Source organism: Tauraco erythrolophus, chromosome 5 (genome assembly GCF_009769465.1).
Source record: "Tauraco erythrolophus isolate bTauEry1 chromosome 5, bTauEry1.pri, whole genome shotgun sequence".
Taxonomy (NCBI): Eukaryota; Metazoa; Chordata; class Aves; order Musophagiformes; family Musophagidae; genus Tauraco; species Tauraco erythrolophus.
The window spans coordinates 36,775,010-36,919,188 of record NC_141469.1 but is presented as its reverse complement, the minus strand read 5'-3'; the positions used below and the strand labels follow the sequence as shown (position 1 = coordinate 36,919,188).

Sequence of the window (144,179 nt, the reverse complement as noted above, 5' to 3'; positions counted from 1 at the left end):
AACAGAACAGTACAAAGACACAGACGCGCCATGCATTTATATAAAGGCATAATGATGAACTCTGTTTTGTTCTCTACTGCTTTACCAATAGTTCCTAACATTTGCAATTTTGTTGTTGTTGTTGTTCAGTGCTGAGCACTGGGCTGTCATTTTCACAGAATTATCGATTGTATCCCCAAAGTCTCTCTCCAAACTGGTAAAGGTTAGGTCAGAACCCCTCATTTTACAAATGAAATTAGGATGATGTCTTTCCTATATGCGTCACTTTACTTTGACATGCATTTAATTTCACCATCTATCCAGGCTGTGCAAATCCAGGCAAAGCTAGATTTTCTTTCAGATGTCTTTTCAGTTATGTTCCGTTCTTACCAATATTTGAATAGCTGCTAGGAGCACAACACACCAAAGCCTGCACACAGAAGCTGGTATCACCTTTGCTCTGTTTGGAGGTGTCCTACGGAAACATCAGCGTGAGCAAAGATGAGACATGAAGTCCCAGAAAAAAAATTTGGATGGGAAGATACAAGAATGAAGCTGAAAGAACTTTCTGTCTGTCAGCCATTAATAACTCACCTCTTTTGGGGAATCTAAACTGCAACCCGTTCAGTTATTTCATGAAGGAGAAGGTGAAATTCAGCATCTATGTGTGCACATAGAAGTCTCGTCTAAGATCTGGAAATCAAAAAGAGGAAAAAACATTTAAAGGCTTAGAGTACTTACTATGAAGTTTCCTCTGGGCATATCTAGCCTGTGCCACTTCTTTCCTTGTAAAACTTGATAGTGTTTTTTATTGAGATTAGAGGAAGTGTTTATTACACCATTATAAATTGGAATTTTTTGCAGCCACAATAAAAAAAGGCCAGAAGATCGTTAGGAAAACTCTACTGGCAAGACACAGAACAGAGATCTTGAACTTGTTTATTCCGAGTCTAATGAAGAGACATTATCATATACAGTTTTATAAGTTTATGTGAAGTTAGGGCACTTTGCTGATCATGGTAATGCAGATCTATCCTGCGATCCAAATTCTGTTTGAAAGCGTGATCTGGTTTCTGGTCCTAATTCTAGGTGTTGCCTGCAAGGACATTACCATTTACATATTTTCATTATTTTTTTGTTCATATCCATTAAATGTCTCACCACCTAGGAAGGGTATTTTGGAGGTTTATTTTCTACTGTTGTGTGTATACTTATTTTCTCTACATTTTGGCTACTAATAAAGTACTTATACACTATAAAATTCCACCATATAGCTTTGTGACAGAGTTTAAATGTTGACAGCTCATGCAAAGAGAATTACTTTTCAACAACTTTCGCAAAACAATTTTTTTTACCCAGTGTAGTTGTCTTAGCCAAATTCCACTGGGCTTTTCTAAACATCTTCCTCCTTCTGTCCTGTCCCCTACATGCTTCAGAGAGTCACTTAACATTTAATTTCTCCTGAGTTTTTGTAGTGCTGCTGCCCATTGTTACAATTACTGCATTTCACCTTTCTCTCCGGCTTTGCTGAACTCTCCTTTATGTTGACACAAGTAGGAACATCTGCAAAGTGCTTAAGGATCCATTTGCTTAGCCCAGTGTACATGTAGGATCATTACCACTACTAATAGTTAATAAGATTCTGCATCCTCCCAGAAATACCTGTATTTATTTTGTCAAGAGCCCATCCTCAGGAAATAAGATGGCACAATTCATCATGATCCAAGCATGCAATTGTGTTCTTAGGTCAGAAAAAAAAAAGTGGTGCAGTCTGGGAAGTCAGCCCAAGAGCTTCTTAAACACGAATGCTGTCAGGGCTCCAGGGGGGAGGCAAGGCAGGGTCTTGCCAGCTGGAGTCCATCCCTGTGCCTCAACAGGGTCCAGGGCAGCTGGGGAGCAGTCAAGGGCATCCCCAGCCCAAAGCATCCGGCACCTCCCTAGGGACAGGGTTGAGGCCAGGCTGGAATGTCAGCCTGTCGGCGGGGGTCAGCTGGGCTGAAACGGAATCCTGGGACACTCCAGGAGAGGCTGGCAGGGACAGCTCATCACATTAATGTCCTCAGGCCATCGCAGTGTGCACTTGGGTGAACTCCAGCTAAATTCATCCTTTGCTCTCTCCATCCTCCATGCCCCCTACCTCTTTTAAAACTCTTGGAAACTAGTACCAACAGGTTGTAGCATATTAATATACCTCCTGGGGTGTTGGTAGGCCAAGCTTTAACTGGTGCATGACTGAATGTTTCAGCCCTGGCTGCATGTTCTGATATTAACTGTGTTTGTCATGCTACGTAAGGGCCGCGATCAGCAGTTGGCCTGAGGCAAAGGGAAAGTAATCAGTCTTTTGGAGAACTTTTCCAGTGACTGCCAAGAATTTTCTGCATGAGGAAGCCTATTAACCAGCATCATGTGAGAGAGTGTTTACAGAAAGCCAGAAAATGCTGACCCAGGATAAGGAAAATGTCCCCTCTACGTAGTTTCACAGTTGAATAACTCTCTGATATTTCATTGAAGGGATTTATAGATAAGAGTTACAAAATAACTGTACAAAAGAGCTTTTAAAACATGATTACGCTAACAGCCCGATCCTGTATGGTAATTTTTGAGCAGAGATTACATTTCAAGGGACAAAGGAATGTTCCTGGAGTATAATATCTGTGCAAAGTAAGACCTTGAAGGTCAGATGGAGCATCTGACCCATGAGCTCCTTCCTCGCTGCCTCACCTTGTGACTGAGCCGGCGTAATGACAGGCCTGCAAAAGCCTTGTGCACGAGTTAACTTGATGTGCTCCTAAAGGAAACTCAATAAAACCTCAAGTCATGTAATGAAAATAAACTACACAATTACCAATGGCAGATATTCTATTATTTATAACCCATAAGGAAAAGGGCATTTTAAAATTCCTTTCCAGGAGCTTTGCCAGAGGAGCAAATATTCACATAAACTATATCTTTTAATGCTGTTATAATTTTGCTTTTTTAGGCTGTAAAAGTATGTTCAGAGCTGAAATCTAGAATTTAAACATTTAGGCTTTTTCTCGGACCAAAAATTCACTATTTATATTGATTCAAGTATTTTCTCGTACTGGCCTCTAAACTTTCCAATGACTGAGGCGTAGCAAGTTCTCAAGTGCTTGCCAGTTGCCTGCCCTAAGCCTGTCCCAGGGATTTACAAAACTCTTGGTGGAGCTGTGCCGATGATCTGTCATATCATGCTGATGCACTTCTGTCACCTGTGTGATCATTCTCTTGTCACTGAGCTAGAGTGGGGAGGGGCACAGGCTTCGTGCCACATCTGCTGCTATTTGTGCACAACTGCTGAGACTTTTTTTATTAGCTTCATTTAAACCTGAAATGAAAAAAAAGAGAACCGAACCAATGGTGACAGAAGAGATTAGTTCAACTTGTTGCCACATGACAAGCCTGAAGTTAATACTCAGCATTGCTGCTTTGAAATAGTGACATTTTCATTAAAAAAGCTAGTAATCGAATCACCCTGAACTAAACCGTCTGCCTTTGTAACCGAGATTCTATCTAAAATGGCATTTAACATAAACTGTAAACACAGAAAATGAATTTTCCTTTTATGTATTACCTTGTGCTTTCAGCAGATAAATTTCAAAAGGTTGTATGTCTTATCTCTCTTTCAAACTTCTCCACCTTGTGCCTGCCTGTGCCTATGGAGACTGACGCACATATCCTTAGGTACATGCTCTATGTACGCATACGGTGGTGATATTATACACAAAGTTTCAGAGTAATTTAATACACATCCTTTACAACTGCAGGTGAGCTCTGCCAAATAATTGTGTCTGCGTCATTTCCTAATGTACCCGGTTTTCATTCCAGCAACAGTCAGAAATAAAACATGTCTGATAAATGTTCCCTTTTCTCTCAAAAATGCCAAATCTGATATTTCCTCAAAAAATGACACTGGCCTGAATTTTTAGGGATCTTGTTTGAGTTTTTTTTCGTTGATTTAGGTAAACAAAGATACTAAAATCAATTATTTATAGTGAGGGGAATAAAATAAATAATAAAACTGCATAGAATTGTGTTTTCATGACCTTTCTCATGCACCTACTGATGGAAAACAGGATAAATCGCCCATGCCCCACACTGGCCACGCAGACGCTGCACAGTGTTTCAGTAGGTAAGCAGCCACATGCTGCCCCAGCTCCTCCCAGAGCTGTCAGCACAGAGATGATAGAACCGATGGATTGTGGGAACATGCCCTTAGTGGAAGATGCATCCTCTACCACCTCCTGAAGAGAGGTGTTCACTGAGCGACTGGCTATGTCCCTGGCTCTGCTGGGGCCTGCGCACACCAGGGATGCTCCGCTTAGAGAATCAGACGCAAAGCTAAGCTCAGAGTTATGGTGTTGGCCATGGATTGAGCGGATGAAGGACTGTACCCCAACAGGTGGTGTGAATTCCCTTGCAGGGATTTTCAAGGGTGGTAGCCTGCCCAGCACCCCTCCCCACCCCCCCCCGCCCAAAACATTAATGATTAACATTGCTGATGAAAGTCAGGAGGCCAAAGGAGCGATTCTAAATGACCTAGAGAGGTCAGAAATATTGGCAGGAAATATCAGTCCCCGGTACAATTTGGAAAAAAATTAACATGAACAGACATGCTTCAAAAGAAGCCTGAATGCTGAGCATCAGGGAGATGGCAAAAACTCAAAGAGCAGCTTCAGAAATGCAACCGCAAACAGCAAACTAAAAACCATGAAATGGCAGTAACAAATGCAAAAAAAAAATATTTAGGCTGTCAAAATTGTATGATGGTGCCTTTTGCACACTGACTTCTAGCAATTTTCATGTACACAGCCAAGGTTCAGAAATTTTGAACTCTGCCTGTATGTGCAACATATATATGAAGCAATTGGAGCTTAATGGTAAATAATTAAATTTTTGTGGTAAAATTTGAAACATATTTAGTTAAAATTCTTGTGAAGATTAATTCTTCTTACAATAATAATTTTAAATCATTATTTAAGTAGTTTTTAAAAATATGTACTTTTTAAAAAAATAAATAGAATTGTAGTTCCCACATCTTTACTATGAAAAAACTCTTCATGACAAAAGCTTTGCTTCTGTGAAAACAAAATAGTCTTTTCCAGGAAACACAGTTCAATAAAAATTTAAAAGTAGTTGAAAACACATCTGGTTCCTACAGAATATTTCAACAGAAACCTCTGTCAGCTATAGATAAACATTGCCTTCAGCCTCCTACACTACGTATTGCTGAGCTAGCTCATTTTTTTTCCGAAGAAACACCTGAACATAACATCAGACATTAATACCTATGCGTTGTGGTTTAGCTCATTCAGCGACTAAGCACCATGCAGCTGCTCACTCGCTCCTCCCCTGCAGTGGAATGGAGAGGAGAAAAATGTAACAAAAGGCCTGAGGGTTGAGAGAAGGACAGGGAGGGATCACTCGCTAATTATGGTCATGGGCAAAACAGACTCTGCCAGGGGACAAATCAATTTAAGTCGTTACCAATCACATCAGAAAGGATAATGAGAAACAAAGCCAGATCTTAAAAACACCTTCCCTCACCCCTCCCTTCTTCCCAGCTCTACCTCCTTCCCACCAGCAGCACAGGGGGACGGGGAATGGGGGTTGCGGTCAGTTTGTCACATGTTGTTTGTGATGCTCCTTCCTCTCCAGGGGCAGGACTCCTCGCACTTTTCCGCTGCTCCAGTGGAGGGTTCCTTACGACGGAGACAGCTCTCCACAAACTTCTCCAATGTGAGTACTTCTCGTGGGATGCAATCCTTACCCATCAGACTGCTGCAGCATGGGCTTTCTCATGGAGTCATGGCTTCTTCAAGCACAGCCAACTGCTCTGGTGTGAGGTCCTCCGCAGGCTGTGAGTGGATCTCTGCTCCACCACTAACCAGCATGGGCTGCAGGGCGGCCACCTGCCATCTCACCATGGGCTGCAGGGGAGTCCCAGCTCCGGCACACCTCCTCCTGCTCCACCTTCACTGACCTGGTGTCTGTATGGCCGTTTCTCTCACATCCCAGTCCTCCCTCCAGTGCAGCCATGCTGAGCCCAACCAGCCCAACAAATCTCAGCAGCCTCGGCAGGACAAGCTCTGCCCAGTGGGCCCCGGGAGAGGGGCGCTTCAGAGCTCTCCAAGCTGTGCTGCTGTGGCCATCTTCAGTTGAGTGGGAGCCTCCCACTTCCCCCTCTCTCCATTTCAGGTCCCCCATGGTGTGGATTTCTTTGTCCCCTTCTTAAATATGTCATTCACAGAGGTGCTGATTGGCTCAGTCCTGGCCAGAGACAGGTCCCACTTGGCCAGAGGCAGGTCCAACTTGGAGCCAGGGAAGCTTTTAGCAGCTTCTTACAGGGGCTGACCCTGACCCTGTAGCCCCTCCCCCACTACCAAAACCCCACCACATAAACCCAGCACACTGTTATCATCATCTGGACATGGGCACAAAAGATTTAAATTTTTTTAAAAAAAGAAAACAATACTGACATGAATGTCTATCTAAGAGTTGCATGACTGGTTATTCCTAAGAGTTACAAGTTTTCCATCTGAGCCTAGAAACTCTTCCAAACAAGTTCCACATGCACATTTGGATCTGTGAACAAGCCTTTGTGAAAGACAGCTGTAGTGACTGGCCCCTTTTGGAATCAGAGTGACACAAACCATCGCTGCCATCACTGAGGTCTATCAGCTTGGTAGTCACACTGGAACGTGTTTGCCTAGAAGCCTTGTCAAGGACTACTCTGGCCATGCCAAGCACAATCTGGTGTTTGCAAACTCTGCGTGGCATTACATGAACAGAAGCTCTTGGCAGAGATGTACTGGAATCTGTGACATGCTACCTCATTCCATCACCTGCTTTTTACCTCTTGGAGGACATGATTTTCCATCTGAAATGCCAACAAAAGCAATTGGACTGGTTGATACAGGCAGCTCTTCTGGGGCACAGCATGGCTGAGGATCAAGTTGCTCAGGACTTGACCTATCTGGATCTGAAAAATCTTCGATGGAGACTGTACAACCTTTCTGTCTCTGTCCCACTGCTTGCCTGTCCACATGGGGAAAAAAGGCCTAAAACACAGAGGTTTGTGGCCATGGCTTTCCCTCAGACGCATTTAGGCATACATGGTTAGAAGCTGAGCTCTCATTTCCATCCAGCGTCCTCAAAAGTCACATACTAAAGAGCTCTGGACTAAGCTCATGGCAGCGTGATCCCTTTTGGGGTTCTGTGGCCAACAGCAGAGCTGTTGCAGTGCTTCTAACTGACCCCTAAACACATCCATTTGGAAGGCAAAACGCCATGTCTTCTGTTGCTATCACTATTTCTCTTTGTTGCTACAGTGTTGGCAAATGAGGAGAGGGACGATGGTCATCACATCCTAAAAAATCTCTGGAATTTTGCTGCTGAAGCAGTTAAATGAGCAACGCCAAGATCCTTCTCAACTGAAGCAGCACAGCAAACACAAACAGAGGTGGAATTTAAGGACAGCAACTATGAGAGCTATAGAAATTTGCAGGCTAAAGGCTCAGTGCAGTGGGTATATTTTGTCTGCTTTAAAAAAACAGCTTAGCTCTGTAAGAAGAGAGGCTTCCCACAACTATTTGTCACAGACTTGGCAAGATACAACTGAAGGAGATGCACAAGAATCTGACTGACCTTTTGCAACTAAGACCACACAAGCACATGCAATGCTATTACCTTGTGTTATTGTGATGAGAGAAAATTTCATTGCAGCTCTGGACCCAGACGACAAGTGTTCCAATATGTTATTTTTTTCCAGGAATGATGTCTGAGGAAAACTCTGAGTCATCCAGAGAGGGAAGAGATGAATAACACCCGCCTTGATCTCTAGACGTAGATGAGAGCTTTCCAACCTGATGTTGGGAGAAAAAGTCTGTTTGCTTCCTATAAAAAGAGAGTGGTATTTTGTGAGAAAAAGTGAAATGGGGATATAGAAGCCATCTCCAACCTATCTAACTTCTCAGATGTTGCACAGTTGTATCTTCCAGCACCTTTCAGAGCAACTGGTTTCAGTCAGTGTCAGAATATTGGACTAGTAAATCCTCAGCTTGATTCAGCGTAGCATCTCTCTTGCATTAGAGACATGCTGCAGGACCGGCAGATTCATATGAATGTTGGTAATGGTTAGCAACATTTTTCTCTGTATGCACTCTGCCACAGGGGCTTGAAAGAGAGCCACAAAGCTGAACACTGACTGACTTGTTTGCAAATATGAGGGCAATTCTGCAGGCACCTTTGCTGTATACCCTCTCCTACATATTGAGTGCTGCTATCAGGCACACATTGTGCAGCATATACGGGTTTGAGCTGAGAGTTTGCTATGTCTTTGTGTTATTCAGCTTCCTTCTGATTCTTAGCAGCAAGAAAAATCTCCTCAGAAAAGGTGTATTGCTTTAGTTGCTAGAGCACAGAGTAAACTGGGTTTGCTTGAGGTCAGTTCCACAGTCTGTCTAGATTAGCAGTGAATACCTGACAGTCGTCAGAGAAACAGATTGATTTGTTGTATTTTTTAGATGGTTGAAGACAGAATTTTCAGCACAGAGAGGCCAATTTGCCTGTGGGAAGCACCTTTGCAGCATCCTAGATCAACTGGAGCTCTTTCATGCGTGCAAAAGATCTGAAAATATGCAGCAGGCATTTTCTGAAGGGCTTGGATTTCTAAACCCAGAAGTAATAAGTCTGAGGAAAACACAAGTCCAACAAACTATTGACCTAAAAGTCTGAGGATAAGAAAAATAAAGGATTTCCCAAATAAAATTTCTAGACTACTTCTGTAATTCATGCCCAGCTAAATGCAAAACCAGAAATGCCAAGTGGTCTTCTTTTGTTCTCTCCATTCTAGGATCATCACATAAAACAGACTGTGGAAGGGACTCTAGGGAGCTTCCTAGGGGGAGTAGGGATGCCCAGCTCTAAGGCTGAACCTGAACTTTGTGGCTGTAGTAGTCCCTTCTGCATCATCACGTCCAAAGGAAGACAGAGGGTTTAAGCAGAAAGAGAGGTAACCAGAAAACCTGCAAGTTAGAAGCTCTCACTTTCTTCATAAGCCTGCTTCCTGCAAGATCCCGGAGAATAGTCTTCAACACATACTCAAGGTCTGGTCTGAGGCTGTCCCTGTAATTCCTCCCGATTAGCACTTAGAAACCCTATCGAGGTATGATCTATCTCATTTGGGTAAGTGCTTAGTGGCTGTCCAGTATTCACGTCATCTTTTATTCCAATAAGCACTGCAATCTCAAGCTTTACTTGAGATTATTTAGGAGTGGGTGCACTCCTCATTCGACACACTAATTATATGAAAGTATCAGTCTACTCTGTATGGTCTCTGGCTTAAACTGATCCACTCCAAATTACATTTAAACATATTCAAATGCACAGCTTTTGGCTCCAGTATAAATGAATAATATTGAAATAATGTCTACCATAAAGGCAACTGCTCTTGTCAGCTTCTTTAACAAGGCCCTGGTTGATGCTGATTTCACCTCAAATGTCACACCAAGATGCATCTACAGGGCATTTAATGAAAAAAATACTCTGAGTTTTGAATGAAGTACAGGAGACTTACACCACCAGAGCCCAGGAACCAGCAATGCCCTGAACTTTCTAAGCACTGCATCATCTCACAGAATTGGTAATCTTGGTTAAGTCAGTAAGATGGGCAGGGGACATTTTAGACAAGCCAGCTAGATTGCCTCAGAGAGGGACAGTGCCTAAGCCTGTGTGGCATGGACAGCAATAAGCTGGAGAAGCAGCACAGGGAGGTGACAGCAGAGCAGAGAGGAAAAATGACCCCCCGATACCCTCCTACCTGTTCCTGGCTGGTAGACACCAAGTCATGATATTTCCAATACTAATAGTTATTACTCCAGCTATGGACAAACTAGTCTCAGTTAAAAATTGACAATAACTCTATTTGTTTTCTCTTTGTGAAATCCTTTATCCTTTTTCTTACTCTGAAAGACAATTAAATAGGCTCTACCCCTCGGCTGATATGGAGTGAAGCTGTTTCCAAATCATGGGAAGGCTTCAAAATTGTTCTACGGGCTTTAAAGAGTAAAGGTAGAAAACCAAGAGTCCGGAAAAGGTTTGTACACTGGGGAACACAGGGCAGAATTAGGGGAACACAGGGCAAAATTAAAGGGAATGAACAAATTTCCTGGAAGAGTCAATGCACTCTCCCTGAACCGTCAGATGTTTTGATTCACTTAAGCTGTGTGTTTGTGTTACTATTGTTTCCTAAGTTCACCTTGGTAAAAACTAACCGACTCTGTCTTGATGCAATGAGAAACAATTGAGCAAGATAAAGTGAAAGAGAATGAACAATGACCTTTCCTTCTGCAGAGCCCATTGCTGAGAGAGGCAGGAAGAGATCTATCTGGTAATGTTTATCTGACTAAGGCAATTTACTGGATGATAGCTTTCCCCAGAAGATCTAAGGACAAAAATGGCATAATATCAACTCACAAGGGACCCACTAATATGAGCCCTGAAATGAAGCCCTCTGTGCCGAACCAACTGTATATTTCACGTGTAAGCCATGCCATTGAGATGTTTAATGTTCCTCTGGAGAGCAATAGACCAGTGACAAGAAAAATAAACAAGAGCTAAAGATGAAGATGTCCTTGAACTGAAAGTGCTTCACTTTAGGAAACCCAATAAAGTGAGCGAGAAATTGTGAAGCATGATTGCATTAAAATAGGCAATATTTTTTGTCTTCAGTGGGTTGACTTGGGCATTTTATACCGTAGGTCTCCATGCAATTATGAGGACAGTGATTTCAGCTCACTGTGTATTACTGAAAGGTAGAACTTCATCTCCTGATGGCAAAAATTCATTTCAATGAGAGTGGAGGCTTAACCTATGGCCTCCTATATCTACCCAAACATCCTCACCATTGGGCCACAGTGTCCCTCTCTCTTTTCATCCTCACACATGCGTTCCCTGAAATTTCAGCATATTAAAAAAAGTGTTGCTGAATCTGACTTCTTCCATTAGAACATTTGATTTTTAAACAACAATTGATTTGACAGAAAAATCCCTGCAAGAACCACATTAAATGGACTAACAATCAGGTTAATCTAATAAATACCTTTATTCTCATGCAGTTCATGTCCACAATATCCCGAGCTAAACAATCCAAAAATACACTCAAAGGTTCATTGACCTTCTTTCCAAACCTCTGCCTAAATGCATCAAGCCACTAGATCTGGAGTAAATATAATTACGTGAGCAGAGGTGCATGGGTATGGCTGGTTTCGTAAGGCGTGTGCACAAATAAACACTTATAATGGTAAATAACCTTTTACCAGGGTGAAATGGGAAGCACAAAATGTCCAAAGGCATAAAATGATACCGTTTATATAATACTAAGATTTTAAGTGCAACTGACTCCTTTGAGGTTGCTTGCAGAGAGAAAATGCCATTTCTAAAAATTAAAAATTGTCTAGGAAAAGTTTTATTTTTTTCTCTACATTTTCAGTTTTTCATCAGTAGTTCGGCATTTCTGATCCTAAATTATTAGAAATTCCTATTCTGTGAGGTAAAATATATTTCCATTTGTCCTCTTTACTTAAAAGTTAAACAGAAGTCAAAGTGTCAGAGTAGCTTGAGTGGTAGAAAATTCAAATTTTTTTCTGCTCTAATTTTAAACTTGGAACTTGTGGCCCTTCTTAAAATTAAGGTATTGATCATTATTTCCAATCAGTCATGCTACAGTCCTTATTTTCATGCCAAGGTCTTTTTTTAAGCGTGTCGAAAAGTAATCTGCACTATTACTTTCAATTACAGTTTAATAATTTATGAAATTACTTAGTATCATACCTGCAATATGTCAGTCAGGCTTCATTACATTGCAATGAGGTCTGATTTAACACAGTCATTATTGCTGCTGTTAAGGGTTTGTGGGGGAAAGATTCCTGCAACTGTATTAATTTTAGCCATTTTAGACTAAAATAAGCAGCTACAGATAAATGACAGTATACAGTGGGGTACTTAAGCATACCTAAGACTATGATGTCTCCTAATTGCAAATACTTGCCTCTTGGAATAGCTCCATGTTTTGCACTTAGTTAGGGAAACGTTCTCCTAATTTCTTACAGCAAATTGTTTTATAAGCAAGGATGAGCTATGAAAACTCCTTGAGGAAGGCAAAGACTTATATAGCATTCCCTGGCAGCTAGCATGCCGTCAGCTTAACTGGCACAAAGGCTCCTTGGAAGTGTTGATAAGGATGTCACCTTCCCACAAGGCATGCTCAGGTCCATCTTTGGCCTTCAGCTGACCCCCATGTTGTGGTCATGCTGACTCATCCCTGATGTATGATATTATTGGTGGTACAAAATGAAGCAGTGTGCCAAACGATAAGGAAAAACTTTATTCCATTCAAAGAAACTTTGAATAAAACAGGATTTGGGAAGGAAGCACATGAGGTTTTTACCTTGGCATTAGTTCTGAAATTTACCTTTAGGTGGCCAGAACCAAGGATTTGCCAACTTTGAGATCAGAGCTTATTCCAAACCTTGAAATTAGCTCAACAAAACACAGATATTTCTCATCTAGGCTTCTCAGGGCAAGTCCTGTTTTGTATTGAAGCATGAAATCCCACAAACATGTAATTCAACCTAAGCATCACATAATGTTTAGAAAGTTCCACTTATTTTTCACTGCTAATATGAGAAGTGACTTTCTCTGGTCTCAGTCTTTCCCCGAAAGGCAACCTAATTTTCTTGGTCCTGTGTGCAATGCCAGGCCGGGGTAAGGACCCACTTTCTTGCCTGCGTGTATCCTAGACAGAGATAAAGTAGAGAAAACAAAGCAAAACAAAAATGTTCTTTGTTTACCTGGGATTTCAACAGGAACGGAATTAAACCAAAATTTGACCCTCCCAAACAATTGAAAACAGCCTTTACTCCAAGGTTAATTCTTCTGACTGCAAGTCCCCGAGGCAATATTGTCTTTGGTTTGTATTTGATACAGCTCCAAGTGCAGCACATTGAAGAAATAATCAGTATAATTCTTTGCTGTTGCTTTCAGCTCATTAGGAGTTTTTTTCAGACTCAAGCACCGGTGGCTGAAAATGATTTCAGGCATAAATTGGAGGGGCCATTCGGGTGCTGGGCTGTTTGGGAGCCACGACAGCCTGGCAAGATGGGAAAGGTTAACTCAGGCTGGGGAGGGAGACAACAGACTTGTGTGTAGAATTAGAGTTGGAGCAAATACAAGGGGAAAAATGAATCACAGTATTGATGTCTGGAAAGAACAATATTATGACTATATGGATTTAATGACTGCTGATATCTAGTTCAGTGACAGGTAGTCTCATCCGCGGGGACAAAAGTACACAGTGTGCTTCGAGGAGACCTGGAGGCAGTCCTTCAACTCAAATCCCGTGATAGGATAATATGCTATGGCTCCTTTTATGCTGGAGGTGGCATCCTTTCTAGATCCCTTCTGAGTATGTCAGTTGATGATAACAGCATAATTTGCCTTAGAAATTTTAATTCCCCACACACACCCTTTTCCTTACAAAGAAGAAAAGCGTGAACATTTCCTTTGAGCTGTCCTGAATAAATACTTTAAGAATATTAAAAATGAGAAGTGGATTAAAGCTTTCTGACTGAATTCCAAACCATGTAGGGCGCTTTGTTAATTTTAAAAGGAGGGATGTTATAACCTTTGGTGCTCACACTGTGTGACAGGCAGGCGTCGTCAGTGTTAAAAACAGGCACAGTATATCTGCAGCTACAGCCAGATGTATAATCTCCCCTGGAACAACGTCTGTTTCTCCTCTTTCACGTAGGAAATTTAGGGAGAAGCAGGTAAAGCAGTTTTATGACATCATGGTTGTTCTACAGGAACTCCTGGATGTCATTAGCTGTTGCACTTTGTTTCCCTGTATTTTATATTCAGCATGCATTAGCGGTTGCTTGTTTTGAAGTTCTCCAGGGTATTCTACAAGGAAGTTGCCTGGTAGCAGAACAATCTGTGTTCCTCAGATATGCAAGTGACTAATTTTCCATCAATCAGAGATGAGACTTAAATAAATAAAGGTACTTCATGGGGCTGCTGTGCCTAATGATAAGCAATTATATAAAGTCAAATTAAGGCAGTTCTTTGTGAAGGTCCTGTGAAATTGGTTAAGCAAAAAGAATAACTGCACCATTTCAGTGATTCATCCTATTGCTCATTTCAGTGGGAGCATTATCTCAGTTAACTGATGCAATTAATATGAAAATGAGGAAATCATTGTTTAAGGAGATGAGGAGAGAGAGGGGGTCTTAATGCGGCAGCAGTGAAGAAAGAGAGTCACAGAGATGGAAATTTGCATAGGTCAATGGTAATGTAATGCATTTAGCACATATTCAAAGCTTAACTTGCATAGTAATACAGATCCATTAAATTCTCATTATGATGACCTGTGTCCAACACAATTCAATTTTTCTGAATCTTAATGATAAAAAGTTAATTACGGTAAGGTGAAAACCTTTTGTACTTGGTCTTAAAATAAAGCATTGAAAGGGCATTGAGACTATCTTTTAGATATGGCAGGTAGTTTCACTTCTGCTTAATTCAATATTTTATTAAGCATGACAAGATCTGAAGTTTGGCTTCTGTGTGCACTGCAGATTTTTAATGTAGTCAGTGGCAATAAATAAGCCTTTGTCTGTACAACTACAATCTAGTGCTAGTCATTTTCCACTTACGGTCTTCAGTTACAGATCGCATTCCCAGTCTATCCTGTTTTTCTTATTTTTGGTAACCAGAAATCCTATCCAAATTTGGGAAAGAGAGGGAGAAAGACATCTTTTCCCTTTCAGCACTGTATACTTATTCTAGCTTTTGTTCACCAGACATGTCTTTGAGCCAATGACTATTAACATTGTACAGTGCATGGTCTCCAGCAGCTGTTTCTTGTCGTTACCTGATTTTGCTTCTCTCCACAGCTACAGGTGGAAGATAAGTGTCTGAGTGCTGCTCAGCCTCACAGCATTTCCTTCCGCTTATCCTGCATTCGCAGTTAATGGTCATTCTTTGACTTACTCATCCGAGACAGGGAGCAAACGTGTCAGTTTCCTAGTGCTCTGAATCATGCTTTGGATTAAGCAGAAGGTGCGGAGATGTGCTACAAGCAGGTCCAACAAGGCAGGCTGCCATGTGAAACGGGTTGTTGTTTTTAAAAGGTGAGCATGCCAGAGTGGCACCTTCCTTACTCCTTTACATTAAAGCCACCATACATCATTCAGGCCGTGTCAGGCTTTTTAAAATTGTGATTAATTTGCATTTAATAGACCTGTAAAGCACCTTTATTAACATCTGTGTAATGTAAGTCGGGCTTAGTGCAAACAAAAGCCAATTCCTGCACATCTTTTTCTCCTTGTCAGATTCTTTTATCCTGAAATCTGCATTATATTCACCACAGTACTTGACTGGTGTTTATGGAGGCGATCCAAGTGATGACTTTAGCCACCTAACACAGAGCCAGACCTCAGGATTCATTTGACAAAATGCAGACATCTGCAGAGCAGATGCCTGTACCTGAGCTAGTCGTGCAGGGCTCTCTGCTCGGCAGAGAAGATACCCAGCTTCAACACATCACACAGCAGATGGCCATATCTGGTCCTGGGCAACAGCCCGGCCCTGAAGATGCAAAGCTGCATTTAAAAAAAAAAAAAAAAAAAAAAAGACACTAATTCTCTAAACCCAAACCTGAGATCCAATCCCTGCATCACTTTTAAGGCTACAATTCACAGCAGTTTAAATTGCCACAGTCCCCTGAATGGTCCTAAATTCTGCTTTTTTACCTCCTCTAGTGCTTATCTGGGTCCCTGAGGAGCTATTTGACCTCCCAGGGAGCCAGTTCAATTCTCTCAGCCAGCGTAAAACTAATCTAGCCCCTGCCCACACAAACACACATACACAAAAAGGGATATTTTTTCCCCCATGGAGTGGGCACCGGTCAAAGCAGCACCCGTGCTGATGCAAGGCAGGGCGCAGGCTCATCTCCCAACCACTGCCCTACGTTCCTGGTCTGATCTCGTCTCCCAAGGTTCCATTTCTTAGCACAACACAAAAGCTGTGTTTTTAAAACTATTTCAATGCCTTTAAATGCAGATAAACCTCAGCGTCTAAAAGTAAGTGAGAGTTAAGTGGCTAAGTATTTTGTTGGGCTAGAATCCTAGTAGACAATAATTGATCTCGGCAAGAGTTAAATGCCCATTGTGGTTGAGCCTTAGACATCTAAGTGCCTTTACAGATTTAAGCATATGTGCTTCAAAGGCATAGATCTTTACAGGCATTTTTCAAACCAGTTTTATGTTTTAGAAAAGGTGAAAGACAGACACGACATATAAGCTGCAAGGTTATGCAGTCATTCTTCCGGCTGCTCCGATTGTTTCCATCAGCCTCCTTTCTGGCAACTTGCTAGCAGTTGCTTGCTGACCTCCATGAGGTGGCTCGATGTGTGGCTGGTCAGTGAACAAAATCTAGTTGAAAAGTAATTTGGAAAAAAGAAGTCACTCATTAATATCTTGCTTTTAATCTTTCCTGGTTTGTCATTTCACAACATGAGAAAAGTAAGAAGCACTGGATGAAACTGTGTGGTCAGTCTTGGACTATGTGGAGAAATGTAAGAAATGGTTATATAAAATTAATTGTGATTGAACCTAGTAGGAGAAATAACTTGTAGATCACACTAATCTTCCTTAAGGGCAGCATGTTCACTACACTACTTCACAATACCACTCTAATTAATAAGCTTCAGTTAAAGAAGAAGAATCAATAAATACTGCTATTCATAGAAAATGGATATTATGTGAGGAGGAAGATTGGATTTTAAAATAGGTTGGTTTCCCCCAAGCACAAATTAAGATTCTTTTAAGGAAAAGAGAAACACCAGGTAGTGACAAATTGAGCAATAATCCAATTAAAGTTTAATTGGTTTCATTGTTTATGAAGATCTGACAAAAGCATTTTATCTCAAGCATTGATATTTACCAAAAGGGGAGTTCTGTTTCTAAAAATAGAGAAAATCCATCTTTCAACACCAGCACCAATGTATATCGCTAAAAGACCCTCTAATGTGCTGTGTAAACAAAGCAACAACCAAAAGCAATGCTAGGAAATCGTGATGAATACAAATGAATAGCAAGAATTTCAAAGGGCATGTTGCGTGATATAAAATCTTTGAGATTAGATTGATTTCCTTTATTATCACTACCCAACATTACAAATCCAAGATACCCCAGAATGAGAACACACTATGGTAGAGATTGCCTTTCTTTGGTTGCACAAGTGCTTTGCAACAAACACAGCAATAATTTGGTGACAAAATAAGAGATCTGAAACATGTTCTGTGATTCCCCACAGTATCTGCAAAAAGTTGCCCAAAGGATATATTTTATAAACTATCAAAATCCTTTTCTTTGTATCATGCTTTTGTGAGCTGCTACTGCAGTTTGACAGCGTCGTGACACGTCACTGTCCAGTTTCACTTGCAACCTCCTTGGAGAGTAAGGCTCTGAAGCCAAATGCTTAGCTGGTATAGATGATCCATTGGTGTCTAAGAAGCCATACTAAGGACATGGAGAAAAGCCTTAGAGCTGACAAGTGAAAGCCCAACTGCTTCAATACCCGGTTTCTAACCACGGTCTGTGGTCAGGTTAGAGTATAGGAAATAAGAAATGTTTGAAGTGACATTTCCCCTTTATAGCTTCTAGGTTTTAGGGCCTTCCTGAGCTGGACATTGGCACTGGACTTCCAGTACAATTAGTTCTGTGCAAGAGTTGCCTGAATCTCCGTGAATTGGTCTAATCTCTCTGTGAGACACTGTTGGCCCTTGCAATACTGATAATGAGGAGTTCTTCAGCGTCTGTGTTTTAGGGTCAATGAAGAAGTCTCTCTTTCCACCTCTATTTTGGAGTTCTTTCCACTTTGTTTTGCATCAAAAAGTTGTCTAGATATCTTTTTCTCTAATCACCGCTGTGGTATACAGGTCAGCCAAGCATAACAAGCTATTCTAAAATGCCAAATCATTTGGGAAGCTTTTCACAATATGCTCACAGCTTGTTGGTTCTTCAGTGCTCACCAGCTTCCACTATAATCTGCAGTTGTTCTTACATAGACTGACATCCAGGTCCATCTGTATTTTCCACGCCTGTTAAATATCTTCGATCGTCAATGACCCTTAATGGATTTGTCTCCCCTAACTTCAGAGGTCTGAAATTACACCTTTTGTCTACACTCCTTGTCTGTGCTCTGCCTTTTGTCGGATAGATCCCCCTAAAGAGGCATTTAGATCACTTATCTCAGGCCTCTATTTTAGAATTAGATTAATTGCCGCCCATGAATGCCTTTCCCTCTCCATTGATGAGGTGACTGGCTTAGACTAGACACACAGGTTTTTGATAGCTAAAATTAGGAGATGATTCTTAGGTTGGGTTCCTTCCAAAATCCAACAAAAAAAAAAAAAAGAAAGAAAAACAGAAACAACCCTACACATTGTTACAAGTATTAGAAATGGCCTAAAACATTGGCATGGGCCCACATTCCCATATATCCGTAGCTCCTGATTCTGCACTACTGAAATCAATACAGCTCCATGCAGAATTTTCTAAAGCAAAAGATGCAATATCATTATTTATATTTCAGGGCTAATAGGACGTACAGATCCTAAGACTCTACGCAAACCCTCTGGAACTGATGCTCTGCCAGTCCCTTCAGTATCTGCTCTCTGCAACCCTAACCCCAGAGAGCATGCCCTGTCTCCAGACACAAAAAGCTTAATTCGGCCAATAGAACCACATTCAGATTTCAAACCTCCTCGGAGCTGAGAGGACAGGATCTCAAACTCAGGTGAGACCCATTTCTGCTTCTAATGCCATCAGTAGACTAGAGCTGAAAGACACTGTCTCCTGTTGCCTCTCAATGAGGCTGGGCAGCAACCCTTGCACAGCTCTGTAACCTCTCCAACCTGCTACTTGCTGATATCCCACCTGGGAAATCAGAGCCCTCACAATCAGCGTTTCTCAGGGCAGTGTCTTACATGTCATAAATAGGATAACTTGGTTTCTAAAAAAAAACCCAAAAAACAAACACAACTTGCCTCACTACTGAAGTACTAGAAAATCAAGGAAGACAAAAAGTGGCATCTTGCCAGGCTGTCAGTTCCCCTCTCTGTTTGTTCCCAAGCTTTTGCTTTTGGCAAGCACACATCCCTCTGCTGCAGTGATCCCTGCATAAAATTTAAGTAATCACCCTGATAGTTTGCTAGACTAAATTTTGCTGGATATGCAGAGAGGAATGTGAAAAGCTATTTTTGTGCAACAAATCTTGCTCTGTTCTAACTCAACAACAGACAGAAGGGCAGAGCAATGGGGAAAATCTTACTGCTGTGGGAGAGGCAAGGGGTCTTATTATTTCACTTACACCAGTATAATGCAGCTGCCTCCTTTGATAGCTTTAATGCAGCTCCTTCTAATTTACATTGGTGTAAGTGAAATCAAATAAAACCCATTATGTCCCTGAACCCCAGTAGGCGATCAATGTGATGCAGACTTTTACAACCCCAATTTCTTTCTGTAATAGCAAAGGAACAATATGGGTTTACAGAAGGGCCAGGCTAAAGATAAACCTCCCCTCCCTTCTTAGACTGCAATCAGAAGAATCTAAATGGCCGTTTGAGTGTGAAGACTAAGGTCAAGAAGGACAACAAAAGATCAAATGAAAGCCTGGAAGCTGAACCTGGAGATAATCTTGAAATTGAAAAATGCTCAGTGCACAGAAGATCATCTACCAACTATGCAAAGATACAGAAAATCAGAACATTAATTAAGATTATTTTATTACGTTATTAATAATGAAGTTGAATTGAGTTATAATGAGTTAGAATGTGAAATGATTTCTTTGTATTGTTAAATGTACTTGTTTCAATTTTACTGCTTCAGAATTGCAGTATAAAATGTATTTCAAGAAGAATAAGATACTTTTATATTAATTATAGGATGGGGGCATACTCAGAGTACTTTTATAATAATGCGCTCCCTAGACTTGTTTCAGCATCTCTTCTCTCTGTCTATTTTTCTCTAGTTCTCCTTTCCTAGCACTGTCATCTTCACTGTGAGTCGGCAAAACCCCCACTCTTTCTGGTGCCAAAACCTCCTCTGCAGTTCTGCAAGTTAAAACAGTCTGTCTGCAACTCCTTATTTCAGCACTTTTCTGATCTCCTCAGAAAAAGATTATTAAGATGGACTCTTGGCTGGGGAATTTGCAACAGGACTCAGGATATCTCCACGGGCTTCAGTGCAACTGACTGCCAGTTCACCCCAGATGAAAATTGCCATTCTCCATTCTCTTTTCCTCCGTATTCATACCTCCTTTGGTCATTTTTCACTTTGCTGCTCTATTTAATGCAAGAAGTGTTGTGGATACACTGTTTGTATGAAATACATGATGTGAAACAAATTATATGCTAAACAGTCAAGAGAGAGAGACAATGCCCTTCCTTCCGTACATACTCCTGAGTCAGTGAAAGTGGCTATGGTACAGAATACTCAGGAGTCAGCTCTCTAATGCGATAGCAGTACACTTGTGTTGACCGTCAGAGCTCCAGCTTTCTGGGGCTGGGAGTGACTTGTCTTACATTATTAATCGAAATTAGATGAAGGTATCTTAAAAGCAGTGACTTTCATAGACAGCTTGGAGCGTCCTTTTTGGCAGTGCAGCACCGGAGCATCGTAGATGAAGTGCTCTGCCCCAGCACAATGGCCTGGGAGAAAAGTAAAGGAAGAAGGTACCTCAGATAAGGAAAGGGTGGTCCCCTCAGTCCACAATTTCACCTGTGCAAATGGAGAGAGAAAAATCCAGCTCCCCAATGACGAGACCCAAGCAGTCTGAGGGAAGACATTTCCTGATTCACAGTCTTGAATTTCTTATGAAATGAAATACTATCTACTATCACACTCTCCTGCTTCAACCTTTGCATTTCATTGCAGATATTGAAATCGCCATTCTGTTTTGACACTCAAAGATGCTCTAATCAATATCACTGGAAATGTCATTTAACTTTTCACTTGGCCAAAAGGTGATGCTGACATTCTACTTTTCCTGAGTTTCCCAGGAGAACATTTAATCTCTCTGACCTTGCAAATATTTAAGGGACCATTCACAAGATAACATTGCATTGTTGACAGCCAGCAGGGACTTTCTCACAGACTGCATTTTGCCTACAGGGACCATAGAAAACATCTGGATTCAGATAGAAAATAATAATGAAAAAGAACACATTATTGTTGTTCATCAGTATCACTCAGTGATATATTATTATTTCTGCCCATTGGAAACAGTGCTGTTGGGTTTTTAAAGCAAAATGATTGTGACCTATGAATCTGACAATGAGAAACTGTGGTGGTAAAAGGATATAAATAAGAATTACATGTTGCTGAATGCAGGCCAGCCCCCGCCAGCGGTACTGGGTTCCTCTTCATATTTCTCATTCCTTTGGAGGGAATGTAAATGTACTCTATGGACGTGCTATCCGATTCAGGGGTCAACAGGGATGGCAGTCACTGGCAGCTATATCTGAAGAGGTGTGGCATGAGCCTCAGAGGAAAGCTGTTTGCTTTGCAAAGCAATAGGAAGAGATACAGAGGTTAAAGAGTAGAGATCAGTGGGACCTTAGTGAAGCTGCTTTGGTTGGTCAGGTGTGGGCACAGCAGAAAGCAAAATAAATTAAACTCCTCCAGCTGGAAAATAAATATGAAACAGCAAGTGAATTTGTGCACTTCATGACTGAGTGAGCAAAGCTTAATTCTCTAATTATTACTTCTATTCTACCCACTGAGATAAAGAGCAAGTTAGGAGAGATAATCAGGTTCTAAAATACTGTGCCCTCTTGAATTCAGCCCAAATGTAACAGTCAGCAATCGTTCCAAAACTGATGTAGTCTCTTGGAAGATCTATGATAATATAATATTTGCTATTTTGCAATTTTATTTGTGAGTAGCAAGTGAAGAAAACCTTCATTCTTATTTATTTTTTTAACCCACTTTTCATTGCTTATTCAAACGGTTGAATCGCAGAATCGTGCATCTATTGCACAAAAGTCTGGTTAATTATTTTACATCACATTATTCTAAATATTCATTTTCTTCTAATTTAATATAAATTCTGCTAATATCACTCAGATGTCATCTTGCATTCATAGTGTTTAGTTACGTCAAAGCATATCATGTTAGGATTGATCATAAAATTCCCTGGTTTCACAAAGGCACTTCTGTGCATGTAGCTACTCTACAACAAAAAAGAAGAGGGGGAGGTTCTTTTTAGTTTTTGCAATATAAAGAATAGAAGATATCAGTAGACAATTCAAAATGCTGCTTGAAGTCAGATTATGCGTTAATTATCCCATGACCCTTAAGAGTGCCTGATAACTAAATAACACTGTAATCATTTGTTTCAGCACTTCAAAATGAAATTTTATTCATTCAATACCTGCATGAGATAAAAGCAAAAAAATGGAAGATATTTGATTTGGGTCCATACAATTAAGAAGGGTATCAAGGAAGCTGATCAGTTCCTCCTTCTTATCTTGTCCCTTTCTTCATGTAAAAGAAAAGAGCAGCTAAGAAATAAAGGTCTGACTGAACAGCATCTAAACTTAACACAAAGAGGAAGATGGAGAAGTTTGGGCAGGATGTAGTCAGCCCACAGAATTAGCTACTGCAGGCAGCCAGCCAGATAGTCAGCTGGCAGAGCTCAGCTCTGAAGAGGTGACACCATGCTGAGCACAAACACACTTGCCACCACAGTAGAACTCTTTGCAAAAACAGTTGATATACTGTGTGTTGTGTGTAGGGAAATGGAAGAAGGGAGGGAAATGTATAGCCTCAATAGTCATAGGTGACTGGAAGAATGATTGCCGCTTTTCCAGGCAACGGCCATAGCAAGGAGACAGTGTTCCCAGCTTCCTCAGCAAAGCCATGCCAAGTAACAGTGCTCAGAGCAGCACAGGAGCTTCTTGGTGAGCTGGCTGTAGGAAGAATGAGTCGTAAATGGCTTTATAAGAACAATAGAAGTGGATCTGCAGAGTAAATTGATCAGTGCTGCACAGTGCACATCTCAGTGCTTGACTTCAAGAAGCTCTGCGCTGACCCTGCAGGTTGGGATCTAGCATGAGAACAGGAGAAGTGTGCTGAACAGCACCTTCCGGCTTAGTTTCATTTCAAAGGAACCCATTTTTATGCCTCAAGGCTGCTCTGTGATACTAATCAACGTGTATGAAGTAGGAACAACTGGGAGGGAAATGCAAGGTGAAAGGATGCATAGGTTCCAGGATAGACATCTTTTAATTTATTTTAAATATTAATTAATTCAAACAGCCAAATAAATGGTCATGAGTTATTTAGTGCAGTGTTTGGTAGCAGATATCTCACATATGTTCTCGTTCACAATGAGAAAGCTTTTTTTTATTTCATCTCCTTGTTGATTCTCACTGGTTTCCAGACTCTGATAAGGCTGAACACTCTATTTGTTCTTTGCTCAGTATGCTGGCAAATTTCTCAGGATTTTCCTGAACAAAGACTGAAGCCGTGTTCCCCAAGCTTTCTCCGCTTGCTGTGTGACTTGCTGCCCAGGCCTCCAGCTCTGATCTATGGGCACTGCTGTGTGGAGATACAGGTGTTTTCAGAGCAACCTACCAAACAGGAGAGTTTCAGACTGGACATTAGGAAGCATTTCTTTACTGAGAGGGTGGTCAAACACTGGAACAGGCTTCCTTGAGAGGTGGTCAATGCCCCAAGCCTGTCAGTATTTAAGAGGCCCTTAATACCATACTTTAACTTTTGTTCAGCCCAGAAGTGGTGAGGCAGCTGGATTAGGTGATCATTGTAGGTGCCTTCAAACTGAAAATATTTTATTCTATTCTATTCTATTCTATTCTATTCTATTCTATTCTATTCTATTCTATTCTATTCTATTCTATTCTATGTAAAATACAGGGGAAAACAGCAGAATGCTGACCATCAGTTCACTCAGTGAGATGTGTGGAGGCTTCTCCTATTGCCTGGGATTACAATCCATAAACCTGGAGCTAAATGTTTCTACCCCCTTTGCAAAAAGAAAAGCAAGGGAGGTTCCACCTCACAGGATCTGATAATCCAATTAGAGAATCCCTGCAATGTCAAAGAGCCAGGTTCAAACCACTCTTCTGGATGATTTGATTTTTGCCTCTCCTGTGCTGGGGATCCCTCCTGTGGGAGCTATTCATTGTGCACACAGCATTAAACATTTAGCAGGGACTGAGACCTCAGCTTCCTAGATCTCAGCTGAGTGCACTTACCAGAGGGGTATAGACTCAGACCAATTAGTATTTAACTTAGAATTGACCTGAATCGGAGCTAGCTGAACAGCTCCAACAGGAGGAAAACCCATGGAGAATGGCTGACAGCCTGGCCTGCTGAGTCGTTTTGCTGGCGTGTGAAACACCAAAGACTGCTTCAAAAATAGGAATTTGCGTCAGGGCTTCCCCTTCCCAGAAAGCACTAGGTCATTTTGGGAGCCAAGGACTGTAACCCATAGGTTGCAGGTGATCTTTGCATCCCTGCTGCCTCAGGTCACGTTGTTAAAAAGTGTGTGGGAATGGCTATTCTGAGAAAACAACTCTAGGCGTGCACTGGCAGGAACTGGGCTCCAGGTGAGGCAATGGAGTATCTGAACCCAAGTTCACTCTCCTTGTCCACGTTTCGAGTGAATCTAGCCCTGCTGTGCAGTCCAGACCAGTCCTCTGCTCGACGTATAAATGGAGCAAGTGAATTGGACAAAAATCGAATTCTTGCCTCAGTAATAATACAATTCCCCAAGGTTTCTGGTGCTGTCAGTCATTTCGAGATTACAGGTTTTCAGGACAAAGCGGGTGGACAAATATGACATCAGTGTAAAAACGTCGGTATCCGCTCCATGCTGTATTGTTGCAGTGACAGATATGAATTTCTGCCATCAGAAGAGTTACAGAAACAGACAGGTCGTGCTGACAGGACAATACATATATTTTGTGGGAGAAGCTAACAGTGCCAAAAAGAATGGCTCTGCTATTTCTTTAAATTTGAGTGATTACACAGATAATCTTGTGTCTCTTTGAATCACAGTTTACAGGTCCTCACTGAATCATTTAATCTCAGCAGGCACTGTGCTATTCTAGCATCCTGATGGGCATTTTCTCCCTGGCATATGTTGAAATTCAAATTCTGTCCCTGTCCCGTGCCAAAAAAAATTATCTAGATTATGAACTGGAGCTGTTTATTTGTCATTATTAGCTGACATTCGAGGCACATTAAGAATTTTCATTGTATGGGATATAACCGATGCACTCAAATGTCAGTTCTGCAGTGGAGACAAAAAATACGTTCTGAAAAAAAAATACAAATTCTCCAAAGATTTACACTAAAAACATAAACTTTCTGCTAAATTTACATTTTGTTATTTTAACATTTATTATGCTTTTTCATTTCTTTTCTAACTTTGGACAGAAAATGAGGAAATCACAGAAAGCTCCTGCTTCAAAAAATCAGGAAATCTCAACAGTTAAAAGACAGAGCTTTGCTAAGTGACGTATTCAGCTTCACTTTCAGACCAAGAAGTCAGAAACAGTATGAGACTTCTCTGGACTTCTGAGTGCTACTCATTAAAACTCAGTATAAACTTTATCCCAAATTGAGATTCTTCTGTATTAGTGCTTACTGTAAAATCTGCCATATAAAATTTTGAGTAATATAAGCTACTAGCATATAAAAACTTGCATTACTGTAACATTCAGGTTACAAACAATAATGCTTAAAATTAAGAAATAGTGAATTTGTGGCAAAATCAGCCATCAATTCTCTTCTATTTGCTCTATTATATGGATTATAACACAGGATTTTTCTGTCTGTTATTTTATTCCCTCTTCATCCCATTGATTGCTGTAAAATAAGAGCATTACAGCAAATTATCTGTAATCATAAAACCACCTATTTTTTCCCTCAAATAAAATAGTGTAATCCCATAAATACAACTGGGCATGCACTGGATTTCTCTTTGTACAGACAATTCTTTAATTAAAAAAATTCTAATCCAAGATAGGATGAAAACCAAAATGCTGAGAGAAATTAAATTCTGAAAGAAAATCAAATGGCAAGGGTCTTTTAGCATTAAAATTAAACCATTTTACCTAGAGTTTGACTTGCTGCAGGATGTTGCAGTTGCTAGAAGTTCCTATGAGTGCAAAATGCATTTCAGTACTTTCACAGAAGAATCTGATGAGATTTATTCAACACAGAGATCCCTGCGCTGCCTCACAAAGTTTCTCAGCAGAAAACTGTTAAAGGCTGCTACAATGTCCTGTGAAAGCATATTAAAGTGTATCCTGGAAGTGGAACAGTTAACTTTTTCCCTCAATATCTGATATCACTACTGTCAGAGACAAGACACAGAGCTCTAGCATCACTGGGTGGGACTGATGTGCTGGTTCCTTGGAACCAGTAATGCTGGTCTACTGTAACTTTCTGTTACTTGGCATTTCATTAAAATAAAACAATAGGGGGGAAAAAGCAATCAAAACATGGAAGTGAGGTTTTCTGTGCTGAAAAGACCAGAACACTCTCTTCTCAATTAGCTTTCCAGAGCAGAATGACCAAGCACTGTCCAAAGTAAAAGGATTACGCCAGAAAACGTCTTACACCCAATGTTCTCTCTCAGCTTTGATCCATACGCTTAGTAATTAGCAGCACAGAAGCTCTTGGAGCGAGATAAAAATTAACAATGTTTTTGTTTGTACAGGTCTGGATTCCCTTTGATCAATGTTTGTAAGTGTCTGGAAATGACGTAGAAGAAGACCAAACTGTAAAACTTCTCAAATAAATTTTACATGCTTAAACTTAAAACTAATCGTAGGTCTTTCAAGAAAAGAATGCCCAAATTTAAGAGTCTACTTTCATAGTTAGTCTCCCAAACATATGGCCTTGTTTTGCTAAGGTGCTGTAGCTGCCATTCATCTGCACATCCATTCTGAAAGATAAAACTAGAAACCATGGACAGAAGTATATGCACACAAGTTTGCAGATTTTGCAGTAGCTGTTTCAATTACAGATACTGTCTATCAGGAACAAAAATATGCTTAATACATTAAAAAAAAAAAAGGAAACTGGACTTATCTAAAAGGTCTTAGAGTATCAAAACTAGAAAGTGTTAAGCATCCTAAGTGGAGAAATAATTTGGAGTGTTTTCCTTTTATTCTACTTTTAGTCTTGTGGACTCTGTGGAAGATGTCAGTGTTAGAGGTCTCTAGCATTACAATCTCATTAAGTCATTACTTACGAGTGTTTACAATTCTCCAGGTGGAAATAAAATGTTAGACAATAGCCAGCACCACTGTCACACCACTGAATAAGATATTTTCCATTTCCAGAATTCAAAAGCACTACAAATGGATAACAGCCCAACTTTCCACAGGCAGGAATTTAAGAACTTACAAAATATGCAGGGTTTTCTTGTTGAAGAATAATGCCATTACAGCTAATGGAGAAGCAGAATGATTTGTTACAGCTATTGGGAAAATGATTTCAGCTATAAATGTTGAAGGAAAAGAACAGGAACTAATGAATGTAAAACTGTCTATGCAACTATAGAGTTGTGCCTCATAGTGCTATTGGCTTGGCCTCAGCAAATGCCATCTTCAAGACAGAAATTTACACTCAGTTGCCCAACTATTTTCTTCCAGCAGATGATGACAAAAGAATAAAAATTTATCAAGTTGCAATCAAAACATTACTTAGATGGCCACCTTAAAGGGTTCCTGTTGCAAAATAAAAGAACAAAGCAAAATAAAGTGATTTTCCATTTCAGCTCTAGCTGCTAAGCTGATTCTAGGCTTGTTTTACCAGTTGTTTCAGGTTAAATGTATTTTTAAAAGCCTTTGAAAGAGGAATAGGTACACAGGATTCCTTTCCCTTATGTAAGCGCCTCTGACCATGCCAGTGCAGCTCTTTTATTTCTGAACTAATTAATGTTTAATTAATATATGTGGCTTCCAAGGATGAGGTTGGAGAAAGGTTTCTTCATCTCCAACAATGAGACAGAGAACTCATCCCCTCTCTCCGCTGCTCTCCAAATCCAAAAGGGCACCTAGGGTTTGATCTCTCTGCCCTGGCACCCAAGATGGGGTGCTGGGTCACCTTATCAGGAGACTCCTGGGCACTGGGTGAGTGCTGAGCGCTAGCCTGGCACGTACACAGGAACTGCCAATGAAATAAGTGTGTCAGCTTTAGAGAAAGACCATGCCACGACCATGAGCAATTGAAGAGATGGTGGTACATAAGTTTGCATTCATAGGAGGCAGATAAATTAGAAGAAAAATTCAGAAACTGGGATGATCCCAAAAATTTGAGCTCTGGAGGCAATTGGCAAGTCTTGATCTGAAGAACAGGATGTGTAGTGCTTCAGAGAGCAGGGAATCGAGAAGGAAACACTTTTTCAGGCTTCAAAAAAAAGCGATACTGTAAAGAGGGGAAAAAATGGTTCATTTATGTAGCCAAGCCTTACACATCAAGTAAGAAGAGTAAGAAGACAATTAATTAGCAGCTGACATTTTGCACTTTTGTAGGTGAATTCCCATGTATGAAGCGCCCACAAATAAAAGCTTCGCACTCATTTTTAACTTCACTTTTTTAGGTGCTGAAACTTACTGAAGCAAAAATAAAGCAAGGAACTAAAGTAGAAGGAAGCAGACTGAAGTTGTTAACAGGCTAACAGCATGGCCGTTGCCTAAGGCCAGAAATAGCTGATGGATGATACAACAACAGTCAACAGACAAATCCTCATTACAATTGTAAATTTTGTGTCCCAAACAATTTACTCTCTTCACTATCATCCCTACGCTCACTTTTTGCAGCAGCTGCACTATCACCTTTCAGTGGTGGCATAGCTTGCTTATTCTGTATGTCTGGCACAGACCGTAAGTTCAGAGATTGCCACCGTCAGAGTGAAATGATAGTTCTGGAGGAACATCGTGGCAGAGGGACCAGAGGTGATGTCTAGGTGCATACTGGCCAGCTTACAGCATGCTGACAAGAAAGGCTGCCCAATGAGGGATTTTCTGGGGAAAATAAATAGGGGAAGGGAGCATCCACCCATGAGCAGATGCAGCACACAATCCGTATCACACGGCAGAGAGAGGATGCACAGCCGCAGTGTGCCTGGCTGAGCTGTACTCTCGTGTCCTCAGTTCACAGGAAAAAAGTCTTCAAAATAATACAGTAGTATTTGAGAAGAAAAATGATGGAAAAAATTATGCACTCAGAAAAATTCACAATTAAGTTTGACCCAAAAAACATCCTCTTGCCTGTTGATGCACATAACTATATGGTCACATGCTCTTCTCCACTCAGCGTGTTTTTACACAGTCATGTAACTATAGAATGTATCATAAAGGGATAGAAGTAAAGATTCCTGGGCAACCTTTACTTCTCCTTCCCTGAGCATCTGATGATTTTATTTGCAATGTACAGAATGCTTTTTATATTTAGGATTGGTGTTGCTCACATTACGAACAGGTAAAACAGAGTATAACATGCAGAGCTAACTTCCAGTCTGCTGTAAACTCGCTGGAGTCACTAAACTAACACAAGCTGCAAACGTGGTCTGCGTATAAACAAAGAATGTTTTTTTCTTGACTCGTGTGTTCAGGTTGGGCATTGAGACAAATCAGTTGTACAGAAGAAACTCAACTTACTTTCCTTTAAAAGTAGAATGGTGAGGATAACTATCTAGCTGCTTGATTAATGAAAATAGTTTTCAGTGCGAAGCCTATGACTAACGTGTTCAATAGGTCTCTCTTTATTGATAAATTACCATACATCTCCAAGCATGCTATAATTAGGTAATAGGGCAGAGCTGCAAATCTAATTCAATTTTTATTGATGTATCTCAGCTCTGTATCCCATCCTGTGGGACCACTAGAAAACTAAAGGGTTGGTTTTATACCTTTCTAATTTCAAATAAATACATCGACTGCAATCATAGAAATCCTCCAGCTACAAGCTATTGCTGAGTGAATTAAATAGGGAACTCATTACTCTTCCACCATCTTTTGTTACTTCTTCACCTTTCTCTTTGTTCCTGCCTTCTTAACTCACATGAAACAGAGGCAAAATGGGAAGGTACTTTCTCACTGCTTAGATGTTGCTGCCTGAGCTTCAGCTTCCCACTTTATCTGAGCTTGGATTCAGCTCACCTATAAATTCATTGATACGTTGAATCTGCCTGAAACACAGAGAAGCGCTTGTGAAAGAATGGGCCATCTCAACTTATTGAGATCCTAAACGAAACGGTATCAACGTCCCTGTTCCAGCTGGAAAGATTGTCTCCTTTTTTGGTTTGGGATATTAGCTCTTGGTTTATAAGAAGTGCTGCAGTTTGCTCATGTGCTCAGCAAGGTAACCTGAAAAAAATTACAATTCACCGCTAGGATTCAATTATCTCATCCTGCATGTCATTTTGCACAGTTCAAGAGGAGAAAAAAAGAAAAATAAAGATTATCAAAATTTGCACATTGGAATAGAAAAGTTACTGATCCAGATACCCCTCAATTTATTTCACATGGAAGAAGTAATGACCTGAATCATTTTAAAGGTGAAATTCAAAGATGAACCAAACTTTTTGCTAATCCTAGCTTTATAGATTGCCCCAGCCCATGAACCAAAGTGTGTTTGCCATTCAAGTTCCCCTTCTCAATGGCGGAGTTTCAAACAACAAACATTTTCTTCATTACTCTCTATGGTTCTTTTGCCTTTTACTGTGCCTGCCTCTGCCCACAGCCTAATCATCTCCCCAGGTTGCTCTGCGGCTAATTAGAGTCAGACAATGAGATAATGTAAAGTAATTTATTCTGTGGGCTTGGAAGAAGCCAGAAGAATGCCACACACCTACCAGCTGAGAACCTGGGCTCTCCGTACATCTGTTTTTCTCAAGCACTGGGCTCCTGTATCACATCAGGATTCTTGGGTAATAAGTTCCAAGGGAAACATCAAAAAGGTAGTTTGACTGAATTAGCTTCTCAAATGTTACAATACATTGATATTTCCTTACAAAAGCAGATTCCAAAATTTAATTTCTGAATGTCTAATTTCCCTCTGAGAATTGGATGGAAATAATTTTCATCTCTCGCATGAGTGCAGAGAGGTGATTTTAGTAAAGTTTATAACACCAAATATTTAACTATTCCTTCATATGACCGTGAGCAAACCAAAGATTCCTCAATAAAACTCTGGATTTCTTTAACAATCTGTAGATAGTTTGCTACCGTTTCACGTCAAATATTTATTTATTTATTTTTCTGAGTTGTCTGTTGCCTTTCCATTTCTTTTTCTTGCCTATTACTCTTTGGAATCTTGTATATTTTTTTCACCAATCAGTTAAGTTTAAGGTCTGATTTACAGATAAGTCAGACTCAGACTCTTCAAAAGCTGTGGCTGTTGGCCGTCAAACTGTCTTCCTCAGAGTCACTAAAACTGTGTTCCCTTCTGTTACTATGTCTAACTGCTTGTGCACAGAAATATACGCTCCCTAAGTTATGAGATGTCGGAAGGCATCAAAGAAAAGGATTATAGGTAATAATAAGAAGCTGCTGACAAGATGGCCATTGGCAGAAAAAAAATCACTCTTTCATATAAGGCATAGGAAGCTGGGATTTTACTTGCTGGATAGAAGGACGTATTATAGATAGAAAATAATTTTTATTTGCTATTTTATGATCTGGGTTCTATTATTTCAAGTCTTGTAAACTGATAAACAATAGCAATAAGAGAGGACTGGGCATTTTGAATATTACTGCAGGGCTTACGTTATGACTTTCTTAGTTTGCAGGAATATATGTTATACTTTCATCACAAGGTAAATCTCAGCCTTTGCCTAATTTATGGAAAGATAAAAACATCACTGTTTAGAACCAGCAAGCTTTTTCAGAGGGAAACACAATAAATCCACAAAACTCCATTCTTTTCAATTGACAATACTAGATCATTTGAAAAAAAATGGCTTTTTCCATCTGGTCTGCATCTGTTAAGCTCCAAGTCACTACAGAATGTGTAAGATTTTTTCCTCTAGCGTTTGCTAAATTTGACCCAATTTAATTTCAAAAATCAAGCAGACGATGCACATCTTTGAGAGATGAGAGAGAGAGAGAGAGAGAGACAATCTTCTTTATACCTGCCCTCGGAGATACCTGTACTGATCACCTCTTGCATTAAACACATCTGAATTACTTGGCCCTTTCCACCTGCTGATCTCAGCTCTCTTTACTTCTCAGGGACAATGTCCTTTAAGAAAAACCACTACGGAATAGAAAATATTTTATATTCTTTACTTATCATTAGCTGATTTGATTGGCCGGCGACTGTGCAAAATATATAACAGCTCCTTTTGTTGAGGACAGCTTCCTAAACTTGTGAGACAAACAAGAGATGACATGGGAAAATTGGCATGCCCAGGATCCCATGCTAGGTCAGGAAAAGCGCTAACATAGCCTCTTCTTGTGTCCCAGCTCAGTCCTATGTCTCCTCACCCAGGATCTCTGCTCATGGTGAGGTGCAAGTGGCCAGGTTACAAGTCACATTTACTGATCTTATATCTCTCACATCAACTATAAAGCCTTTTTGTAATTTACTTGATTCTCTTCACCTGAAAGCTAATCACAGCAATGAACAATGCCAGTTTTACCTGTTAGCATCATCTGATTTTCATACTTATTAAACATCCACCTTAATCTTTTGTCACTTAAACTGTTGTAAAATTTCCCCTTTGATAAAATACCAGTGACAGAAATACGTGTGAAACATACGTCTACTGTATTAGCAGACATAGCATATTTTTTGGCATCAGTGGGTTCTCAGGATGACAAAGCAGTAAATCCTTTGTTAATATGAAATGTATTTTTTTCCAAAATGCCTCACTATCCTGTTTATTGGGTCACTTTCACCTATTTTATACCACTGTTATTCCACTTTCCCCAGGGAATCACTACTGATTTGAAGCAGCATTAGATAAAGATGAGGCTGTACCATACCTTAGAATGACTACAAGTTTCCTTTATTATGTGAAAGGTTGATTTAACATTAGATCAAGCATCTCTTGAGATCTTTTCATAAATTTGAAGTTCTACTGAAATATCATGTTTTGAGATAATCACATGCCTTAGAAGTCATGGATTATGTGTATCATGTAAGATATTAAACCTGTCAAGATGTTGTTTTTAATGTCTTTTAGTTAAGACCGTATCTTGACATGAATTATTCCTCGCATAGTTTCTCACACACTGGTTCAGCAAGCAATCATCCACTACATCCATCATTTCTGTTGCTGTCTCACCATATGTCTCAGAGGGGGTGGAGGGGGAAGTTTCCAGTTAATCATTTTTTTGCATTTGGTATGCAAATCACTTACATTTGAATGATGTGGCAATTTCAAACAGTATTGTCCTAAGAAAGACTGAAGTTTTAGTACTGAATTAAGTTTTATATGTTTGCTGGGTGGTAGGGGTTTTTTTGTTGCTTGCATCTTAACAAAATTTTACAGCTAGAAAAAGTTTACATGATAATCTGTAGGCTATTTCCTCCTCAGAAATATCTTTGCAAAAATTGTTTTTATATTATCTTAGCGAGAGGCTTCTGCTTGTAATATTTCAAACCTTCATCTGTCCTTGGCTGCCATGACATTCATCCATCTGACGAAACAAGAAAAAAAAGTGCCAGCCAACGAGTGAATTCTCCTTTAAGTAAATTTGTTAGCCAGGCATAAAGAGTACTGTGCTCACTGAGGCTTCGTTGGCAGCCGCATCCTCGAAGGTCTTGTGACTTCTGCAGGCAATGGGCAACACAGGGCAGCAAGACTCACGACGGGACATTCGAACAATAGGGCTTTTGCTTATAAGAACAGTCTGTTTTCATCAGCCGTGAATTAATCCACAGAACAGTGGCACTGCGAAGGTTGCTCTTGGCTCTCTGAAGATGCATATAATGAGAGAAACAATGGTTTGTTAAGTTTTGGATTTGTTTCCTAACCTCATGAAAAGCTCTGCATACTGCTTCTCAATATTGGGAATCGTCCAGCTGTAAATGCACATCAGTAAAGCACAAAAGGCTCAAATTTAGGAAACAGAGCAGAGCCTGAATAAAATCTTTGCACAAAACCAGCAAGGCACTGAGACCTGAATTTCTCGGCTCTATAAGCCAAGATGTCACAGAACAAGACAGAGATGGGACATTATGAATTTTTATCCTTCTGAATTTTTTCTGAGGTGTGTGCTGTGCACAGACTAGCAGGTCGTGTCGCAGGCTGCCTGTGCTTTCTGTCTCAGTAGAGAGTAGCAGGGATCCATGGAAGCCATCACCAACAACAACAACTGGTTTTGATTTCATACTTTCTCTGTAAATAAGACACATTTTATAAGCAGCTCTTTGTTTTGTGGGATCATCAGGTCAGCTTGGAGCTTAGCTCATGAGACAGATACAGCAGCTTACTAAGCATGTTTTCATCTTTCCATTCAGCAAGAAAAGCTTCATACTTCTGATAAGGGTTCCTCCTACACAGGGCACTTACACGCAATCCAATTAAACAAAAAGTGGAAACAAAGAACACAGGGCCAGATAGGGTTTTTTAATGTCATCCAATGATTTTTCTATATAAAAGCATGCAGATATGTGTAGGAGCAAGAAGGGCATGCAGATTTCCTTCTGCCAGGTGACTGTACAAATTGATAGATGGTACAGTCTTATTTCCTCTTGGTCCCTCTTTGATCGATTGAAATTTGAAGGTTTTTCTGCAGAGTGGAGCTGCTTCAGTCAGAGAGACCACAGCTGCTCTGTGCCCTCTCACGCTCTGCTCCAGCTCCCGTACCAGCATCGTAGTGCTTGGGCCTCTCATGTGGGGGAGAAGTGAGAGATTTGGGTTTCGACTCCAGCGGGACAGGAAGCTGAGATGATCCAGCTTTCACTGTAAAATAAGAAAAAAAACAAACATATAATATCAGGCAGCTGTGGAGTTTAGACTCCTCCATATGCAAGTGAGAGCTCAGAAAATTACTTTAAAATTACAGTTTTCAGTATATGCACTTTAATTTTGCCTATTTTAGGCACCCACATAATTTTTGCAGGAGATCTTTACACTGTGTCCTGGAAAGCAGTTCTGTTAATTCCTGAGCGGAAGAGCTACAAATGCTACATTCCCCAGTATTGACAGAGAAGTGGCTGTTTCTCAAGCTGCCTGGATATTACCGATGACCAAATTTCTCAGCCGAGAGTATTTCTGTTATTCAGAAACAGGAGGTCTTGTGGTTTAGTGCCTGTGAGAGTAATTTTGTCCAGTATAAAGTAGTTCTTTGGAGCTAAGCTGCGCTACTGCACCCACCAATTCCTGAGGTATTTCCCTCACACACAGATACTTTGAAGCTGGGCTTGAATGCTCCTGAGTCACAGTATGGAGCTCCAAACCTCTGAATCTTCATTAAAATCATAGAATCATAGAATGGTTAGAGTTGGAAGGGACCTCAAAGATCATCTAGTTCCAACCCCCCTGCCATGGGCCGAGACACCCTCCACTACACCAGGTTGCCCAAAAATATTACCTTCTGTTTCGCACAAAGAATATTTGGCTGTTGAATGGGCAGTCTAAGCCCTCCGTGGATACCTGCCTGGGTACTTCCAGCCGCGGTCACTGAGCCACTAATTGTCCCGTCAGTGAAACACAACTCAAAAGCCACTGACCGACACCTTTGCGGGTCATGCTGGTGTTTGGGACTCAAAGTATTTGCCTTTCAGGTGTGGAGCAGGTAGGTGCAGAGCAGCCTGAGGCAGAGTGGTTTTCTCCTAGGGCATCCCTGTGCTATATGCAGGAGGAGGATGTACCATCTTTGTCTTAGATCAGTTGGAAAATTACTATCTCACTTCCCTGCAAAATATGGTTCTTTTGTATTTTATGTTAGAGTAGGGCCTGTGATTGTGACCCAAAGCTCAATCCATCTTTTATAACAGGAACAAAGAACCAGATGTGGATGGAAAAGGTAGAATAGTCTTTGTCCAGGAGCCTCGGCTGAGGAAGGCCCATGGAGGGCTCCATTTCACACAGCTCCTAAGGGGAAAGGACACCTTTTCTTTAGCTGAAAAAATAATGGCAGCTCTCTGAAAACCATATATTTTATTTTCCCTGGGTAACTCACAGACGTTTTACAATGGCAATAAAGTTTTAATTTAAAGCATCAGTGATGCAATCTTTCAAGAGGTAATGCTTGGTTTAGTCTCTGGCAGCTCCTTGGGCCAAATTTCTTGGTCTTCACTTTTCATGGGCCATTAATGAAGAGATGAACTGCAGAAGAAAAGCTTGATCCATTAAATCTATGCCTTTAGTCCTTTTGTCCTCTTTATCAATTGTATCCAGATCCAGGTAGTGACTGGAATTTTCCATAAACACCTATTGCTTGTTACATTCTTCTTTCCTCTTTGGGCAGTTGTTATTTAAGTCTAAGCATAACTTTTGCGTACAAGATCTCTTGCATAGAGAGGAAACTTGCTATGAATACTGATATTTTATTGACTCATTTTATTTCTCAGAAAATGCTATGACTTTGCATAACTCTTGATCTGGAATGTATTGTTTTGTTGCCTAAAGAAACATTAATCATAAATTCAAGAAAGACAGGGGAACAGAAATAACAAAGATGAAACTGGAACAAAAAATGCATAAAACATTGGAAAGATGTAAATAAATTCACCAAACATGCCTGTTAAATCCTAAGAATATCAATGATTTTATAGAAATAATTGCTTACATGCTAAAGCAAAATGTTTCTGATCGTGATTGTTGTATTCTGTTTTGATAGTCCAAGATATTCCATTATCTGAAGCATCTGAAGCATTGAAGTAATTTTCCTTTCAAAGTAAAAAGAAATATCAGATACATAAATAGAACTAACAATAAAGGCTTTTCTCTACCAAAAAAAAAACAGAACAATTTTGAGTAACTTATTTTAAAGAAAGATAATGAAACCAGATTTTCTTTTATTGTGAAAAAAATTGCTATGAACATTTTTAGCATAAATAGATCTTCATTTTAAAATTTCTTTACTTGACAAGCTATTTTCTTTGAAATATGAACCCAGAAATTCTCAATCATTTCACTATCTGTGATCCTAAAAGGCAGTAACCTTTACTTGATGGCAATTTCTCTGTGATAGTCACTTTGCTATTTATAATACTGTGTGAGTTTCTTATGCTTGCTTATCACCTTAGAATTTGAAAGTTATTTCACAATATTAAGGAAGGACAAAAATTTATTGTCTTCCAAATACAATGGGGGGCACAAAAACAGACAGACGCCGTCAAGCCAAACTTTCAAAAATATCTTACTCAATTTTGAATGCTCAGTTCGAATTCTTCCAAGCTAAGCACAGAAAAGACATAGGATCTGAAGTTAATGGGCCTATGTTAATGATTTAATCAAGAGGAAAGTGCAGTAAGATACATGAATTCACTCGATGCAGTACTGTTCCCCATCCCAGGCTGCCTTTCCTTTCCCATCACAGTGTGATGAGAGGGTCAGTCAAAACTGGCACTCATCCTTCTTCACTGCCCTGACAAGGGATCATTTAGCCATACCAACAGCAGGAGGAAACAACAGCTGTTACAAGGGACTGATCAAAATGTCTCCAATCTCGTGAAAACTGGCTGGTCAAGGAATTTCTGTCTATCCACATGGAGAGATGATTTGTGTTGAAGTATCACTCACAGGTTGGAACCAGGGACATGGTCCTTCTGGTAAGGGCCTCATTCCTCCTTCTGGGGCAGGAGGTCCTGGGCATAGGGCAGGGAAAAGCAGGACAGAACAGCCTGCAGACCTGTGGTGTCAGACCACACCAGCATCCTGCTATGTGTCCAGGGTCATTAGGGATGAGGGTACGGGAGGGAAGGAAGAGCAGTGCTAGTTTGCTCTTCTGGTGCCCCTTCTGTATTTACACATGGGCAAGAGTTTCGTCATCAGGTCCTTAAGTCCATCAGGTTTGTCACTTAAATCTAGGGGTAACATGCACTGTTACCCAGCATGGAAGTATTCAGAAAACACACACCAGAAAAAAACATGTTTCCAATGCCAAGAAAAAGAATGAGAAAAGGATTACAAAAGCAGAGAAAATGCTATACAAAGGATTTACCTATTCTCTACCTGTGTGACTTGTAGAGGATTTGGATGGATTTTAGCTACAGGGAGTCAACTATTCTGACTCTGTATACAGCAAGGACTGTGCAAACAGGCATAGTCTCCATTCAGATAATACAATCAACCTCTGATTTCCTTACAATAGACAGCAGCACCAGAGGCACATGTTGTCTCAGTTTGCCGCATAGCCTACCTGCTTCCATGCTTCATCCAGCACTTTGTAGGAAATTTAGTCCACAGTCGTCTTCAGCATATGGATTTTGTTCTCAGGGTCTGCTAACATCTCATCAGTTAAGTCAGGATGCCAACTGAAAGCAAAACATTTTTTCCTGAACCTAAAGGGAAAAAATCCAGCAGCAATGTAACTTGTTTATGCATTTTATCCCTTTTATTAACTGCTAAATTTCATTGTAAAGAAGCTTCTAGTGTGTATCACTGTTTCTCTGTCTTTTCTTTCTTCCCTACAAAGACATAAGTAACTCACATCCTACCTAATGTGACACTGACCTGTAAAAAACACAAAGAGCATGTTTGACAGAAAGGAAAATAAATGTATATTTATTTTGTTTATCTCTCAGAATATGCACACACACAAATGCACACACACAAACACACACAGAGTTTTCAATGCTGCTTTACTGAAACAAATCTTCAGACCCCCAGCAATAAACAGCCAGTCACTTATTAATAAGAATTCAAACGGATATTGCAGAGCCTGACTACTTGTGCTTCTGAGATGTAAATATCAAAATTGCTTTTTGAAGAAGTAAAATGTAAAAGCAGTTAAAGTTCAGGATTCAATTTTTTCCTCTTCTTTTGATAAATGCATTTACATTTTAATTTTCAGTGTTTTCAATTTTCATCAGCGAAAGGCTGTATTTCTGGATGAAAAGCACAATAATAAAATGTTCTACCGTCCATAATTTTCTTGTAATTCACAGAAATGATCTGAGGGCATATAGCTCACAACAATATATATTGCAGTGTTCAGTGCAGAGAACTCAATTGTTAGGGCTGCAATTTCAAACATATGTATATTAATGAACTGACTGTGGCTTCATTAGAAATTCCTATAGAGTTTTTTGCTGACGTAGAATCATCACCGCTGTGATCTTACAAATCTGCAAAGATTGTCAGAACTGTGCATGTTATTTCATTTATTCAATCGATATAAGTGTCAATGCCAATTACCCAGCAGAAATCCATATAATAGTCCTATTTTTTTAAGTTCGTATGGCACCATAGATTATGAAAGGGACAGAACAATGCAACGTGCCATATCTTACATAATTTGGCATAGCAGCTTGGCTTAATTTATAAGAACATCCTATAAATCCTTTTCTGCTTTTATTGCAATCACTTCCTTTCCTGCACTCAAAATGATAAAGCAGATTTTGCTAATGTAAAAAAAAAAAAAAAAAAAAGAGTCTAAACAAACACTGGAAACATTATTGGGTTTTATCCATAGCATGGGATAGATTTTAGCTACACTTCTTAATTACTCTGGCTACAAGAAACCAAAGAAAAAATTATTGTAGCTTGCCGAACAGACAACAGCATCTACGGTTAACAACTGTTCAATGCGGTACCCCTTATAAAATGTAAGATTGTTGTGCAGAGCTATAAAAAACATACAGACTCTATTCTCAAAAAAACTGGTACATCAATAAATAACATAAGTTGAGAAACCAGAGGATAAGGCAAAATACGCAGGTCAACAAAAGCCTGGTAGACAAAGCTCAGAAGCGAGGCTGAAAAACAGCACAGAATGGAGAATGCGTTCAGCACGCTGCCGAAGAATAGACAGGCTGCAAGTAATAACAGGCTTCCTTGGGGGAGCCTGCGATTTCATCTCAGCACGGAGAGCTTGCCGCCGTAGGGACGTGTCCCTCTGCCCATGCTAAGGCAGCCCAGGGAGCCATTTGAAGGCTTGCCCTTTGGGGAGACTGCATTCTTCTTTGTTGCAGATGCTGCGATGGGTTTTTTTCTGCTTGCAGCAAACACCTTGCCCTGCTCACATTCATTTCTCTTTCCCTCTCTAAAGCTTTGTTTCTTCATGCCTAGGTTTGCAGAAGCTCCCATCAGCACTCCTTGCACCTAACTTATCAATGTCTTCTGATCAAGTTTCATTTTTCAGATTTGGTCGGCACTCTCCTCTCCCTGTGGCTGACAGGTTTGTTATCCTCTTTCAGCACAGAGAGATGGAACTAAGATGCACCCATCGCCCTCCCTCCTTCAGCTCCAGTGCTGTCGAAGGTGCTTCTCATGGGCGTCCACCTATGCCTCCACATCATCCCATCTGGGGAGAAGAGAGTCTTTTCTAGAGTAGGATATGAAAAAGCCTGACCTTAGCAAACCAGTGACTGAGAGCTGGCTGCTTTCTGGACACACATCTAAGGATAAGCATCAGGAAGATCTATTTAAGCTAAAAGTCAGAATTGGCACTGGCATCATGATTGTAAAGGAGGCATGAACCACATCATGCTGGAAACAAGCACACACAAAAAAAGGGTTGGTCTAGGAGTCTCACTTATTTTAAGAGAAATGTCAATAAACATAAGAATAAGATTATGTAGCATAATGCTTGCTTGCTCAAATCTGTCGTGTTCCCAGCATTCATACAACTAATGCAAATTTGAATGTGGACATTGTATGAACAGTAAAGTACCTTAAAAACAAGAAGAAAGCATATTCACTTCTACCATAACTTTACCTTATTATATTTACATGATTACATGTATTTTCTAGATGTAATATATGTGTATTTATTGACACAGTGATGTTTTCAATATATTTTTCCTGAGAAAGTGTCTACTGAACCTGTGCTGAAATCTGAGTATTTTACTGGAATTTAATACATCGCACTTGTTCACTCACAAGATCATGTCCTTCACATTTTTGAAAACTTAGTCAAGATTGTCATGTTCAGTCATCCTAAATTTATTTGACCTTAATCCATGCTTGATGATGCACTGAGAAAGCCAAAAGGGACATAGCAGACATAATAAGAGATGTGCCTCACGGCAGGGAGCAGTTTATTCTAATGATTATTTATAAACCCCTTCGGTTCCCCAAGATGTGCTTTAGCAGTTGATTATAGGGTTTTTTCAGCATTTTAGAAGCTGTTCCTAATAATATGGCAGATTTTTCTAGCTGTTAGAATTGTTTAAGTTTCTATACTGAAACTTCTGTACTGATACAACTGAATTTTGTATCAGTTGTGATACCAGGAGGAGATACTTGCCCCTACTCACAGCCCATATAGCTGAAGAAAGGGAACTTCGGTGCTGAACACCTAGCCCTAGTACAAGCAGGCAGTCGAGAGGCTCTCTAAGATAAAACTCCCTTTCATTTCTCCAGATATTTTTTTTCCCAAGTTAAGACTGCAGGACTTGGCTGTGAGTTTGCAAGTGCCAAGGAGCTGAGCTGAGTTTTACTACTCCATTACTCATGTGTCTCTATTTTTCCCCAAACTCTTTGTATAGCTGCCACAGTTCCCCTGCACCTTGCAAGAGATGGATGAACCAAGAAACACCTCTTTAGCAATACCTGTAGCACTTGCCAAGTGCCAAGTCATCTATTTTACGTAGGATATAAGCTCTGTGTGCTAGATTGCAGGCCAACCGTCCTGTAAATAAATCCTGGTCTTTCCAAGTTGACCCTCTGCGCACATTTAAACACTTCATCCCACAGTACTCAGGGCTGCACCGTGATGCACAGCAGCTCCGAGAAAGAGTCTGTAGCCACAGACCGCCCTGCAGTAAAATACTGGGGGCATCAGCAGGGACAGCTTCCCAGAAAAGTTAATTACCAAAGTCAGGATTAGAATTTGACCACTTCTGCCTCCGAGCAAGAGGTCACTGCTCTCTCCTCTAGCCTAGGTTTGACTCTGGAATGTCAGGAGCTGAGGTTTCCCTCACTGTCCTTCTTGGCAGCTAGCTGCAACAGACAGTGAGTCCACAGTGGGTTAGAGAGGACAAGGGAAATAAATAGTGGGATAAGCCGAGGCTTGCTGTTACCTGGATATTGTATTCTCTGCTACCAACGTTTGGCAGCGATGTTTGTTTCTTAGGAACCACTGAAGCTATTTGCAGGCTGCTCGTACCGCAAAACGACCGATTGTTCCTATTCATAGGCAGGGCTAATTTACCTTTCTGCCAAAGTAATTTTCACGGAAAACAGAGTTTTAGACAACAACTTTCTTTATAGAAAGACACAATCGACAAGCAGTAACCTCCCTGACCCCAGTCCAAAAATGTATCTTTTATGCAGGAGCCTGAAAAAATCTGTAACAGCTGAGGAGAGGGAAATGACTGCATCCTGCCAGGATTACTTTTTGCTCTTCCAGCACCTATTTCTCGGAGGGGCTGGATCCTGCAGGGCGACAGGAATTGCTGTGGTTTCTGTGCATGCTGCAGTGTCATCGTTGGCCTGACAAGGTGAGAGAAGTGACATTGTGCCAACCAGTGGTCCCACACAAGTGCTGTGACCATTACACGTACAAAGACACTGAGCATTCGACTTGCAAAATCCTGGGGAATTTTATAATATTGTTTCACTGGTGGCCATGCAGTGACTTTCTTCCAAGATCAGATTCTCCCACACTTGGGCAAAGCGATGTCATGGCAGGAATGGAGTTATAACATGGAAATAGCTACTGCGGTCAAAGTACAGTCCTGCTCCCACTGCAGGTGACTGCAGAACTGCCTGACTTGGGCAGGATGGGCACGTGTGGGACTGAATTAAGCCCTCTCCCTTTTCTGCAGCACAGTCGCTTCCCCTGTATTCCCCCTTTCCATTTAAGCGCAGGCACAGAAGCTTCTCGCGCAGCTAAGGACAGTCTCCTCAACCCACAGCCTGTGCAGAAGAACACCTCAGTACATCGGAGCTGGGAATGCCTGCCCTCCCCGCGACCTTCTGCAGCCCGCGGTACCATGCCCTGGCTTATCCCAAGTACAAAGTGGGGAAAAAAAAATACTTAGAGTAGGCTTTGGTTTTCTTAGTCTGTCGCTTCTGGATTTGGTGGGCTTTTCTGCTTGCAGTTGAGCTGACTTTCACAGCAAATAGCATAGATTAAGTTCTGTGCTCTGAGCAGGGATTTCTCATTTCATACATCATTTATAACTTTCTGCAGTGATTCCACAAAGTCAGTATCTCTCCATAACACAAAGATGAGAAGGATGGAAAATATAGCTGAAAAAGTGACAAACCTGCAAATTGCATTTATGTAGAGTTCTGGTGCCACAAAGCTTCTACAGCAATTTTATGGAAACCTAGCAAATTTACTATAAATAAATTTGCAGTTTAGGAAAGTTACACATTTATGGATTTCAGCACAGTGCCATATTACAGCTTAGCAGAAATGCTAAATATCTCTCACACAAAATGGAAATTAAATCTGCTGTTCTATTTTGTCAGATCAGGTCTTTGCCTATGGTACGCTGGGCATAGATTTCACTGCTCTTCCCTCAGAGAAGTTGCAGTGGGAGTGAAAAATCACACAAACAAACACCGCTTTTGCAAAGGTTGCAAACACTTAAGTACATCAGACTGCTCTATAACTGGCAAGTGATGTTTTTTTTCATGTTCTCTTTCTCTGGGATATTCCATCCATCATTCATTACCAGAGAGGGAACAGAAGCTACTGCGGAAGAACCCCAGTACATTTTGGTGACATCCTGATTCCAGTGAAGTAAGCAGCAAAAATCCCACAGGTTTTATTAGAGCCACAAACTGCTTCTTTGTACTGACTGCTTGTTTTTCTGGTCAGAGCCAGTTGCCAAAATGCTGGTCCTGATCCCTCTTTCGTAGCTGGATAATCAGGATTTACTATGACCTAAATTAGCAAAGTCAGAACGGTGTAAATGAGAGGAGAACTGGGGCCATCTGCTGTGAATTTCCAGACACCAAAAAGGAACTGAAGAAGTAAGAGATTTTCTTACCAGTCTTCAATTCCTAATGGGCAAAGGTTTACAAAGAAAGTCGTATCGTGCCTGTCACTTGTATTTACCTGTATCTCAAGTCAATAGGAAATAGCATCAGTAGCATACACACACTCACAAACACACACATATGAAAACACAAAACTGAATTCAGGTTGAAATGCTTTTCACTCCAGTATAGCATATTGCCATCAGATAAAGAAAAAATATGTATTATTCTCTGTCTAGCTCTTCCAAAGGAAATAATACCAAAGGTTTAAGAACATGCATTGGCTTCCTTCCTGATAGGATTTAAAATGTTCTTTTCCATCATAAGTGCAAAACCAAACATTAAGGTTGAAAACGAAGCACACTAGTCACGCACATTCAAAACTGATGTGAAAAACCTGGATCTGCTGAAGTCAGTGGCACAACTCCCATTGACTTCCATGGGGCCAAGATTCTGTCCAGTGTTCCTAGGAGAACATTGTATTTGCCACATTATGTATCTCATTTAATGGACTATGTTAGCAGGCATGATTTATTAAGATCTACATTCAACAAAGAAATCAACTGAATTGCAGAAAGTACTTAATGTATCTGTAACAACAGGACCTCTAAAGGTAGCATTCAAAATCTTATTTTTGGTACTGCCTGACTTCCCGCTTTCCAAAGAATTAGTGTAGTAAGGGAATTTTGAACTCAATTTCCCACTTTTCCCACAATAGAACAGCAAAGGTATCAGCTAACACAGGCATTTTGTCAAAAGCTTCCTTAAAAAACAAATGAAATAAACTTCAGAAAATATTAAGGCACAAAATGTACAGAGACATGAGTAAATTATTTTGTTCTTATTTTTCTCAAATCAATTCCCTGCTTATTTTTAACCTGATTACAAGTCTACTAGCTGCCCATAAAATTTGGATCCAAATTTTTCTGCTAACCAAGTGAAACGGTTTGGATAATAAAGTCAGAATTTCTAACATCTTAATCAGGCTGCTTTCTAACTTTTTTAATAACAAAAGTAATTGAGTACATTAAAACTGCAGTTCTTTAAAGTCTAAGACAAACATCATAATAAAATATCCATTTCTTAAGGGAAAATTCTAGCACAAGAATGAAACCAATAGAATTTTATTTTATTATAAGTTCAAAAACCTATAGCAGTTACCAGATTCATGTACTTTTTGTAAGTTTTGCCACATCTTAGTTACTTATATAGGAGGACTGGAATTACGTATTCTGTTACACAGCTGCTACACCACTTAAAAGGTTGTGAATTTCTTGTCACTTCATTGTGGCCAGAACAGACAAACAGATCATTTAATTTGCTTTCTATATTGCAAAGGTGGAACGTTTTACTCATTTTGCTTTGTCCAATACCTTCATTTGGCCACAAGCATCTCAAAAAGCGAGAGACTGAGCTGTCGTGCCCCACCAGTCACCTGAGGCTGGTCTCATTCTCCTGTGACCCTGCGAGAGCAGTGCATTGACTGGCAACGGGTTGGCGGGCAACACCAGCACCTTCTCTTCTATAAACAGTAAGAGAAAACAGCTGAAAAACAGCACAAACCTCGCAGATTCCCGGTGTGGGCAGCACAGATGTGCAGGCAGGCACGGTACTGTGCTGCGGGACGGGGGCCACGATTCTGGGTGCAGCCAGGGGCTCGCGCAGGAGCGGAGCAGCCCTGAACATTGACGCACGGCACAGGACGTGGGGCACCACAGCACCCAGGTGGGACAGGAACGCCTCTCTGACCCCAAAAACGGCCATCAGGTAGACCGTGAGCTTGCAGAAAGCATGCATAAACCAACTGTTGAAAATGATTTTAACTTGCAAGAGCAAAGAATTGCCACCCCCACCCAGCCCCAAACAAAATATTTCCAGGCAAACCTGTACTGAAAGGGAATAAAGTCTGACCACTGCAGACAACTGTCAGAAACTCTAAATAATGAGATTTGGTTATAGGCATTTCTTAATGCAGAACAGCAGTAGCAATGAATATGCTGGGACAATGCAGGGTTTTTTATTTTCTTTCTGTGGAAGAAAATAAATGGGGAACTTCATATATTCAGGGGTTCCAAAGCCAAGAAAAAATAATCGCAACCACCCAGCATAACCCATTGCACAAGCAAGTTGTATAACTTCTTCTGAGTGCTTGATTAAATAGCCTCCTAAAAGATGTGCTTTACTTTTGCCATAAACACATCAAGAGATGCTGAATTTACCACATTCCTTGATAAATTATTCCTTTTCTCCCTGCTAAGAAACCGCATCTTCTTTCAGGATTCATTTTATCTAACTTCAATTTGCAGCCATCTTTTTATGCCTTTCTCAGCAAGATTGGAAAATCCTTGGTAAGAGCCTTGCTGAAGAACCGTGCTGCAGTTTGGTTGCATGTTAAGCACCCTTCCTTCAAGCCATCTCTCAACTTTCCCTTTGATAAGGAGTTCAGTCTGTTCACAGCTTCTCACATCACGACACTTCATGTTCAGCCACTGGATCTTGTTTGCAGCCCCTCGTCACTTCACAGCCCTTGCAGTCCTGCCTTTTAAATAATATTCCTGTCTCGTCTTGCATGCGCTCCCTCGTTTGTGCTGCAAACTCCGTAAACCAGGGGCCTCCCAAACACACCATCGGTATACTTTCCCCAGCAAAACTCTTACGGAAACTCAGCTGTAAACCACTGATATATGATTTTCAGCTGTGTGTCCTCTGCCCTCCAAAATGGCATGATAACAATAAACTTTTACAGCAATTTCAGTACCGAAGCCAATTTTTAAAAGCATCAACTTGTTTCAAGGCTCATCTATGAGCACACTGTGTGCTGCATCTCTCCTCGAAGTATCACGGGAAACACAGACCATCACCATAGTTACGTAGATTCCCTTCCCCTTTCCTTTCTGTTACTTTTCCCAACCTTGACAGCTTCCCGCCAGCATGGTGCAAGGGAAGGTTTGTCCATGGGGCTGGACAGGTCCTGCCCTCCCTTCCTCGCCCACCTCCTCCCACCTCCCACGGCTTCACCTGGCCACCAATATTTAATACCATGCCTCACACTGTAATTTTTCTTCATCTGTGATTTTTTTTTTCACAGCGGAGAGAGAATACAGTTTATTAGTTGGATCCTGTGGGTTTTTCTCAATATTACTAGAAGAAGCCAATATTTTACTGACTAAAAGAAATTTATAAACAGCCAATTTCTAAATTAAACAGATGGCTTATTAAAAATGAGCAGTCATTTCTTTGGCACACAAAACCAGTTTTAACTCTTTTTGTATTATAATATTACTGGCTTTGTGTACGTTACAAGTAAGAAGAGTGACAGTTATCATAGACCTACTATGTTAAGCAACAAATTTTAAAAAATCAGTTTTGTGGTTTTGCGACAAATTGCAAAGATCCTATTACCTTCACTTATATGTACGTAACAGAACTAAGTAAAAAATCAAGCTAGTACTGAATTCATGAACAACCATGGATGGCTTCAGTTATTGCCAAACATTTGCAAAACTGATTTAGACCCACTAGACAGAAAAATGACTCTACTGGACTTCTAAAGTGACTGCTGACACCATGGTGCCCCTTCTTCAACTAACTCAGGGTTAGATCGCTCACCCAGGATGTGGGTGACCTAAGTTAGCCTGAGACGTACAGACTTTTTTTCTTCTTTGAAAGTGAATAAAAGCCTTCTAGCACATGAACAAATACCTCAACAATTCAGAGAGCCCAAGCATGTAGCCTAAACAAACAATCACATATGAGACAGTCTTCATAATTGCAAAAATTAATAGAGAGACATTTTCTGGTAGCACTGGTCAAAAATCTGGAGGATTTTCTTTCACTTTTCATCGAAACTCTCCAAAAAAAGCTTCACACAAGCTTCATGCATATATATATGGACATGTATGTATTAGAAAGCTGTAGATGTGACATTAGAATACAGTTTTAACTTCTAAGAGGTTAGGGGACTTGGTTTCTCTCCATTTATCACATCTTATCAAAAGACTGGAAACGGCCCACCAGTCTGAGTCAAAACCTCACATGCCCATGTTTCCTAAGAGATGAAAACAAATTAAAAGACGACAAGTTTGCCTACTCCTCATCCAAAGACTGTGGCTGTTCATCTGAACCAAACTCCTGAGCTAAATCCTGAAACTTGTGAGATTTTCTTTTCTTCATCAGTATACTGTATGCCACAAGCCACTTTTGAAACCAAAGACTATTACTCCCTGAGAATGTTAATAAACTACATCTATAGCTAGGTGAGAAGTATGATAGTTCATCATCTGAAATCATTGTTTGGATTTTCTTCACAGATACTGAGCAAGCAAGCATTGACCTCTAAAAATATTTTCAGCAGAAAAAGGGGTTCATTGCAAAAACTACATGCACACCAGCAAGCTAGCATTTTTTGTGGCCAACTATTTGCATGTTTGTTGATTATTTAGTGTGTGCAGCTTCCAGAAACATAATCAAGAACTCACTGTGGCAGAGGAAAAAGTTATCACCTTAGTCACAAATATATTTCCATAATTGATAGCTTTCCCAGATTTCCCAGGTTAGCTTACACTGTACTTTTCTCGAATGATGTTGCTGACACCATCATGAGATATTGGTGTATTTAAGCTAAGTCTGAGGATTTGAAAAGGCTTTCAAAGAAAGAAACCTCAGGACTTTCTACAACTGGGTCTCTGTCTTGATGCTATGAATAATGAATTTGCAGTAATTTCATTTAGAGAGAAGCTGAGAAAAAGGTCACTTCAAACATGGGAAATTAGGCAATGTGATTCTATCAGAAATTGTGTTGCAAGAAGTCATTTCTTCAAAAATAAAATAAAAGAGACGCTAAAAATATTAATCTGGTTGCACAGATGTTTGATAGAAAAGAATGCATGAAAGGAGCCCCCAGCCTGTAACAGATACACTGCCACATTCAGCCTGTGATTCAATTAGACGAAGAAAACACAAATATGTAAGGCTGCATTTTTCTTCAGTTGTTGCCTCCCTTCCATAGGATCTTAAGTGTTGGAAACGCTGCAGCTGCTCAGTGCCACACCAAAGGAAACAGTGTGAGCTCCCACCACTGCAGGATTTTGTTCAGAATAACTGAAGACACTGTGGTATTATCTTGCCACCTTTTCCAGGCATTAGCAGAACAGTACAGGGAAACAGAGTACCAGAAGTCCTGACGCATCACACGTACAGTGATTTGATTTTTGAAATACCTTTAGCCAGCAGTACAGCAACTGAGGGCATTTCTAATATCCATGTTTTATCAGATCATCCTCTTTAACCAGTGGTAGTTTTAGACACTGATGTGTGCCTGCACATCCTTTAGTAGCTGACCTCTGCTGTGATAAAACATGGTATTTTCTATCTTGTAGCTGTTCTCCACTATAAAAGGTTGTCATTTGTGCATTGGCCGTACTGGATAACATTTATCCAGAGTAACAGTGATTGATATCTTTAAGTCTTAAAATATTAGCAATGTGGCAAGCATCTAATTGCTGTACTTGGTCTAAAACCAGAAATAATATCCAGTCTGCCGAATTAAAAGCCAGACAGTTGCAAAACCAAGAGGATTTGAGTGTGTGACAGTGCACTTGATTTATTGCCTCAGATTGCAGGCAGTAAAAGGCAGTGTCAGTATTCATTTTCGGGTGACAAAAGATATAAAGAGGTTATTATAAGGACTCCAACAAGTTTCTATAGGCCTGATCTGGGAGAAGATAGTAATGTTAGGTGTTATATAGGGACGGAGCAGAAACACAAGAGACACAGAGAAGAACTGGCCATAGAGGAGCTTCCCAGAAAGCAGCTGAGGGCTTCAACCCTTAAGCACTGTGTACACCCAAAACACAGATTTTCAAAGCTTTTATCTAGTCCTGAGGCATTTCAGCTGCTAACAAATAGTAAAGTCCCCAAGGCATGTAATATTTTGCTTCTAGGTAAAAAACTATGCTCAGAAGTTAAGAGCTCAGCACTGAGCTCATGCCTAATTCCCAGCAGGACCAGCACAGTGAGGTCCCTTGTCTCTCCATGGTTTAGCTTGACAAGGTCACACGTCCCGGCAATCCGTACCCCAAGCACAGCAGACAGTGTACCCTTTGGATCATTCACAGGGGCTGCCGAGGGAAACATGCTCAAATCCCTGGCGCTTACACAACCCATTTCTCGGAGCAGGACTCCCAGCATCCAGCTCCAGGATACTCAGGGGCGAGCCGCCGGCAGTACAAATCACTGGCAACATCTCAGCAGAGTCACACATTTCACACTTGTCTCTTTTATGCTTTCAGTGGGCCACTGAAAAAACACAATTAGTCAGTTAGGGTGGATTTCACCTTGTCTGGTTTCAGCTGCCTGAAAGGAAAGTGTCTGTTCAAGGGGATACTGTCAACATAAGGAGAAAGGTACTTGCAGGGTGTAATTTATCTCATGCATCTCGGACCTTAGGATCAGACAGCCCACTGTCTGGAGGTCTCTTTAGCGATTTGGGGTATGTCTGTGCTACAGGACAGTGCAATCCATGGTGTGTCCTATAGTCCTGGTCACTCTGTCATCAGTCCGGAGAAATGCTGGGGCTCCTGAGGCTCCCTCCCAGCCCACAGACTCAGTTTTTCCTGCAGAAACAGACAGCATATGCAGAGGGACAGCAGAAACTCCAGTTTCATCCTGAGATGCAGTTGGGTTGCAGCTGGAGTAAACATCTGAGGATGAGGACCACGGAGGGTACTGCAGTGCAGTGCTATATATTGTAATATAAATGCAGCCTAGATTCATAGATTAGGTGAAGACTCTTTTAGCCAGAAAATTAGGGGAGATGAATCCAGAATTTAATGATACGTACCTTAAAGATATTTTTAATGGCACTTATGAAACAAATAACACCAGAATAAACCTTGAACACACACTCTATTTCACTGTCTTTAGGACTAAACTCATGCTGGTGTCAAATACATATTAATGCTGATTACATTTTTAAAAAATGTGATATATTTCAGTAGATTCTATACAATTATAGTGCTGGATTAGAAATAACCATGTTGCAAAACAAAAAATAGAGATATACAGCAAAAGATTTTCCAGCTTCCAAAATACTTCTCAGATTTCAGCACATTTATTATTACACCATATTTATTTATTTTAATTCAAGTCTCTAATTCACATTCATTGAAATTTCACTTAAAGGGAAATTTCACTTACTACATAAATAAGAAGAAAGTCGGTCATATTTGATTAAGTTTTTTTTAACCAAATCAGAGGTGAAAAGAAGCTTCTTTCCTATTGTGTTCTACTCTCTTCTAAAAATAAGTAACTGGTGTTACTTTTCAGAACTATTATATATGAAATTATGTCAGAACTGGAAGTAAGCACATGTTGCCTTCAGATTCACAAAATGAATGGTGTTTTGCATATTGTATTCTCTACTGATCATCACAAAGAGATGGACTAGAAGAAGACTAGTCTATTAACCAAGTACACTTATTCTCAGGTTATTACAGTTTTCTTTTGAATTGTCTCAAGTTTCTGCAAGATTTATGAGCTTAGGCATGGTGCTACCTGCATGACATATGGTAGATGAGAGGGGAGACATGCACCATCAAAAAGCATTATTTTCACTTACAAATGCTTGCTAAAGAAAATGCTTCAAAAGGTTCTAGAATAGATACTCTGCTGCAGAACAGGAATTTAACTAGTGTGCTTTGGTTTATAAGCATGTAAGATAAAACTAATGGATCTCTGACATATAACAAACAATGAAATATGGGCTGGAAACCAGCTATTCTGAACAAATAAAAAACATTGTCCTGGAGCTGTGTTCTGTAATTCAAATTTATCTTAGCAAGCAAGTTAGGACCTTTCTGGCCTCTTAAAGAACTGAAGTACCTGTGCAGGTCCCTCATCCAGCCCGTTTCATAGGTACAGTGCTGTCACTGAGCTCTGGATCTTGGATAACATCCATGTCTGTACTACTAAACTGCTGTCCTAGTAGCCTTTTGCCCAACAGCTATAGGAGCTTCATGTCGGGTTGGCCAAGAGAATGCTCAAGCTTGGAGACCTTTGGTTTTCAGTTACTACCAACGTTTGCCTTTTGAGGAAAGCTGGGTAGAAGTGGAACACTGCCTCCTTTATTTCTGCTCTTTCCTTGATTATTTGGGGGCTGTCAATCTGGGGACACCTTTGGACCGTATGACCTCCTCCTCACCAGTCATGTCTGGCCACCAATAAATAGGACTGCCATTAGACTTGAAAAAAAAAAAAAAAAAAAAAAAAAGGAATACTTTGACAAAGTGCCTGGCAAATTCAGTCAGTACTGGTAATTGTAGGTATCTGGAAATCCTGGACAAATGCAAACTTCTGCTACAGGGGTTGACTCTACAATGCCTACACAGAAAGCTTGACACTTTTTGGCTTTGTTGCTTATGTCCACTGTCTTTGCTGCGCTGGACATTCTGCATACATACCTGGATTGCAGTGTTACTGTGCTCAACACATCAACAGATGTAAAACTTTTCTCATTTGCAATAATCACTGCGTGCATGCTACATGGCACATATACACATAGCCTTGCCCAGGAGAAAAACAGAAGCCCGGCTTCTATGGAGCTGAGCCCCTTAGAAAATACTGACTATGAAACAATCGGGTAGGAAGGCAATTGGTTCTAGGGCTTAAGGAAAAAAGCAAAATAGGTGCAAACGCTGCCATTACAGCTTTAAGAGAACATTTTCTCTTCTGGGGATGGAAAGAGGACAGAGTCCTGCAGGTCTGCACCTGGACTGGCCCCGCTATCGGTTCATCTCTTTGAACCTTTGTCTGGCAGATGCTGTATGAAAAAAAATAGGTTTGTACCATCTACCTACAGCACGTGCTGTCGTGGGTTCACTAGAGCAGTTCTGATTTACCGTGTCTGGTTAGTGAATGGTACACCGAGTCGGGCAAGTCTTTGCAGCCAGGCGAGAAGCAGGACAGACAGGAACCTGGTGAAGCAGATCATTCTCAACAATAGTCTCTAATGCAGAATGAAGTGGCAGAAACAGTACATTATGGATATTATCGTCATTATCTCTTGCTACCTCTAATAGGTTTTTATATCATTTTGCTCATTTTTATAGCTTGCTGGCTCAGAACAGACATTCTTCGTAATTCACTGGAAGAAATGCTTAATTTCAACTCCCCTTGTTCCAACCATCCACAGAATGGATGAAATAGGGATGTGACCGCTGGGGTAGAACAACCCTTTCTTGCATGATTCAAACTAAGACATTTCTAAAGCGTGGTATTTTTTGAACACAAAGGGATAAAGGAAGCTTCCTGTTACATTTCTTTTGGGCTAGATTTTTTTTATTATTATTATTTCTTTATGCTGATAAAAGAAACTAGAGAAAGGCACAAACTGCGCAAAGCACAGTCCTTGTGAACTGCAAGGAGGGATTCAGCAGTTGAAAAATCTCAGAAGACTACGTAAAATGGTTATGCAAACCCCTGAACCAATATCTGTAGGATTTTCCCAGAAGATAATTGATAGCCTGCCTCTTTCAAACTGCCTCAGGACATGGAACAGAATGATACCTCATCATGGAAATATCGTAAGTTGTTCCAGCATTTTTTATCATCTGAAAATCAAACCTCTTCTATGCAAAGGCTAACAACAGGTTAGCAATCCATATTATGATAAAAATCCCACTGTAAGTAAAAAATAATTTAAAATCACTACTGTTCCAGGGCATGTGTCCTGGTTTCAGCAGAGACAGAGTCAGCTCTTCTCTTTAGCAGCTAGAAGAGCTCCGTGTTTTGGTTTTAGTCTGGGATTCGTTATGAGAAGCATGTTGACAGCGCACTGATGTTTATAGCTGGCACTGAGGTCTCAAGGACTTTTCAGCTTCCCATGTTCTTGCCAGCATGTAGGAGCACAACAGGATAGGGGGGAGCATGACTGGGACAAAGGGTCCACAACTCCCCTTATGATTTGAACTTAGATTTAGGATTGAGGGCCAAACTGGCTGGTGAAGTATTCCATATCATGCAGCGTCATGCCCGGCATAAAAATGAGGGTCAGCTGGAAAGAAGGGCCTTTGCTCTCCTGGGACTCTCACTCTTGGACTCTCGGAGTGCTCTCTCTCTCTCTCTCTTTTTCGAGCCTCTTGCTTGTCCAGGATTGCGGTGTGATCTGTTTCGGGATCCTTAGCCCGGGACAGGATGGGGCTTGGTCACCAAGTGGTGAGCATTTACATCGTGCATCTCTTGTCTGTATATATTATCGTTATATATGTATATATTCATATATTAGTAGTAGTATTAAATTGTTCTTCTCTCAACCCACAGGTCTCTTTCCCTTTTCCCCTTTAATTCTAATCCCCATCCCCTGGGGATGGGGGAAGGTGAGCAAGCAGCTATGTGGCATTTAGTTGCCGGCCAGGCTAAAACAGGACAGCGACAGCATGCCAAGAGCCTGCACCAGGGCAGCCCTGGGAGTGGGTAATGCCTGCTGCTTTCTGCTTCTTCCTTCAGCAGTTTATTGTTCTTCTCGTGTGTTTGCTGATACGAGAAACACTCTGGGTTTCTGTGGGCTCTGCTGGGACACACACCCTGAGGAGGGGGCACAGAGAAAGCAGGAGGGTCCCGGTTTGGGGACGCAGAGGAAATGAGGGCCAAGGGGGCATGGCAGGGACAATGGGAGCACTGGGGCTGCGGAGAGGGAGCTGGACTGGGAGGAACGCGGCAGCAGAGAGAGGCGTGAGTGTGGGGTCCGGGGGCAGGAGAGCCAAGCCTGGAAATGCGGAGCCGTGCAAACATGGGAGTTCGGTGGGAAACTGGCATCGTGCACGAAGCATCGGAGAGGGGTGGGAGGTCTGAGGTGAAAGAGGAGGAGACTGCCACGGGGACAGGAGAGAGCACGGACAGAGCCACCAGCACCGCACTGGAATGCTGATGGACACCTGCGGCATGGGGACTACCCACTTGCAAAATAAAATAAAATTTAGCTACAGTGTCACTACTGAAAGAGGGAGTTCCAGGTGTCACATCCACTGCTGTTTCACAACGGTAAGTCTTTATTAACCTGCCTTGTATACCCCACTTGTGCTGTTATTTCTGAATATTCTGCTGGCCCTGTTCTTACTACCCTCAATGAATATTTTTCAAAATAGGGAGTTCTTCGTCTGTTGTGAGAAAAGAACAAGAACTCACGGGGGAATGCAGGTGAGTTTTCCGCTTCACCTGCTCTGTATTCTTTTCTAGGCCATGCATTATTGTCTTACTGTCTTTTCTTATTTTTTTAAGGTAAGCACAGTCAATTCCTACAATCTCTCTTCTTTAGAGATTTTTCTTATGCTGTTTGTTACTCACTGTGTTCTTTGCTAACCCCCTCTAGTCCTGCTTCCACCTGGGCTGGGCCAATATTTCTCCAGCTGTTCTAGATAAGGTCCAACCAGATGTGTCCTGAGTGACATGACAGACAGGAGTCACACAACCCCTGAAATACTGTATACACATACATGCATATATGTTCAGTCTTGGTGGGACTTTATATATCATTTCTAAAGGTTATTATGCCACTTAAGACAAGTACAAAGGCTTGTACTTGAGAAGGAAGATAGTACGTTTGGGATTATCCTCATTTCCAATGGGTGTTCAGTCTAATCTTAGACAGGCTGTCAAGAAATCTCTATTCCCAACACAGTCAAACGTAACCTTTATCTGTAGGAAGTTCTGTTATGCTGGAGACGTAGAAACCTTGAGCACAGCATTTATCACAAAGCTTTAGCTAACACTGTATGTAAACTGAACCCCAGCCATCGGAGGCCTGAAGCACGAGGTACAAAGCCTTGGATTTTCTTTGGGGCTCTGCAGGTTGGTTTGGGGAAAAGAAAAGATAGAGGTTGTGTGGGCTCATGTTGTTGTTCTCTGCGCTTGCTGGAACGTCCGGTGTGCCAATCCTTTCCATGCAGGTTTAGGGGATTGTCACTGCCTGGAGGAAAACAAAGTCACAGGGAATGGGTTCATGTTTCTAAGGCTGAGGTAGGGTCCTCAGGATAACTGGAGATCGTAGAAAGCATTATATATCACTACACTGCTATGCAAGAGCTTATTTGATTTCTGTATATTTGGCTGGCACTCAAGTGTCTATTGTGTAACCTCTTGTCTAGTGGTTACAAACACAAGCCAAATAAGGCAGAAAAAAAAAATTAATCCTTCAGAGACTCTGCAAGTGAAAGAGTGTCATGGGGAACACTGGCAGGTCCCAGATATAGTCCTCAGGGCTTAGGCTGTTAAATTCTGTACATGATGCATGCTCACACTGTGGTTTTTTGAGGAGGACCGAAATGTATACGGTTTATTATCCCTCTTTGGCAATTGGTGTCACTATAATGTTTCCTACATATTTCTCAGAGATAACATCTTGCTATGTAGTGCTGCATTTATTCTGGAGTGCCTGTATGTAAATGAAACCATCAGCACCAAGGAAGCAATAGATATATCAGCCAAATATTATTTTTCTTCACCGAGTTCTGGAAAAAGTTGTGGTTTATGGACAAATATTGATATGATAATTACTTCAGGATCTTTTATTTCATTTGAGAGCTGTAAGCTTACTTAAGAATGTATTTAAGATACATATTTGACTCTGCTTTTTTTCTGCATGCAACCATGTTTTGCAAAAAAAGGTAGTGGAAACCTCATCTTTTCCCTTTAAGTTCTCCTTATTGAAGAGAATGTTGAAGGTTTGGTTTCATCTGTTAAAACTGTTATTAACAATATATTAAGGCCACACATCACTAGTCATTTTCTAATTAATACCACAGAAGCTGAAGAAACACATTTTTAAACTGGTGGCTTCTCACACCAGTGGTTTTCTCTTCTAAAACTGCAACTAAATTCTGATGAAAGGGATGTACATATGCAATTGCTAGACAAGAGCTCACACGTGTACAAAGCAATGGACCTGTGCCCATAGATTTCTTCCAGTTGCCAGTAAATGTGCCAGTCTATGTGTATTTTTCTTAGAGTTACTGCTACAGTATTTTTCATAAATGAAAATACTTATGAATCCTGTCCATAAATTGATCAGCTATAATTTTCAGCCTCAATAGTGGTACAGCGCGATAGATACGATATATTGCCAATGCAATTTCTTGATCACAGTTGACTCTCTTGGGCAATGCTGTGAGTAGTAAGAAAACAAAGCATTTCTATTTCGTAGTGATGCCATGGTACTTTAATGAGTGGAGACTGTTGCTGAGAATCCTGCTTATAAAACTGACTCCATACAGTTCCATCCTAGAACTCATTTTTCAAGTTATAATTATCTAATCACGCATTCATTCAACATGAACTTTGTCTTCACATGAAAAGATATGATATTACACTGTTAAAATAAAAAGTGGAACTGCAACCGTGTATTTCAGTTTTGCTTGCAATGCTAGAGTACACATAGTTATGCTAGCTTTTGAGAGGAAGCACAAATTAAAAATGCATGTTATGAAATGCATTTCATGTGAATAAATGTCAAAATGGCACACAGTTTCACCCCTTGACTAAGCTAAAGAACTCAGTATATTAAAACGAAACTATATAGATTACAACAGAGAAAATATTAGCAGAGTATCGAATTCAGATTATTATTACCTGCTATCCTACAGAGATTGCCTAAAAATGAAGGCTTCCATTTTCTTGTTTTTCTACTTCAACCCACCATCCATCCTGTTCACTTTTAGAGATCATATAGTTTGAGAAGGCTATACTGGGATGGCAGATATAGCCCACACATGCCTATGGGTGAGCTAGTAATGCAGAGTTGTTAAATCAAGCGAGCAGATCTTAGAAGTAACACTGCGCATTACAACCTCTGCATCACACAGCCCGGTGCCGTGACTGCAGGGGTACTGCAGGGTGAGAGCATACCAAAGCTACAGCCCTCTTTACAAGCCCTTCACGGTACTCGGCTGATAAAAATTGTGGTTAGATAGAAAGAAAGAAGAAAATACAGATTACCCTCTGCTGTATTAACAGAATTTCCTACAGAGTGTGTTTTTTCAAGGATAAGCAGAATCTGAAATCTGCTGTGCTTTCAAAGGCAAGGAGAAAGAGCTAAGGCATCTGTGCACGTACAGCAGGTAGCTAATTTAGGAGTCCTTTTCCCTACTTGTATCTGGGAAAGACAAACACAGGAGAAGCCCCATTTCGGAAGCATTTTCCACCAGAAGGAAGTATGGCACAACACTCTGTCATGGACACTGAACGCGCATATGAGATGTGAAGAAGCTAGAGAAAATTGTTCGACTAGTTAGGAAAGCACACCGAGTTTAGCTATTCCCTGCATGACCCTGAATCCCATTCAATCCATTAGGTAAGAGCACAAACAGTTAAACAATAGCACTTGCTGAAGCCTCAGGTGCTCAGCTCGCTCAAGGGTGACACAGGAGAAACCATCTAGCCAACGGCCATTTATGCCTTCCTCCTGATCTACTTACTGAAATGTTTTTCCCCACCGATAAAGGCAGTTAGGCACGATTTTCCATGCACCTGCTTTGGGGACTTGCGCAGCTCCGTAACCAGTTCAGCTGCACAGGGGGAAGGCTATAAGAAATTTGGGCTTCGTTGTTTAAATTTTTTAAGCATTCATTAGGGTAGGTGAGATCAGATCCCATCCTAAGAGAGAACAAGACCAAACAATGGTTCCTAAAAGACATGAGTATTTAGGAAGAATAGACTTCTTCCTTACAAAGAGGAAACGATAGAAATAGAAACTGCTTTCTGCTGGAAAAAATGCACCACATATGCAAAACTAGAAGATGCCTAGGGGAAAAGACAAAGTTGATATCAGTGTGAGTGGCATCTTGGGGAAAACCCCAGCTGACAGAAGGAGGCTGCACAGAGAGAAGAGTGCTGGGAACTACTAGACGACTGACTGGCACATATGTGGTTTCTGGTGATTAAAATAAGCCATTTAAAAACAGACCTGCTTGAAAAGCAAAAAAGTAAATGACATTATACTGGATGGAACAGCTACCAGATGGTCCAGTTACCAGCAGCTACTAGATTTTGTTTCTGTTTTTTTTAATACACACATGCACTCACACGAGCAAACGCTCATGGGCCAAACTGGACTGTAAAAGCCATCTGGCACTGCCTGTGTAAGTTTACTACACTGCAAAACCTCATTCTCTCTGACATTATTTGTGGTTAGAGGACGAATTCCAGTTTCAGCCAGGCAACTACGCTGCAATCTGGAGAATGAGAATCAGAGGGCATGGAAACAAAGCAGGGAGCCATAGGGTGGATTCTCAGCTGTGAAGAGACTACTTCCAAAAGGAAAATGAATTTTACTTTCTCTGTTCTTAACATGAGTAATGGGATAGTAAAAAGAAAATTCCCCTCATTCTTTGCTATAAATCAAGACCTGTAAAAGCCTCCCCCTACTCTTTACACATCGCAGAGCTCCACAATCCTTTTCCAGCTAGGATTTTTTTTTTACAGGCACTCACTGCTTTATTCTGTTTTCTGCAACTCCTTTCTATTAGGACATCACAGTATTTGATGAGTTTCTATTCTCCATTCACTCATCTACCCCCAGTTCAATTCCCTTTCCCTGCTCAAGCACATTAAGGAGATTGTGATCACCTCCAGGTGTATCCTAAAAATGAAGGAGATAGTATCTGCCACCATGCATGAATGACATTTGAAATGTCATTACAAAGCATTTATAAAATACGCTCATAACACACATTAACATCTCCTGTACATCTTTTTCTTAACTTTTAAGGAAGACCGTTAATGTGCATTTCTAAAGGAGCTCATTCTGGTAGATACTGGGCATTATTTCTATAAAACAATCAAAGCATTAAAAAAAATTGGAAGCCTACATATCGTTGTACTAGAGACAATGTCCTTGCCCTAGGATCTAATTCGGCAAGTGACTCAACACAGTCAGAATTCAGTTTAGTTTCACTAAATATTCTCCTTGGCTGCAATGCAGAATTGTTTTTACATGTAAAGAAAAAGGAAACAAAAGCAAACAAAAAATTTCATATCTATAAATGCGTATCAACAACCAGTACAGAGCTAGTTTTCTAGTATAGTAAAAGCTACAGCTGCATCATACACATTAGGTACCCGTTCCTTCCCAGCTGAGGCTGTATCTGGGGATATTGTTACAGCGCTTCAAAGCTATTGCTGGATCAAAGTCCAGGGCCCAAACCGAGGCTTAACACGTGGTACAAACATAGCCCAAAGTGCATGCTTGGCCCACGTTTACCTTACAGTCCCTGAAATTCACTCGCAAAGCTTTGAATTGTGTGAACATGAGCTACCTCTGATCTACAGAGCATCTTGACAAAGCTTAAAGCACTGCAATCAATGTCTGGGGCACTAATATTGCCATACAGCCCACTTGTGAGGGCAGAAAGGCTCAGATTTATTGAATTTATCTACATAGACTTGCCCTTGCTGTACTTCGTCAAGAAAATTTGAGTCACTTAAATTGTGGCTGAGGGCACTTACACAGGGACTGAACGTGGTTCAGTTTGTTTTCAATATTCTGAGATGGCAATTTAGAGGCTGAATTAGGAGGTTATAAAATTTATGAGACTTCAATATAACAAGAAAAACACTTGTGAAGGAGATAGTGGAAGCTGTAAGCTCCCCTCTGTAAGGATGTTAACACTTTGAAACCAATTCAACCCAAAATGTTCCTGGGAGGGTAGCAAGTCAGGAAAATGTTATAAAGGGCAAATTACCCCTATATAACCCATTCTAAAAATAATTCAGGTTATAGATAAAACCCAGAAATGTTCTGGTCACAAAAGTTGACACCTGGAATGCTTTTTAGCCTTTTTCCCCACAGAAACTCTCAGGAAAAGTAAACCAAATAAACTAATGTGAAAGCTAGGATGGCTCACTGGGATTTTCATAATCCCTTTTTCTCTCTCCTCCATCTTAAATGCATTGTTTTCATGCTTGAAGACATCTGTTGAGGAGGCTGATCCACAGAGCTTCAGACCGACTCTCCCCAGAGGTCAGGGACGATGGCTCAGCCCCACCTCTGATTATTTGCTCTATCTTTTAGACTAACATTTAAAAGTAGAAATATCAAATTTTGATTACAGTATTTTGAATTATTATAATCAGGCTGTTAGTGTTTCATTTTACAGTAGTGGAAACACTAAGCTCCTGTTAAGATAATTCTGTGTAATTTACAGAGAAAGATCCATCCCCCAAGGACCTGTGTATCTTTCCACCAAATGTTGGAGCAGACCTCTGAAATCTACAGGACAACCTGAAATCCACAAAACCTTCACACTTACTTATAGTGCCTTCAATGGAATTTCACTGATGGAAGATTGCTCTTCAAAACTTCTTGTTATAGGACCAGAGAATGCAAATGTATTTCTTTGCCTTACTTCCCAAGAAGCTGTACGCAAAAATGTTTGTGAGTCAGACTGGAATTTCTCAGCCCTTTCCCAATCCCATTGCAAACAAAAAAATAGGCTCATTTCTTCAACTTGTAATAATCATTCTACTTAGTAACAGTGGCACTAAAAAAAAAAAACAACACACTTTGTATCAGATTTGGTATATTTTAGTGATTTCTGGTTCATTTGGACTCAGATGGAAAATGCAAATTTGCTGATGGCACTGTTGCGTATAGCTGGTCACACAAACTAACAGACATTCCTTTGGATTTTTAAGTTTTGGACAAAACTAACCATCGGGGTGCATTACTAGACACGTATCATTGGCAAACCCTACCAAAAGATGAGATCTGTGAGGGTCTTCCCAAGGAAGACATATCAGATGTGCCGTAGCACTGCAGGCTCTGTTCCTGTGCTCCTGGAATCCCAGGTTACTCACTATGTCACCTATTTACAACCAAATGCTGTCACTAAAAGAAAATATACACATCCACAGTCACCTCCACCCTTCTGCAAGCACCTGTCTTGCCTTTTCTGCTTGTGGTTACAGAGCACTTTCTGGAGAGGGAGGAAAGAGTTAAAAGAAAAACAGCCTAATCTCTATTCACACATTTGTCACCTTCCCCAAAATAGCTGCAGAATTTGAGCAGAGTATGCCATTTTCCTCCCTGACAGGTTAATCCGTTTATTATTCATCCATTTAATGAAAATACTGTGTCTCCATGCTAAGAACAAAACAAAATCTCCAACAACACTGGTTCTCCTTAAATCATATTTATAATCTTGCACAATTTGATTTGTCTTTGAATTCAGCTTTATTTTTTTAACTACAAGCTAGAGGCAGGAAACCTATTTCTTTGGATTCTGCATTGTTGCCTCTAGCCACATTTATGGAATGTTTTCTTGGTTTTACAAAACTATCAGCATTTCATTACCTGCTTCTGCAACAGCCATGTATCTCCTGTGAAAAGGTCACCCAAAAGTTAATGAACCTCATGCTTAGCCAAACTGCTCTTCTCCTATGGGACAGAAATTTTCATGAAATTCTGAAAGGCTCATCTTGCAAAGTTTCCTGAACATGCTCCAAAAAAAGAATAGTTAGTAAGTCATGGAGCAAATCTGTTCCCTTTTCACACGCAATTGGCTCTATTAAGCTTTCTGCAAAAACATGGGGCTCCAGTTCTCAACAGCATCATTTCTAAAGGAAAACTACAGCCATGTTTTGAACCAGTCACAGAAGTATTATGATCACGTAGCTATACAGAACAGTCATATTCCCTTCTAGTCTTTTCTTCTAGAGGACTCCCTATCTCCACTGGAAGTACCACTTTCGATGCACCACATAAATTTTTTTTTCACAGATTCATCATATTGCAAGACTGGATTCATGATCCTTTGAGGTAGTATGCCTAGATCTTTCTCTTCCTCAGGCATTTCTTCATGATAACTACCTTGAGTACAGAAGAATTATATAATACTGCACTTTGAACTACTGAATTTCATCCCACTCCTCTTACTCCAGTTGTCATTTTTATCTTATATCCCAGCCTTTTTCTGTATGAATAGTGCCTCCCAACTCGGGCCAGCCAGCATGCTCCCATCTGTTTCAAAGAAAGTATCAATGAAGGTAAGAAATAGGAAAAGGCCTGTGAACAATATTTGATTCTCTCTCTGATACTTCTTTTCCCAGCACTGACAACTGCTGCCATGTTCTCAGCCTTCCAGTTCCCTCAGGTATCCTCTACGCCAGCTTCTACTTTGGGACCACACCAAATGTTTGCTCTTATCAAGGAGAGACGTAGAGAAGTCTAGCAGAATCTATTTCTCGTGAGCATGTTTTATTATAACCCACTTTGGCTTTCTTAGGTTCGAATATCAGAGAAAAATCTGTGGCTATTTATTGCACATTTAGTTGGAGCTCACAACATCCTGAAACACTTTTGTGGAACCTGACGCTATCTTGAAAGTGAAACACTGCGGTAAGTTGGATTTTGAATCTGATCTACTACTTAGACAAAATAACTGCATGAACAAATTGCTCGAAAAAAGATGACTAGATAATTACTGTTATTTTATTTAATTTTTCAAGGGAGTGTTCTTGCACCAAGGAATACATTCAAAAGGAAAATATATTTAAAAAAAAAAAAAAAGTGTGAAAGAAAAGGGCAGTTGTTTCGGAGTTGTTCTGCTTTGCATTACAGGCAAATTGCTCCAACAAGAAAAGGGATGTTTTGTCTTTTTACACTTACAGGAAATGATTACAGCATTAAATGTCTGTAGGCAAACTAGAACTAGAGAAAGACTTGAATTTAAGGGATGTTAATTCAACTGAATGCAAAATCTGTTAGACTCTGTGGTATCTGGGTTTCATTCACTGATAACTGGAGTTGCTAGTTCAAGTGAACTGTGATTTCCACCTACATCAGCCACTCTGTTTAGATAATGCCATTCCCGAAAGAAAGAGACTATGTTGTCCAGTGCTTTCAGCCCTGATTACGAGCTGGTGTTTCCCAACTAGATGAGATTATGGAATTTAAGAAAAGGCATGTTCTGATAAAAAGCCAGATTAACAACAAGGGAAAATTTTAATTCAACTATATTGTTTTGAGAGGAGAAACCCAAAGAAGTTTGTAGAAGCTGTAAAAACTTCTGGTAACCATTACAAAAAGATTAGGCAACTCCAGAATATCTAAAGCTCAAAAGATCTGTGGTGTGCCTCAAGGGCCCAGAGATGTTAACCTTGTCTCTTATATGTCCCATAAGTGCCCTTCCCAGTTAGTTATTGGTTATTCTTGACTCTGAAAAAAATGTTTTTATCCTTCCATTGAAACGTCCTGGTTTCATCCTAGTACAAAACAGGAAAGGAATTTAGAGTGGGAAAACAGATCCTTCTCCAGCTGCGTTACCAAATCCTGACCTCAGCCCTTGTGGAGGCCTCCCTGGGACTTCTGCCAGGGTTGCCTTTTCCATGGTTTCCCCAACAGTAATATGAGGCAACCGCTCACAGAACTTCTGAAGGTTAACTGTTGCTTGAAGTACACCTTGGAAATGAATAGTACTCACAAAGAGGTAACTCTTAGGGCCAGGACTTGTAGAGGCACAACAGGGCTTGACCAGATTCAAGCCTCGAGGCAATGCAGCAGTCCATGTGCACAACCACTCGGGCTGGAAGAGACCTCCAGAGGGCTCCAGTCCAATCCCCTTATCAAAGCTGGGTCAGCTGTGAGATCGGACCAGGCTGCTCAGGGATTTTTCTAGTTGGGTCCAGAAAACCCCTGAGGATGGAGACTGCAGAACCTCTCCAGCCAAAACGTGTATTTTAAAACATCTGCTGTTCAAGTGCTGCCTCAGAACAGCAGTTTTTCCAGGCCGGAATATACCACTGGTTTTAAGTCAGCGACAGAAGTCGTCACTATAGCGTTCAAGCACCTGGAACAATTACCTAAGAGACAATATGGAAATTGCAAGGCAGCTCCCAGCACAGCTGAGAGGACTCAAGGGCAACGCAATGCCCAGTGCATCTGCAGGCTGCCAGGGCTAACGGCACACTTTTATTTCACCCTAACTTGAGTGACCATGCTGGTGTGAAACCTCCAGCTGCCCACCTGTGGTGAAAGCAGGCGGTGCTTCCCAACCTGTTAGCGGATGCTGGGCTGTCATCAGGAGCAGCACAGAACTACACTGGGCATAGGCGGAGAGATGAGGCAAGTCATAAACAAAGTAGATGAGGTTCCTAAAAATAGCAACTCTTTTTGAGAGATTACGCTTGAAAATGTCATGATCTGCGCTTTTTTCTTTATCTGTTACTATAACTACACAAACTGCAAAACCATCACTGTACTTAATGAATCTGTGCAGGTTCATTTGTTCTGGTGGACTGTATGCTCTTTGTGTAATTGTTTAGCTTAGCTGTGACTTAATTTCCTAATAATTCTCACTAAATTTCCTCAGACTACATTTAAATAGCAGATTCTAGGTATTAATAATTGAAAGCAAATGGTAGTTAGACAATAAAAAACTTATTCTTTTCTTGTCACTGTGACTAGACAGGCAACCAACAAGGTATTTTAGCTTGCTTGTGTATCTCAGACAGCAAGGCTAAAATCAAAATACCTGTTGTGAAGAGACTTAAACGTATCTCTCTTGATTTCAAAGAGAAATTGAAATTTCCCACAAAGCTTAGGCAAACAAATCAGTATTCATTTATTTTCATATGAAACCATGCACTGCTCTAGGTTTTGGTATGCAAAAGAGGTCTCGGAATGGGGCAGGGAGAGGGGATGTCAATACTGAAATAGCCTTAGATAGAGCTGCTTTGCAAGACTGGCACTTACACAGCAGAGCGCTCAAGGACTTGCTGACCTTGGGTATGTTATTGGCCAATTGTTCCACAAGGAAAGGACATTCGTTTGCTTGGACCTAATAAGCAAGGCAAACACTTAACAACAGGCATGGAAATACCTGTATTTTTTTCTCATTCCGTCGTCTGTTTACAAGATTAATTTGAAATATTGATAAGTGACATTAAGTTCGGATGCTACAACGTGCAAGTTTATGAGGTCTGAGTGCCAGCATATTAATTAATGTCTACGGTTCACAGTAAAAGGTATGATACACGCAGCTCAATTTATAGGGCTCAGTGTTGAGTTGTGGGAGTTTCTGTCTGTAATTGAGAGCTGGGGATGGGAAAGGAACAACTATGACTTGTAAAGCAATAGGCTTTCTAAGTTCAGCTTTTAAAAATACTTTGATGACTAAGTAAGCGTTTAAATGTTAAGAGAGATTTGGAATGAGATCTCGCGCAGCTCCCGGTCAGAATACCCGATGCGAAGCAGAAACAGTTATTTGAATAAAAAGGAGAGTTTGTGTTGCGCACACAGAACTTTTCCGAAGTTCAGACGAAAAGTAGAGATTGCCACCTGCTGACAAAACGGGGGGTAGCAACGGGCATGAGAAAAGAAGCACTTGCCGTGAGACCCAGGCTCTGCCGAAATCAATGGGGATTTTGCCGCTGACTTCAGCAGAGTTCGGATCCCACCCTTGCTCTGAACCTGCCTCACCAGCAGAACCAAGACGTGTACTCATAAAACCCCAAAGCTGTCTACTTTATCTGTGGAAGAAAACAGCTGACAGAACAAGAAACACAATCAGTCAGCAGGTCGTCCGTCCTGTTGACTTCAGCTGATGAGCTCATATTATCACAGAGTCATAGAAGTGTAGAGTGGTTTAGAGTGGAAGGAGCCTTTAAAGATCATCTAGTCCAGCCCCCCTGCCATGGGCAGGGACACTTTCCCCTAGATCAGGTTGCTCAAAGCCTCATCCAACCTGGCCTTGAACACTTCCAGGGATAGGGCATTCTCAACTTCTCTGGGCAACTTGTTCCAGCGTCTCACCACCCTCATTGTAAAGAATTTCTTCCTTATAGCCAGTCTAAACCTACCTTCTTTCCACTTAAAATCATTGCTCCTTGTCCTATCACTACAGGCCTTGGTAAAAAGTCTTTCTCCATCTTTCTTATAAGCCTCCTTTATGAAAAGCCCCAATAAGATCACCTCAGAGCCTTGTCTTCCCAAGGTTGAACAACCCCAACACTCTCAGCCTTCCTTCATAGGAGAGGTGTTCCAGCCCTGTGACCTTTTTCATGGGCCTTCTCTGGATCTCTCTAACGGCCCCATGTCTTCCTTATGCTGGGGACCCCAGAGCTGGACACAGTACTGCAGGCGGGGTCTCATGAGAGTGGAGGAGGAGAATCACCTCCCTTGACCTGCTGGCCACTCTTCTTTTGATGCAGCCCAGGATATGTGGCTATATGGGCTGCAAGTGCACATTGCTGGCTCATGTCCAATTTTTCACCCACCAATTGATCAAGCAAAAGGGAACATCTGATCAATGGGGTCCCGCAGTGGCATGAGGGCCCCATATGAGGTGGGTGGTGGAGACAGGAGGCAGTGCTGGACTGCAGCCAGGGTACATCACTGCTCCATCTCAAGCAGTCGTGGAGGCTCCTCACCACACCAGAAAGAGCTGCTGCAAACGCACCTGGTGTGGCCGTAGCCACCAGGAAACGCAAGGCCTGGACTTCATCACATTTCCCAGTGAAGAGAGGGCAAGAAATGGCAGAGGGGGAACCCCCTTTGTGCTCTAAGAGAGGCTGCAGCTTGTCAACCTTCATGAGCTACCAGAGGATCCCCATAGAATGCAGACCTTACAAATGCCTCAACTGCAGAAGCAGCTTCAAACCAGGGCTCACATCTTCTTAGACACCAAAGCTAATCATTTCTGGATAAATCTACAGGAAAGCAGACTATATCCAAGTAGTGCATGAGAACAAATTCTTACTTTACCAGGGATATCAGGCATCATTATGTTATATTGCTAATTCCTTTCCATACTGACAAGAGAGAATAAATAATCAAGGAAATATTTGCCTCATTTTCTTTCTGAAACACCAGTCTATGTCAACAAGACATGCATGGCACACGCAACTAGAGACGTGTAAAAATATAAACCCTAAAATACTAATTTCAGAATGCTCTTTTTTTTCAGATTTTGGAAATGTATTTTTCATTCAGGTTTGAATTGAAAGAAAAATGTCACAATTTTTCACAAAACTGAAAATCCAGCCTGATGTATTCAGAGGTTTTTGCAAGAGGCCACTGGACATAGGACCGGGGCCATATGAGTTTGCCTGGCTCCCAGCACACAGCCAAAGCCACACAAAGAAAGTTAGAGCCCATCTGGAGAGAGATTACTTTTGTACAGCCCCAAAAGACCTTGTGTGGGACCAGCATCATGTTGTCAGCACCTAACCTCTGCATTAAACCATGCTGCAGGAACTATGCTGAACTCCTAACTGGCCCGAGGGGCCCCTCCCTTTCTCCCACCTCTCAGCCATATGTTCCTACCCCTGTGCATGCAGCACAATGCAGTGTTGCCTGGTGCAGATTCATACTGTAAACTGCATCAATAATGACGCAGGCTGCTTTTCTGCAGGAAGGGAGGAGACTTTTTTAACCTGGCTCAGTTCAGTGATTCAGCCTGTACCAAAGACCCACACACAGTTATGTGATGGCAGGTAAAACTGTGATGCAGATGTAGGAATGAGCAACCTGTGTTGGCAGGGATTCCTTAAATTCCTTAAGTCAGCTTCAGTGCCGAAGTCAGAATATCACAGAACTACAGGATCAAAAAGTTGTGACTGGTGTCCAATAACCTGGAGCAACACCAGAAGATTTGCCCCACATTTCAATCACAAGTGCTCTGAGGTAGAGGCTACGAACAAATTCTTTCAGCAAAATGCTTTTAGACTGCATACAAAGCAAATTGGATCATGTTCGTATCAGTTACATTAAAATACACATCTCGAATCCAAAGGGAAGTGAATGAGGCATCGCAATGCCATGAGCTTCACACGTTAAGCAAAACCAGGAGTTCCCAAATTGTCAGAAAACAAGTGATTATTGTGAAAAAATAAAACATTGCTGCAATACGCTCCAAGTGAACTTTTCTGTGCTGCAGGCACAAGCGTATGTACTGAACCCACAGGTCTCCCACCGCCAACTTGTGTTCACGACTTTTAAGCAAGTTACTTATTTTGGATAGGTATGTATTAGTCATTCATTCATCTACTCTCTTGCTTCCTCCTGCCCCTCCAGCCAATGGACTTATCACCCACTAAACAAGCTGTTGATGCTTCTCTCGGAATTGCCAGTTTGCAGCAAATGGCACACAAATCCCAAATTGGCTATTATACGTGTTTTTGATGAGGGCCTAAAAATTCTGCCTGCTTCAGAGAGCCTAGCCGAAATGTGTAAGTCACACTCCACTGCACAAACAGAGAGCTTCATCGTGGAAGTGAATTTGGGGCTGAGGAACGTTGGACGAGCTCTGTGGATTACTGCCTGCCTCTCGTTACAGGGAATGTGGGAACACTTCCCTCAACAACAAATTTAAGTTTTCTGGCTCAAATATTCAGGCTACAGGAGGGAATGTGCCCCTTATGTAAATATTGGAGAGCTTCTTCCTCTAAAGACCTAAGGAATTAAGTTCAAATATATGTAGCTATGGAGTTCCACAAGTGTCCCCAAGGGAAGACTTTGACACAGCATCTTGGAAAAGACATAAGAAGAAAACCCATGAGGGAACTGTCATCCTGGAAAAAGAGTGATGACCACTGTTATGGACCATAAGAAATGCAATTATATGGTCTTTGTTTGGAAAATTAACATATTATATTGAAAAAAATATATACATCAGATCTCAGCCTATATGTTGGCAGAAGAAATAAATAGACATGTAAATACTGTCAGTATAGACAGTAGTACATCTGAACTGTTTAAAGTTTGTTACTTTACGCCAAACTGAGGGAACTGTGAAAGGAGGGTTAAATGAGAAAGCACAAGGAAACAAACAATTGCAAAGTTTTAATGAGTTTTGCAGTCCTTTAAAAAACATGAAAGACCGCTGGAGATTTAGCAATGAACAAAGGCAAGATAGAAAAGGAAATCAGGTGCGTGTTAGCAGAGATAAGAGCAGCATGCAGCCAAATAGCACATACTTAACGAAAATTTTCACTTCATTATATTTAAACCTTGAAGAGAAACTTTGCTCTTTTACACTATCACAATATGAAGCCTAAAAGTAAAATCGTGCTTTGAGACTTTAAATAGATTATGTCTCCCTTGCAATTTTAATTAGCATGCTACTGTTTATATAAATGTGTCTGTGGGGAGCTGGTTTGAAGAATGGAAGAATAAGCCTGGATGAGTATATGGAATAATTTTAGTATCCATAATTTAAGTTTCCTTTGTCAGCCTGTGAGCAAAAGGACCCAAAAAGCATTAAATTAATATTTTAAAATTATTCAAAATCCCTGTTCATTTAATGTAGTATTTACATTTCCCTAGCTTGCTCATACACTAGTGCAAATAGCCACCTCAAATAGCATTGCAATTACACAGGGCAGTATTTCAATAAAATGTAATTGTGAGGAGCAAGTTCTAACTGCAGTTAAACTGGAGTTCAAAAAGACAGGGCAAGGGGAAGAAAGAGAAAGAGGGGAAGGAAGGAAGGAAGGAAGGAAGGAAGGAAGGAAGGAAGGAAGGAAGGAAGGAAGGAAGGAAGGAAGGAAGGAAGGAAGGAAGGAAGGAAGGAAGGAAGGAAGGAAGGAAGGAAGGAAGGAAGGAAGGAAGGAAGGAAGGAAGGAAGGGAGGGAGGAAGAAAGGAAGGAAGGAAGGAAGGAAGGAAGAAGGAATGGTTGATTTCACAAACTTTCACTATTGCCATCCTTTATTGAGTTCTGAAAGTTCATGTATCTTTCTCCTGACTCGCCTCCTCTTTTGAGATATTTTATTGCAGGCTTGTAAAGACAGTTCTGTTATGCTGTAAAGGATTTTAGTTTATGGGGAGTGTGTGTACATCGTATTTGTGATAATCTTGTCTCTTCAGACTCTTTTCAACAAGCAGTAAATCACGAATTTGGCTGAAACAAGCAAGTACAGAAGAATATTTTAAATGACAAAAAAAAAAACCCTCCAGATCTTGCCAGGGAGATCATAGAATCATAGAATCATAGAATGGTTAGGGCTGGAAGGGACCTTCAAAGGTCATCTAGTCCAACCCCCCTGCAAGGAACAGGGATATCTCCAACTAGATCAGGTTGCTCAGGGCCTCGTCCAACCTGGCCTTGAACATCTCCAGGGATGGAGCATCCACCACCTCTCTGGGCAACCTGTTCCAGTGTTCTACAACTCTCATGGTAAAAAATTTTTTCCTAATATCCAATCTGAATCTACCTCCCTCTATTTTAAAACCATTACCCCTTGTCCTATCACAACTGGCCCTCCTGAATAGCCTCTCCCCATCTTTCCTGTAGGCCCCCTTGAGGTACTGGAAGACCGCTATAAGGTCACCCCGGAGCCTCCTCTTCTCCAGGCTGAACAGCCCCAACTCTTTCAGCCTGTCCTCATAGGAAAGGTGCTCCAGCCCTCTTATCATCTTCGTGGCCCTCCTCTGGACCCTCTCCAACTGGTCTATGTCCTTCTTATGTTGGGGGCTCCAGAACTGGACGCAGTACTCCAGGTGAGGTCTCACGAGGGCAGAGTAGAGGGGATTTGTATTAGTTTTTAAATAAAGCTGATTATAACAATCACTCAGTAATCAAAGCTGAAAAAAAATACCTCCCAAGCTCATGCCAGGAGAGACACACAGACTAGCATACAGGGCAGACAGATGGTGGAGCAGTCTAAGAGAGAGACTTGGAAGCAGGACTTGGTAACATCAGTCCTGAGAAGCTCCTTTCCCTTTTAGCACTCTCAGTGGCTACACAGCTTCTTAGTCTTCCTCCTTTTTACTTTAGAAAGTAAGAAAAAAGAGACTGAAGTACCCTTGTCCAATGGGGGCAATTATTCTTTCTGTTTCAGTGGAGGGAGTGTTGGAAGCTGGTGCTTTTTTCGCTAACAGACAGAAGTAGATACAATCAAAACTCTAGAAAACCTCAGAGACTCTTTTCCCAAAGGATAAATCAAACAATCCTGGGAAAGGACTTCAGATTCACAAGGAGTCAAAGAAACAAATTTCCAGCCATATTCAATGTTCAGAGCAAGAAACCATAACCACTTTAGATTATTTATTTCCTTTGACATCAGCAGCCTTGGCACTATTGGAATATTTTGTTATCAGTGATAAACACTGCAAAACATCCCGCTGCGTGTATCAGTCGAGGGCAACAGAGCAGTCTGAGGTCTAAGAAGAGCTGTCCTCGTTTCTCAGGCTAGGCATCCCAGCTACCAGCCTCTGAACCTGACACCCATGTTTTCAGCAGGTCAAAAAACACCTTGAACCCTGTCACATGCAGAAGCATTTCCTTACCTCTACAAAAACATCTGCTGACACTAGCTGGAGATACTGGCGTTACTACAATGATGAAAGACAGAGATGGAGAGTGGGTTCTTGCTCAAGAGTCCTTAGGACAGAGGAGCAAGTAGAACTCAGGCTGTGAAGGAGGGCAGAAGGTTACTGGCATACAGTTTGTATTTTAATTCTCTAAGCCTTCCATCGATTTTCTAAACCTGCCTTTCTTGGAGTTTGAATTGCTGAGACATTTCAGCGCACCCTGAGCAAGCAGGTACTTTGGATCATCAAGTTTCCTTCTGTTGATCCACCATCACACAACAACATATGGGAGAGAGGGGCATTGCCAAAACTTTCCCAGCACCTCACTGATAAAAGTGAAGAATATGCCCTTTAAATTAGTGTATAATAAGAAAGAAATTGGTTAGAAGAGCCTGCGGCAAATGGAGATAGCTTCAAGACATTTCTAACTACAAAATAAATCTGCTGAAGTGCAACGCTGCTCTCCCAAGAATTACTTTTACAAAACTAGCTGTATGACACTAACAAAGCCAGTCAGGTGATGATCGTTAACACACAGCAACAAAGACCATGGGGTGAAATAAAAAAAAGGACAGGTTTGTGATACCTGAGGCAATGTCTGCAGAAGAGGCTGCAGGCAAAGCAGCCCTGACCTCCGTGCTTGGAGCAGGCTGCAGACAAGCCGGCTGGATCCAGCAGCTGTGCGAGTCACACTGTGCTTCAGTCGCCTGTCCTCCTTCCAGCCGGCAAGCTCTTAAAACGGGAGGAGAAGGCTCTTGCAAAGTTGTTTTCCTCCTTTACAGCCTCAATAGCTCCTTTTTACTGAGCACAAAAAACATTCAATGTTTTTTTACAAATGCCACTGCTGGAGCAAACATAACACTTCTCCATTCCAGGAAGGTTTCGAACCTTGCTAGGAGCAAATAAAAGCTAAAAATACCAATACATTCAGATTTCTTACTCTCATACACATTTTTAAATGGTCTCTTCCCACTGTAGGATCAAACTCGGGATGCTTGAGTGGGATTGGCATTGGTAATACAGTTAATACTTCTCCCTGACTTTCCATTTTCCTCTGGTTAAACAAATGAAATAGAAACCCTTGCATTTCTCACACTCCCCAGCATAAGTGAGTGGGCACACTAGTCTGGGATTGTTTCCCCTTGTCTGCTCCTACATCAGTTCCTATTCAGAAAGCAACTCATCTCTGAATATATTCAGAGCTGGTTATCTCCCTATACAATGTATCCTAGCGAATCCAGGCTTCTATTCTTTCTTTTCCCCAGGAAACAATTATTTCACTATTTGTCAGTCTTTCTCCAACCCCTGCCCCATAACTTTTGAAACGGTTGGCCAATTTTAATGAAATCTGGCAGAAAAGCACAAATCTTAAAGACATTAAATTGTCATCTTCATGCAAATCAATAGGTGAGGAGGAAAGATTTTGAACAAGCATTGTTATCTCTGCTGTTCCACTGAAGACTTTTTTCCCTATGCCCCACCATCCTCTGAACAAGTCTTGAGGGCTGCCCTTGCCCTTGAAGTGCAGTGGTTTGGAGTACTCCTCTGGGTAGGTAGGAAATCTCCAGGCTCCCATTTAGGCATGTCATCCAGATTTACAGCGGGACCAGCCCCGGGCGGGCAACACTCTCCTTCCCTCTCCCCACTCAATCGACAGCCAGGCAAGGACGCCAGGCGTGCTCCTGGGGTACCCAGTGGGATCTGCAGCAGACTGGGAATGGAGGAACACCTTTGACTGCAACCAACCCACAGCTTCTATTTGCAGCTGGACCCAGGAGGGTGGTGTGTTCCACCTACGCCTCCTTCACACCAGCCCTTTCTCTGCACGCTCCTGCCTTGCCAATGACTTTGGATAGAGCTCCCTTAATTGCCCAGCAGTATGGGGAACCAAGCACAGAAAGTAGGTCAACAGCAACAGAATGACCCATCTTGCTCCCGCCTTCCACCCCACCTCTCCTGAAAGAATGCTGTTGGAAGGTGACTCAGCGTCCCCTTTCCTCTGAACATGTGGCATCCTCAACACAAAAAAAGTCAAAAGTACAAATTGTTTTTTCCTTTTTTATTTTATTTTCCTAAACAATATTTTCAAAATTTTCCATGGAAAATACTATTATTGTACTAGACAAAATAACTCTAATTTTTACTTGAGGACTACAACCAAGGTTGCAAAAAAGATGGCATGAGCAATTTTGAGCACCCTATTATTTAGCAGCAAAGTCCTGCTTTGATCCATCTCCCTGCTGACTTCAATGGAACTACACTAGGTATAAATTAAAGCAAAATTCAGTCCATCAGCTCTACTTTAGGCTTCATGCATCCCATTTAAGCAATGCCTCCACCTTGATTTCACCTTGCTGCAGTCAGCAAAGAATGCTGATATAAAAGGTGTCGTGCATTCGTGTATCCACTCACTCTGCTTTCATGTTTAAGCTGTACCATTTTACCTTACCATTAAAACTACATTTAGGCAAAAGTGAAAGAGCATATAATCTCTTGTGTCCTCCCTGGAGAACAAGCCTCCATTAAGTTTTCCTCCGTCTCCCTGTAGACAAATAGCAAAAGCATGTATTTTCCAGTCGAAAACAAACAGCAAAGTAAAAAGTCTATTAAAGGGAGCACAGTCACTCACTCTAACATTTTTCATCTGAATGGAGAAATAAAGTGGTATTTCTCCAGCCGGCAGGTACCTACGTTAAACAAAAAAGAAAAAGAAAAAAAAAAGATATGCTGAGATCATCCATCACATTAGCTGGAATTACATGTCCAATCCCTTAGATGTCAATAACAATCCCAATCACACTGCATCAATTAGTCACTGATTGCCTGAAAACAGGTAAGAAAGTTTTAGTGCCTCCCTCCCTTCCCTCATTACCATGGAAGAATGCAGCACGCAGAGCCGTACCACGAGTAGCAGCCATGGCCATGTGGATGGGCTTTCTTCTCATGGGCAGGTCAAGGCTCCATCTGCCATTGAAGATTTCTTTCTGGTTACAGAAAGAAAAAAATCAAATAAGTCTGTGGATTACTGCAGTGACAGTAATCTTTTCTTCCTCTCAAATGTCATCCACTAAGCAGGCTCTACTCATCTTCTCGCAAAACTTGAGGGTCCAGGAACGCATTCTTTGGCCTTGACAGAGACATAAAAGTAGAACAAACGGAAAAGAAACATAGCTGTACCTTCAAAATAATGTACTTTAACAGCATCACCTGCAAACTGGATGTCACATCAAAGTTCTGAAACTGGAAAAAAATAATCCTAACCTTTCAGATAAAGTTACACTAAGAAGTGTAACTTTAAATCGTTTTTACATGTTAAAGCTAGATAAATAAAGGTGAGTTCATTTCTCTGCACATCAACAAAAAAGTATTAGAAAACGGAGTTTGTTGAAATGCAACTTAGAAGAATTTACAAGTAGGTTTTTTTTCAAACTTTAACCGGTCAATCTTCCCAGCAAAAAGTATTAGCTACTCAACATAAACACCTTACTATTTTTAAAGAACACTTCAGTCTCTCTATTTAACTAGCCACTTTGAGGAGCCACCCTGTGCTGTCTCCATTGAACTAAAGCGACACCGGCAACACTCACCCTGCTCAGCTCTGGTGAGGGACCTGGGATCTCACAGTATTTCTACTTTTGTTCAAGGAATTTCTTTAGAAAAGTGACCGAAAAGTATTAGAGGTGTCAGCACAAGGTCATGACAGGCTAGTTTAAATAAAAGCTTTCCTTTCATCACTTCAAAACGTGTTGTCCAGGCACTGTTTTCATTTCTGCCAAGTCTTTCATTTGCCAAAGACTTGCCTGTGGAAAACACTTAGGACAGGCAGCCTCCTACTGAATCAAAATACATCTGTCATTCCCCTGGATAATACACTTAAACCATGAAGCATCACCTTTTACATAGGTGATGCTCACCAGCGCCAAATGAAAAAAAAAAAGGTATGTATATATGACGTGCTTGAACAAATAACATTAGTAACACCTGGAAATAAACATGGTTGTAAAGCCAGAAAGAGCACTCAAGCATGCTTTATTAAATAACAACACGTTTCTTTGGATGTTCTTTATTTATCCAGAAAAGATTAGAAAATCATATCTGCCAGTCTTGGAAGTCCAAAAGCATTTCACCCATTGCGACTACTGTCATGTAAGGATATGGACCTCACTCTGATGACATCACAGCCGAAGGTATAGTCCATGTCTTGGCTACGTTTTAGTCTTGCAACCGGAGTATTTCACGTCGCAGCTCAGCTGAAGCCACATTTGCTGTTATCGACGAAGCACAAAACCTCAGCAATGCTGGCATCTTGTCTCTTCAGTTTCGAAACAGGCTGGACTAGACTGTGACTTCTGGACTAGACTGTGCTTCTCCCAGGCACAATAATTTTGCCTTTTTGGGAAAAAAAATCCTCTATCAGCGAACATCAGAAAATCTGAGATTTTCTTTAACTAGAGGCGATCATAAAATATGCTGTTTATGCAGAGGGAGAAGCAAACGTGAAATACGCATCAGGAGATGCACAATCATAGAACAAATCCGTCATCACTGACGGTTCTGGGTTTTATCGTTCCGCAATAAACAACACATAAGCTGCACACCAAAAGAAAATAAGCCTCGGAGAACGGAGCGACAGCGGTAAAGCAGATGGTGCAAGACACAGACATGCTACCCCATAGGTACAGGAAGAAGTGAGCTGTTCATCCGGGGCAGATCTCTAGGTGGTGTTGGGCAGCTTTAGACCGTTTGCTATCCAAGAACCATTCCTGGTGAAAAGTCTTTACTTTTTCCTAGAAAACTCAAATGGCTTCTAAACAGGTCCCCTTTCCGAGTACCTTCGTTTGTAAAAGAATACCCTTGTAAGCTCAACACTGCATCTACAGAGCACGGGACTTTGCAAAATAAGAGTTCATCACGGAGGAAGGGGATCTCTTTTCAAAACCAAACTTGTTCGGAATGGTACTTCACTCTTATGCAAAGTGAAGGATTTTTACCTTCTTACCTTCTTTTTACCTCTTAATGCAGCAGTCACCTGGATTTCTGATACCTCATAAATTTAGACTCATTATCAGCATACACTGCATAAACAAAATCTTTGAGACAGAGGAAAAAATTGCACAAAAAATAGTGTTTTACTGGAAAAACATCAGCTAACCTGCCAAGTTCTGTTTCCACTTTTATCAGCTATGGTATGAATATGGTATGAATTGACTTAAAGAGAGTTTAATTTTATTGACACTCATGAAATCAGTTGGGGATTTTGGCCACTGAATTTGATGCTTGTGGTAGGCATTCACAGAATACGATGTCCGCAACGCTGCCTAAAAAAGAAAGAGCTATCGCAGGTGTTTCATTCTGACTTACACTACTACCAGTATTTCCAAATTCAACATAATATTTTATTAGTATTTAGGAGCATATTTTCTGCTTCACAGGTGGCATGATTATTCCATTTATGTCCCAAATTACTTGTCCATAACCTGAGACAAAAAGATGCTCACCTGTAATCACAAGCTGCGCGCCGTGCTGCCGTAACAGCAATGGCTGGAAAGGGTCTGCCCAGCCTTATCGTCCTGTGTCTGATTCTGGGAGCCCAAAAGCAAGCCTAGAGCTAGAAGGATAATTAAATCCTCTCCAAGCCCCCAGCAGCACACAGTGCAGGTACATTCTGAGCCAGAAGCGCTTTCCCTGAATTTCGTGACTTGTCGGACTCTCCTGTACTTCTTCACTCTCCTCCTGCAGCCATATAAACTTTCTGTTCCCACAATATCACATGCACCTCCTTTTTGTTCGTTTCACATCTCAGAATTTCTTCAGCAACTTAAATGTTGCCTGAACTTTAAGAACTGCAGCTGGAACTAAGAAATACTTGTTAACTACTTTATTAAGTAAGAAGATACTAAGAAACTTGCTGGGATTTTTTTCATATCAAATATACGTCAAAAATATTTTTAGATGAGGCTGTTTCCCTACAAGAGAATGCAAAAGCAACTGTAGTCATTACCAGTTCGTAAATACCCACAGCAGGGGCTGCACACTATGAAAAAACGAACAAAAAACAGTAATGTAACTTTTTTAAAACAAAAAAAAAATCACTAAAATTCCAGATAAAGGAAAATGCACTACAGTCAGAACCCAGAATATAAAATTAAGATTCTCATACTGTGATGAGGGATGACAGATGTTAACACCAGAAATATTTCAAATTACTTCAGAAAAAGTATCATTCATTGTACAGAAAATTTACAGTACCAGACAAAAGCCAAAAAGGTGCTATATGTAATTCAACTGTTTACATAAGTGAAAATGGAGGAATGAGGTGACTATGGAAAAAGCAAAAGTTGAGGAGAGGTACTCTTAGGACTATCCGGGAAAAGAACTGTTCCAAGCATATGGGAAGATACGAAGCATGTGCAAATTCAAGTGACAACAGAAACATAGGTTAGGAAATTTAACTGGGACTATGAAAGTAAACAAGGAGTATTCAACTCAGAATGACAAAATACTGAAAAAAAAAAAAATCCTTTGTATTCATCCCAAACCATTTCCATTAATTATCTGACAAGTCTCTTCCAATGTGTTAGCTCGCAAATAAAAACATTTCACTAGCACTGGGTATCAGACATACATCATCACTAAGGGACTATATCAAATGACAGCAATAACTACTGTAAACTACAAAGATGAATGCCAAGTACAAAACAAACAACTACAAGTACTGAATAGTTCTGGAACAGTTGCAACAATTACACTTAAATTTCTAAGTTCATTGGTGAGCTTACTGAAAACAGTAAGATGGCTTAACATTTCATTGTATATTTGTAATTTTTTGTACAGCTACGGTATAGTGCAACCAACAAATAATGCATGTTTGTATTAGCGTACAAGACTTCAGGTAACCATATCTCAGTTAACATAAGGCTGCAAAGCAGCCTTAAAACAGATAGACAACAAAAGGCTGATTTCAGTTTAATTCAAATTCAAGTTTTCTTTGTTCTCGGGAAGCTTTCAGTTTCCTTTACAGCATCTGCCTGTAGGACAATGTACAGTTGAACCCAGACAACAAAAAACCCATTTTCAGCCAGCACTTAGGATGAAGATATTTTATTTGGCAAATAAGATATCTGACAAGCCTGCAACACTCAGTAAGCTGCACGAAACATGGGATGGTGCTAAATTCAGAGCACAGAACAGGGCAATCTTTTACATTTAGCTGTTGAATCAATTAGAGTATGGACTGCTTGTTTTAATAGTTTCAGACCACTGGGCATAACTGATCCCCGATAGCCCTTAAATTCCCAAATCTCATTAATGGATTCCTGCCCCTTGGTATGTATCCTTCACAGTGCATTCATTGACACAGTCTTAGACAAAGGCCACAGATATTCCAGGTTGTCTGTAACATCTTGTGTGTGTATGGTATACTATTCTGTGAGGCAGGTATCTTGCTCCTGCTGTTAAAATAAAAAAGAACTTTTTTTCTTATTTTCTGCACCACCCTCGATTAGAAGGGAGGGAATCTAAACAAACAAACAAACAACACACACATATCTAAAAAAAAAAAAAACACCCACAAAAAAAACCCAAAAACACACAACAACAAACAACACAGGAAGCTGCAATGCCTTTTCCTAACACAAAATTCTGAAACTGTTAATTTCCCAGGAAAGTCTGACATTTTCGTTCACTATCAACTATCACAGTAAGTCATGCACAATTTCTAAAGTTAGTAGAGGCGTTTGCTAAAATGACACCCGTCACTTCTGCCCTTTCTTGCTTCCTGCTGCATGATCTTTAGTCAGCAGTGAAGAAACTTTTCTTTATTGAGAACAGACATAACAGTCAGTAGATCTCCTATTTGGATACACCAGCAGGGGCTGTACCAGGCTCTGAGCTGCAGATTCCCCACCGCTCTTAAACTTTGGTCCTTTAATCCTTCTAGACGTCTGTGTAGAACATACAAAACTACACAAATAGAGGCCAGATTTTTTAAATCACGCCAGTATCCAGAGATAAAAATCTCACAATATTGTCAAATGCTTGTCAAATTTGTTTCCTTCTGTGGAGTTCTAAATAGCCTAGGAGTACTTAGTTTACAATAGGAAAACTAGAGGCAAGCTTCACGCTTCTAACCTGCTTTTAAGTCTGGAGTAACAATCCTGACACTCTTGCCTTTACGCTCAAACTGATATTTAATGATTACTGTAGAGGGCAACTCCTAACATTTGTAGATGGACAAGATCTCCACTCATTATGCCACAAAATTTGTGTAACTACGACACTATTACTGCTGAGTCCCTTTTCTTTTGCTGTAAGCCAGTCATTCCCCCTATTTTTAAGTACATTTTTATACTTCCTTTCATCCTTACCCATCCTGGTTACAACAGGAGCACAGCCACCTAGGCAAGAAGAGACTGGAGAGCCATACCACACCCAGTAAGACCGCACTGTGCCTCAGTTACTGTCCCAACTACAATGAAATTCATACCTCTATTTCCAGATTTTTTTTGCTTACTGCCTCTGGGGTCCTGTTTTAGTCATAAAACTAAACAGCCACAAAACTGGGAATTACCAGACCACAGTCTGCACTGAATTCAACTTCAAAGACTGTGGAAAGATACTCAGACGAGTGATAAGAGCAGCCAGAGCCACTGACGAGGCTTCAGGACAGTATATTAAACAGGTGCAACCATAACACCGAGATGAATGAAAGAAAGTGTCACAAAGTGGCAAACGAGACGGCCTGAAAAGATTTGGATGAGAGAAGCACGTGGGAACGCACTGAAATCTAAAGGAAACTAGCTCAAAGCTAAACTCAAGTACTTAAAACGTCATCGCCCCGTTGCCTCACGCAGGCGTCTCAGGGCGCCGGGGAGGCCGAGGAAACGTAAGACACATGATCCCCTGTGAAGACCTACGCCTTCGGTTATCCCCGGGGCGACGGCAGCAGCGTCCCCTGAAGCACAGGAGGGAATACCGGGGAGAAGGTGTCCATTAGCAGGTTTCCCAGGGCAAAAGACCAACCGCCCACCCCGCAGCCCCGCCCCCGCCGTGATCCGCCTCAGCGGCACCGGAAGCAGCGGCTGACGGACGGACGGGCGGACGGACGCCCCGCCCCGCGTCCCGCCGCCGGCAGCCGCAGGGTCCCCGCCCCGCCCCCCCCCGCGCCTCCGGGAGGAAGCGCGCGGCGTCGCCCCACCATGATGGCGGCCAGCGCAGGAAGGGGCGGGGCGCGGGGCGGAGCTGCGGGGGCACCGCCGCGGCGTGCGGCAGCGGCGCGGCGCCGGGCCGCGGGCGGCCGGGTCGACGGGCGGCCCCGCGCTGCCCGCAGCGCCCAGCCGCGGCCGCGCGGCGCGGGGGGCTGCCGGCGAGGCGGGCGGGGGCTGAGGGCCGCCGCGACCGCCCCCCTTCTCCCCCCCACCCCCCCCCGCCCCCCCACACACATCCCCGCCGCCGGATCGGGGCCCCACTGGAGCGGGCCGCGAGCGGCTCCGCCCCCTTCCGCCTCCTTAAAGGGCCCGCGGCTGGTGCGCGCGGTTCCGCCAGTGCTCGCCTCGCGCCGATGGCGCCGCTCTCGGCGGCGGCGCCCCCGCTTCCCTTCCCGTCGCCTGCCGCTTCCGCCCTCCGTTCCCTTTCGCTTCCGGGGTCAGCGCTGCCGCGGCCGCTGCTCGGAAACAAGCCCCGTCCGGGGGTCCGGCCGGGAGAGCCGGCAGCCGCGCCCCGCGCAGGCCGCGCCGCCCCGCCGCCCCCATGGCCAGCAACTCTCAGCCGCAGCCCCCGCCGCCGCCGCCCCCGCCGCCGCCCCCTCAGCAGCCGCCGCCGCTGCCGGGGTCTGGGGCAGCCGTGGCGGGCGGCGCGGCCGAGCCCGAGCTGGTCTCTATGATCGTCAGCCACCTCAAGAGCCAGGGTCTCTTCGACCAGTTCCGCCGCGACTGCCTGGCCGACGTGGACACCAAGGTGGGGGCGGCCGGCGCCGCGGGGGGGTCCCGGCCCGCCGCCGGGGGCTCTCCCCGCGCTCCGGCACGTCGCGGGCGGGCTGGGCCCGTCCGGGAGCGGCGGGGTCCGGCCCGGGGGTGGCGGCGGGTTGCCGGGGAGTGCGCCCCGCGCTCGGGGCGGGGGAGCGGCCGCTCGGGCCCGCGCGGGGCTCCGGCCCGGCACTCGGCCCCGGGGCTCTTCTCGGCCTCCCCGGGAGCCAAGCTGGAGCCGGTGTTTCCAGAGCGGGGCGCGGGCTGGGCGGCAGGACAAACACGCCCGGATCTGGGGAGTGTTTTTAGCCGTACGGGCGTGTTTAGCGCGCCGTGACCGCCGCAAGGGAGCGGCTGCGTCTTCAGTGGGCTGGGGGGGTCCGGTGGGGCCCCCAGGCCGGCCGCCGGCAGGACAGCTGCTTATCGGAACTCTGCCGTCCAACCTCTCTGCTGTTGCTTTCTAGCCTGCCTACCAGAATTTGAGACAGCGCGTTGACAACTTTGTTTCCAATCATCTGGCAACTCATACCTGGAGCCCTCATCTCAACAAGAACCAGCTGAGAAATAACATTAGGCAGCAGGTTCTCAAGTAAGTGACAGCCCTGAGGTTTCTCTCTTTGAACGTGCTCGTGTACCACAAGAGGTGGTGAGGCTCTAGGTTAATCGTAAAGTGCCTACTTTCTTCAAAGAAATATCCGAATAAGCTTTTTTTAGCAAACGTGATATTATTTCAGGTAGCCACTTGCCATCAGCATTAGACTGCAAATGTTATTTTGTCTAATCCAAGTTGATGCCGGGGTGGAAAACGTGTTTCTGACTTGGGATGTAACACCCTAGCTAAAGCTTATCTTTATAATAATTTCTTTTAAGGGACATAGCAGTAAAATTGCTATTATTGCCAACTTTTGAGCTAAGGAAAATTAAAAGGGTTTGACAAACTAAGCCTTGCAGAGTACAAAGCTAAAATCACCAAAGCCGAAATGGTTGTAGATCTAGCTAGACAGAGAAGAGTTTTTTTGGAACTGCTGTTACCTCAAAATGATGCCACACACTTACTTGATGTTACATTATTTCATGAGGTTTCTCAAGTTTTCTTCTCAAAACTTAGGGTCATAAGAAACATTAGGACGTTTCTTCAAGGTAGCGTGAGTTTGATCACTAAATTGAGTCAAACAAGAGGTTTGGGAATGTTTGGAATTATTCCGTTATGGTGTAGTGATGGCATTGATAACTAGTTCTGAGGAGCTGTTTTCTTTAGGGTGAGGGGAGCGGTCGTTGGTTGGGAGGTTTTTGGTCCTTTCTAAAGAAGCAATGAGGACAAGAGGCACGATATGTTCCACAAAAGATTACAGGGGTCTAGGGAGAACCCACAGATACAGAGCTCTCTATTGTCATTTACTTGTTTTTACTGAAGAGTAAGTGTGTTCTGTAAAGCTGCAGAACTCTGAGGTGTCACGCTGTATTGGGCAGAACGCAATTTAGGGTGATGATGACTGGTTTAGTGGTCATTTGTCCTTCATGCCTTCTAAATCTCATCTGGTTTATGCCATGGGATTTGATAACATCAGGTTTCTTCTTAATTTTCATCCAGAAATGTTGCTTTTGTGGTTAGATAACATTTCTAGGCATGACCAGTAATGACATAACAACAGGCTGTTGGCTGTGTTAATTCCACGCAGTTGGATTGCTTTGTTGCTCTAGTATTTTTTTTTTGAGTTCATAAGGCAGAGAGAGAGCTGTTGAAATACAGGCAACTGGCTAAATACATAGCTGCAATGATGCTCAGAAAATGTTAATACTTCACTGGAAGTTTTTAAGAGTGTTTATGTCACGTCTAAATGAGCATATTTCATGAAGAAGTTCTTGAAAAGTCATTTTTCTTATTAAGTATTCATGTAACTTTGTTCCAGGTCTGGAATGTTGGAATCTGGAATTGACAGAATTATTTCTCAGGTTGTGGACCCAAAGATCAACCACACATTCAGACCTCAGGTGGAAAAAGCTGTCCATGAATTTTTAGCCACGTTGAATCACAAAGAGGAGGCAGGCCCCAGTACAGCTTCAAGTGAAGAGAAAACAGATGCTTCTGTTACAGTACAAGGTATTCTACCATTTCTCTGATCAATCGGTTAACAAAAGTTTGTTTATCAAGCATTGACGAGGTTTGCTGCTAGAACAAAATTGTTAGCATCAGCATCAACGATCTGAGCTCCAGGCAGCATACCGTAATACTTGTCTCTTACTGTATGTATAAAGGCAAGAGAGATGTCACCTTGCACCACCATGTCGCTCTGTCACTTCTGCCTGAGATTACCAGGGATCAGTTTACTGTAGGGGCAAAAAGTTGGTCTCAGGGTTTGGCCCTCTCATTATTGTAGGATCACATAAGACATATCTGTTGGGGAAGAATGATCCAATTTTTTATTCGTTGGTAGGCTGAAAAAAATCGCCTCTGAGACAGTTCGTGGTCTTAAAGCAGTTGCTGCGTGCCATAAAATTTGAATGGCTAAGGTCCTCTCAGGGGCTTAAGCTCTGCTGTAAATCAGCCAATCTTTAGTTTGTTTATAAACACAGCACGTTTTTTGTATGGTTTTCACTTATGTTGTGTAGTATTGACTTCTAAACGCTCCTGCAGGTAATTGTCCATTTTTTCCTGTCCTAAGAGACTCCACAGCAGTCCATCTATTTGTAACCAGACCCTTTATTTAAATCCTGGCCCTTTTCCTGTGGGGCCCACTTCCTTCAAAGTACTTGGGTTAATAAGCCAGCTGCAATTCTTGCTGCAAGTCTAGTTAACCCTTTTTCATCCATCTTCAGAGTTGCTTCTAAGAAGATGGGAAAGTGACAAGGTATTTCTCTGATAGTCCTGTTGTTATATAATCAATATGCTGAGTCCATTTTTCGTGACACTTATGGAGATACCAGAGGTATGAAATACAGACTTTCAGCTGTGATATTCTGTGTTGTGCTTCTCCAGTGTCATAGAATCATCATCCCATTTGGGATGATGGTAAAGTTGAACAAGGATTGTGTCAGAGCATCCTTCCCATAGACAAACCCCTGCTTTCTTTAGCTGACCTCAGGAACAGAGGTATGTCACAGAGTAAAATGAGTCTCTGATAATCAGATCATAATTGCTGCAGGAATGCAACTTCTTTTTTTTTAATCCAAAATCTTTAGATGCAAAATTAGTCAAACCTTTTAGTTAATTTTACTTATTTTAAATAGAGTAATTATTCTTTATCCTTTCAGTTGCTTAAAATTTTGACGGAAGGGGAATTACGGAAAGTAAGATGAACTAAAGCTATTTTCCTTCTTTCTATTCAAGGTGTCTCTGCTACAGCTTCTAGTGGCAGTGTAGCTAATGATGCAATGTCCATTTTGGAAACAATAACTTCTCTTAACCAAGAAGCAAGTGCTGCCAGGGCTTCAACAGAGAACTCAAACGCTAAGAACAATGACAAAATTGCAAAAAGACTCTCATCCCAACAGAGTGTGGATGGTAGCACTGATAGAGAGAGAAATGCCGAGGACTTGCCAGACAGAGAGAAAGCAATTTGCGATTCTTCTGGAGAAGGGGCTGAAACATTTGCAAAGTGTGAAGATTTAAATGAGCTTCCCTGCCAAAGTGAAGAAATAAAAAATTCATCAAAGGATTCTAATAATTTGACTTTTACTTGTAAAGATACAAGTAAAGAAATTCAACAGGAAAGTGAAGATCAAAAGAGTAAATTATTAGATAAATGTGACAGGAAACCAGACAGCAGTGAAAAAGGCGAAAGAAGAAAAGAAAAGAAGGAAAAACTTGACAAGAAGTCTGACCATTCAAAGAGAAGTGATGATTCTACGAAGTCAAAAGAAGAAAAGCAAGCAAGGGAGTCAGAACTAGTGAAACAGTTAGTTCCAGAAAAAAATAGCAATAAGCATAAAACAACTGAAAGCACTAAAGAAGGTATGGTGTGGGCAATGCTCTTCCTTAAAATAGGGATATGGGTTTTTTTTTTTAAGCGTATTCAGGAGATGAATCAGAAGTATGTTTGGGATGCAGGTTCTCTGCTAGTTCTGGTAAATTTGTCTAGGTCACCACAGCTAGGTCTTGGTTCATCTCCCTTAACTGAGGTACCCACGCTAGGAATCAGATGAGCTTTGATTCCTCAAGTGTGTGATTGGTCATCTGCCTTACTCTAGCAAGTTCTCTCCATGATGCCAGTCTGCATGTAAAGCTCCTGCTTGTACCTTGGGGTGCTTTTTGTTTGAGTAAACTAGAGTTAGCCTAAGAACATTTTATTAAGGTGTTACAAACTTTTTTTTTCTTATTTCTTGTTCTTAAGTTAATTTTGGTTTCAGTGGCAAAAACTCCTAAAAAACAGGCTGAGAGAGTTGGGGCTGTTCAGCCTGGAGAAGTAAAGGCTCCGAGGTGATCTTATAGCCACCTTCCAGTACTTAAAGGGGGCCTACAGGAAAGCTGGAGAGGAACTTTTTACAAGGGCATGTAGTGATAGGACAAGGGGCATTGGATTTAAATTGAAAGAGGGGAGATTGAGATTAGATATAAGGAAGAAATTTTTCACTCTGAGGGTGGCGAGGCACTGGAACAGGTTGCCCAGAGAAGTTGTGGATGACCCATCCCTGGAAGTGTTCAAGGCCAGGTTGGTTGAGGCTTTGGGCTCATGGCAGGGGGGTTGGTACTAGATCATCTTTGAGGTCCCTTCCAGCCCTAACCATTCTATGATTCTATGATTTTGGTAAGAAAAGTTTCTCAACGTGCTCTATTACAGCCCTTTCTTTTTATTTTTTCCTTTGCAAGAAAATATGTCACTAGATTCAGATATGGATGTACTGAGTGACATCACTGTCAGCTCTGTCCATACCAGTGACCTTTCTTCCTTTGAAGAGGAGAGTGAAGAGGAGACTGTAATTTCTGACAGTACCGAAGAGGGGGAGATCACATCAGATGGTAAAATAATTGCATTGTTAAGTAGAAAGAAAGAATATGCAATGATTTAATGCATCATATCATAATTTTGAGGTTTTGCAGTATGTTTTGTTGTACTTCTGAGAAAGAATTTGAGTGTGGAATGGATAGTATTTGTACAATTACAAAAGACAAGTAGTGGACATACTATGAATTTTAGAGCTTCAGGATTGCAGAGATTTCCAAATTTCACCTGGCCGCAGTAGAAGGAACAGAAATGGATCTAGTTTTAAGAGTTTGGAAATACCAAATCTTTTCACTGATTGGTTTACCTTTTTGTGTTCTCCTTGTCTAGAGCAGACCTCAGATGCCTGATTTCTGCGGATGTGTGCCTTTTGCAGTTAATAAGACTTTCCACTTCATAATACAAAGTGCCTTAATACTTGAATGTGTTGTCTCTAGTATGCTGTGAGATTGTGGTTTTTGCTCTAAGAGTATTACTTGGAAGCACTGAATTACTCACGTTTTCTCTGGCTTTGGTGTAATGTTTAAACGTGACAGATTGCGTTCAGTTCTGACTAAATATTTGTGAAGTGAAAACAAGCCTCAAAATATTTCAGGGATACAAATAATTTGTACAGTATAGACCACAAATGTTTTTGCTCAATTTCTAATAATCCTGATCAAATTTAAATAGATTTATTTATTTTTACTTGAATAATACTTACATGAGTATAAACAACATGTTTTGTGTATATATTTCAGTAAGGCTATCTAATTTTTATGTTCTCAAATATTATACAATTTTTTTGATGTAGGGGAAAAAGCTTAACTTAATATATGGCAGAAGTTATATTCTGACCTCTTATGCAGTGTTATCTGCTAAATACTGTATGTAGAAAGGCAACATGATTGCAGGCAAGAGGGTAAGTCCAATTGTATCCTAGTTCATTATGGGGCTTGTGTCTTGCAATTTTTTGGCTGAATGGTGTGCACATGAATATACCTTTCAGGTTTTCATTATCTAGTGATTTTTTTTTAATGTGAAAGAATTTAGGTTTTTTAACTGTTCTATGTTTTTAGAAGAAATAATTGTTAAGACATTTTGAGTAGCTTTGCTTTCTCAAAAGTTAAATTGAAAGCACTGCTCTAATTTATCAATATATCTCTATACTTTGCTAACCTTTCTTCAGATGAAGAGAAAACCAGTCAAAGTAAGACAAAGCCTCATGCTAATGAGCTGAGTGATGGGAAAGCCAAGCCTGTTCGTCATGCTTATGTTCGCAAGCCTTTCTTGTACTCCAAATACTTCAGTGATTCTGATGATGAACGAACTGTAGAACAACGCCGTCAATCCATTGTAAGTGTGGATTTTGTTACTCCTCACATTCTGGCTCCTTAAACTTTTCAGCACAGAAATTTCACTTATTATTTGGTGGTGGTTTGTGAGAGGGAGTCTTCTGTTTCTTCTCACTTCATTTTTTTTTTTTTTTTTTTTCCCCCTTGTGTTACAACTACCCCTGCTTCAGACTTCCACCAGTATTGCATGATCTGCTCTTCAGGGAAGCACTCTGTTGGTTATAGTTTGAAGGCTTCTGGTGGTGAAAGCAATGACACATTTTTCCATCTTCTTTCTCCCCTCTAAAATGAACAGTCTTCTGGTGTTGACAGAGGATTTACTAATTACATGCAGAATTACATGCATGTCTTCACAGAATCACAGCAATAGGTGGATTCTTTCTCAACTGTGTAATTTGATATGGAGAGCAAGACCTGCTACACATGTGAAAAACCTGGTCTTCAGTAGATTTAATGTATATAATGACAATTAGGGTGGAAAAAGTAGCCTGCATCTACCTGCAGCTTGCCTTCAACCTGGTTTTGCGTGGTTTGGGTTTGTGTTGGCTACTGCAGGCTACTTCATTACATCATCTCTTTACAAATACATCTCTTGCTGTCCATGAAAACAGTAGTTTGTAGCATGTTTGCAGCCATTGAGAATGGAAAGAGAGGTTTAAGCATGTTCACTGTGTTCTGTGGGAGAAGGACCAGCACACAAAAGAGGGAACAGCAGTTTTTTTAGATCTTTTTCCTTTGGCTAAATATTTGTTATTATTTTTATATATTTTTACATATAATACATAGATACACACTATGTATATATTATATATACATAATATGTATAAATAAAATAATAAAAAAGATACCTTCTTTGACAAAGTTTCATAGCTTCAATCTGCGGTGTTAAGCGGCAGTGAAACTCTTTGGAACTCAGCTAGTTTCACCTTACAGAAGTATTAAAGAATTCCATTAACTTTCATATAATAATTTCTAAGGACTGTTTAGTTTTTAGCTTGCCTCAGGCTACAGTGTTCTGTTTTCTGTGGACGTTTGTAGTCAAGGAATAATCTTTGACCTAATGATAAATTGTTTCCCTTGTTTTTGTATCTCCAGGCCAAAGAAAAAGAAGAGAGACTCCTAAGAAGGCAAATTAACAGGGAGAGACTAGAAGAAAAACGTAAACAGAAGGCTGCAGAAAAAACAAAATCCTTAAAAACTGGAAATCAAAATGCTAAAGGTATGAGAAGCATAACATTACTCCCCACCCCTCTCACGTTCTATCTCTGGAAAAAAAAAAATCAGGTTAAAATATTGATAATAGGTGTCTATTCATTTCCTTTAAAAACCCAACATTTCGACAGTGATCTAACAGAAAAATGTATAATGAAAATTATGAATACAAAATTCCATGTTTTCACTTTTTCGTATATCCTTTTATACATCATTACATTGCTTAAACGCAATGAATACCTGTGTGCACTAGTATTCTCTGCTACGCATTAGTACTCTCTGTACTGCTTTCAGTCATGTTTATAGCTGAAACAGTAACATAATGACATGCTTATGTATTTCACCATTTGTGTATTATTTTAGGAAAAAGTGGCTTGAATTTAGAAGAACCTTCATCAAGAAGTCTTGAGTTAAAAGCTACTGGTACCAGCATTAAGGATGTGCTTAAGGAACAGAAATTTTTAGAAAAAAAAGTAGCCTTGAGCAGAAAAAGAAAAAGAGATTCAAGGTATTCATGTATTTGCTCGGAAGGAATTAAGTTTTTGAATGTTCGGTTTTGCAGATTGAAAAGTTTCTCTTCAACTTTGCAGTTACCCTTACCCATTTTAATAATTTCCTCTTAAAATATTCACATAATTTTGTTACTAATAACCATGAAGTTCAAGCAGAAAATCAAATTATAGCTGCTTGAATATTCTGCAGCTCAGGCTGCAGTAGCAGCCTTTATGTGGATTTTCACACACAGAATTGTAATAAAGGCATGACAGTGGACAACTTTTAGATATTTGTGCATCTGGTATGTCAGTCAACTTGGCTTGGTCTTTAAATTGATGTTTTACGTAGATATGTACACATGTATATATCTGTCTACGTATGGGTATATATGTTAAAAGAGCCAAGTTTCTCAAGGATAGAACCCGTATTTTTAGAGTTCTATTCCCTACAGTAAGGAGAGAGTGGATTTTTTTTCTATGGCAAGGAGATCTCTTACCCATTTTACAGGGGCAGCTGTCATGCTAACACTGTCTGCTTTAAAGCACTGATGTCCAGAGGATATATGTGAAGTCGATACACATAATTTTCCAAGAGAAAAAAGCTTGGACAAATTGGCTAGTCAAAAGTTGTATGACCATGTTCTATTTCAGTGTTTTTAGCACGCATTTCTCTCTCTCCTTCAGCTTTAAAAGCAGAAAGTTTACAAACTAATGTTGGGCGGATACTGATTTTCTTTTATTAATTGTCCAAATACTTGTTTCAGGCATGCTGAAGATGGCTGCAAAAAGAAGTATGAGCCATCTGAAGAAGATTCTAAAGAAATGCAAAAGACGAATGAGGTATGTGTCTCTTAAATGTAAACCTTATGACCGTCCTTTCTAATTCTAGTAGTACTTGTTCATATATACACACCAAACTGTGTAATACTGCATTTGTTCTTATGAATTAGTTTTATCCTACTAGTTCTTTCAGTTGGGTTAGTGTTCTGATATTGCTGTAGTAATGTTTTTTGAGTTCCAGTAGCCACTAGAGTATACAGTCTTACGTATTCAGCGCTGACACATGTTGTAGTGGAACATGAGATACAATTTAAGCCCTATTCTCTGAAACGTTGGGTTTTAAAAAAGAGCAAAGCGTGTCTTATATGCAAAGACTTCAGGAGCTTGTTCTATTTGTACTTCTCACTGGGAGGTTAAATGAAAACTGAATGTAGTCCAAACAATAAAGGAAAGAAAATTTTTACGGTGGGAATTTTTACTAACCAGCATTATTAACAAAAAAAAGTGATATTTAGAAGTTCAAACTGGGAAGTCTAGATTTATCTTTTGTGGATTTTTGCTTTGTAAAGGTGAATTTTCGCTGCATGTAAACAGCATAATGGCTGTTTAAAATAATTCATGGAGTGTTTGAAACTGTGATTGTCCATTTAAAAATCCATTTAAATTATTTTAGAAATAAAAATCACTTTATAAAGAAAAGATACTGAAGTTCAAACAGACTGCTTAAGTTTTAACTTCTTTTTCTTTGGATATTCCCACAATGGCAGATAGTTGAAATTAAAATGGCAAGTTTTATTTTCTTACTGACTGTATTTTAGGTGAATTTTTATTACAATGTTAAATGTATTCTCTGGGGTAATGTTTTTATGGAGAGTTTGCCCTCAACAATTCTGTTCGGTCATGTAGTGAAGGGACTGTGTAACGTTTGCTTATATATAAAAATTTCTTTTACAGAGCTGTGAGAAAAACTCTCTCAAAGAATTGAAGCATAATCATGGGAAAAGTGAAGTCTCTAAGCAGCTTAGAAGACTTTCAGAATCAGTGCATTCAACTGAGGAAAGCAAAAGTGATTCTAAAGCAGAAAAAGAACATAAAAGAAAAACCTCCACCTCCCTTCAGGCTGAAGGAGCCCAGCAGGACAGTGAAACAAGGGATCCAAAAAGACAACTGGATAGAGCAGAAGTCAGTACTGAAGAACTGCAGAAGCAGAAATCCATATTTAAAAATGAAAAACACCCCAAAAAAGATAGTGATGCAGAAATTCAACATATGAGAAATTCTACCAAAAAAGAAGCCAAATCTTACAGAGATAAAAATGAAAAGGAAAGAACTGCTTTAGAAGATAAACTTTCTTTAAAGCACAAACATAAAGGAGACAGTATTCACAAACCAAATGAAGATGTTGAACCCCATTCATTTGAGAGAAGCTTGAAAGGAGAAGATGGTGGTCAGAAACATAATCAACAAATAAAGATTTCCTCAGATGACAAATCTGAAAGAAAAAGTAAACACCGAAGTGAACGGAAAATATCAGTAACAGGAAAAGATGGAAAAAACACTTCTGAATCAACCTTAAAAGCTGAAGAATTGCTGCGTAAGGAAAATAAAAAAGACAGACATCTCTCAACAGAAAAATCAAGAGCAGAATACAAGTCCAAAAGGTCCCTGAGTGATTCTAGACCACAAAAGGATTCCCTAAGTGCCTCAAAGCAGCTTACTTCCGCATCACATAGGAGGAGTGAAAGCTACTCAGAAGATAAACATGAAATAGAATCAACTAACTCTGATTGTAATTTGAAACAGGAAGATGGAGTTCATAAAGATAGACGGAGATGTAAAAGCCTTGTAGAAGACAAGATTTTGTTAAAGTCTAAGTCAAAGAGTCATAATAAACAATTCAAAGCATCTGAAACAGAATTACAGGAGAACTTAAAACAAGAGACTGGTCAGAAACTAGACAAAGATAAGAGCATGGAAGAGAATGATTCAGATAAGCAACGCAAACCCAAGAATGAAGACAAAGGTTTTGAGGAGAGTGCTGCTGAGTTTGAGCTTGTAAGTGGCACCCAATCAACTCAGGGATCACAAAAAGACTTTAGTCACAAAGTTAAGTTACATTCTGGAGAAAGAGGATCTGTAAAAGAGAAACATAGAGGCGATAAAGACTTAAGCAATTCCAAACTAGAAAGAAGATTCTCTGCTGAAGGTCACAAAAGCAGAAACTTAAAGCACAGCAACAAGGAAATAAAGAAGAAGGAAGAGAGTATCAAATTGGAAGATAAAGATACTAAAGAAATGGATAGTGGGCATGAAAAAGTATTGAACATCACAGTGGCAATGGATAAAAAACAAAGTAAGAAGATATCCTGCGAAAACAGAAAAGGCAGTATATCAAACCAAGATTTGCTTGGAGAGGAAAAGCGATCAGCTAGCACAACTGAAAACAGCCGTGCTCCAGCCCCTCAAAAGTCAAGTGTGAATAACAATGACTTGCGTTCTGGTCATGGGGAAGAGCTGATGGAACTTGATTTGGAACAAACAAAAGTACAGGAAACATCTAACATTGAAGGAAAAAATGTTACTCAAAACCCACTCCAAGCCACAGATGCCAAGTATGCAGCAAAAGAAAAAATATCTCTCTCTGTTTCAAATAAGGAGTTAAAACACAGCTTGGCAGATCCTGAAGCTTGTGAATCGCAGTTTCTGCCTGCAGCTGAAAAAACTGTTAAACAAGAAGATATCCCTAATAAACAAGTTGGTGCCTTAGACGCTTTGTCCAAACAAGCTTCCATGGATCAAGGACCCAATAAACAAGGGGCTTATAAAATGAGCGTTGTGTATGAAACAAGTGGTAGAATCTTACTGAATGTTCCTAGTAAGGATCAAGCTTCAGAAGACAGCAGAAGACCAAAGAATTTCAAAACTGTGATAAATTCTAATTCAGATGATGTTGCTTTAGCAATTAGTTCCTCCAGAGAAGATGCTGCTGATGCAAAGTCCATGGATATGGATATCTCAGATTTTACAGATTCCTTGGATAGTATGTCTAAAGAATGCCAAAATTCAGATGGGACTTCTCTGTTTGAAGATACTTTCATTTTGAAGAATGATGCAGCACAGGTGGTATACATGGAGCAACAACATAGTGCAGTGTTGAGTTCTGTCATGAAAGATGATGGTGACCACACTGCTGTGACAAACAGTGTAGAAAAAGATAACGAGATGCCCCGGCCTAATGAACAGGCAATGGAAGACAGTACAGCTGGGTTACCAAGTCAAGAAGATTCAGCAGCAAAGTTAGAAAGCACTCAGGGAAGTGAGTTGAAAATAAATGAAAACTTGATGACTGACATCACTGAAGATTGTGGAGATGTAACAACAAAAGAACTTATCCTAAAAAAAAAAGAAAGAGAGTGTTCGAATACAGATCCTTCTTCAAATGGAGAAAGAAGCACGATGATGGATAATGTGGAAAATAACGAGGTGCATGATACTGATGATATAATACAATCTTCCTCTGTCTTAGTGCCTGAAGGAGTTCCTGAGGAAACAGTCAAAGGCTCTGTTACAGCCAATGGGCAAGAAGGGAATGATGTGATTGGCATGGAAGATAAAAATGAAAGCAATGCAGTAGGTACCAGTGCAGGAAGTAGTAAACTGAGTTTGTTGTGCAGCAGCCTACAAACAACTCCGGCCACTGTGATAGGAACTAGCACAGAAAAGATCATTGAGAGCACTGTAATGGCCACTAGTACAGGAGAAGAAAGAGTTGAGGGTGCATCACATTCTGAAAAGGACAGTGATGCTACAACCACTTGCTCGGAAGAAGAAAGTGAGGTGACGTTAATCTGCACGAGCATAGAGGCTGATGAAGGTTTCACATCGGGCATATGGGTGAAAAGTAGTGAGGGCAGCAGCTTCATCGCAGGAGCAGATGTTGGTGAGTGTACTGTTGCAGCAGCTGAAGAAGGTGGTGGTGGCAGTGTTGTCACTGAGGGATTAGCAGAAAGTGAAAGTTTCCTAACAAGTACAGAAGGAGAAGAAAATCATGACTGTACCCTGGTTGATGCAGAAGAAGGTGATAAGGATTCAGTCAATGCAAGCGGAGTAGAAACTGAAGACACTGTGAATAGTGCAGGGGCAGAAGAAAAAGATGATGCTGTGACTAGTGCAGGCTCTGAAGAAAAGCGGAAGACCTCAACTTGTGTAGATACAGGCAAATTTGAAAGTTCTGTATCCTGCTTAGGTGAAGTGGAGAGCGATGGTGCTGTAACTAGTGCAGGGACAGAAACAGGTGAAGGGTCGACAAGTGGTGCTACTTCCGGTGGATTTAGGGGCAGTGTGAGAGCTGACCAAGTGAAAGAACACGAAGGTACTGTGACTTGCACAGGTGCAGAAGAAAGAGGTCATAACTTCGTCATCTGCTCAGTGACTGATACAGATGCCCAAGGAGAAAGCGCTGTAACTGGTGCGTGTATTGCAATGGTCACAAACAACAGTGCCACAACTGGAACTAGTAGTGACAAATCTGAGGATACTGTAAATGGTGAAAGCGCAGTGACCAGCACAGGCATAACTCCAGAAGATGATGCTGAAATTTCAGTAGTCTGTACAGGGCTAGAAGACAGCAATGAGGGGTTTGCAGTTTGTTTAGAAGCTGAAAAATGCGAAAGTCTAATGGATAGTACAAGGGCAAAGGAAGAAGCCACTATCACTACAGTCAGTGTGGGTCTGTGTGATGATGAAGGCTTTGTGACTAGTACGGGCTCAAAAGAAGAGGATGAAGAAGGTGAGGGCATTGTGACGAGTACAGGAAGAGGAAATGAAGAAAATGAGCATGCTTCTACTTGTACAGGAATGGAAAGTGAAAATGCACTGATTTGTATAGGTGCAGAAGAAGGCGGAAGTTCCATTATCTGCGTAGTTGCTGAACAAATGGAAGCTGAGTCGGGAGTGGCTGGCACAAATATAAGTAATACGCTTACTGTCGACAGCATGATGAGCAAAGAGAAAGAAGCGAATTGTGGCACAAACTGCAGAAATGCAAAAGGGATTGTTGAAAGCAGTGTAACCAGTGCGAGTGCTGCAGATGAGGGTGCCTTGACTGTGCATATAGGAAAGCATGAAGGTACCTTGATTCCCTTAGATGCTGAGGAATGTGAGGGTCCCATGACTAGTGCTATGGCAGTGCAAGATGAGAGTAAGTCTGACACTGAAGACGAACATGAGAATACCATGACTTCCTTCGGCAGCAGAGAACTCGATGCCTCTATAAGTAGTGCAGTTCCAACAGAAGATGAGAATTCTCTTACTCCTGCTGAGAGAGAAGAAAAAGTAAAAAGTGATATCATCTCTACCAGTACAGTGGAAGAAAGTGATGCTCCCTTACATTCAGCCATAGATGCTGAGGAAGGTCCACTTGCTGTTGCAAGAGCAAACGAAAGTGGGGAAAGCTCTATGATCTTAATAGGCACTGAAGACACAGAGGTGCCTATGCCCAGTACAGCTACAGAGTTTAAAGAAGGCGTGCATACTTTTAGCAGTAAGCAGGAGAAAGATGAGTGCACTATGATTTCCACCAGTATTGTGGAAGAATTTGAAGCTCCTATGTCAAGTGCAGCTGTTGAATATGATGGTCAGCTCCCCTCTGTGAAAACAGAAGAAATAAATGAGAGTGCTATTGTTTCGATAGATATGGAGATATATGAGGTTCCCATGCCTAGTGAATCGAGTGCAGGAGGAGAGGGTAATGAGGATGATGAAAGTCACCCAACTGCCAGTGGTAAGGAAGAAAAAGATGAGTGTGCTATGATTTCCACAAGTGTTGTGGAAGAACAAGTAATCCTAATGTCAGGGGAAGTCACAGAAGAGGCGATTCAACATGTGTCAGACACAGAGTCAAAAAATGAAACGGTAATGATCTCTACAAGTACAGCGGAATGTTTTGAAGCTCCTATGTCTAGTGTAGCTATGCAAGATGAAAACAAACTCACTGCTTCAGAAACAGAAGGAAGATATGAAGCTGCTATGATCACTACAAGCATGACAGAAGAATGTGAGATAGTCCTGATCAGTGCAGCACCACAAGCTGAAAGTCAGCTCATTGTAGCAGAAGGAGATGAAGATGCCATTATCTCTCCAAATGCATCAGAGGAATGTAAGATTGTGGAGACCACTGCAACTGTAGATGAACAGTTTGAACTAGCTGCTTTCAACGCAGATGCAAAAAGCAAAGGTTCTGTGATTTTTGTGGGAGAGTGTGGAGCTCCTGTGCTGAGGGTTGCTACCGACAGTGAAGATCAACACTCTGCTTCAAGTATAGGAGATAAGGAGGAGGGGGCAGTGATCACTCTGAGCACAATGGAAGAATGCGATAGCGTCTTCACCTTTACAGTCATAGAAGAAAGTCAACTTTCTGCTGAGAGTACAGAAGTAAAAGACAAAAGTGAGGGAATTTTTAATACTACTAACCAAATTGAACGCATCCTATCGACTACAGATCCAGAGAAAAGCAGTAATTCTTTGCTTGTCATTGGTAGAGAGAATGAGACCCCTGAGAGTGATGCGAGGGGAGAATCAGCAGCATCTCAGACCACAGTAGACAGTGAAGTCACAGAACCAGATGAAAATTCAGTGAACCTCATGAGTGTAGATGAAGGCCTTTGCGTGGAGATTAGTACGGAGACTGCTGTGAGTCCAAGTCATTCCTCAGAGGCAAGTGAGGACAATGAGCAAGCTGAAGCTGTTTCGCGTGAGGATGCTGCATCAGAACTCTCTTGCATGATTTCAGAAGCAACAGCAGAGAGTGAAGCTTTAAAGAATGTAAACTATAAATTTAACTCAAACTTACTTTTACAAAGTGACCTTTCTGAAATAAGGACTCCCCTGCCTAGGTCACAGGTGCTTTCCTTAGGTTCTGCAAATGAAGTGACTGTAAATACCAATGATGGTGAAGTGACAATAGAAGCAGAATTAGGGGAAAAAAGTGATTTCCCTGTGTTGCATGCAGAAGAGCTATACAGCAGTGATGACAAAACGAACTTGATTAAAATAGATGATATTGGAATTGAAGTTACTTTTCAAAAAAGTGACACAACCTGTAATTCAGGTGAGGATTTTTTTTTTTTATTATTTTTCTAACTCTTTGGTTTATAAGCTGTGATTAATAGATGCATTTTACCATGATTATAGTTAGAAATAGCTTACGCTGTTCAAATACACCTGATTTCTTTGTTGGCTGCAAAATAACTATTAATATATTTAAGAATTGGTCACAAATATTTAAATAAGCAGGTGATTCTGGGAGTATAGGAGTGACTGAACACAATTATCTGAGGTACATTGGAAAAGAAATACATGTTATTAGGGTGCAAAGAAGTTGTTAAAATACATGGACTTAAAATTGTGAGCTAATATATGCAGTGGTTTGCAAGGGGTAATTATCATGGAGCTAGAGATGGATTTTGTTACTAAAATTTTTGAAATTCAAAAATGCTTTTATAGGAAGGAGGATGCATTTCATTTAGACATATGTTCAATGTTTTTGAAAGGTAACTTTTTAGTAATTTTGAAAGTTAAGAGTGGCCATCCTTAATCATAACTGCAGGTTTTCTCTGTATGGTTATTTAATGGACATATTCAGATTCACTCTTAGGCTGAATTTTGTGTTGTGGATGCACTTGAAATTGTCCTTCATGTTACAAAGGAATCAGACAGTCATCCTGAACAAACGAGTATTTTAAGTAAGCAATGATAAGTTTTCTATTTAAAATAGACACGTAAGTTATGATAGTATATGACATTAAGGCTACAATATTTTATTTCCAGGTCTGTTTTTCTGGAAACTAACGTTTGAAATGAACTTGCTTGGTTGCTAGTTCCTAAAATACCTTGTGAGGAACATCCTGCTATTTTCAGCCTTTCTCCTCTTTGACCCCCAGAGTAGTTGAAGCACCAAGTTTATGAAAATTAAGAAATTCTGTAGGTGGCATAGAAGTCAAGATAACAACTTCATTAAAAATTTTGGAGCAATTAAACTGTAGAGAAATGTACTTATCTTTCTTTATACAAAAGGAGGTGAAATGATGCCAATCAGCTACTGCTTGTAAAACCTTTTCCTTCTCATGTCTGTCTTTGCTATTATTTCAAAAAGTACACTAACATTTTATGATGTGAGTTTAGGTCCAATTTCTCAAAGGTTTGTTTTATTCTCTAGTTTTATTGATATTTGGGGTGAGAAAGCTCACTCTGCAGATTTTGAGATCTTAGGATTGTTCAAGGAAAGATGCCAATCTAATAAACTTGAAAAAAGTATTGAGTATCTATACAACAGAGACAAACATGAGCCATGAAAATGTAAACAGCCACAGTTAGGTATTTCTGTCTTGGTGCTTTGCTCAATCCTCGTTGTCCATTGATGTAGCCTCTGTAAGTACCAGTAGTACTGGTAGTCTTATTCTGTGGACCACAACCACAATTTAATGACGTCACATGCATCATTGATGAATTATCGTGTTATAACTATTTCTTTTCATTTAGGAAAAGCTGTATAAACAGGCTTTTGAAATAGGTGCCCAAAAAGGCTGTATCAGTCATATGGCCTGTTTTTCAGATGTTCTAAGCATACAGCTGTTCCTGTGGGGAATGAAATGGATGGGGTTTTAAGATTTTCTGAAATTACGTTTACACTAACAGGAGCTACTGAGCTTTCAGTCTCTAATTTTTCTGTGACAGTAAGATCTAAATCCTTATCTTAAGTATTAACTCTTCGATCTGCATTAATTAATACAGAGGTAATTTGCTGTTTGGAATTTGGTCTGACAAATCTGTTGGTATCTTTTAAAGGAAAAACAAGGAAAAAAGCCAACGTCAGAATTCATAAATAAGCTATGGTAAATCCTGATAGCCCATATTTTCCAATCGTTTTGTACTTAAGGAAAACATAGAAGTACTTGTGTTCTTGCAGATGCCAAGTTATTTTTTTTGAGCTGGTTTGCTGCAGACAGACTTACTATTGTTTCCATTGCCTACAGGAAGGGATTAAATTCTTATGCTGTGTTCATGAGGTGGTACTGAGAAATAGCATCCTATTGTAGCATGAAATAAATACAGCATAATGTAATCTAATAATTTTAACATATTTGTATTTCATTAGGCAATAATGCAGCTTTACCAAAGTTGGCAGAAGAACTAGAATTTGAAACTAACTTGAGAACTGAAGAGGTATTTATGTTATTTTGAAAATTTTGACTATATATTTCTTGTATAATTATACATCTTGCGAGGGTTTCTTACTATACCTTTTGATTTTTGTGAAGCAAAAGTAGCATTTGAACTTCAAAACTTTCAAAGGGTCATTTTTCAGATTATTCAGCTGTGTGTTTCTAAGCAGCTGGCATTTAAATTGTGGGCTGTCTGTGTTGTTCTGTGGTAGAACCAATCCCTGCCCCTTGCCTCTCCCCCAGCCATGCTCCTCCTGTGACCATGACATCCAAGTTTGCTTTTTTTTAGAATTGGTCACACTGTATGCATGTTGCTTGTCGTAGTACTTGTAAAATAGTCATCCATACCTTAGCACTTACAGTTGGCAATTATTAGTTTAGTGTTTTGAAATTATAAACATAGACTGATGTTCCGTTCAATGTATCACTTCCATGCCAGTCTTCAGACTTGCCCATTCTCTGTATGTTTGAGGAACACTTGCTGCTGTAATGTACTGTGATAACTGCAGCCCGTTACCTGCTGTAACTGAAGGGTAGGGCATCCTGAATAATCTAGGGTATTGGGACTCATGCTCACTTATAGCTTGTGTAAAACCAAAGATGAGCCTGTCACTTTGTGTGTCTGTGCTGTGGTCCAGACTGGCCAAGATGCCAGATGCGTTAATTCTTCATTAAAATTCAGGACTGGATCCATGAATTCATACCTTGTCAAATGCTGATGATAAGCATTTTGAGGGAGAACATGGTTCAGAGACTCTCAAGCATCTCTGAAAGGGTAGGTCTGCACAGGGTTACTGGTTTCAGCTCCAGGGCAGACCAGTTTAGTATTTCTGAACCATGGTTTTGATACCTGGGATACACTTCAGGAAAATCCAAATCCAAGTCAGCCTCCGTCTAGTGGGATTTATGGATTTGAGTTGAGTTCCACCTGCAAACAGCTGTACTGTTTGCCAACAAGAGATGGTCCTAGAGTCAGTATAGCCATGTTCACGTGGCACTGTGTCTGAGTTTACAGAGCTCAGATCTGACTTAATGCTATACAGAGCTAAGTGTACTTATCTATGCATCAGTAACATATAGCTCATCTGCAACTTGGAATTTTTTGTTTAGAAAAAAAACCCAAACACCACAAAAAAAAAAACAACCACGTGAGTTGGAAAGAGTTCGCTGTACTTGGTTATACATTGCAGGCAGGCACATATTTTTCTGTATACATAAACATTTCTAGAATGTTGGTTGCATTTGGAACTCACCTTAGAGTAGACGTTGTATCTTGACTTCCTGAGATTTCTTTTATGGTCTCCTTGTTAAACTGAACTCTGGTACCAGCGTTCACTCTAAGCTCCAGGCTGTGGTGCTATACAGTTTGTCAGTAGTGGGACTAAGCTCTGCCAGCGTTCCTTGTTAATATTTGTACTGCTGTCTTAATAAGAAAACTTTTGAAGACCTTTATAAATGATGATAAGACAATGCTTGTCATGACAGGAGGGAGGGGAGTGAGACATACGTGTTCTGCATCTCTGTGACATTTTTGTTTCCTTTGATTTTGTGTTTAGCCACAACAACCCGAAAGTCCAAGAAGTGAAGAGGAATTTGTGGATCTTCATATTAAAGAGTTTCAGAAAGGTGACTTTTATACTGATGGCAGTTTACTTTTCATATTGATTTGACTATTACCTATGATGGGGGAGTTGTAGATTGGTATGTGTGGAGAGATTGAAGCAAAGCCTGTAGAAATCTTCTTGGAATGTTTCTAGGAGCTCATGTGGCTTTACATTTGGTTTGTGGGAAAGAAGTGGGGGGGAGCAGCCTTTTCTTCTAGTATGATATGCTGAAAGAAAGGTGGAAAGCATTTAGGATTTTAAAGAAGTAGACTGATAACATTCTGTGTAAAATCAATAAATAGAGAAAAATGTTTGCTTGGGAAAGATACAGAAACTTCTGCAAAGAATGGATTTCTTCCTTCAAAAGCTAGAACGTCCTTGTTTCGGGTGTTGTGACAGGCCCTTTGAGGATATGACAACAGCAAGTAGTGTATGACTAAGTCACAGAGACTTTACAGAAAGATTTAATTTATTTTATTTTTATTTTTCACTCTCCAGAAGTTTAAAATATTTCTGACCATCCATTGAAATTTGAAGAGCACTTATAAGTAGGTAATCACCTAGCTAGAAATCTCAATTAGTCAACTTGGATCTGTGCTCAGTAATTCCTTTCCATGTGTTGAATTATTCTTAAATGGCAGAAAAAAATCAGTTTCCCAAAACCGCATCATTTTAAAATGTGTGACAATTGTTTGGTTTTCCTATTAAAGCAGAAACAAACCCCTGCTTTGCTCCCATCTTGATGGATTTGGTGCTCTAGATGCATTACAAAGATATTTACAACACTATAGATTAGAGTTAATCCTCATTTAATGGAATAACAAGCAAAACAAAAATGAATTACCAGTGATATTGCTGTATATAGAGTCCAAAGAAGTTAAAGATGTGTGTCTTCTTATGGAAAGTTGCGACTGAAATAGCCTAAATGCTATGAAAGGACACACTGTAAAGCTCACTTGCAAATTTTTAGACATGCTTACCCAAATAATCATTTACCAAATAAAAGACAAAACAAGGAGTAAAGTGAGATATGAGGATTGCTTTTTTTTCCTGGGGTAAGTCGAATTCACATACCTAGTTTACTGGTGGTGTGTATTCATGTAAGTGATAAGAGACATGCTCTGCTGACAAGAAAGAAAATGTAGACCCTGAGAATGGGTTAGAATAATGTGGACTTCAGGACAGCAGATCCAAAACTGAAACCAGTTTTTCTTTACTGTGAGATTTCTTTGAAGTGCCTGAATAACTGTGCCACTTCACATCACTCAGTCACCCAGACAGACAGTATTTAAAATATAAAATGTGCAGATTACACTGGTCGTGATAGTCTTGTTCAATGTAAAATGTTTAACAAAAATCCATTTGTTGTGTAAATCATGTTGGAGATGACAAATGCTGAAGAATAATGCTTTGTAGCTCTTGGTGGAGAGTCTTTTCTTTCTCTCCCACCATACAATAATGTCTCTTTATATATATGCATATATACATATAGCTCAACGTACGTAAAAGGAAGTTGTTTAAAAGACAAATGTGTGTCCTGTCATGAGTATGAACAGCAGACACAGTAGTTTAGTAGTCCAAGATTCCTTGGAATGTAAACACATCATTGCTGTTTGAGTGGGTAGGATCTAGCTCTTCATTTGACACTGCTTTAAAAGTTGAAAGATGTGCAACTAACCAGTATAGCTGTGGAATAATTGTTGCTAAAACATGTAGATTTAAGAAGTGAGCTAACCTATGTAAAATTCCATGTAGAATAGAGTGGGTTTATTGGATCATAGGTTTATGTTCGTATTGTAGCCGAAACAAAAACTGCTTGGAGTGTTTTAGCAGCTTTTCTGGGTTTTAGTTAAAATATTAATTCAGTGCATTTATGATTCAGACTTTAATGGGTTTTGCTTGATGGAGCATCTTCTTTATGATTCTCTTTATATATCTATATGAAACAGCTTTGAAAGTTACAGAACTTTGAAAAAGTGCAGAGTGCACTCATCAGCTCCCATAATACATAAATATCTTCCACGTTTTTGTGATATGGAAGGATAAGGCTGTACTTCACCAGAGCCAGAGTTAGAGTACAGTAGAGTCTGGCAGTTGGGCAAGTTCCGTATGCGCACTGTATCAGCCACAGATCTCGCCAGTACAGTTATACAAACCTTAGTTCTATGGAAACATGGTGTTAGAGCACAGTTTTCATCGCGTTTTACTTCATCCCATGATCTAACAGCCAGGGTTGTGATGGATACAGTTCTGATCCATTCAATTTCTAGAACTCCATTTGAAATGTCAAAGTTATCATATATCTCAAAGATGAAAGCCCTCTACTTGCCTGTATATCAGCCATAAAATGATTCTCATTTTTCCTGTGCTTTAGAAATCCATATTCTTTATTTTTATTTTTTTGTTCAAACATTGTTACAGAGAAAATTGGATACCTCTTATTTTCAACACTGAAAGCAAGATTTATATAGCTGCAGGTACTCTGGAATCCTTTCAGAGAGATGAAGTAGAGAATACTGTGATACTTCACTCTTGCTTAGCTTTTCTGATTATTTTTGTAATTATTATTTTTTAATAGATTTGCTGCAGAGGAATGTTACTTTAGAAAAAGAAACTTTCCATGTAAGTTCCTTGTTTTTTAAATTTACTCTCCAAGTCTGTGCTGCTTTTTTTCTTACTTGCATTTACATCTATTTACATTAAATATTCTCTAAAGGAAAATATTTTTGTATATGTAGAGCCTATGTATACTGAGACTGTGCAGCTGTGTAGGTTGATGTCTAATTATTCTTTTAAATTTGCCAGTAAATCTTCTTGTATTGTTGTCGCACAGTCTATTACTATTTCAAGGCTGTTGTAACTGACAGAAAGACAATCTTGATTGTCCTCCTTCAGAATAGAGAACAAAAGTAGGGATTATGCTTGGGACTTTTGATCAGGACTGGAAACCTGTTCTTTTGAAGCAGTCTACTGTGATTTCACAAGAACTTGGAACTTATAAAAGAGAAAACTGGGAAAGTTGCGAACATAAAGTGTTTCTTATGGAACAGAAACAAGACATTCAACACAGATGACAAGCTAAAAAATGTGTTTCTGAGTTCTTAAAATTGAGTAATAAATTTGTTTATTACTGTATTGTAGTGCTGGTTGGACATATTTCTGGCCCCAGTGAGATGATGCTCCTGTTTCTGCATGTAGGAGAGTGTCTTTCTTTTAAATACAAAAATATTGTGTATGAATTGCCATGATAAACTGCTTTTAAAGTACATAGTAGGGTGTTTAGTTAAAAATACCAGTTAGAAATTCTGAAAACACTACCAGTCAGAAGTTCTTTCATGGTGCCTTCCTATAGTAGTAACATTACTTGAGCTCTAGGAATAAATTGCTTTTGTAATACTGCCGCTTTCCATTTTCATGCGTGTTGTACTTGAAAGTAGCAAATAGGAAAAACTTTCTCCCTCCTGTGTTTATAAACTTTGTGGAAAAAAGAAGATAAGGAGTTACCTTTCTTTGTGGTATGTGTAGGTGGAAAACTTGGATACCCAGATAACTGAAGAACATGGATCTAGAGGAATACAGTGTAAATCATCAGGAACAATGGATACAGAAAAATGTAAGCGATACAGAACTACACAAATTTGGGTAAAGCTTTTCTTCTGCAAAACAAAGTTCTACTGCGATTAGGCCATAAAATGGTGTTTTGGAGGAAAAAATGGAATATGGGGAATTCCAAACTCCAAAGCAATTGTTCTTCACAAAACAATTTTTAATGTTACAGTTTATATATTTGATAAAAATATGATAAAAAAATTAATACTGCACCAAAGAGTATTGTAGTAGCATTTTTGATTGTAAGTGAACAAACTTTTTTGTTTAGTCTTTAAAATAATTACTAATTTTATCCTTTTTAAACAAAACACAGGGAAGGAATATAGACCTGAGGAAAGCTGATCATCAGAGGAAAATGTAGGCATTCAACAGACTGGGAGGCTGGATGCTTCCTTCTGTTAGATTGGAAAGAACTAAGCTTTGGTGTAACCTTTTCTTTGTCTGGAAGCAAAAATTCAGCAGGAATTCAGTCCATTGAATGGCATAAACATTTCTAAGTTAAAGTTAGATAAAGTCAACTTATTTCTAAGTTAGACATTTTGTTGACATAATGAGACTGACTGTGTAATATCTATTCAAGCTCTGTTCTCAACTGCTTTTGCCTTTTTGACATCCCAACAATTTAAAAAATAGGATAATGTCACTTTTTATTATAACAGTTCTGTTTTGTAAGAATTTTGATTTGATGACTTGAGTAATTAGAAGCCATGCTGTGTATTCATTATAGTGTCCCACGTAGCATTAACTGCTTTCTCTGTCTCTGGATGAGTCGAAGATTGATATTTTATTTCTTGAGGTAGTACCTGTCAAATTTCATTTCTGAGCTTATCATTAAAAACAAACAAAAAAAACCAAACCACACCTATAATATACAAGAAACATGGAATTCTTTTTTTGTAATTGTTTTGCCTTCCCTTTTCGAGGAGGAGTTAGCTTAACTTCATATTTTTCTAAATAAGATGCTGCTTTTCAGAATCTTTTGAATTGCAGTAATTATGAGCTGATAGAAAAGAGATATCAAAATCTGACAAATGCAGAAGGCAATTTTTTAACACTTGAGGTGTTGTTTGATTTTGCAGGCAACCAGCTGATTACTCAGGATGTGAGAAAAGCTGATGAACAAAGTCAGTGTTCCAAAAGAAAACCTGATAACATCAAGGTATTTTCAAGAACCTTTTTTTAATGTTCTGCAATTATAATGTAAATAAGATGGAAGTCTATGTTTTTATTTCTATAGTAGTTTATTTTGGGAGGTATTTTCATTATTAAAAACTAAAAAATTACAAACTACTTTTGCATTGTCTTGAATACAAAATAACTGACTACAGAATGATACTCACTTTTCAAGGGGGAGACAATTTAAAAAAAAGAAGACAAAGGTCTGTGGTGGTGTGCACAGCACCTCAATCCCTTTGAGATGTGGTGGCCCAATTTGCACAATAGTTGGGAGCTTGGGATCAGATGGAATGTTGCTGGATCCCAGCTGTCCAGTCGGTTCAGCATCTTCATGGTCATACTGATCTCAGATTGGCAAAAGGGTATTGGACTTTACTGAGTTATGGATTTGCACTGATCCCTTCTAAGACAAAACAGGAATTTGGGACAAAATAGATGTTCCTTTTAAGAGTACGCGCAGAATATTTGGGACTACCTCGCCCATTGATTTTGATGAAGCTTCTCAGTATCAAAGTTTTTAAGAGACACTACGAAATCTTGATGAATAAAATAACTACTCATGTATTGGGGTGGGGGGGTTTGGATAAGTAACTGACAATGGTCTTTAATTTGTAGTAATACACTCTTTTCTTTGTTGTTTCAAAATAATGTAGGAAGTTATTTCGGGTGATATGGCAGAAGTGTCCAAAGAAATTGATGTAAAGCATACACCTCCTAAAAGTACTATGGAAGAAAAAGGTAATGAAACTGCCCATTCTGGGCAATTTTTTGAATCCATACTGAATGCTAATTTCTTTGCATTTGAATGATTCTGAGAGAAATTAGGAACTTGATCCCAGTTTAATCCCAGCAACTTTGATCTCAGCAGATACTTGCATATATTCTCTAGTTACTGTCTGTTCTATTACTGCTATCAAATAAAGCATTAATCCTAGTTCCTTTAATGGTGAGAGCAGATCTGATGTTTCTGCTGTGCTGTCACCCATCCACTCTGTTATTGCTTCAGCATGGACCTTGGGTAGGAATGCTAATTGCAGATAAACAGGTGGATAAGGAAATGGCACAATCTGGGTGTGTGACAAGAACAACTCCTCGTAACTCTGACCACAAATAATAGGTGACATGTCATGAAAAAAACCATGACATATTCACCATCAAAATCAGTCTTGTTTTGTTTCTGTGGAGAGACCAACCAGGAAAGAGTGTGCAAGTTGCACTGTCATAGTTGACTTATTGCACTAAAATAAATAATAAATAATAAATGATAAATAAATAATAAATAATAAATAATAAATAATAAATAATAAAATATGGTGGGTCCATAGTGTTAATATTGGCTTCGATGTAATGTCAGTCTGTCTTTGTGTGAACAGCGTGTCTTTCCTAATGTTAGTTTGACCTATTTCTGGGTTTGTCTCTCCAGTGAGCATGTTGACAAGTCTGAAACTGTTCAGCTTCCTGTTTTGTGGAATGTAGGAGAAAATTGAATAGTGGCTTATATTTATCTTACTATTTTACAGTGGGTTACACTCTCGAGCTTTTGTTTTTACCTTAAATTAGAAGAGCAGCTGAACTCATCTAGTGTTAGGGAAGCATTCTGGCAGTCCAATAAATTGTTGCTACAAGGGAAATAGTTTGTTTCTGATGGGTGTTTTTAGGTAATTTTGGGGTACAGAATGAAATAATGCTTTTAATGCAGGGGTTGTGGCTTGTACTTTTTTCTTTGTCCAATAAAACAGAGGTGTATCGTTTCTCTCTTCTTGTTTTTTTGTATGTGTGAAGATGAATTTACTATTGAACAGGAAATGTCTGAAAAGGAAACGTACAGTCTAGAATCAAATGAAAATTCTCCAGAGGTGAGTGGTCTTATAACTAACTGAGGTAATGCAGGTTCACGCTGAAAATAATTTTGCCCATTGTGAGAGGAGACATAGCTAGACTTCAGTAAATGCTGAATGAGGCACTTAACCTTCTTTCCTTATAAATAGGAGAAAGTCTATTATTGGGGATCTTGTGATCTGAGATTGGGGATCTTTGTGATGTAAACATCTGACCATATTCATAATTTAAAGTTGTCTTTCAAAGCTTAAACTTCAAAGGAAGAGCCCTGTTTTATATAGATAACATCACCAGCCTGTATATTGGGATGACTAGGATATTGACTGTTTGATTCCTCAACTGTTAAAAAGTGTAGCCTGTGCTATATGGCATTGGGAAAAGAGGCTCACAAGATACATTTGCAGTTCTTGCAAGACTGAAAAGATGTGGTGGGATATATAGGGTAAGCCAGCAGTATTTGTGAGACCAAGTGACAGTTGTTGGGAAGACAGGAGCAGAAGGCACTGTGTTCTCAGGCATTCTTTTTGCCCGAGGCCAGCCACAGAGAATTTTGTAGGATTTGCAGTTGTCTTGTTTCTTTTCGACCATATCAATGGTTTACATAACAGGCAGTGTCTCTTCCTATGAAACCTGCCTCATCTATATTTTTAAGCTGATGAGCTCTATTTCTGCTACAATCGTATTATGAAGTTATCAGCAATCTTTGTATTAGATTGCTCAAATGCTAAATGTCAGTTACAGTAACTAAAATATTTTTGTCCTTTACTTTTAATAGGAAAATCAGCCTGTAATAGTGAAACGGAAAAGGGGAAGGCCTCGTAAATACCCTCTTGAAGCTGTACAGCCTGGTGGTAAGTAGCTCATAATACCTGTATGGGAAAACAAGGAAAACAGTGATGTTCAAGTTCTGAATTCATATTTCTTCCCTCAGGTGGGGAGTCAAAAGCTGATATGAGCACTGGGAATGTAAGTGCCTTTATTTTGTTTGGGTGCATTTAAACACAGTAATTCAAGAGCCATTTATCTGTGTAACAGTTAACAGTATTTCAGAAACATCGTATGGAAAACTTGAAAATTGAGTTCAGTCTAAGCAAACAAAAACTATTAATAGTATCTCCTAATATAACTGAACTTTGTAAGCAAAATATACTATTAAGTGTGAATACAGCAAATAACCCCTAACAGAATCAAACTTAGTACAACATACTTAATACAAATCTAAGTGTAAGTATACTGGCTAGAAGTATATTTGTATGCAGGGTGAAATTCTGCTTGTGTGCATACATCTCTCAATTTGTGCTGAGAGTGATTTTGGCCTAAAGATCAAAGATCACCTTGTTTCGAAAACTTGGGGGTTTGCTCTCTGCTGAACCTATCAGAATAATAGCTCATAGTAGCTTTTAATATCTGTAAAATAAAGTATTATGTAATGCAGATGTGTTTATATGACATGTACAGTTCATTCAAAAGATAGACACATGCTGGTTAGTAGCTTAAGAGCTCATGAAACGTGCCTCTGTCTTTTAAAGCTCAGCGATACCTTAATTTCTTAACCCACATGAAGTACATTGAAAGCTAAGAAAGTATTCTGTCGAGAATGTTTCTGCAATCCAGTTGGATTACAGCACAAGGCATTAATGGGTCAGGCATATTTGTGGAGTACAACTAGTTGGATTTATTCTGGTGGAAGGCTCGTCTTTTGGGAATTCCTGTATGTCAGAATCAAAGTTATTCATAGAAAAGAGATTATTTTAAAAACAAAGTTGTGTTGAAGCTCATAGTTTCTGCCTGCTTGCCTGGTGATGCACCAGCTGCCATGAAGTCTTGAGAACTTATGTAGGCTATAGATAGCAGGAGTCCTCATCCCTGCTTGTTCTGTCCTTGCAGCATTTCAGGCAGCCCTTTGAGTCCTGTCCTTTCTACAGATCTGAAAGACTTTTGTTACAAAATTCCTCATCTTTTCCCAATTGATTTCCTGCTACGCCTCCCTCCCCCCCAGTATTAATTTAATGAAATGTAATTTAGTGTTATTTAAACTGATTTTGGTGTTTGTTTTTTGAGGGGAGTTTTGGGTGCGGTTTTTTGTGGGTTTGTTGTTGTTTTATTGGATTGTTTGGGGTTTTTCCAACAAGAATTAAAAATAATTTTAAAATTCCCCTCAAAATAGATATACCTTGGCACTCCCAGTACTGGAACAGAATCATCTTGTTCTAGTTCAACTATTTTAAAGGTTTTGTACCTCTTAGTGATGACTGATTGGTGTGTCAGTCAGTTACAGACTGGCTCCAGGTGGATCGATATCTGCCCTCCATCTGAGATAGTGATTCTGTGAGGTGAGGTACTATCTTTGCCATGACAGTTTCCCCTAGGCTGCTTTGAGAATGTGTTGCTACTTCAAAGGAAGCATAGACATCCTAGTGTAGTTGTTCAGTGATGAAAGCAACTGGATTTTTTTGACAGTCATCATAGGAGATAATGTAATTGTACATAGCTTTTTCTGCATTCTGAGTAAATATAAAATTCTGTGATTTATAATTCTGCAAATCTGTGTATGTGAGTACGTAAAGTGATTGCACTAAACTTTGTATTGTTGATAATTTAAGTTTTCAGAAATGTATTTGACAGAAACTACTTTTAACTTTGTGTCTTTTATTGCAATGACTTTACTGTCAAATTAGATTACTGAAACTGCAATGATTTGTTTTGTTTATAGCCTGATTTGAGTCGTTTCATAAATGGAAAAATGCATGCTACTGTTAAGAAACTCAGTACAAGCTTTCCGTATGTTTGTTAGAATGTTCATGTTTTCTAGATTTGCAGATATGTTCTGCTATGAATGGGAACAAGTTTCTGTGTTTATGTAATACAATCTTGGATTTTTTTTATTTTCTTTAAATTAAAAAACTCACTTTTTTATTTCAGCTTCAGTTTCCTGTCTTTGCAAGTAGAGGAAAAACACCTCAAACAGGTAAGCAAATGATACCTGCTTTAACAAATAAAACAAAAGATGGAAGAAATAAAAGAGGGTTTTCAAGAAAATCGCATGAGTCCTTCTTAAACATCATCTCTGGCAGTCAGTATTATCAACATGTGAAAACATCTGAGTAAACAGAACAGTGAAAACTTGTCCCTAATTCCTTCTGAGTTTTTAATTTTAAAAAAGAGCAACTTGGTAAGAACTTTTTTCGAAGACGCAGCAGCACTGTGAAGTGCTGAATAATGCATTGCAGAATACACCAAATAATTTGTTTGTGTGGGTAGGCACATGGCAGTGCTTCAGAGGCAGGTAGGTATGCCATCAAACTGGTTCTTATTTTCTTTCATACTGCAACTATCAATCATGCTTATTACCTTAACTGTTTTAAAATTTCAAGTTTTGTTCAGTTAATTGAATTATCTGTGGATATATGTCTAAAGAGCTTAGTGGTAGCTTGAGAAGATATTTCTTTCCCCTCTCACAACTGCTGTTAAGGTATTTAGAAGGTGATGGCTTATCTTTATTCAGAACTGTACTTTCAGCGCTTCAAACTAAAGTCAAATAAAGTGAGGTGCTTCTCTGTTTCTCTTTCCTGTTCAAACATCTGTGATTTGTAAGAGGTCAAACTTTGGTGAATTTTAGATAGCATAGTTAATATTTTGCATGTATAGGATCTGAACCGCACTAGTGTTTAAATGTGTCTTTTTAATTATGGCCGTTCATAAAATAGACTTTAAAATCCATTCAGGAAGCAGATGAACCTGAAAGGGGTGTTAAAAAATGGTTTGTAAACAAATACAAACCTGAGAAAACAAGTCTTCAAAACAAATCTTCAGGAGTTTCCAAAAGTTTAGGTTTCTACAGAGATATTAATCTGGCTGCACTGCACATATGGACTGTTTCCTACTTTCTCTGCATTTGTTAATATGTCAGTTTTAATCCATATGCTTCAGAATTGTCTCTGGAGGGTTAACTGGTTGTGTGGTACTTGGTTTCTATCAACTGCAAAGAGAACAGACAACAATGCGAGAAAGATGTAAACGTGCATTCTGGTTTGCTTTTTATTTAAAAGGACAGACACCTGAATGTGTACTTAAAGCTTAGTTTGGTGTGCTAAGTGACATTCTGTTTTCCAGGTAAAAGGCTGTTGATGTCACAGTGATATTGAGAAGAGTGTATAAAGTGGATGAAATAAGCTATTAAGCTTCTCATCGTACGTTAGCATACGTGTGAGACAAGGAGATGAAAACCTCTGGCAGTGAAAAGAAAACAAAGTGGAATCTCTCTGTGCAGTTCACTTACTCTGTTAATTTCTACGTGTTCTGCACGAGGATTTGCAGGAGGGACAGAATCCCATATAGAGTGAGAAGCAGAGAGTTTCTCTTCAGTCAGTATAACTCATGCAGTTAAGAGACATCTGGTTTCTGAAGGCAGCATCCTCCCATAACACTGACACTGAACTTGAAAGTAGAATTATTTTGCATTAATCAGCAGTTGCTGCTATAAAGTTAATAAGATTTTAAAATACTATAGCTTACTATTTTTGTACTTACCTTGAGGCAAAAGTACTACATTTTCACATCCTAAAGAGAGGGTTGTGTCTGTTAAGACAGACATGTCTTGTACTTACATGGAGCATTCTTCAATCAAAAACCATTTTGCTACAAACTTGCCAAAACCTACCAGAATTTTGAAGTTCTGTCTTTCGGACACAACAGAACTAGTAAATGTTGGTTATGTATCAGACTTATTTTGTGTAAAAGACTTAATACAGTGGTCAGTCCAATGTATTGCATTTCTTTATTGAATAGTTAAACATCTTTGTGTTTTATTTCATTTGCTTTTGGGTAAAAGTTTTTCCCTGTAACCTTAACAAAGGAACTCAAAAAAATTTGTGTGTGTTTTGGCATATGTTTCTGCTCTTTGAGATCTATTTTTGATCCGTTGCATTGATGTTCTTCTGTTTGTTCTATCCAACTAATTGGTGATGGGTTTAGAGTTTGTGTCTTCTTTTGTGTAGCTTTCAGAAAACAAAAGTCAGCAGCAATTTTATAGCAGAGGAAAAAAGGTGTAAAAACTGGCTCTTGTTTAGGTTGCTTCTGTCCTTCTGTTGCTAAGGAGTTTTGTCCTTGCAGTGTTACAGATAGTTCCATTTGACAAAGCTCAAAAGCTTTGTAAAATATTCTCTTTATTATCATAGAGTTAGTCAGGGTGGTAGTGGTGGAAGCGGTAAGCATCCCCCACAGAAAGAGGCCAGGTTGAGACGTGGGTTATAAGGGTTATAAGTATATTTGAATGTACACAGGCCAGTTTGTAAGAAGTACTGAACTGAAAGAAAGAAAGAAGTACTTCAACAGAGAAAGCCATGTAATTCACATACCAGGTATTAGACAGGGTTTAAATATTGTCTTTTTGAGCTGCAGCCATCTTGGTGCTTCACTATGGGCATAGTTTAGCACTAGAACAGATTGCCTGGAGGGACTGTGTTCTTGGAGGCTTTTAAAATTCAGTTGAACAAGATCTTGAGCGGTATGATCAGATTAACTAATTTAGCCATGCTTTGAATAGGAGATTGGACTAGATGACCAGAGGCCCCTTCCAAGCTAAGTTTTTCTGTGATTTTGTAATTGGTTGACAGTAGCTGAAAGGGGTAAATAACTTTCGCTTTTCCATTAAGATAAAACAGTGTGTGCAACAAAGCAATAAATGGTGTCAGTCATATAAAGCCTTACGACTTAAAAAAAAAAAAAAAAAATTAATCATTGTCTCAGTCTCTGTATATAACAAACTACAACAAAGCCATATTCTAAAATAGATAGAGACTTTAAATGTTTTCTGAGCTTCTGTGATGTTTATGCAAAGTTGACAGCTTGAAAGAACTCCTTTTTAAGCTGCTTGGCAAAAGATTTGAAGTTCAGGATTAAGTTTTCTTCTTTCCCTTCGTTTTAGGTACAGACATATCTAATAAGAAAGAGACAACAAATGTAAGTGCAACCATTTTAATTTGTAAGTTCATAAGCAGTAATGAAATGTAATGAAAAATGTCTTTCTTCTGTTTAAATTAATTGTTCTTGCCTTACTTGCTTCCATTCTATTTTTTCAGGACGATGAAGCTGAGAAAGCAGAAATGATTGTGCGTAAAAGGGGAAGAAAGCCCAGACGTTCTCTGGTTCAATCAGAGGAAACTGGTAAAAACATGAAGCTGTGCTGCTTCTAACAGAATGAAAAGATATTGCTGTGCCTTTCTGTTTACTAATAGCAACAAGATAAGCTTTATTCAATTTTCCTTTCTTGAGGAAAAATCATTGAGTTACAGCTAGTGTAAATATTATGTAAATATGTGTAAATTGCTGTAATCTCATGTCAGAATTGCTACGTACCAGATGCTTCTATAAAGCCTCATGAATTTTCTATGAATTCTGGCTATGAGCTGCATAAGTAAACTATGGTGAATGTGTTAGCAAGATTAAGTCAAACAAGTGTGAATTAAAAAGGTTGAAGCATAAAGGAAATGGAAAATTACTTACTTAAAATTGGATTTCTGAATAGAATACCTTTTCTAAACTAAGTGTCCATGTCCTTTTGGAGGGCTTTTGGAAAGTTATAGCACATATGTAAAATTTTACATGGACAGAAACACTGGAGCCAGAAAGAAAACGTCGGAAATTAACATCATCCGAAGATGAACTAAAAGAGCAGGAGGAAGGTGAGGAAGAAGATGGCGAGGAAGATGACGAAGCACACTCTGGGGCCACAACTAGATCAGCCACAAGATTAGAGGCTCAAAGGTAACTGTGTGTAGAGACACCAATAGCAGGTTTTTTTCTACGTTGTTCTCAGCGGTCATGGGGTTGGATTGGGTTGGTTTGTTGTTGGGTTTTTTTTTATTTTTAAATTGATGAGAGCTTCCCTTCTAGTCCTAGTACTACTCTTCTAGGGATGAAGAGACAAAAGGGGAAGTGGGGAAACTGTTGGGGTCTCAAAAGACATATGAGTATGTCAGAAGGTAAGAATTGGTCTTGTTGGCAGTCTTCATCCTAGATCTGATGTCTCAGAAGTTGAGTCTAAGGGCATGTAGTTTCTGATAGATAAAAAGGGACCTCTGACTTGACTGTGCAATTTGCCATTTGATGTTTGGAGTTGGAACAAGGTGGAAATGTAATTTTCCATGTCCGTTGTTTCTTCCAAATATTATCTAAATTAAATACAAGAATCTACAGCACTAAAGGATTTAATTTCTAGTATGGTGATCTGCAAACTCAGAAGGCAATCTTACTGCGAAAAAAAAATAGTGTGGTAGCAAGAGTTCTGTTTTCAAGAAGCTGTTCTTCATCTCCCTTAGCATAACTCTGCCTTTTTGTAGACAAACTGAATTATAGCAGAGCTCATCCTCTTGACTTTGTTGTGGAAACAAAGAAAGACACCAGCTTTGGGAAGTTTTAATTTATGTTGCTGCCTTCCAGAACAGAATTGGAGTCCAGGCTTTGTTTTTATGTTCATGGCGAGATTTCTGTCAATTCACTGGGTTCACTTCATTCTCAAGAATACTGTATTATACGTTCGCCTTTGGGGCTCATTTGAAGCACTGTTCACAGTGTGCTCTTGAATTCGTAGTTTCAGAGCTGGATCAGAAAGTAGTCGTGTAGTCTTTATTTAAATAAAAACTGTGAAAGTTTACACTACCACTTTGCAAATAACAGCTTTGTTTTGGTAAAGACAAAGGGACTTCCTTTAGTCTCACGTAATTGTTAACTCTAAAATTGTAATAAAAGTTTAGTGTTTTCATTCTGATTGCTTGTGGAAACATCTACTTTTTTTTATTTATAGATGTATGTGTGTGTCTGTTTTGTGTCTCAGATTTCCAGTGCTGTCTTTTTAGCTCTGACGGTAACAAAGCATCTGTGTCTTAAGGTGCTGCAAACAGGCTGCAAACAATCCTGTGGAAGGGGCCACTTTTTTATCTTCAGCGTTGTCGCATTATCAGTTTTTCTGACTTTAGTAATCCATTTTCCAAACTACAGAGTTGATTGCCAGTAAACAGTTTTTCACGTTTCTGAACTGGTGGATGCTGAAGCTGATAGTAGTTCTTTCTTTACAACCGACAAACAAATTCTCTTTTCTTCTGCAGCCTGTTCACCTTTGCTGCTTTTGTTTCTCTGCTTGTACTATAAGCTGGGATTTTTAAACGTGGACACTTATGTGCCAGAATTATTGCATATTTGGAACTAGGATTTTTACTTAGTTAAATACTAAGTATTGTCGGTAAAGTAGCCCTTTGATTCTATATTTGATATGCAAATACACAGCTTGGCATTGCAATTTGTGTCTTGAAGCATGCAAATGTTGGGGTTTTTTCCACTGTTTCTTCTGGCATCTTTGGTTCACTTGTTGCAAATACTGTGCAGTCTTAATTTTGTGCGGTCTTAATTTTCTGCACTTGGAACACAAGAAGAAAGTAACTTGGTAAAAGTATTTTGTTATATATACACGCATCATTCTTTTGTATTACAGAAAGCAGCCCAGCAAGCCAACCACACGTGCAACTTCTAAAGGCAGCAGTCCAAGTTCAGTTTCTCCTAGAAAACGACAGAACCTAGCAGCAAAAAAAACATCTCTAAGTGATACAAAAATTAATAAATCTCCTCCGTTGACACAGTAAGTGTTAAAGTTGAATCCACTTCCATTATTTGTTTTGAAAGCCACTACATTGATCCTTTCCTTCCATGTAGTACACTGCTTCAAAATCTGAACAGCAGTCTAGCTTTGCTCTGTTCTGTTCTCTTGTGATATATAAAAGCTTTTTAAGTGTTTTCTTCTGTTTGTTTTTTCTTCCTTTCTTTAACATTTGGACAAATAGAATTTTTTTCTTTCCATCCTCAGAAACCCCTTGAGAGAATCTGAAAGTGCTGTTATGCAGTATTTTAACTTTAGCTGTGATTCTTTCCTGAATGGGGGGGAAGAGCAGCTGTAGTTCAGGTTAAAGCAACATATGACATGATTCCAACACTTCAAAGATCTTTCTGAGATCAGCTGATAAAAGAGGAGAAACTCTTGAGAATCCTTGTATCAAGTTTTGAAAATATTTCCCTTTCTCTCCTTCCCTGGTACACTTTTTAAAGTCGAGATCACAGTGTAAAATGTCAAGGGAGTAATAAATGCAATGCAGAGTTGCATCTTGTAGGTTACCTGTAAAATGAGTTATATGGCAAATACGTTTAGTTGTCGTCCGCCCTGAAATGTGGCAGTGTCTTCAAACTGAACCTCAGAAACGTGTGATCAGCTGTCACTGTTCACCTCGTGTTAATTACTTCACATGGTTATGAATGGCCAAGAGTTTAAGCCACACTTGTAACTGGTTGCAGCTGAAATGTGATGGGCTTATATATGGATGCTTAAATAGAGTTAAGAGTACCTGATGTCTGCCCTTTACTCCCTCTTGTGAGACTTAAGCCACTATTGCTATTCTTACGTCTTTGTGAGACCCGATACAAGGATAATGTCTTTCATTATATTCTGTTATAATCCACAAGTCTTTCCAAAAGAGGGGGAAGGAGGAGAGGTTTAGCACCAAACTCTACATCTGGAGCACTCCCACAAATAGAATTAGTATGCAGTACCTTGCTAAGATGTGATGGGAGTATACAAGGTCTCCCTATAGTCTGTGCTGGTACATATAATGTTTTAGTAGTAAGCTTTTAAATAATATATCCTGGTAATTCGTCAGAGATGGACAATTAAGTTCCATCCTCTAAACAGGATTGTGCCTGACCACCCTTTTTGTTTTACAGGTACTACCTCTGTTAAAATAATTATTAATAATGCTTTTCAGGTTAAAGGTGCAGCCTACGAAGCGTAAAAGGGAAGACAGCCCCACAGTGGTACGGAGAAAAGGCCAGCAGAAAACAGAGGAGACACCAGTAAAGAAAGCAAAACGATAATCTTTACCAGCTAGACTGTTCTTGGAAGAATCAAAAGAAAAAAAAACAAAACATCTGTGCTTCTATTTTTTTTAAAGCAAAGGGATTTGCACGTGCTTGTTTCAGAGCTCTAAGTTAATCAATGCAGTACTTTTAAGTTACATTTTAAACAGCTTTATAAACTATTGTTTATACAGAATATTATGTACATTTATTTCAGATGAAAAATAAGTTTACTTTGTATCTGAGTGAAAAACAAAGTAGTTATATATATTTTATCACTGACTTGGAAAGTTGGGATTTCCCAATGTGACATGCTAATGCAGATGCTTCCAACCCATGAGGCACCCCTGGGCCGACTAATACACTTTGTATATAAACTTGTAAAAATAGGTTGTATTTTACTCTGTGTATGAATCTAATCAATGATGGACATTTTATTTATTATATGGAAAGCATTGGTCTGTAAACTTTAGTATATACCTTAGGTTTTTTTAATTATATATTTTACATTCTATGCAGATGTCAGTAGGAAACGTCCCTTCCGCTCCCCCAGGGCTGTCTAAAACCTGAAGTTCTCTGAAATATGCTCAGACAGTTGGTAAAGTATTTTTCTCGCATGTATTAAAGTAGTTTAGCATAGTGAAAGGGACTTGGCTCCTTTCTGTTCACATTTGTGACAAAGTATAAAATTTAAAATGTAATCTTAACTAGATTATATTTTCACTTGTGAATTTACTACCAACCTCAAGAAATAAATAGTATTAGGTTAGATTTATTCACAGCCAACACTACCCTGAAATGAAACAGTTCTATTTTGCAACTAAATGCCTGTTCTTTCAGTATTTGTCTTTTTCAACAGAGGGACCCATTGAAATCAAATGTCACTTCTCCAAACTATAGAGCTTCAGCATTTTATGTTACATTTTATACACAGGTATTAAAAATAGAACCTGGCATTATTGCCAGAATCTTTTTTTAATGTATATTAACTCTGGTAAGAGCAAATGTTCAAGTGAGGTTGTATATAAAGTTAAACTTTTCTTATGATCAAATGTGTCTCTTGTTATGATGTGATGAGTTGCCAAACAATCTGAGATTATTTTAAGTGTTTTGTTGATATTCTGGTTTATAATTAAAAAGGATTCTGGGGGGTTGGAATTTTACTTTTCTTTTTTTCTTTTTTTTTTCTTTTGTGAGTTTTTTTTGAACTTGTTGTAAGGCAGATGTTTCCGTCAGATAGTCTGCTTGGTTTCTTACTGAGATTTTTATATAAAAATTATAAAATGTTTGACAAAAATCTGAGTTGCCATATTTTATTATCCTTTAATTGTATTGCTGTGGAACTTGTTTTTACAAATGTATTTGGTTGGAGCCATACCAATAAGCTTTACCTGATTCCTGTCCTTAAATGTTTAAAGGTGCTTATATTTTAGGTACATAAACTGTAGGGAAAGGACCTCGCCATTTGCCAGGCTTAGTACACTATAAAAGCAGGTGCACATAGAATTTTTTTCCTAAGCAAACTCGAGTCTAAAAAAGTTTTCGGAGCAAAGAGATTTTCCCAACTCCTTTTGGTTTCTACCTTGACTCTGCTGCCATACAAATATATACCTTGCTAACACACTGCTGATACAAACCTATATATTACTTACTAACACTAATGTTTATGCACTTCTTCATATGCAGTTGTAAGATAAGTTGAATGTTCTTTTTTTTTTTTTTCCTTTTTGTCTCCTGTGGTATGCATAGACCAAAATTGTAGATTTCTTCTCAGCGTTTGTTCTGTAAGGCCAAACAAGCTGAACTGTTTGTTTTTCAATTGGTGCTTTCTAGACTTTTGGTTGTATTCCCTGCATCTGTGCTGGTTTTGTTTCCTTACACCTGAATTGAGGAGTGAGATTGCTCAGGAGGTTCCCAAGGTAGTTTCCACTGATTGTCATTTATTCTTCTTTCTCTCTGCTGGTCGTGCCTCTCCTGCCAGAGTACAGTTTGTATTTGCCTATTTCACAGGCACATGTCTTCTGATGGGTTATAATTGGCAAAGCTCCTGCTCGTGTTAGATCCTCTTGGCTCTCTGTTGTCTAAAGATCTTGGTAGAGAAAATGCATCCCTGAAGGTCAATGACAGTCTCTCAGAGATAACCTGCTTAGAAGATCTACTACTGTCTTTCCCCTTAGCGATAGATAACATTTAGGAAAATCCTCGTCTATGGAATATATCTTTAATCATTCATTAAATACTTCCTTTAATGCCTTTAATTATGGAATTATCTTCCACTGAGAGCGCAACTTTTACTTAAAGGTGGGGACAAGTGCGAATTCCACAAACTAACTTACACACACTTCACTCACTGCCTGATGGTATGAGAATAGCATCTTCTTGTTCATTTTTAAGAAAATAGACATTTCTGCCAGGCCACATCCCTGTCAATCTGTGTTTGGAATGTTTTTTTTTTCTTTGCTTAGTAGTTTCAAGTGCCTGTCATCTAAATTACTATTGCACTTTACAAGTATGGTAGTGGTCTGCTGTATTTAAGCATAACTTTGCCATTGAATGTTTACAATTTACAAATTTTTCTTACACTCTTATGTCCCAGAGTCCTTCCTGAGCGCAAGGAAGGAGCAGGGCACAAGGTCGTGGTTTAACCCAACTGGCCACTAAATGCTCACCCTCCCCCACCCCCAGGGAATGGGGATGAGAGTCAAAGGGGAAAAAAGAGACTTGTGGGTTGAGATAAGAACAATTTAGTAATGAAATTAAAGTAGTAATGACAAAAAAAAAAAAATAACATTAAATGTTAATATATAAAATTAATATATACAAACAAGTGCTGTACAGTGTATTTGCTCAACACCTCACCTGTCCCAGAAATCAATCCCAAAACAGAGAAGTCCTGGACAAGCGAAAGCCGTGAAAAGAGCGATCTGAAGAAGGTGAGAGTGCGCAACTTCCTGGGCAGCCCTCATCTGTATACTGGGCATGAGGTTCCATGATATGGATTACTCCATTGGTCAATTTGGCCCTCAATCCTAAATGTAAGTTCGAATCATAAGGGGAGTTGTTGGCCCTTTGTCCTGGCCATGCTTCCCCCCAGCCTGTTGTGCTCCTGCACACTGGCAAGAACATGGGAAGCTGAAAGATCCTTGAGGTTTCAGCACCAACCATAAACAGCAGTGTGCTATCAACGTTCTTCTCATAACAAATCCCAGACTAAAACCAAAACACGGAGTTCTTCTAACTGCTAAAAAGAAAAATTAACTCAGTTCCAGCCAAAATGAGGACTCAGAGGAATCATTTTTCCCTTGGGTGCAGGAGGAGGCACATCCATCTTGTTCAGAAGTTAGACTTGCAGTCCAACTTGAACCTTGACATATATGTAAAGCAACTATGTTTTCTCACCTTATGCAAATTTAGAGAGTTCAGGAAAAAAAATGCTGTTCTGCACCATGATGAAACAGAATGTCCTGAAATGGAGAGATTTGTTTGAGGCAGTTTCTTGCCACCTTTAGTGCAAGAACATGGCTACCCTGCAACCCAAATAAATGTCTAAATCACTTGGCAATTTTTTAATGCTACAGCAGCCGGTTTTTCTTCCAGTTCCTTCTCTTGAAACTACTTTATTTCTCTGAGTATTAAAACATTGAGTGAACCAAAGGCGTCTTGGTGGAAGACAGAGTTCAAGTCCCCCTGCTGAGCTTTACAGAACAAGAACTTGAATCCTGCTTACCATACGTCAGCTGCCCGTGTTAACCAGCTGGCTGTTGGCTAGTTGTCAGTATCTCACCATATTTTCTAGTGCATTCTACTTAAAGGTTATTTACATCTCTTTACTGTCTTCAACCTAAAATACTATGGCGTTATCTGCTATATAGATTTTAAATCACACAAATGGATTTTGGTTGTTGTTTTTTTTGTGGTGGTGTTTTTTTTAAAACCAACTAAAGGATCATCAGTAAAAGTTCATTTGTGGTGTTCATTTTCTGATGGGGTCTGGCAAGCTCATAACGCTTGCAGCTGGTGAAATCTCCCTGTAGAACCTGATCCAAAGTCAGTAGGTGCACTCAGCAGCTGGGGCAAAGTTTTTGCTGATGCTGGCAGATCTCTGAACGCCTCCATTTTCTATTCCAACAGCTTCTCTAGTAACACATCTATTTCTCAGTTGTTGTTTTTTCCTTTTTTTAGTCTGTGACATCCATCCCAAATACAGACGTCCACTGTTTCTTCTTCTCACCTGTGTTCTGAGAGCATCCTGTGTACAGAACAACCTCTGGCCCTGATCCCTCAGAGGCTGCATACTGTCCTGAACTGCCTTCGCCTGTCCAGAAACTCAGTACAAATTTGTCCCATGAAACTTGACGACCGATAGCCACAAATGCTCCTGGTCATGCTGACTATCGACAGACGTCTATTATGATCCAAGTCCAATAACAGGCTTAGGTGTCAACACTAAAAGTGGTCAAAGTCGACTGACACCTGTATCAAGTTCTGCATTGGGAAAAGATCATTTGCCACCACACATTCTGGTCACTCCTTGGTTTTGGAAGAGGTAGTAGGACATCTGTGATGATGAGAGTCACTGGTCTGAAAAGAATCGCTGCCCTGAAGCTGGGATACACTGAGTGACTTCTACATGTCCTTCCAAAACAGCGTTTGATTTCCTTGGAGCTGTACCTGTTTATATTGTAAAGAGTGAATTTAACTGGTAGATTTTTGTTCTCTTCCCATTAAAGTTGTTCCATGTGAAATGTTTTCAGTTTTAAGATTTAATGTGAACATCTGAACAAAGGTGACTGCACGTTCATATAGCATACACTTATTCCAAGCTCTTGATAACTTAGGTATTCTCAATATACCAGCTCAGAAGACTCTTATCGTCATGACTTCAACAGACTTCCATCTATTTCATTTGCTTGTACCTTCAGTTCAGAGCAAATTGCCCATGTCAGCCTTCTGCAGGTTTTGGCAACTTCTTAAAGATACTATGCTTGCTTCTTCCAGTAGATTCCTTGTCCCAGCTATGTACGTCACACTCCATTACTTCCATCAGCTTCTCAAAAATCCTGAGTCTGTTTAAAGCAGGGTATTTTTTCTACTAAAACATGAAAGTTTAAACACCAAGGAAATTCTATCTACATTCTAGTCTTTGATTCCAGATTCTGATGTTTCACCAAAATTCCTTGAAAGGCTATTTCTGATTTGAACTCCCTTCCTCTTTCAGTTTTTTAGTTCTTGTCCTTGCTGGCTTTATGAATAAAGTCCAAAAGAAAAACATAATAAAAATAAATGTCTCTCTGGGAGTCCCTAGATAGCTGTATTTAAAGCTAGGAACATAACGCTCTTGCCAAACAACCAGGGAAGGAAAATATGGTTTGAAATGGCCGTAACTTAGTAGGGCAGGAATAGGTTTTTGGCACTGACTATGCACTTAATTAGCCCAGGGTGGGGTTTCATGGTCAGGCTGTGCCTGCAAGGCACCTTTCACCTTCCCTCTTCTCCTGCCCCTTGGCCAGTGCCTTCCTCCATGCCAGTGTTGAGCTGCACAGTCACAGACTGCTGGACCAAGAAGCCCGAAATTTCCTCTACGAAACAAAACTGCAGGGTAGTTTTTAATGTGGCCAGTTTACAAAACAAGCTGTTGATGGGACTGTGCAAATACTGCTGCCCACACAAAGATGGTGGCCATGTGGCAGAGAGGGGATGTGGAATCACCCTTCCATTGGACCGTGGATTTGGGTACACTTAAGTCAGCCATCCAGGTGCACCATTAGCTCTCACATGCGTTTATGGTACCTTTGTATCAAGTAATTGGTGTACAAATGGACAGTGAGCTAATTTGTGGGTTTTATCTTTTCCTAGTGACAAAACCAGGAGGCTTCTCGCAAGAAGCATGGATTATCCGGCTGATCTGAGATCCTTGCTGTCTACCAGGTATCAAGAAGAAGTCATGCAGTTTTTGAAACCTGAAGCCAGACAAATTTAAATTAACTATACTGTTCTGTGCCACTTCTCAGCAGTGCTGGTAGTTTAACAGTGGAATGACTTGCGGGGGTGCAATGGGTTCTCCCCTAGTGGGATGCTTTAAATTCTGACATGGAACAATATTTTTCAGGGTTATTTAGGAACTGAAGCCCCATTTCTAAAACTTATGTAAAGGTCAGGGTTGTGCTCAGAGATGAAACTGGATCTAACGTTGAAACATTCGAATTTAAGACAGTTGGCTCTCTAAAAATGTTAGGAATCCAAACAAAGCACCAAAGCTTCCTGTATTAGGAGACTTAGATCCTCAGATGCAATCCACAAAGCTGAGCAAGCTGTCCTGGAAGCTGACAGCACTGTCTTGTAGGAAACATCTAGGATTAGCACCTCGAGGACAAGCATGTAGTGCTGGAGGATTATATCTACCCTCTGCTTAGGTTTCACCAAGGATGGACCTTTGTTGACCTTTCTTCCAAAGACACAAAGAAAGAAGGGGTTTTTTATGCTGTGGTTAGAGCATGTGGGGACTTGAACCCACACATCTCAGGAAGGTAGGGCTGTAGGGTGTCTGAAGGTGAGTACTACTTTCTCTCCTGTTAATAGATTTCACATCCCATGACATGTCCTACTTGCTGAAGCAGGTGCTGAGGACTGGATCTCACTGTCCACATTCCAGATGACTGTTCCACTCCACAGCACTTTGAGGAAATGGGTGTGAGGGACATATATGTACCACCGTCTCATTCAGTGTCTGTCAAAAAGAAACACTTAGGCTTTTAATTCCAAGGTAGACTTCAGGTATGTGGCTCCTAAACAGGACGAGGCATCTCCTTCCACCCAAGTTAGGTGTTAAAACAGGCTTTGAAGAGTTACTTGACCCGCTCGAACATCTCACCAGGCATCTGGTCAGCCTGGCTGCTTCCCTGGGCACTGTGCAGGATTCCTGCTGAGGTGGTGTGACACTCAGTGGGTATCTACCTCCAAGGAAGATATCACAATATTAATCATTGTTAATGTAAATCCTCTTATAATCACAGGCCCCTTGTTTCTCTGTGGCCTCAGTATTGTGGGAATTATTCCTTTGCTGCTTTCTAGTGATACAGTCTAGGTCAGGGCAGCTCAGTTTTCCCATGTTGGAAACAGCTTATGTTAAGATTATTAAAAAAATAAATTAAAAAAATAAAAAAATGCATCACCTGTTGGTGACAAGGTTTTATTGTTTATTTCGTGTATTTGGTTTGAGTTGGCAGCAAGATGACTGGCACTTGAAAGGCAAAGCAGGAGCAGCAGGGCGAGATGTTACTGGCTTTTTAACGCACTTTTTTCAACACCCCACAACCACCGCTTGTGAAACTTGCAACCTCAGTGCGGATGTGATGGAGAAATGACAAGAGAGGCAACCAATGACCTCGGCTATGCAGGAGGACAGACCGGGTTACTTACCGATCCCTGCTAGCACTGAGATCTGGATCTTTATTAGTACAACGTAAAAAACAGGCTGTACAGGGTACGATGGGTAGAGTGGACACAGACTAGAAAGCAGAGGTGAAAGGCAAGTACTGAAAAATTACTAGAAGTACTTTTCTGAGACTGGTAGCTATAACATCACCCCTGTGCTTGCTGTTTGCTTAGCTTAGCTTTTATTTATTGAGCATTCACAGGCACTAACATAACTCTGCTGAGAGTTAACAGTGAATATAAGACACAGGTGTACTGTGGCTGTGCAGCTCTGTCCTTACCTTCAACATCTGTTAGCAGCAAGCTGAGGTACTCTGTAGTGTAGAAAAGCTATCCAAGAGCCCTGATCTCTAATGTCACCAAATACACTGAAAATAAATATGATTTTCACTGGGGAAATATAAACCTTTGTGTCAGTCATGAGTTCAGTTTGGAGATTACATACCTGCTGCAGTCACAGTGAGCTCCGTTTGGGGCTTTTCCTCATGGAAAGACAATGTTTATACATGGCTCCAGCTAAGCTATACACAAAGTGCAGCCCCTACCTGGCGTGATCAGCCCGTGGGAATAGAGCTAAAGTATAAAAAGCTCTACCATGTATTTCAGTGTAACTTGGGTCCTCCCTCACTACTGAACCACATGAACGGACCAAAATTGAGCCATATTTCTAAACTCGACTCCTTTGCTGGTCACTCAGCCAGACAGCACAGATACTGGCTGTGCCTCCGTGCATGTACTGAGGATGAAACTGAGAATAACAGAGGAATATCAAAGCTAACAGTCTTCTTGTCAGCTGGACAACTTAAACCTCTAATGATGTCCCTGCCTTTTCTAGATTTTATTGTAACATGTCACACATGCTATGCAATGATTTATGTCAGTCAACATATATTACGATAAATGAATAAAGTGGAATACATAAGAGAAAAATGCTCAGTGATCACATTCATGATACTCCAGCACCAGTTTCAGTATATAAGTTTAAAAATGTTAAAATTAAATAGTCATTCCTGCTTCAGTGCCCAAAGCAAGCAGAGATCTGGAATATGACTTTCCTTTCAGACAATGATAGGTTCACTCTGCTCTTTTTATATAAACAAGACCTAAGAATCGCTTGGTGATATAGTGCTTACTTAACTCTATTCAGCCAGGATTTTTCAGGCTAAGTAAACAGGCAATATTAGGCCACTTAAAAAAAAAAAAAGAAAAAAAAAAAAGATGGTAAAACTTCTTTCAACTAATTTTGTACTTAGAACTCTATTCAGCCCTCAAGCACAGGAAATAGCCTTTTGGGGGAAACTTTAATCAGAGTAAAAGGGGACTCCTGCACTCCTGAGCATGCTCCTGGTGAGCCTCTTTTCTAGATCAGAAGAGGGCTGGGTAACAGAGCCTGAACATGAAAGGGAAAGAGAGAAGCCTCCAGGGATATGCATCAGGGGCTGCTGGGCCCAGGGCAGGTGCTGGGAGGTTGTATCCTTCCCCTTCCCCGCTCCCTGCAGCGGCAGGTGTGATGAGACTGCCGAAGAGGGGGATGGAGGTCATAATTAGTTAGTTCGTTGCTCTATGAAGGTATGGCACCAGCACCTCTGGAATCAGCTGCCTGGTAGCCGCTGTCCTGGGAGGAGGCAAAGACTTGGCTGATCCAGCAGGCAGGTTGTTCCAGGTTATTCCAAATGTGTGATGTCTAACCAGACCCTACAGATCTCTAGTGATGACAATCCCCCATGTCACCTAACCCTTGTTGCTGATTAGATTTAAAACATTTTTTTCTAACTTGAAATTCTCTGTTGCAATTTATGCCTTTTATTTCCTATATGACCATACCTCTTTACAGGCGGGTGCTTGAAGACTTGCATTTTACTTAATCTAGTTTTGTTACTTTTCTGTTGTGAAAAATCAAAATCGTTATTGTTCTCAGCTTTCAGTGTGTCACGTATTTTGTTTCCATCTTTCCCTACTGAAAAAATAGAAAAGAAAAAGTAAGAACAGCATGAAAACCTCAACTTAGAAAAAAACATAAAGCAAAGTTTTCTTCTGTTTTGAAATACATATAAAACAAGGAAAGTGTTCTGCATTTTTTTTAAAATAGGGGGGTTTTCCACTGTTAAGACATCTATGATTTTTTTTTTTCATACAAAGGCTTCATATTTTCGCCCTGCAGTCAAGCTTTCGAGGTATACATTAGTTTGCCTTAGCCTGGATCTAACAGACCAAGGAGCCTCTTCAAGTGCAGCCAAGAAAGGAGAAAGGCAGCTGTGCCATATAACACATTCCCAAAGCTTTACTGTTACAGACATATTGCTAGCTTCATTTTTCTTGCATGAGCAAAACACTGTCCAGTTACCGTTATAACCTCGTAATAGATGTTCATACGATTTTATTGTATTTTCAGAATTGGGGAAGTTTTGCTTCTGAGAACAGCAATGGGATGTAAGCACTAAGTACTTAAAGAACAATTGGATAATATTTGCTACTATGATTATATACCACAATGGCAATAATCCAAAATGGAATAATCCATCACAAGTGAACACAAAGATAAGCAAACTCTACCACAGTACTGGATGTAGGGATGTGTTGTACTGAGGCACTCTATGAGACAGAGAAAAAAAAAAAATCTTCCATTCCTTCATAGCGGTCTCCCTTTTAAGAAAATAATAACATTATTTTTAAAAAAATCATTTTTCTAAGTTCACCTAATTCTTCTCCTGGGATTTGCTCATTTGATTTCTTGAGAAAATGGGATTGTTCAAAGACACCAGTGAATACGGGGCACCCTTCCCAGATCTCATTCCTTCACCCTTCTCCCTCTTCTCACACTTCTCTCAATTTTTCTCAGCTTTTATGCCTCCTTTCCTTCTGGAAAAAAAAAAAAAAAAAAAAAAAAAAAAAAAAAAAAGAAGAAAGAAAGAACAAGAAAGTGACTGGAAGCTTTTAAAGAAGTGAAAGAAGTCAAATTACTTTTGTTTTTGCTCAAGGGCATCAGACGTGAAACAGTCCATCTGCACCAGCTCCTCAGTTTTCATTGACCAGGGGAGAGAGATGGTGTGGAGCCAAAGTGCAGCATATCCATTGGACCAATTTTTGCTCTATGCTTGCCCAGCGGCTAGAATATCGTGTCTTGGTCTGGTTGGGGTCTGGCAAGGGTGAATATAATATAATATAATATAATGAGGAAAAACTTCCATCATATTCCAATAATCTGTTAGGGGCCAGAATCATTACAAGCAAGAGGTGAAGATCCCGGTGCTGCTGAACTCCTGGGAAGCGTTGCCATTTTGCCAGCAAGGGAGACGGCCTTTTCATAGAATCACAGAATGGTTTGGGCTGGGAGGGACCTTAAAGATCATCTAGTTCTAGTTATCCCAGCAGGGCTGAGGTCCAAACCAGGACAGAGACCTTGCCAGCTTTCTCCACTTGCAAAATCCCCACCTAGAAGGCAAGCAAGTAACTTGCCTGGTAGCAAAGCAATGCCAAACTCCGTGCCTGATGCAGAAGGAGAAGCCCACGCTCCCTCAGCAGCCCCTATGTTTCTGCGCGAGTCGCTCAGGAGGCTTCAGGGGACAGAGGACGCCAATCTGCTCTAGAAGAGCAACCGCTGGGTTGCAGGTTGGTTGGGAAAAAAAAAAAAAAAAACCAAACCCCACACGTTTTCCACCTAGAGATAGTCCTGAAACAGCCACTAGATGGCAACTGGTGCCCGCCGGGTAGCGCACACGGCCGCGCTCCGGGCCCCGCTCCGCGCTCCGGGCCCCACTCCGCACCCCGCGCCCGGGGGGCCGCGCCCGGAGGCCCCAGAGCCCGGCGGAGCAGCGAGCGGGGGCTGCAGTGCGGCCGTCCCGGGGCCACCGCTGCCCGGGCAGCCGGACCTGCTCCTCCCCAGCTGCTCCGCGGCACGGACCAGCACAGGTGGCATGCCACCCGTTTTGGCAGGAGTACCTATTTCCAACTCTTACTATTCTTGAAGCTGCTGTATAGCGTAACATGCATAGGTCTGAATCCATCCGGTGTTATGTTTATAGATCCAATATATGCATATGAAACTCCAGATAACATAGATCTATGTTTATAGGCACTTCGAATTTCTAAAGGGACAAGATTCGGAGGTGTATCAGAAGCTATCCATTCCAGTCACAGGTACCTTGCCCAGACCTTCCCATTTCTCTAATTTTGCAGACCCCCCATTGCTAGCGCTTTGCTGTTCTAACTCCCTCCATCCTCACTTCTCATCTGACCTGTCTTTCACTGCTCAATGTCTGTTTGTTCCCACCCTGTGCCCTCCGGTTCCCTCACAGAGTCCCTCTCAGTTCTCAGTTCTCCCTTCCTTTCCACTCCCCCTTTCCTTTTCTTTTCCCTCATCAGTTTGTTGCATACTCTTGGATCAGGCAGGCTCTGACCTCTCTCTCAGCCTGTGTTCTCCTTTTATTTCTTCAAAAGTCTTCCCTTCAGCTCCATTCTTCCCTCCTCTCAATCTTCTTGCCATGACCAAGAACTTTTGTGGATGGCAAAAGTACATGAACATACTGCCATCCAGACAGGTTAGACACAGGCTAAGGGGCCTTTACATTTACTTTTACAAGCCGCTGAGAGTAAAGTTTATAAGAGAAGTTGTGAAAATACCAGTCAAAGCAAATATAATCCACTTTTCATTAACCATCCTTATTCCTCATTTTTTGCAGTTAACTCTAATGTGACTGGAATCACTTTTCAGGCTCCCAGGATCCAGCAAGCAAGAACTGCGACAGAGTCAACGCCCAACACCAGCTGAGCCAGCAGGAGGGAAAATAAAACCTGATTTTGAAGGAAAGTATCAAACACTCTCTGCATCTTGGAGAAAATGCACAAGGGATTTCTATACGTCAGCCAGGGCCCAGATGCTAGGGCACATGGTAAGGGATGCATATCAAAGCTAGCTACAGCCAATAACATCCCAATATTTTCGTAAGATGGCCTTATCACGAGGCTCAGAATCAACAGGTTTTGAAAAGGAGTTTGTTAAATGCAGAAGTATGGAACTGGGATGTTCATGAAAAATACTATTGCCACATACCATGTCCAAAGGGCTATAACTATTGAAATGAAGCAATGCACAGACTCCTGTCATGACACTGATTTGTGGATGGTAGGCTACTTTTCAGCTACACAACTCGTAGTCTTGTTTTCTCCTCACTTGAAGGATCTCACTATCTCATTATCCAGGTGTTCCGATATTTAATATGCTCTCCATTAGAGCAGCTGCTACCTTATACCAAAGCAATTACATGACCTGCCCTGTCCTGCTTCTCCGAAGTCACCATGTATTAGAAAGGAGCCCTAAGAGCAGTAGTGGTGCACCTGGCCAAATGCAAACCAAGAACCAATGCATTTGTGGTTGGAAGGTGGAAGTTCTTTCATGCCGGGTACTGCCATAGCCTCCATAATCTGCAGGGGTGTCAGCTCTTCTCTCCAAGGGTGCTGACATTCTTCCAGAGTCTGCCAGCAGTTCTCAGAGCTTCAGGGTAAACACACCTTATGGCTGCAGAGATTTCCTACAGTTAGGTCTCGCGTAGTCACTAAAATAGCTAAATTAAAACCTGTGAATGAAATATTATTTTATGTCAAGGTCCTTTGCCTTTGAACAATTTTTGTCCCCTCCATGATAACTATGGGCAAAGTCAGAGATACGAATATCAACAGGAGCACAACTGACCAACGTGCATATACACCATTCCTGCTGGAGATGATCACTCAACCAGACAATCATCGTGACAGTACAAGGAGATTAGACTACAAGGACTTTGTTGCATACTTTGCAGAAGACTATACTGCAAATATCTTTTTGGAGCTATGAAGTGTAACACTTTGCTTTGTTAAGAGTTGTATTTCCTGATGAGGGAGCATATCTAATACAAAATAGCACATTCCCCACACGGCCCTTCTCTAAAGGAGTCCCTTTGACACAGAGGTGTTGCACAAGTCTACACTATGTGAAAGAAATATAGCCAGATCAGGAGTCCTCCAGAGATATGGAAGGACTGTTGACAGCAGCATTTTTGGCTGAAAACTGGGTTTTAATGCTCACTACAGGCAGCAGTCTACAGTGGTCCTATATGGAGTTGGAACACTGAGTGTATAGAGAAAAGTGTGGGGTTTTTAATCGGCTCTCATAAAGTACAGACAATACTATAAAGCGCCAGAAGGCCACACCACGCACTACCCTCTTTCCCAAGCAAGGAGAGCAGAAAGCTCTCATTCTTCCTGCCAACAATAACCTCATCCACAGTGCAGGAAATCACAACTTGCCATCTTGAAAGTATTACCAAAACGTTCCTCCAGCCAGCACTCTTTTGCCTTCCCTGTTTCACTGGCAGGCAGATTTCTGCACACTTTTGTTGTGAAAAACCTCCTGGAGAAATAAAAGAGCTTTCTAGGTTTTCCAAGGGATTCATAACTGACTTTTTGTCTACCTGCATGTCTGGTCCCTCTCACATCGCAAGAGTTTTCCACTAAGTCACAGGAGTCCTTTAGTACTGGAGACTTTTTCAACCTCATCTCATTTACTCTCGTTCATGTAATGAGTAAGGTCCAAAGTGCTTTTGTCACACTACACATATTTGGGTTTTGTCGTTTGCCCTAATATTTTTTTTCTTCTATTAGGTAAATCCCAAAATGTGTCTGGCTAATAAATTATAGAAACAGCTGCTTCTACAACAGGAATACCCTGAGAACCCTCTTAGGCTGTGCTCCCCTAGCACCACAAAAATGCTCAGGAGGAGACAATCTATAACTCAGAATCTCTAAATTTAGGCAAAGACAATACTAATGAAGACAGGAATTCTGAGAGGAGGGAATGAGTGTCACAAGGACAAGACAGGGTGCATATTTGCAGTCACCCATAACTGACATGTTCAAAGTCTCTGTTCTCTAAGCAAAACACAGGAAATATGAACAATATCTGTATTGCCTGCAGACAACTTCTGTCATGTTTGCTAATTTTCAGACAGCCAGTTAAATTTGCATGTGAACTAAACAAAACAGTCACTAATGTATTTGTGAAGTTCATGTAAGTATTTGTATTCTCACTGAACAAGCCAAAATAATTAGTGATTTAATGTAAAAGCTGTGTTCAGATGAAATGTGCAGTCACTAGACATACAAAATTATCGCCAGTGGAAACAACTCACACAGTGAACCTGCTAATTGCCCTAACTTCATAAACCCAACATTGGATCCAAGGTCTCCGTGCTCAAACAGCTTGGCTTGGCTGCTCCACCACGGGTTATCGGGCGCAGATTACAGCAAGGCCAACGCTGCAGCTGTGTAAGGCAGCTGCAGACCTGGACTCCCCTGTCACACAGTATGTAGAGCTTGGGGGTCTTGTTTTCCACCAGAGGTGTCAGAAAGCTCTCAGAGAGGCAGAAGTCCCTTCAGAGAATGGAGATACGATGGAGCGAGATCCTTGGTCTAACCTGCCTGGCTTCCCTCTCTGCTCAGCGGAGAGATGGGCACACTCCCAGGGACCAGACCAACCACCCTGGGCAATTACCTGGTGAATTCACACCTCTGATTTCTCTTCAGACACATGAAGTTAGTCACAGAGCCCTGGATCCAAAACAGGATGGATGCACGATTCTCATCTCTGCAACACATTGTGTTTGAGGCACCTGAGTCCAGTATTGGAGCTCCTGAGTTGGATCTGCTTCTCCGAGCAGGCATCCCGACAGCCAGCACTGCACGTGGGAGACTGCCCAAGAACTGCACGGAAATGCCACATCCTATCTCAACAATTTAGGCTTCTTCTTGGCGTGAGGAGGATGTGAAACAAATGAGTCTGTGATCTCAAATTCTGAAATTTTTGAATTAATTGGTGATCTATGTGAATTTACAATGGCTAAGTCCCAAACACTCCCAGATACTACCTTTGATGGGTGCCTGCTGCTGATATGAATAATAAAGAGATAGAAAGATTAATAGAAAATGGCGGTTGACTTGCTATCAATAAAGATGTGACTCTTAGACAGAGATGTGAAATCACTTAATAAATGTAAACAGTTCTAGTATCCTGAGAGGCTGGCAGGCTTACTTGATTTACCTAAGTGTCAGAAGCAATAAAAATATTTAAATATTACCCCAATTTAGCCATTGATTTAATTAGCAAGTCAGTCCATCATACATGAAATGTGAGCTCAACTATTTCAAACAAAAAGTAGGAAACGTTATTACTTATTTATAGGTTGAGGAGCAATCATAAAGGAAACCCAGACTTCATATGATGTTGTACCAAATAAACATCAAATGATTAATCTGTGCTATGAATGTTCTTAAAAGCCTGGAGACTTGCACACAGCAAATGCATCTACCGTAATATGGTGAATATTCATTAAAACATTCTAGTAAATAATACAGAAAAATTCAGAACAAGTTACTGTATGGATGACATATATATGACCAGCATAAGTCATTTCGGTCTGTTTCTATTTCAATTTTTCTATCAGAAAGTGAAAATAAATGGACTAGTCCCCCTTTTAAAACTGCTTGAAACAGATAAAAAGCTAAATACAGGGACTAAACATCACAATAGTTATTTCACAGAAAAATTCAAAAGCTTTCATTAATGATTATGAGATGCATCTATCTAGCCATTTGGATATGCTAGTTTGCTTTTTATTAGTTAAACAAGTTAATCTTGTCCAGGTTTCATTTCTGTACTACAGATAAATACATCAGAAGATGAGGAATATGTAGCCATTTACTGGGGTAGTAGAAAGCCTGGCATAAATATAAGGAAAGAGTCTAAGTGAAGATTTATTTCAAAAGACGGTCTCGCCTGAGCGCAGTTGAGGGACAGGGCACTCTCTGCGTACACAGCCAGTGACCTCCAGGCACTAAGCGGATCTTTCTCGGGAGCAGGATGATTAGATCATCCGTGTGCCGTTTCCTTTTCAGAGTCTCACAAGGAGAAATAATTGAGGAGAAAAACTGCTGTGCAGTGAAACAAAATGTTGGTAGTTTTGTTTTCGCGCTTGGTACTCTGCATGCCAAGTCTCTGCTTTTTACTGCGGAGATGAAGCAACAAGAGGGAGATTTGGGCTGGTTTTCCCAGAAACAGCAGCTCTGAGCAATAGAACTGGGCCAAATCGTGTCACTGTATATATGCAACCAGCAAGATTCAAGCGTTCCTTTCAGTTTGGTTGTAAACTCCTATAGGAGTGCTTGTGTTTGAGCCTCCCAGTCTTAAAGGACACAGGCTTTTCCCCATATAAGGAATATGAGCAGAGAAGGGGATTGCAAACCAGCTATTAAAACCTACTGAGCTAATTTGCCAAGAGGTTGTCAAGTTAGTGATATTATAGTTCTCGTTGTCAGCATTATATTTGCACTTTCTCCAAGTTTAATACTCAGTTGGATTCTAAAAATCATTCAGATTTTTCTCTTAATTATAGGCAGTATAACCTTCCTTCACTGAAGTCCAGAAGCATCTTAGAGTTGACATCTCAGCAACAACACACCTGACATCAACTGCAAAAAGCAATTTGAAGGCTGAGTGTTGTAGCAGTTACTTACATAGAGTTGCTCACAAAACACATGGAGAAATCCTGCTAGGAACTTGTTTTGGTGATGCACAACTGTCACCTACTGTGTAGCTACAGTTACACTTGCTTGGAAATAAGTTGTTGTTGTTTAAGAAATAGAGTCAAAACCTGTTCAAAAGCAGATGACCTGAGATTTTCTTGCATCCAGCAAGCTGTCCAGGGCACATTTACATGCCTTTGATGCACAGCCAGAGCGGAGCGCAGCCGAGGTAAAAACCATGAACCAAATCTTCCCCATCACCTACAGAGTCACAGGAGATTCAAATTCGTTGGAGAAGGAAGCACTGTTTGTGCCATTGCCATTTTCCACCTCAGCCTCTGGAAGACCCAGCAGGAGACTCTGCAAGGATTTGCATTGCTCTGTGTGTATTGGGAGGCAAACGAGGAACAAGTTTGGGGAGATAACTTCTGCCTAGGAAAAATATATCACCTCTAATTAGGTATGGCAAAGATATTACCTACCACCATGCAGGCTTTGGGAAGTGCTGCCAAGAGGGCTACAGTGAGGGGTAGCTGTGGGCCATGAAACTCTTTGGCCTGCCTCAGAGCTGAGAAGGGCTCAGGGGGCAGATAGCCAGGACAGAAGTGGGACTGAGAGCTGGCACATGGAGGCTACATCACTAATTAATTTCCCATACTGGGCAAATCCTACCCTGCAGGAAAGGTTATAACATTTCCTTTTCCCAGGGCAAGATACTCCCACCCAGAGGAGCACCTGGGTCTTTTTATGGAGCATTATATATCGTAGAAAAGGCTTTTTGAAGGTTTTGTAGCCACCTTCATGTATGCGTGTGCTCTTTCACATGTTTATCTGATGCTTTCATAAGATGTCCATGAGCAGGACACCCTGTACTATACACAGCGGTTCTGTGAGTGAGTTTCGTCACACATGGAAAAAAAAGTCACCTCACACAGGTGACTGCAAGAAGCTCCCCCAGGCTGCAGCCAGGCAGGCTCCGCTCCCGCTTTCCCAGCTCGCACCTTGGTTTGTCACCGGACACCGGGACAGCGCGCCGGGGCTGTGCCTTCGCACCGGTGTCCCTGCACGGGGTGGCCTCGCCCTGGCCCACCCCGGCCCCGATGTCACCACGGCCCCGCTGAGCGCCCAGGGTCCCGAACCGCCAGCCCCGAGGGCGAGGGGCGGCCGAGGCCGGGCAGTGCGGCGGGGACGCCTCTAGGTGGGGCAGCCCGTCTGCCGGCAGCGCCGGGCCGGCTCCGCCGCCGGCCGGTAACGGGAGGGCGAGGGGCGGCGAGACGGGCTCCTGCGCGAGGCGTCGGATGAGGAGCCGGGGGTCTCCGGTGGGCGCAGCGAGAAGCAGTTACGGGGGTTTGGGTTTTCCCCGCCGCAATGTACCAGACGTCTGCAGAACGGCGGATCCGACACAGTGTATGGGCTTTGGCTGCTTCCAAACCGCGGGGAACGGGGGGGATGTGGAGCCCTTATCGGGGTGGGGGCACGGTGCCCACGCCGACATCCCCGTTTCAGGCGCTGCCCTGCCCGCCCGGCTGCCCACCTCGCTGCCTCCTCCCGTCCCCTCCGAGCCTTTTCTTGCGAGGAGAGTTTGCGCCCGGTTTCTCCCACACACGTTCGGAGGGGGCCCCGTGCCCGCCGCACGCCGTGGCCGGAGAGCCCGTGCCCTCCGGTGCTGCCCCAGCTGAGGGCGGCCGGGAGCCGGCTCCGAGCCCTCCACTCGGGCGGCCAGCGCGGAGCAATGCCGGGGCCGCCGCTCTCCCCCCTATCCCTCCCTCCTTCCCTCCCTCCCGCTGCTCGTCTCCCTCGGCGGGGCTGGAGGGCGGGCGCGCCGGGACCACCCAGCTGGACCCCGGCCGCCGCAGCCCCGCGACCGCCGGCCCTGCCCGGCCTCCCTCCGCCGCTCCCCTGCGCCTTATCCCCGCTGCCTCTCGCTCTCTTCCCGGCCTCCTCCCCAGGCATTTCCTCGCCTAAACAGTAGTTTTCTGGTCGGGAAGAGGGCGCAGAGATCGCCCCAGGAGGCGGGAGAGAGAGAAAAAAACAAAACAAAACAAAACAAAACAAAACAAAACAAAACAAAACAAAACAAAACAAAACAAAAGGTGGCAAGCAGGGAGCTGGGTAAATGAGCAAAGAATTACAGCCATTGTAAACTAACCGCAGGTATTTCCAAGAGCTTGGACGCAAAGTCTTGTAAATCAGGGACTTCGCGGGCTGGAAACTGCCTGTGCCGGGGCTCGGAGGGAGACGGCAGCGAGCAGAGCGCCTCGTCCTCCGCCCCGCCGCTCCCCCGGCCCCGAAGCAGCCGCCTGCTCTGCCTCCTGCTCGGCGGTCTGCCGCACCTGAGCAGAGCCCGAAAAATAGAAGCGCACGCCGGGAGGCTGCCCCGGCCACTCCTGCCCGGAGCTGCCCGTCTCCGCCGTGCCCAAAGCCCCTCTCCGGCCGTCAACCCAAACCACAGCTCCTGCGACCCGCACCTCTAGCCTTTCCCCTTAGAAGCGCGGAGCCCTTCCTCTCTCCCCACGTCTCCGTCCACGCATCTCCTCTGACAACCCCAAATTTCATCTCTCGGTTGTTTAGCACCCGTTGAAATGCCCACACAGGGCACCCTTCCTTCACCTCCTATACCTCTCCTTGTAAGTGGCTTTTTCGCGGCTTCCCCAGATACCTCTAATGTGCCTCCAGCTCTTAAAAAAAAAAAAAAAAAAAATAAATCCCCTTTGGATATTTCGTGGGTGTATCGTGGCACCGAAGCCCTGGGTGGCAGAAGCGATGGCTTTCCTGGAAAATACCTGGGTGGGAAAAAGGGACAATGAGCGAGTCCAAGCAAGCTTATTAAAAACGGGCTGAGTTTGTTCAGAGGGATAAAGCCTGTTCTTGTTCAGTCATGCAAAGGTGCTCTCTAGCTTCGTGCTGCATATGAAAGCGGGATTATTTGTTTTATTAATTTATTTTCCGCGCACGAATGATGACTGAAAACATTTACTTCCTGCCAGAGTCGTTGATAATCAATTATCGTGGCTTCGTGGTCTGTTGCAAACAGGCGCTCATCTCTGCGGAATCAAGTACGGAAAGATTGGAGGTGGACGCACGCCCGTGAAGAAGCAGATAAACCCCTGAGAATTTGTCTCACGAAGCAAAGCCGAGTTTCGGGTATCATTTGGATGTGCTCTAGCGCGTTACATTGCCGCGTCTCCCCAGCGCCAAAAAATCGCGGTCGTGAAGCGCTGGCATTTCATTTCACAGAAGCACAGAATCACAGAATGTTAGGGATCGGAAGGAACCTCAAAGGATCATCTAGTCCAATCCCCCTGCCTGAGCAGGACCACCTAGATCAGATCACGCAAGATTTCTTTTGTACCTGCTTGATACTCTGGCGGGGATTTTTCTGTTAGCTCTGCGAATGCCAATAACGCCTAAAATAAAGACAAGCATGATGCTTGGGGGCACATTGTTGTTTTGGCAACGAGTCGCATTTATACAATTCACGTGAGTGCAATAGTTTCCAAAAGCTGCTTGTTTAGAGCCATTTTCTTTCTGGGAAAGCATCGTTTCAAGGAAACCAGTCTTTAATCTGCTAGAAGTTGCCCTCCTAAAAGAGTCTTTAAGAGTCCCACGGGCCGACGGCCGACCCCAATATAAAACCGACCACACTTTTAAAGAAATGAACTGGTGAAAAGCCCATTTTCGAAAACCAGTCGAGGCTATTTTGCACTTACGCCCACAAGCCGAGCGGCCGGAGGTTTGGGCGCTCTCCCTGCAGCCCCCAGAGCCCGGATCCCAGCGCGGCGTCGCGGTCCCCGACAGACCCTTAAATAAACAATTCCCCGAGGCTTTCCCCGAGCAGCACGCATCAAATGCTTGCCAGCCTGCGGCGTTGCTCCCCTTCCCCCGCGACGTTTCTCGCCGGGACCAGACCCTTCCCCGGGTCTGCCGGGCTGCAGCGCTCGTCGCCTGGCGCTGCCGAGGCGCGGCCAGCGGGGAAAGAAACACCCTGCAACTACTGTCCCACGCTCTCCGGGTGGAAGCCGCCGCTCTCCGCCGAGGGACCCTCGCTCCAGTAGCGCGGAGTGCGGGGCGGCGGGCGGAGGCGGGGTGAGGGGGGAGCCCCCCGGGCCGCAAGGGGTTAAGGAGCCGCGCGCCCCGCCGCGCGCCCCGCGGAGCCAATCGGCGGGCGGGCTGCGCAGGGACTGCCCAATGGGAAGGCGCGGGGCCGGCGCTGTCAGGCGGCGGTGAGGGATGACAGCGCCGCCGGGAGAAAAAGGAGAGGGCGGGCGCGGGGCGGGACAGAGCGGGGCGGAGGCAGCGCCCGCGCCGCCAGGGACCCGCGGCGGCGCCCGGCGGAGTGCGGCGGCCTCGGCGGCCCCGGCCCTATGGGCGGGCAGGCCGGCAGCGGCGCAGAGAGGCTGCCCCCGCTGGCGCCCGCCCTCCTGGCGGCAGAGAAGGGCCCGGCACCGGCATCGGCACCGGCGCGGCCGCGGCCGGCGATGCGGTCGCCCAGCTGAAGGCGCGGCGCGATCCGCTGCTCGCCCGTGGGGCCGCCCGCCGCCGGGCCATGGCCGTCCGCGGCGGCAACGCCCTGACGCCCTTCTCCATCCAGGCCATCCTCAACAAAAAGGAGGAGCGCGCCCGCCACGCGGCGGGGCGGCTGCCACCGCCCCCGGGGGCGGCCGGCGGCTGGCGGCTGTGCGGAGCCGCCGAGGGCCCGCCGCTTCCCTCGCCCGCCTCCGCCGCCCGCGCCCCAGCCCCGCGGACGCCGGCGGGCTGGGACTCGGACTCGGCGCTCAGCGAGGACCCCGAGGGAGATCGGCGCTCCGAGGAGGAGGGCGCCGGTGGCAGCGCCCGCCCCGCCGAATCCACGGGCGGGGGTCGGCCGGCAACGGCGGCGCTGGAGGAGACGCAGCCTCCGGAGGCGGCGGAGCGGGACGCCGCCGGCCTCAGCGACAGCGAGATGTCGGCCGCCGTCTCAGGTAGGGGCGGCCCCGCCGGCAGCCCCTCCGCACCCGCGCGGGGACGGCAGGAGGGTCCCGGGGGGAGCGAGAGCGGGAGGCGTCCGGGGCTTTCCTTTGTTTTTTGTTTTCTGCAGCGGGGCCTGGGCTGTGCAAGGAGAAAAAGCCGCCGAAACTTGCCCGGCGGGACGGAGAGGGGAGAGCCCTTTGCCGGCAGCCCAGAAGGGCGCCCGGCCCTTAGAAGAGAGCGAGAAACCCCGGCTGCCCGCGGCGGCTGTCCCGGCGGCGGGGTGGGCAGCGGCTCGGCGGGGTCTCCGCCCGCCCCGTCGCTGCAGGCTGGCGGCAAGGAGAGCGGGTGCGGGCCCTCGGAGAAGCGGGGGGTGTGGGTATCCCAGTGCCTGCCTGCCTGCCTGCCCTGACCGCCGTGCTCTCGCCCTGCTTGCAGATCGCAGCCCGCCGGAGGAGGAGGACGGAGCGGGCAAGTGCGGGAAGCTGCTGCCGGGGGAGGAGGAGGCGGCGGTGCCGAAGCCGCGGAAGAAGCGCTCCCGCGCAGCCTTTTCCCACGCGCAGGTCTTCGAGCTGGAGCGGCGCTTCAACCACCAGCGGTACCTGTCGGGGCCCGAGCGGGCCGACCTGGCCGCCTCCCTCAAGCTCACCGAGACGCAGGTGAAGATCTGGTTCCAGAACCGGCGCTACAAGACCAAGCGGCGGCAGATGGCCGCCGACCTCCTGGCTGCCGCCCCCGCCGCCAAGAAGGTGGCCGTCAAGGTGCTGGTGCGCGACGACCAGAGACAATATCACCCCGGCGAGGTGCTGCGGCCGCCCTCGCTGCTCTCCCTCCAGCCCTCCTACTACTACCCCTACTACTGCCTGCCCGGGTGGGCTCTGTCCACCTGCGCCGCAGCCGCCGGCACCCAGTGAGGGGCACACATACAACCCCCCCCAACCCCCCCCCCCACACACACTGGCTGCTGGGAAACCCATCTCCGTCTGCCTCCCCCCCATCCATCCATCCATCCATCCATCCATCCATCCATCCATCCATCTTCTCATATCCAGAGCCCCAGCTGCAGCTCTCAGTGCCTTGGACAATATTTATTATTATTTTATTGTTATTTTTATTATTAATATTATTTGGATGGTTCCTCACCCTCTCCTCTTCCAACGTAGGACTTCTCGGCCACCCCCCCCCGACCCTCACCCTGTCCCCACTCTGCCAGCCGAGGACTCTCGCGATTCGGCACGACTAGTTCATGGTATCCATGTTGTCAGTGTATTTGGTGTAGACTTTTTGTTTGTTTGTTTTATTTCGCTTCGGATTGGTAGAGACTCGATCTTGTGTGGGAGAAAGAGAGAGGAAAAAAAAAGGAGAGGGAAAAAAAAAAAAAAAAACAACCCGCAAAACCAAATGCAGCTCAAAAGAGATCAAGGACTCCCTCGGTGGATGTAAGGAAGATTATTTTTGACGTCTGTTTGAGTCCTTGGTCTTCCAACTCGTTGCAAACAGAGTGTGCCTTGTATGGTGCTGAATGTAAGGAAGTCTCTTTCAGATCCCCCCTGCTCTTGTTGCCCGTGTTATTCCTGTACTACATGATCCCTGGCAAAGGATAAATATGTCACAAAAGGGTGAGACTTATATCAAACTCCAGACTTCTTCTTTTCCTTTTTTCCTGAGATCTTTCTATGCTCGGGGAGGGAGGAGTTACGATTTTTCGCACTTTCCAGTTGTATTAAAGTTGTTGTTATTATTATTTTTATATTCAATGTGAATATTTCTAGTCAGGCTTTTTAAGAAATCAATGTAACGGGAAATTTTAATACCATCAGTGCCTTTTACAGTTCTTCTGCAGACCTCTCCTTCAGGGGCGGGGATTTCTGATCTGCTCAGCAATGTAATTACAGTCTCTTTCTTTCAAGGTAACTTTTTTTTTTCTTCTTTTTTTTTTTTACTTCCTTTCTCTTTTAATGGCACTGTGCACTCAACTAGATTATTTACTTCAAATGAATTGTGAATGTTTGTAAGCTACCCGCTGTACTTTTTTTTTTTTTTAATTTATAAACTTTAGTTTAACACTTAGCTCTGCCGCTTGTGTCGTTTCTGAGAGCGGGGACGCATTTCCCCAGTGACTTTCTCCCCGCAGTAGACTTCGGGATGTAGCTCAGACCACGTCCCTCCTTTTCCCACTCGCACGGAGGCTGGCGTTGGCTCTGGTGGGACCTGGCAGCTGCGGCGGTGGGGATAGTGGGGCCTGGTGGAGATCTCGCCCTCCGGTCTCCAGGGCCGCGCTGCTCGTGTGCACGGTGCAGCACCGCTGCCAGTTCCCTCCGTGGGAAGCGGAGAGGGCGAAGGGGCTCGGGCCGGGCGCCTGAAGGAGTTATTTGATAACGCGTGTCCAGGATGGAGCGATCCCCGCTCCTGCCGGAGAGCCGGGATCGCTCGTTGGATTTACGGCTGCCTGGGTTAGGGTGAGGACGCGGTGCGGTCGGAGGAGCCTCGGGGACGCCAAATCGGTTTTCCCGGGCGAGGGCGGTCTCGCCGTGCGGGCTGGTCCGGGCGGCCCGGCAGTTGCCCGCTTTCACGGGCCGTGTGTGTTTAAAACTTTGGCAGCTCCCAGGGAAAGTGCCTGGATCGGCGGATTGTTTTCTCTCTGCTGGAGCCTGGCGGGGAGGCCGGGGCCGGGGGACGCGGGCGGGCGGAGGCTCCGGCTGGGGCTGCAGAATGGGGCTTCGCAGTCCTCGGCGAAACGGCCAAGGCTGTTTATATCCCGACACAACCGCGACAGCCGCTTGAGGCAGCGTCCCCCCTTGAACTGAACCCCCTCCCAGCCTCCGCGGCGAGCCCGAGCCCTCGGGACGGTGCTGGCAGCGCACGCATCCCCTCCTCCGCTGCCATCCTCCGGCCGTCGCCGCCGCGGGCCAGCGCTGCCAGACGGGGCGGGCAGCCCGCGCTGGGGTGGGCAGCTCCACCCGGGGGGTCGGGGCCAGGCGACGGCGCTCAGATGGACCGGACCCGGAGGCGGCTGCGGTAGTTTCTCCACGCCAGTGGAGCCCTACCGGGGCCCGCTCACAGGCGGCAGCGTTGCCCGAGTGCCGCCGGTTCTCCCTCGGCGCCGGCTCCTTTCGCTCCCCGCTGGGTCGCGCGGGCTTCCCTCCGGCTCCTGAGCACGGAGTGGCTCGGAGGAATCTCCTGCTGCTTCACCGCCCCGCGGCCGCGGTCCTCGCAAGCTGCCCCAAGAGGCAGCGGGGCTGTTTTTCCTCGTCAGCCCCCTCGCCCCGGCCCTCCCCGGTTGCCATTTCGCTTTCCCCAGGCGCGGCGATCGGCGCGGCGGGCTGGGTGCCTTTGCCCCGCCGGGGAGAGATGCCCGCTGCTTCGCACCCGCGGCTGCCCTCGGCGGAGGGTAGAGGGCCGGCGGCGGCTCCCCGGAGGCTGCGCGGGCTCGGGGCAAGCTCTCTGCTCCTGAAGCCGTCAGCCGAAGTGGCACCGGGGGGAAGCACTTCGGGTTTGGGTTTGTTCCGTCGGGCGGGTCGGCAGTCCCGCCGGCGAAAGGAGCGCTCTAGATGTAACGGGCCCGGCGAGAAGGGTGTTCTATAGGGCAGATCTTGACGTTTATGGGGCCCGATCCTGAAACTCTTTTTTGTTTTTTTTTAAATCTATTTCCTTCCACTTTTCCCTCCTGGGAAAATGAAAGTTTGGGATAGCAGGAGCAGGGTCCCCGCGCGCTTG

General features: G+C 41.6%; 2 protein-coding genes across 5 annotated transcripts; both read left to right on the top strand.

Moving 5' to 3' along the window:
- The first annotated feature begins 82,208 nt into the window (after positions 1-82,208).
- On the top strand, positions 82,209-119,581 carry BOD1L1 (biorientation of chromosomes in cell division 1 like 1). Of its 4 annotated transcripts, none has more exons than XM_086611307.1 (25): positions 82,209-82,415; positions 82,888-83,012; positions 84,334-84,524; positions 85,752-86,375; positions 87,231-87,380; positions 88,532-88,698; positions 89,793-89,916; positions 90,273-90,417; positions 91,168-91,243; positions 92,138-98,291; positions 100,338-100,405; positions 101,961-102,030; positions 104,587-104,630; positions 105,534-105,621; positions 106,697-106,776; positions 107,447-107,530; positions 108,542-108,649; positions 109,408-109,483; positions 109,564-109,598; positions 111,555-111,600; positions 114,559-114,593; positions 114,713-114,797; positions 115,244-115,397; positions 117,121-117,264; positions 118,439-119,581. In XM_086611307.1, exons 1-25 carry the CDS (start codon positions 82,209-82,211, stop codon positions 118,545-118,547), a joined length of 9,189 nt encoding a protein of 3,062 aa, XP_086467433.1. In that variant the 3' UTR covers positions 118,548-119,581. The 4 variants fall into 4 exon arrangements, with proteins under 4 accessions (XP_086467433.1, XP_086467434.1, XP_086467435.1 ...); XM_086611308.1 differs by having other exon boundaries at positions 107,447-107,531; positions 108,576-108,649; XM_086611309.1 differs by lacking the exons at positions 114,559-114,593; positions 115,244-115,397; positions 117,121-117,264; positions 118,439-119,581 and having other exon boundaries at positions 107,447-107,531; positions 108,576-108,649; positions 114,713-114,747.
- Positions 119,582-140,061: 20,480 nt separating this feature from the next.
- On the top strand, positions 140,062-141,376 carry NKX3-2 (NK3 homeobox 2). The gene is made up of 2 exons (XM_086612260.1): positions 140,062-140,476; positions 140,901-141,376. Exons 1-2 carry the CDS (start codon positions 140,062-140,064, stop codon positions 141,374-141,376), a joined length of 891 nt encoding a protein of 296 aa, XP_086468386.1.
- Positions 141,377-144,179: the final 2,803 nt, after the last annotated feature.

Coding starts and splice junctions, on each gene's coding strand:
- BOD1L1 (XM_086611307.1), top strand. CDS start 82,209: ATGGCCAGCAACTCTCAGCCGCAGCCCCCGCCGCCGCCGCCCCCGCCG. Junction 100,406..101,960: donor CTAACTTGAGAACTGAAGAG/GTATTTATGTTA, acceptor TTTTGTGTTTAG/CCACAACAACCCGAAAGTCC. Junction 114,798..115,243: donor GGTTCAATCAGAGGAAACTG/GTAAAAACATGA, acceptor TTACATGGACAG/AAACACTGGAGCCAGAAAGA.
- NKX3-2 (XM_086612260.1), top strand. CDS start 140,062: ATGGCCGTCCGCGGCGGCAACGCCCTGACGCCCTTCTCCATCCAGGCC. Junction 140,477..140,900: donor GATGTCGGCCGCCGTCTCAG/GTAGGGGCGGCC, acceptor CCCTGCTTGCAG/ATCGCAGCCCGCCGGAGGAG.